This window comes from Pleurodeles waltl, chromosome 10, assembly GCF_031143425.1.
Source record: "Pleurodeles waltl isolate 20211129_DDA chromosome 10, aPleWal1.hap1.20221129, whole genome shotgun sequence".
NCBI lineage: Eukaryota > Metazoa > Chordata > Amphibia > Caudata > Salamandridae > Pleurodeles > Pleurodeles waltl.
Genome location: NC_090449.1, coordinates 756,436,130 through 756,580,308, shown reverse-complemented (window position 1 = coordinate 756,580,308; position 144,179 = coordinate 756,436,130).

Genomic DNA, 144,179 nt, shown 5'->3' with positions numbered 1-144,179 from the left:
AATTTTATGTGACTTTGATGATAACATTTTATTTTACACAATCATCCAGAACGTAGATCTGAGCTACACAACCAAAATCCTTACAGAGCTTTCCTTTTTCATAAAAATGTGACCCAACATGCACTTTGCCAGATTATGATATGTGCTCAAGGGGTCTATAAAATATCATCAAATGTATACTGTTTTAATCATTATTCCCACCTTAATAATGTAATAAAGAATCAATCACAGTAATGATAAGCAACAGACAGAAGAGTACTTGAATATTTTTCCGGTGTAGAAACATCTCAAGTACAGATTCACCTGTAATGGCATAAATCTCTCTATGTGAAGTAACATACATTATACTCTATTAAAAGTGATTTAAACTATATATGCATACCATATTCAGTTTTATTGATTCCTCAAAAGGCTTGTTAGACGGAGAAGAGGAATCTCCTTTTGCAACTTCTTCAGCACTCAATGCTGGGTTGCATTCATCTAGGAGTGCCTGAAGGATATGAAGACATAAAGGTTATTAAATGGACACTTATTGGAGTTTATTTTTAATAGTCCTGCAATGTTATCATTATCATCAATTAACATTTAAACAGAACCAAAACAAGATTTATGAGGGTGTGTGAAAATGTGGATCTTATCTATGCAACCATAATCCTTACACCGCTTCCCATCTCTATAGTAGCGGGAGCCAACACACACTTTGCGAGGTTATGATAGACGAACTTGGTGGGGGCACGTTATATCATGATTTCTATACTGTTTATTCAGTAGTGATGTAATTAAGAATGTGTCTCTGTAATAATAAACAAGATCCATATGAGGACTTGAATATTATGCCCTCTTAGAAAACTCTCAAGTTGAGATTCCCACTAATTAGATAAACCACTCTATGTGAAGAAACATACACTATAATATCTAGTAATATTCATTCAAAATATCAGAATAGAATGAAATGTGTATACCATATTCTGTTTTACTGAGTCCTCAGTATTTTCGCTAGTGAGAGAAGAGGAATCTTCTTTTGAATTTTCTTCAGCCCTGGGACCAGCAGAGCATTCTTCCAAGAGTGTCTGAAGTATAGGAAAACATAAAGGTTATTAAATGCACACATGTTGGAGTTTATTTTTAATACTCTTGATATAGTATTGTTATCATAATTAATTTTAAACGGAATCAAATCCAAATGTAAGAGGGAGCTTAAAAATTCATAGATGGCATTGTGTGGATTCAATACATGGAATAAAGTGCCCATTCTATATATTCTGAGTCACCAAGGAGTTCCAGAATCGACAGAAGAACAAGTCCGAAGGCTAAGATCATTTACAAAGTCATGAACTCTGAGGTGACTTGCAACTTCCTAGTAACACAGGAAAGAGGATATTTTATTCTTCATAATACATGTTCTTCCATATTTGAGTCTTGTTCCTTTATATGGAAGTGTGGTTACAGACACGAAATATAAAAGTGGAATCTGCATTTTGAAATTCAATAAAAAGTAGTTAGTAAGTGTTCGCAAAAACATATGCAAACTAGTTTTATGTAGGGGGGAGCAGCTCCTTGGGCAGGGGGTTCCACTAGGTGGCTAGGTTTAAAAAATGTGCAGGTTGGCTAGGTTTCCCAATGGGTCAGTTGAACTAGGGTTCAATATCAAGATCTATGCACGTCAGAAAAAGGTCAGTTTTCATTGGAAAACTGTGCTGCATCCATGTTGCATTTTGGGCCACTTCCGGTCACTGGCACAAGGTCTACCCACACAAGTGGGGTACCATTTTTATTGAGAGACTTGGGGGAATGCCAGGTGAAAGGAAGTTAGTGGCTCCCACAATTTCCAGCTCTTTCCATCACGGTAATTGTGTTTTTTTAGTCAAAGATTGAGGTTTGCATGGAATTCTGGGTAAAAGGATGTGGTGAGAGCCACGTAAGTCAGCCCACGCTGGATACCCCTAGGTGCATAGTTTAAAAAAATGTACAGGTTGGCTCAGTTTCCCTAGGAGCCAACTGAGCTAGGGTCCAAAGCCTAGAGTTACCCACATCAGAAAAAGAGGGCCAATGTTTGTTGGAAAAATGTGCTGCATCCATGTTGTGTTTTCAGCCATTTCCTGTCACAGCACTAGGTTTACCCACACAAGTGAGGTACCATTTTTATCAAGAGACATGGGGGAATGCCAGGTTGGAGGACGTCTGTAGTTCCCTTCAGATTCCAGAAATTTCCATAACAGAAATGTGAAGAAAATCTGTTTTTTAGTCAAAGTTTGAGGTTTGTAAGGGAATCTTGGTAAATAAAATGAGGTGAGAGCCACGCAAGTCAGCCCACCTTGGATAATCCCATGTGTCTAGGTTTCAGAAATGTGCAGGTTGGCTAGGTTTCCCTAGGTGCCTGCTGAGCTACGGTCCAACATCTAGAGCTATCCACATCGGAAAAAGGAGGTCAGATTTCATTGGAAAAATGTGCTGCATCCATGTTGCAGCATTTTGAGCTGTATCCTTTTGTGAGCACTAGTCCTACCCACACAAGTGAGGTACCATTTTTGTTGAACATAGAATAGTAGAACATTTGTTACCGTTATTACCAATTGGATTTCACTGATTTGTGCCTTTCAAATGTAAGCCAGTCTATAAGAAAGATGATATTTTGAATAATACCCTCCAAATTATACACTAGTATGGGTACCTACAAATTCAGATAAGTAGAAATAACCACTGCTCTCAAGCTCTAGATTTTGTGCTAATTTTAGAAATACATGTTTCCTTGATACCCATGTTTTACTCTGCCCATTTTGCTATAAGAATTGGTCTGTACTTAGTTCTCAATGAAAATCATTTGTGTGCTAAGTTGTTGGCACTGGGTAGCTTGGGTTCTTTTGTCAATCGGCCACTGTACAGATTCACCTGTAATTGCATAAAGGTCTCTATGTGAAGTAACATACACTATACTCTATTAAAAGTGATTTAAACTATCAGAAAAATATATATATGCATACCATATTCAGTTTTACTGATTCCTCAAAAGGTTTGTTAGTCGGAGAAGAGGAATCTCCTTTTGCAACTTCTTCAGCACTCAATGCTGGGTTGCATTCTTCCAGGAGTGCCTGAAGCATATGAAGACATAAAGGTTATTAAATGGACACTTATTGGAGTTTATGTTTAATAGTCCTGTAATGTTATCATTATCATAAATTAACATTTAAACAGAACATAAACAAGATATATGAGGGTGTGTGAAAATTAATCCTTACACCACTTCCCATCTCTATATTAGTGTGAGCCAACACACGCTTTGCGAAGTTATGATAGACGAACTGGGTGGGGGCACGTTATATCATGATTTCTATACTGTTTATTCAGTAGTGATGTAATTAAGAATGTGTCACTGTAATAATAAACAAGATACATATGAGGACTTGAATATTATGCCCTTGTAGAAAACTCTCAAGTTGAGGTTCCCACTAATTAGATAAACCACTCTATGTGAAGAAACATACACTATAATATCTAGTAATATTTATTCAAAATATCAGAATAGAATGAAATGTGTATACCATATTCTGTTTTACTGATTCCTTAGTATTTTCGCTAGTGAGAGAAGAGGAATCTTCTTTTGAATTTTCTTCAGCCCTGGGACCAACAGAGCAATCTTCCAAGAGTGTCTGAGGTATAGGAAAACATAAAGGTTATTAAATGCACACATGTTGGAGTTTATTTTGAATACTCTTGATATAGTATTGTTATCATAATTAATTTTAAACGGAATCAAATCCACGTGTAAGAGGGAGCTCGAAAATTCATAGATGGCATTATATGGATTCAATACATGGAATAAAGTGCCCATTCTATATATTCTAAGTCACCAAGGAGTTGCAGAATCGATAGAAGAACAAGTCCGAAGGCTAAGATCATTTACAAAGTCATGAACTCTGAGGTGACTTGCAACTTCCTAGTAACACAGGAAAGAGGATATTTTATTCTTTATAATACATGTTCTTCCATGTTGGAGTCGTGTTCCTTTATATGAAAGTGTGGTTATAGACACGCAATATAAAAGTGGAATCTGCATTTTGAAATTCAATAAAAAGTAGTTGGTAAGTGTTCGCAAAAACATATGCAAACTAGTTTTATGTAGGGGGGAGCAGCTCCTTGGGCAGGGGGTTCCACTAGGTGGCTAGATTTAAAAAATGGACAGGTTGGCTAGGTTTCCCAAGGTGTCAGCTGAACTAGGGTTCAATAGCAAGATCTATGCACGTCGGAAAAAGGTCAGTTTTCATTGGAAAACTGTGCTGCATCCATGTTGCATTTTGGGCCACTTCCTGTCACGGGCACAAGGTCTACCCACACAAGTGGGGTACCATTTTTATTGAGAGACTTAAGGGAATGCCAGGTAAAAGGAAGTTAGTGGCTCCCACAATTTCCAGCTCTTTCCATCATGGTAATTGTGTTTTTTTAGTCAAAGATTGAGGTTTGCATGGAATTCTGGGTAAAAAGATGTGGTGAGAGCCAGGTAAGTTAGCCCACCCTGGATACCCCTAGGTGTATAGTTTAAAAAATTTTACAGGTTGGTTCAGTTTCCCTAGGAGCCAATTGAGCTAGGGTCCAAAGCCTAGAGTTACCCACATCGGAAAAAGAGGGCCAATGTTTGTTGGAAAAATGTGCCGTGGCCATGTTGTGTTTTCAGCTGTTTCCTGTCACGGCACTAGGTCTACCCACACAAGTGAGGTACCATTTTTATCAAGAGACATGGGGGAATGCCAGGTTGGAGGACGTCTGTGGTTCCCTTCAGATTCCAGAAATTTCCATAACAGAAATGTCAGGAAAATATGTTTTTTAGTCAAAGTTTGAGGTTTGTAAGGGAATCTTGGTAAATAAAATGAGGTGAGAGCCACGCAAGTCAGCCCAGCTTTGATACTCCCATGTGTTTAGTTTTCAGAAATGTGCAGGTTGGCTAGGTTTCCCTAGGTGCCTGCTGAGCTAGGGTCCAAAATCTAGCGCTATCCACATCGGAAAAAGGAGGTCAGATTTCATTGGAAAAATGTGCTGCATCCATGTTGCAGCATTTTGAGCTGTATCCTTTCGTGAGCACTAGTCCTACCCACACAAGTGAGTTACCATTTTTGTTGAACATAGAATAGTAGAACATTTGTTACCATTATTACCAATTGGATTTCACTGATTTCTGCCTTTCAAATGTAAGCCAGTCTATAAGAAAGATGATATTTTGAAAAATACCCTTCAAATTATACACTAGTACGGGTACCTACAAAATCAGTTAAGTAGAAATAACCACTTCTCTCAAGCTCTAGATTTTGTGCTAATTTCAGAAATACATGTTTCCTTGATACCCATGTTTTACTCTGCCCATTTTGCTATAAGAATTGGTCTGTACTTAGTTCTCAATGAAAATCATTTGTGTGCTAAGTTGTTGGCACTGGGTAGCTCGGGTTCTTTTGTCAATCGGCCACTGTACAGATTCACCTGTAATTCCATAAAGGTCTCTATGTGAAGTAACATACACTATACTCTATAAAAAGTGATTTAAACTATCAGAAAAATATATATATGCATACCATATTCAGTTTTACTGATTCCTCAAAAGGTTTGTTAGTCGGAGAAGAGGAATCTCCTTTTGCAACTTCTTCAGCACTCAATGCTCGGTTGCATTCTTCCAGGAGTGCCTGAAGCATATGAAGACATAAAGGTTATTAAATGGACACTTATTGGAGTTTATGTTTAATAGTCCTGTAATGTTATCATTATCATAAATTAACATTTAAACAGAACATAAACAAGATATATGAGGGTGTGTGAAAATTAATCCTTACACCACTTCCCATCTCTATATTAGTGTGAGCCAACACACGCTTTGCGAGGTTATGATAGACGAACTGGGTGGGGGCACGTTATATCATGATTTCTATACTGTTTATTCAGTAGTGATGTAATTAAGAATGTGTCACTGTAATAATAAACAAGATACATATGAGGACTTGAATATTATGCCCTTGTAGAAAACTCTCAAGTTGAGGTTCCCACTAATTAGATAAACCACTCTATGTGAAGAAACATACACTATAATATCTAGTAATATTTATTCAAAATATCAGAATAGAATGAAATGTGTATACCATATTCTGTTTTACTGATTCCTTAGTATTTTCGCTAGTGAGAGAAGAGGAATCTTCTTTTGAATTTTCTTCAGCCCTGGGACCAGCAGAGCATTCTTCCAAGAGTGTCTGAAGTATAGGAAAACATAAAGGTTATTAAATGCACACATGTTGGAGTTTATTTTTAATACTCTTGATATAGTATTGTTATCATAATTAATTTTAAACGGAATCAAATCCACGTGTAAGAGGGAGCTTGAAAATTCATAGATGGCATTATGTGGATTCAATACATGGAATAAAGTGCCCATTCTATATATTCTAAGTCACCAAGGAGTTGCAGAATCGATAGAAGAACAAGTCCGAAGGCTAAGATCATTTACAAAGTCATGAACTCTGAGGTGACTTGCAACTTCCTAGTAACACAGGAAAGAGGATATTTTATTCTTTATAATACATGTTCTTCCATGTTGGAGTCTTGTTCCTTTATATGAAAGTGTGGTTATAGACACGCAATATAAAAGTGGAATCTGCATTTTGAGATTCAATAAAAAGTAGTCAGTAAGTGTTCGCAAAAACATATGCCAACTAGTTTTATGTAGGGGGGAGCAGCTTCTTGGGCAGGGGGTTCCACTAGGTCGCTAGGTTTAAAAAATGGACAGGTTGGCTAGATTTCCCAAGGTGTCAGCTGAACTAGGGTTCAATATCAAGATCTATGCACGTCGGAAAAAGGTCAGTTTTCATTGGAAAACTGTGCTGCATCCATGTTGCATTTTGGGCCACTTCCTGTCACGGGCACAAGGTCTACCCACACAAGTGGGGTACCATTTTTATTGAGAGACTTAAGGGAATGCCAGGTAAAAGGAAGTTAGTGGCTCCCACAATTTCCAGCTCTTTCCATCATGGTAATTGTGTTTTTTTAGTCAAAGATTGAGGTTTGCATGGAATTCTGGGTAAAAAGATGTGGTGAGAGCCAGGTAAGTTAGCCCACCCTGGATACCCCTAGGTGTATAGTTTAAAAAAATTTACAGGTTGGTTCAGTTTCCCTAGGAGCCAATTGAGCTAGGGTCCAAAGCCTAGAGTTACCCACATCGGAAAAAGAGGGCCAATGTTTGTTGGAAAAATGTGCCGTGTCCATGTTGTGTTTTCAGCCGTTTCCTGTCACGGCACTAGGTCTACCCACACAAGTGAGGTACCATTTTTATCAAGAGACATGGGGGAATGCCAGGTTGGAGGACGTCTGTGGTTCCCTTCAGATTCCAGAAATTTCCATAACAGAAATGTCAGGAAAATATGTTTTTTAGTCAAAGTTTGAGGTTTTTAAGGGAATCTTGGTAAATAAAATGAGGTGAGAGCCACGCAAGTCAGCCCAGCTTTGATACTCCCATGTGTTTAGTTTTCAGAAATGTGCAGGTTGGCTAGGTTTCCCTAGGTGCCTGCTGAGCTAGGGTCCAAAATCTAGCGCTATCCACATCGGAAAAAGGAGGTCAGATTTCATTGGAAAAATGTGCTGCATCCATGTTGCAGCATTTTGAGCTGTATCCTTTCGTGAGCACTAGTCCTACCCACACAAGTGAGTTACCATTTTTGTTGAACATAGAATAGTAGAACATTTGTTACCATTATTACCAATTGGATTTCACTGATTTCTGCCTTTCAAATGTAAGCCAGTCTATAAGAAAGATGATATTTTGAAAAATACCCTTCAAATTATACACTAGTACGGGTACCTACAAAATCAGTTAAGTAGAAATAACCACTTCTCTCAAGCTCTAGATTTTGTGCTAATTTCAGAAATACATGTTTCCTTGATACCCATGTTTTACTCTGCCCATTTTGCTATAAGAATTGGTCTGTACTTAGTTCTCAATGAAAATCATTTGTGTGCTAAGTTGTTGGCACTGGGTAGCTCGGGTTCTTTTGTCAATCGGCCACTGTACAGATTCACCTGTAATTCCATAAAGGTCTCTATGTGAAGTAACATACACTATACTCTATAAAAAGTGATTTAAACTATCAGAAAAATATATATATGCATACCATATTCAGTTTTACTGATTCCTCAAAAGGTTTGTTAGTCGGAGAAGAGGAATCTCCTTTTGCAACTTCTTCAGCACTCAATGCTGGGTTGCATTCTTCCAGGAGTGCCTGAAGCATATGAAGACATAAAGGTTATTAAATGGACACTTATTGGAGTTTATGTTTAATAGTCCTGTAATGTTATCATTATCATAAATTAACATTTAAACAGAACATAAACAAGATATATGAGGGTGTGTGAAAATTAATCCTTACACCACTTCCCATCTCTATATTAGTGTGAGCCAACACACGCTTTGCGAGGTTATGATAGACGAACTGGGTGGGGGCACGTTATATCATGATTTCTATACTGTTTATTCAGTAGTGATGTAATTAAGAATGTGTCACTGTAATATGAAACAAGATACATATGAGGACTTGAATATTATGCCCTTGTAGAAAACTCTCAAGTTGAGGTTCCCACTAATTAGATAAACCACTCTATGTGAAGAAACATACACTATAATATCTAGTAATATGTATTCAAAATATCAGAATAGAATGAAATGTGTATACCATATTCTGTTTTACTGAGTCCTCAGTATTTTCGCTAATGAGAGAAGAGGAATCTTCTTTTGAATTTTCTTCAGCCCTGGGACCAGCAGAGCATTCTTCCAAGAGTGTCTGAAGTATAGGAAACATAAAGGTTATTAAATGCACACATGTTGGAGTTTATTTTTAATACTCTTGATATAGTATTGTTATCATAATTAATTTTAAACGGAATCAAATCCACACGTAAGAGGGAGCTTGAAAATTTATAGATGGCATTATGTGGATTCAATACATGGAATAAAGTGCCCATTCTATATATTCTAAGTCACCAAGGAGTTGCAGAATCGATAGAAGAACAAGTCCGAAGGCTAAGATCATTTACAAAGTCATGAACTCTGAGGTGACTTGCAACTTCCTAGTAACACAGGAAAGAGGATATTTTATTCTTTATAATACATGTTCTTCCATGTTGGAGTCTTGTTCCTTTATATGAAAGTGTGGTTATAGACACGCAATATAAAAGTGGAATCTGCATTTTGAAATTCAATAAAAAGTAGTCAGTAAGTGTTGGCAAAAACATATGCAAACTAGTTTTATGTAGGGGGGAGCAGCTCCTTGGGCAGGGGGTTCCACTAGGTGTCTAGGTTTAAAAAATGGACAGGTTGGCTAGGTTTCCCAAGGTGTCAGCTGAACTAGGGTTCAATATCAAGATCTATGCACGTCGGAAAAAGGTCAGTTTTCATTGGAAAACTGTGCTGCATCCATGTTGCATTTTGGGCCACTTCCTGTCACGGGCACAAGGTCTACCCACACAAGTAGGGTACCAATTTTTTTTTAGAGACTTAGGGGAATGCCAGGTAAAAGGAAGTTAGTGGCTCCCACAATTTCCAGCTCTTTCAATCATGGTAATTGTGTTTTTTTAGTCAAAGATTGAGGTTTGCATGGAATTCTGGGTAAAAAGATGTGGTGAGAGCCAGGTAAGTTAGCCCACCCTGGATACCCCTAGGTGTATAGTTTAAAATTTTTTACAGGTTGGATCAGTTTCCCTAGGAGCCAATTGAGCTAGGGTCCAAAGCCTAGAGTTAACCACATCGGAAAAGAAGGGCCAATGTTTGTTGGAAAAAGTGCTGCGTCCATGTTGTGTTTTCAGCCGTTTCCTGTCACGGCACTAGGTCTACCCACACAAGTGAGGTGCCATTTTTATCAAGAGACATGGGGGAATGCCAGGTTGGAGGACGTCTGTGGTTCCCTTCAGATTCCAGAAATTTCCATAACAGAAATGTCAGGAAAATGTGTTTTTTAGTCAAAGTTTGAGGTTTGTTAGGGAATCTTGGTAAATAAAATGAGGTGAGAGCCACGCAAGTCAGCCCAGCTTTGATACTCCCATGTGTTTAGTTTTCAGAAATGTGCAGGTTGGCTAGGTTTCCCTAGGTGCCTGCTGCGCTAGGGTCCAAAATCTAGCGCTATCCACATCGGAAAAAGGAGGTCAGATTTCATTGGAAAAATGTGCTGCATCCATGTTGCAGCATTTTGAGCTGTATCCTTTCGTGAGCACTAGTCCTACCCACACAAGTGAGGTACCATTTTTGTTGAACATAGAATAGTAGAACATTTGTTACCATTATTACCAATTGGATTTCACTGATTTGTGCCTTTCAAATGTAAGCCAGTCTATAAGAAAGATGATATTTTGAAAACTACCCTCCAAATTATACACTACTACGGGTACCTACAAATTCAGATAAGTAGAAATAACCACTGCTCTCAAGCTCTAGATTTTGTGCTAATTTCAGAAATACATGTTTCTTTGATACCCATGTTTTACTCTGCCCATTTTGCTATTAGAATTGGTCTGTACTTAGTTCTCAATGAAAATCATTTGTGTGCTAAGTTGTTGGCACTGGGTAGCTTGGGTTCTTTTGTCAATCGAACCTGTAATTGCATAAAGGTCTGTATGTGAAGTAACATACACTATACTCTATTAAAAGTGATTTAAACTATCAGAAAAATATATATATGCATACCATATTCAGTTTTACTGATTCCTCAAAAGGTTTGTTAGTCGGAGAAGAGGAATCTCCTTTTGCAACTTCTTCAGCACTCAATGCTGGGTTGCATTCTTCCAGGAGTGCCTGAAGCATATGAAGACATAAAGGTTATTAAATGGACACTTATTGGAGTTTATGTTTAATAGTCCTGTAATGTTATCATTATCATAAATTAACATTTAAACAGAACATAAACAAGATATATGAGGGTGTGTGAAAATTAATCCTTACACCACTTCCCATCTCTATATTAGTGTGAGCCAACACACGCTTTGCGAGGTTATGATAGACGAACTGGGTGGGGGCACGTTATATCATGATTTCTATACTGTTTATTCAGTAGTGATGTAATTAAGAATGTGTCACTGTAATAATAAACAAGATACATATGAGGACTTGAATATTATGCCCTTGTAGAAAACTCTCAAGTTGAGGTTCCCACTAATTAGATAAACCACTCTATGTGAAGAAACAAACACTATAATATCTAGTAATATTTATTCAAAATATCAGAATAGAATGAAATGTGTATACCATATTCTGTTTTACTGATTCCTTAGTATTTTCGCTAGTGAGAGAAGAGGAATCTTCTTTTGAATTTTCTTCAGCCCTGGGACCAGCAGAGCATTCTTCCAAGAGTGTCTGAAGTATAGGAAAACATAAAGGTTATTAAATGCACACATGTTGGAGTTTTTTTTTAATACTCTTGATATAGTATTGTTATCATAATTAATTTTAAACGGAATCAAATCCACGTGTAAGAGGGAGCTTGAAAATTCATAGATGGCATTATGTGGATTCAATACATGGAATAAAGTGCCCATTCTATATATTCTAAGTCACCAAGGAGTTGCAGAATCGATAGAAGAACAAGTCCGAAGGCTAAGATCATTTACAAAGTCATGAACTCTGAGGTGACTTGCAACTTCCTAATAACACAGGAAAGAGGATATTTTATTCTTTATAATACATGTTCTTCCATGTTGGAGTCTTGTTCCTTTATATGAAAGTGTGGTTATAGACACGCAATATAAAAGTGGAATCTGCATTTTGAGATTCAATAAAAAGTAGTCAGTAAGTGTTCGCAAAAACATATGCCAACTAGTTTTATGTAGGGGGGAGCAGCTCCTTGGGCAGGGGGTTCCACTAGGTGGCTAGGTTTAAAAAATGGACTGGTTGGCTAGATTTCCCAAGGTGTCAGCTGAACTAGGGTTCAATATCAAGATCTATGCACGTCGGAAAAAGGTCAGTTTTCATTGGAAAACTGTGCTGCATCCATGTTGCATTTTGGGCCACTTCCTGTCACGGGCACAAGGTCTACCCACACAAGTGGGGTACCATTTTTTTTTAGAGACTTAGGGCAATGCCAGGTAAAAGGAAGTTAGTGGCTCCCACAATTTCCAGCTCTTTCCATCATGGTAATTGTGTTTTTTTAGTCAAAGATTGAGGTTTGCATGGAATTCTGGGTAAAAAGATGTGGTGAGAGCCAGGTAAGTTAGCTCACCCTAGATACCCCTAGGTGTATAGCTTAAAAAAATTTACAGGTTGGCTCAGTTTCCCTATGAGCCAATTGAGCTTGGGTCCAAAGCCTAGAGTTACCCACATCGGAAAAAGAGGGCCAATGTTTGTTGGAAAAATGTGCTGCGTCCATGTTCTGTTTTCAGCCGTTTCCTGTCACGGCACTAGGTCTACCCACACAAGTGAGGTACCATTTTTATCAAGAGACATGGGGGAATGTCAGGTTGGAGGACGTCTGTGGTTCCCTTCAGATTCCAGAAATTTCCATAACAGAAATGTCAGGAAAATTTGTTTTTTAGTCAAAGTTTGAGGTTTGTTAGGGAATCTTGGTAAATAAAATGAGGTGAGAGCCACGCAAGTCAGCCCAGCTTTGATACTCCCATGTGTTTAGTTTTCAGAAATGTGCAGGTTGGCTAGGTTTCCCTAGGTGCCTGCTGAGCTAGGGTCCAAAATCTAGCGCTATCCACATCGGAAAAAGGAGGTCAGATTTCATTGGAAAAATGTGCTGCATCCATGTTGCAGCATTTTGAGCTGTATCCTTTCGTGAGCACTAGTCCTACCCACACAAGTGAGGTACCATTTTTGTTGAACATAGAATAGTAGAACATTTGTTACCGTTATTACCTATTGGATTTCACTGATTTGTGCCTTTCAAATGTAAACCAGTCTATAAGAAAGATGATATTTTGAAAACTACCCTCCAAATTATACACTAGTACGGGTACCTACAAATTCAGATAAGTAGAAATAACCATTGCTCTCAAGCTCTAGATTTTGTGCTAATTTCAGAAATACATGTTTCCTTGATACCCATGTTTTACTCTGCCCATTTTGCTATAAGAGTTTGTCTGTACTTAGTTCTCAATTAAAATCATTTGTGTGCTAAGTTGTTGGCACTGGGTAGCTTGGGTTCTTTTGTCAATCGGCCACTCTACAGATTCACCTGTAATTGCATAAAGGTCTCTATGTGAAGTAACATACACTATACTCTATTAAAAGTGATTTAAACTATCAGAAAAAAAAAATATATGCATACCATATTCAGTTTTACTGATTCCTCAAAAGGTTTGTTAGTCGGAGAAGAGGAATCTCCTTTTGCAACTTCTTCAGCACTCAATGCTGGGTTGCATTCTTCCAGGAGTGCCTGAAGCATATGAAGACATAAAGGTTATTAAATGGACACTTATTGGAGTTTATGTTTAATAGTCCTGTAATGTTATCATTATCATAAATTAATATTTAAACAGAACATAAACAAGATATATGAGGGTGTGTGAAAATTAATCCTTACACCACTTCCCATCTCTATATTAGTGTGAGCCAACACACGCTTTGCGAGGTTATGATAGACGAACTGGGTGGGGGCACGTTATATCATGATTTCTATACTGTTTATTCAGTAGTGATGTAATTAAGAATGTGTCACTGTAATAATAAACAAGATACATATGAGGACTTGAATATTATGCCCTTGTAGAAAACTCTCAAGTTGAGGTTCCCACTAATTAGATAAACCACTCTATGTGAAGAAACATACACTATAATATCTAGTAATATTTATTCAAAATATCAGAATAGAATGAAATGTGTATACCATATTCTGTTTTACTGATTCCTTAGTATTTTCGCTAGTGAGAGAAGAGGAATCTTCTTTTGAATTTTCTTCAGCCCTGGGACCAGCAGAGCATTCTTCCAAGAGTGTCTGAAGTATAGGAAAACATAAAGGTTATTAAATGCACACATGTTGGAGTTTATTTTTAATACTCTTGATATAGTATTGTTATCATAATTAATTTTAAACGGAATCAAATCCACGTGTAAGAGGGAGCTTGAAAATTCATAGATGGCATTATGTGGATTCAATACATGGAATAAAGTGCCCATTCTATATATTCTAAGTCACCAAGGAGTTGCAGAATCGATAGAAGAACAAGTCCGAAGGCTAAGATCATTTACAAAGTCATGAACTCTGAGGTGACTTTCAACTTCCTAGTAACACAGGAAAGAGGATATTTTATTCTTTATAATACATGTTCTTCCATGTTGGAGTCTTGTTCCTTTATATGAAAGTGTGGTTATAGACACGCAATATAAAAGTGGAATCTGCATTTTGAGATTCAATAAAAAGTAGTCAGTAAGTGTTCGCAAAAACATATGCCAACTAGTTTTATGTAGGGGGGAGCAGCTCCTTGGGCAGGGGGTTCCACTAGGTGGCTAGGTTTAAAAAATGGACAGGTTGGCTAGATTTCCCAAGGTGTCAGCTGAACTAGGGTTCAATATCAAGATCTATGCACGTCGGAAAAAGGTCAGTTTTCATTGGAAAACTGTGCTGCATCCATGTTGCATTTTGGGCCACTTCCTGTCACGGGCACAAGGTCTACCCACACAAGTGGGGTACCATTTTTTTTTAGAGACTTAGGGGAATGCCAGGTAAAAGGAAGTTAGTGGCTCCCACAATTTCCAGCTCTTTCCATCATGGTAATTGTGTTTTTTTAGTCAAAGATTGAGGTTTGCATGGAATTCTGGGTAAAAAGATGTGGTGAGAGCCAGGTAAGTTAGCCCACCCTGGATACCCCTAGGTGTATAGCTTAAAAATTTTTACAGGTTGGCTCAGTTTCCCTAGGAGCCAATTGAGCTTGGGTCCAAAGCCTAGAGTTACCCACATCGGAAAAAGGGCCAATGTTTGTTGGAAAAATGTGCTGCGTCCATGTTCTGTTTTCAGCCGTTTCCTGTCACGGCACTAGGTCTACCCACACAAGTGAGGTACCATTTTTATCAAGAGACATGGGGGAATGTCAGGTTGGAGGACGTCTGTGGTTCCCTTCAGATTCCAGAAATTTCCATAACAGAAATGTCAGGAAAATTTGTTTTTTAGTCAAAGTTTGAGGTTTGTTAGGGAATCTTGGTAAATAAAATGAGGTGAGAGCCACGCAAGTCAGCCCAGCTTTGATACTCCCATGTGTTTAGTTTTCAGAAATGTGCAGGTTGGCTAGGTTTCCCTAGGTGCCTGCTGAGCTAGGGTCCAAAATCTAGCGCTATCCACATCGGAAAAAGGAGGTCAGATTTCATTGGAAAAATGTGCTGCATCCATGTTGCAGCATTTTGAGCTGTATCCTTTCGTGAGCACTAGTCCTACCCACACAAGTGAGGTACCATTTTTGTTGAACATAGAATAGTAGAACATTTGTTACCGTTATTACCAATTGGATTTCACTGATTTGTGCCTTTCAAATGTAAACCAGTCTATAAGAAAGATGATATTTTGAAAACTACCCTCCAAATTATACACTAGTACGGGTACCTACAAATTCAGATAAGTAGAAATAACCACTGCTCTCAAGCTCTAGATTTTGTGCTAATTTCAGAAATACATGTTTCCTTGATACCCATGTTTTACTCTGCCCATTTTGCTATAAGACTTTGTCTGTACTTAGTTCTCAATTAAAATCATTTGTGTGCTAAGTTGTTTGCACTGGGTAGCTTGGGTTCTTTTGTCAATCGGCCACTGTACAGATTCACCTGTAATTGCATAAAGGTCTCTATGTGAAGTAACATACACTATACTCTATTAAAAGTGATTTAAACTATCAGAAAAAAAAAATATATGCATACCATATTCAGTTTTACTGATTCCTCAAAAGGTTTGTTAGTCGGAGAAGAGGAATCTCCTTTTGCAACTTCTTCAGCACTCAATGCTGGGTTGCATTCTTCCAGGAGTGCCTGAAGCATATGAAGACATAAAGGTTATTAAATGGACACTTATTGGAGTTTATGTTTAATAGTCCTGTAATGTTATCATTATCATAAATTAACATTTAAACAGAACATAAACAAGATATATGAGGGTGTGTGAAAACTAATCCTTACACCACTTCCCATCTCTATATTAGTGTGAGCCAACACACGCTTTGCGAGGTTATGATAGACGAACTGGGTGGGGGCACGTTATATCATGATTTCTATACTGTTTATTCAGTAGTGATGTAATTAAGAATGTGTCACTGTAATAATAAACAAGATACATATGAGGACTTGAATATTATGCCCTTGTAGAAAACTCTCAAGTTGAGGTTCCCACTAATTAGATAAACCACTCTATGTGAAGAAACATACACTATAATATCTAGTAATATTTATTCAAAATATCAGAATAGAATGAAATGTGTATACCATATTCTGTTTTACTGAGTCCTCAGTATTTTCGCTAATGAGAGAAGAGGAATCTTCTTTTGAATTTTCTTCAGCCCTGGGACCAGCAGAGCATTCTTCCAAGAGTGTCTGAAGTATAGGAAAACATAAAGGTTATTAAATGCACACATGTTGGAGTTTATTTTTAATACTCTTGATATAGTATTGTTATCATAATTAATTTTAAACGGAATCAAATCCACATGTAAGAGGGAGCTTGAAAATTCATAGATGGCATTATGTGGATTCAATACATGGAATAAAGTACCCATTCTATATATTCTAAGTCACCAAGGAGTTGCAGAATCGATAGAAGAACAAGTCCGAAGGCTAAGATCATTTACAAAGTCATGAACTCTGAGGTGACTTGCAACTTCCTAGTAACACAGGAAAGAAGATATTTTATTCTTTATAATACATGTTCTTCCATGTTGGAGTCTTGTTCCTTTATATGAAAGTGTGGTTATAGACACGCAATATAAAAGTGGAATCTGCATTTTGAAATTCAATAAAAAGTAGTTAGTAAGTGTTCGCAAAAACATATGCAAACTTGTTTATGTAGGGGGGAGCAGCTCCTTGGGCAGGGGGTTCCACTAGGTGGCTAGGTTTAAAAAATGGACAGGTTGGCTAGGTTTCCCAAGGTGTCAGCTGAACTAGGGTTCAATATCAAGATCTATGCACGTCGGAAAAAGGTCAGTTTTCATTGGAAAACTGTGCTGTATCCATGTTGCATTTTGGGCCACTTCCTGTCACGGGCACAAGGTCTACCCACACAAGTGGGGTACCATTTTTTTTTAGAGACTTAGGGGAATGCCAGGTAAAAGGATGTTAGTGGCTCCCACAATTTCCAGCTCTTTCCATCATGGTAATTGTGTTTTTTTAGTCAAAGATTGAGGTTTGCATGGAATTCTGGGTAAAAAGATGTGATGAGAGCCAGGTAAGTTAGCCCACCCTGGATACCCCAAGGTGTATAGTTTAAAAAAATGTACAGGTTGGCTCAGTTTCCCTAGGAGCCAATTGAGCTAGGGTCCAAAGCCTAGAGTTACCCACATCGGAAAAAGAGGGCCAATGTTTGTTGGAAAAATGTGCTGCGTCCATGTTCTGTTTTCAGCCGTTTCCTGTCACGGCACTAGGTCTACCCACACAAGTGAGGTACCATTTTTATCAAGAGACATCGGGGAATGCCAGGTTGGAGGACATCTGTGGTTCCCTTCAGATTCCAGAAATTTCCATAACAGAAATGTCAGGAAAATGTGTTTTTTAGTCAAAGTTTGAGGTTTGTAAGGGAATCTTGGTAAATAAAATGAGGTGAGAGCCACGCAAGCCAGCCCAGCTTTGATACTCCCATGTGTTTAGTTTTCAGAAATGTGCAGGTTGGCTAGGTTTCCCTAGGTGCCTGCTGAGCTAGGGTCCAAAATCTAGCGCTATCCACATCGGAAAAAGGGGGTCAGGTTTCATTGGAAAAATTGGCTGCATCCATGTTGCAGCATTTTGAGCTGTATCCTTTCATGAGCACTAGGCCTACCCACACAAGTGAGGTACCATTTTTGTTGAACATAAAATAGTAGAGCATTTGTTACCGTTATTACCAATTGGATTTCACTGATTTGTGCCTTTCAAATGTAAGCCAGTCTATAAGAAAGATGATATTTTGAAAAATACCCTCCAAATCATACACCAGTACGGGTACCTACAAATTCAGATAAGTAGAAATAACCACTGCTCCCAAGCTCTAGAACTTGTACCAGTTTCAGAAATACATGTTTCCTTGATACCCATTTTTTACTCTGCTCATTTTGCTTTAAGAGTTGGTCTGTACTTAGTTCTCAATGAAAATCATTTGTGTGCTAAGTTGTTGGCACTGGGTAGCTTGTGTTCTCTTGTCAAACGGCCACTGTGACAAAAATGTACAGATGAAAATGTTGTCAAAAAAGCCTGTTTTTTCCTACTCATTTTCAATATTTCTGTATTTTCATTGTTATTTTCCTTGAAAAAACCTTGAAGGTTCTACATGTATGACCCCTTGATGAATTTGGAATTTTGTCTCCTTTTGGGAAATCTATAGCTTTTCCAGATCACCCAGGGGTTTTACACTGGTTTCTACCACAAGCTGGAAGTAGGTTGAAAGCAGAAAAATAAAGAAAATAGGCCACCTCTTGGAACAATGTCAAAACTGTGGTGCAATGTTAGGTTTTCTGATTCAGTTTTGCATGTTTGTCTGGAGCACTTTTTCCCTATTTATTTTCTGTTTTTTAACTTTCAAACACTTGGCCTATTTCCATTGACCCTCCAAGGAAATTCACAGACCCTTGGCATCTTTAGAATAACCACTATGTTTGGAAAAAAGGACGTAAGTTTGCCCTGGATAGCTTATGTGGACAAAAAGCTATGGAGCCCTAAGTGCAAACTACTCCAAATAGCTCAAAAAGGGCTCAGCACTTAGGCCTAGCAGCTAAAGGGTTAAACAAACAAACACACTACGATCCCCAAGGGAGAAAATGATATCAGTTGTCCTATGTGCAGGAAATGAAACCTTTATTGTATTGAAGGGCACAGCCAAAAAACAGAACATACGAGGTGGGTATGTTGCCTGTGGTAACTGATAAACATGGAAAAGATCTTAATGACACTGAATCAGAGTGATGGTTACTCTGAGATAGTTGTGTCCCATGTAAACATTTTCTAGGAAAGTCATTTTCCAGGAAAATCCTGCCCCAAGCCTCTAAGAGTCCTACCAAAATGGATTGCGAGTCACATTAGAACCAAGTCACCAAAGTTAGAGTCATGTGAAACGTTTTCAGAAAAGTTATTTGTTAGAGATCTCTCCTGCATCAAGCATCTAAGAGTCCTACCAAAATGGATTGTGAGGCACTTTAGAACCAAGACATCAGAGTCAGATTTTGACCCTAATGAGGTGGGAAAACTGCTGCCAGAGCAGAGACAATGGCTAAGGGCTCATGACTGATGAACTGGTGATAGGGAGTGATTTACACCAGCCCAAGAAGACCAGCTGGAGAAATTCCAAGAACTTTATTAAATGGAAAGGGGCAGAGGTGAAGCCTCCCCATTCATAGGTTAGTGTAATCAGAGGCCTTGGGAAGGAATAGCCTTTTTTCTTTCCAACTCTTTATTTTACTCCAAGGTACGCAGTTGGGAGCCAGCCCAGTGAAAGGGGAGCTGGTGCCAGATTCTATTAGGTACTGCTTAGGAGGATGGGATTTTCATTTTCTTAAACCCACCCGTTGAATGATACACAATCTCCCCCCAAGGGCAGAAGGCCTGTTCCATCTTCATTCCCCTTAAAGTAGTGCACTCTGGGATAGATAGCAGTAATGCAAACAGGATGAGTTGAAAAAATGATTAGATTGGTCCTTGGGAACATTTTCCACATTGGTTAAGAACTGTTCAGCAGTAGCTGGTAAAGATACAAAGCTGTCTAATAAGTCATAGATCATAGGAAAATTTTCTTGGTCTGTGGAAAAAGAAGACAGACTGCATGTGCTGTTTAGGAGCTGCAACAAGACCCGACAGACTGGACCGGTTCCTACTTGTTCCAAGGGCAAAGAAGTGGGCTCAAAGGCTCAGATGGCTGCCCTGCCTTTGTAGCTACACAGACACAAGAAGCTGCAAGAAGCCTTTTTCCTGGAGTGGCCAGTTACAACAAGAAAGGGACTGGGCCCAACTGGTGTCCTCTACTAGAGTAAGTTTGGACCCTATGTGCTGTACTGGAGGTACAGTTTTTCACAGTAAATGGCGGCCATTTCTAACTTTCTAACAGCCAGCTATCTGCTTTGGTGCATTTCTGTACTTTTCTTCCAACTGGAGAATCCACTTTTGCACCTTCTTCCAGGTTGGCAGGGGCTCCTGTTCTTCCTGGACTCTTCTTTGACTTCTGGACTTGGTCACTTCTCTCCACAGGGCTTCAGGAATCCATTGGTTGTTGCGTGCAGTCCTGTGGGAAAGTACCATCTTTCTTGGCATGTTACCCCCAGTTTTACATGTATGTCAGTATGTTTTTGCCTGTCTCACTGGGATCCTGCTAGCCAGGACCCCAGTGCTCATAGTTTGTGGCCTAAATGCGTATGCCTGTGTAGTGCCTAACTGTGTCACTGAGGCTCTACTAATCAGAACCTCAGTGCTCAGGGTTACTAAAAATAAAGGTACTTTCTTTTAGTGACAATGTGCCAAAAATATCTCAGAGGATATACTCCCTTAAGAGGTAAGTAAAATACACAAAATATACACACAAACCAAAATCAGGTAAGTAAACAGTTAGAAAAGTAGTGTAAACACTGTAGAATACAATAGGATGCAATAGGAAACAATAGGCCTGTGGCAACACAAACCATATACTCCAAAAGTGGAATGCGAACCACGAATGGACCCAAGGCCTAGTGTAGTGTATAGAGGGTCGCTGGGAGTGTAAGAAAACACTAAGGGTGTCCAAGATACCGTAACCAAAGACCCTGATAAGTAGGAATAAAGTTACCCTACTACCTCAGAAAGACAGTAAAGACGAGATAGGGGATTCTGCAAAGGCAACAACTGACTGCAAAGCACTGAAGACGGATTCCTGGACCTAGGGACCTGCAAAGGAAGGTGACCAAGTCCAAGAGTCAACCAAGTGTCCGGGGGGGCAGGACCCCACTACACCCCGGATGAAGGTGCAAAATGGCTGCCCCCAGGTGGAAGAAGCTGAAGATTCTGTAACAATGGAAGAAGCCAGGAACTTCTCCTTTGCACAGAAGATGTCCCACGGCGTGATGGAGGACGTAGAGTTTCCACGCAGAAAGACAGCAAACAAGCCTTGCTAACTGCAAAGGTCACAGTTGAAGAAAATGGGTGCTGCCCGGGCCCAGGAAGGACCAGGTGGTCGGCTCTTGGAGGAGGAGACAGAGTGGGTGCTCAGCAGCACATAGAGCACCACAGAAGCAGGTAGCACCCCCAGAGGGACTTGAACAGGTGCTCAAGAAATCTGAGCACGGCGGTCATCTCAACACAACAAAAGAGGGTCACACGAAGTCGGTGGTCAACTCAGCGAGTTGAGCAATGCAGGACGGGGTGCTCGGGACCTGGGCCATGCTGTGCATGAATGATTCATTGCAAAAGTGCACAGAAGTCCTAGCAGGTGCAGATCACGCAGTACACAGGATTATTGTCTGGTGTGGGGAGGCAAAGACTTACCTCCACCAAATTTGGACAGAAGGACCACTGGGCTGTCAGGGTCACTTGGATCCAGCTCCTGTGTTCCAGGGACCACGCTCGTCAAGATGAGAGGGGACCCAGAGGACCGGTGATGCAAAAGTTTGGTGCCTGCGTTAGCAGGAGGAAGATTCCTTCGACCCACAGGAGATTTCTTCTTGGCTTCCAGTGCAGGGTGAAGGCAGACAGCCCTCAGATTATGCACCACCAGGAAACAGTCGAGAAAGCCAGCAGGATTAGGCGCCACAATGTTGCTGGTAGTCTTCTTGCTACTTTGTTGCAGTTTTGCAGGAGTCCTGGAGCAGTCAGCGGCCGAGCCTTGGCAGAAGTTGAAGACAGAGATGCAGAGGAACTCTGGTGAGCTCTTGCATTCATTATCTGATGAGAAACCCACAGGAGAGACCCTAAATAGCCCTCAGAGGAGGATTGGCCACCTAACCAGGTAAGCACGTATCAGGAGGGGTCTCTGACGTCACCTGCTAGTGCTGGCCACTCAGAGGCTTCCACTGTGCCCTCACACCTCTGCATTCAAGATGGCAGAGGTCTGGGACACACTGGAGGAGCTCCTGGTACCACCCCTGGGGTGGTGATGGACAGGGGAGTGGTCACTCCCATTTCCTTTGTCCAGTTTCGCACCAGAGCAGGGGCTGGGGTATCCCTGAACCGGTGTAGACTGGCTTATGAAAGGAGGGTACCATCTGTGCCCTTCAACGCATTTCCAGAGGCTTGGGGGAGGCTACTCCTCCCAAGCCCTTAACACCTATTTCCAAAGGGAGAGGGTGTAACACCCCCTCTCAGAGGAAATCCTTCATTCTGCCTTCCTGGGACTGGGCTGTCCAGACCCCAGGAGGGCAGAAACCTGTCTGAGGGTTGGCAGCAGCCGTTGCTGCAGAGAAAACCCTAGAGAGCTAGTTTGGTAGTACCCGGGGTCCATGCTGGAGCCCCGGGGATGCATTTGATTGGTACCCCAATATCAGATTTGGCATGGGGGGACAATTCCATGATCTTAGACATGTTGCGTGGCCATATTCGGAGTTAACATTGTGAAGCTACATATAGGTATTGACCTATATGTATTTAACACGTGTAATGGTGTCCCCGCACTCACAAAGTCCAGGGAAATTGCCCTGAACAAAGTGGGTGCACCTTGGCTAGTGACAGGGTGCCCTCACATTTAGTAACTTTGCACCTAACCTTCACTGGGTGAGGGTGAGATATATAGGTGACTTATAAGTTACTTAGGTGCAGTGTGAAATGGCTGTGAAATAACGTGGATGTTATTTCACTCAGGCTGCAGTGGCAGTCCTGTGTAAGAATTGTCTGAGCCCCCTATGGGTAGCAAAAGAAATGCTGCAGCCCATAGGTGTAGGAAAGTAGCCTCTTTCTAGCCTTGTTACCCCCACATTTGGCCTGTTTGTGAGTATATGTCAGGGTGTTTTCACTGTCTCACTGGGATCCTGCTAGCCAGGGCCCAGTGCTCATAGTGAAAACCCTATGTTGTCAGTGTGGTTGTTATGTGTCACTGGGATCCTGCTAGCCAGGACCCCAGCTCTCACATGTTTGTGGCCTATATGTGTTCCCTGTGTGGTGCCTAACTGTGTCACTGAGGCTCTGCTAACCAGATCCTCAGTGTTTATGCTCTCTCTGCTTTTACAATTGTCACTGCAGGCTAGTGACCATTTTCACCAATTCTGATCGGCACACTGGAACACCCTTATAATTCCCTATTATACGGTACCTAGGTACCCAGGGTATTGGGGCTCCAGGAAATTCCTATTTGTAGGAGGTTGGCCTGGCTTGTAGTGGGTACCAGAGGTATTTACACCTTGTGCCAGGTCCAGTTCTCCCTTATTAATGTAGAACAGGTGTTTCGAGCAGCTTAGGCTGATAGAAGGTAGCTATGGCAAAGCAGCTTAGGCTGAACTAGGAGACATGTAAAGGTCCTACTATACCACTGATGTCAAATGCGCAATATCATAAGAAAACACAATACACAGAGTTACTAAACATAAAGGTACTTTATTTTTATGACAACATGCCAAAGGTATCTCAGTGAGTATCCTCTGTGTGAGGATAAGTTATATATACAATATATATGTACACCAACCAAAACTAGGTAAGTAATAGTAAGAAAAGTAATGTAAACAGTGTCGAATTACAATAGATTGCAGTAGGAGCACATACGTATAGGGGCAACATAAATCATATACTCCAAAAGTGGAATGCGAACCACGAATGGACCCCAAACCTATGTGAGCTTGTAGAGAGTCGCTGAGACTGTAAGAAAACAGTGAGGGTTAGAAAAATAGCCCATCCCAAGACCCTGAAAGGTAGGTGTAAAGTGCACCTACTACCCCCAGAGAGCACAGAAGTAGTGATAGGGGGATTCTGCCGGAAGAACAAACACCAGCAATGCAACAACAGTGGATTTCCAGACCTGAGTAGCTGTAAGACAAGAGGACCAAGTCCACTGGTCGCGACAGTGTCGAGAGTGGGCAGGAGCCCAGGAAATGCCAGCTGAGGGTGCAGGGAAGCTGCCACTGGTTGGAAGAAGCTTGGAGTTCTGCAAGAAAGAAGAGGACTAGGAACTTCTCCTTTGGAGGATGGATGTCCCACGTCGTGAAGAAGCTTGCAGAGGTGTTCCCACGCAGAAAGACCACAAACATGTCTTCCTAGCTGCAAGGGTCGCTGTAGAGGTTTTTGGGTGCCGCTGTGGCCCAGGAGGGACCAGGATGTCACCACTTAGAGGAGGAGACAGAGGGGGCGCCCAGCAAATAAGGGAGCCCTCACAGAAGCAGGCAGCACCCGCAGAAGTACCTGAACAGGCACTTGGAAGGAAAGTGAACCAGAGTCCACGCGAAGTCACAAAAGAGAGTCCCACGACGCCGGAGGACAACTCAGAAGGTTGTGCACTGCAGGAAAGAGTGCCGGGTGCCCAGGCTTGGCTGTGCATGAAGGAAATCCTGGAAGAGTGCACAGGAGCCGGAGCAGCTGCAAATCACGCGGTACCCAGCAATGCAGTCTAGCGTGGGGAGGCAAGGACTTACCTCCACCAAACTTGGACTGAAGAGTCACTGGACTGTGGGAGTCACTTGGACAGAGTTGCTGAGTTCCAGGGACCACGCTCGTTAGGATGAGAGGGGACCCAGAGGACCAGTGATGCAGTCTCTGGTTTGACAGTACCAGGGGTCCATAGTGGAGTCCCGGGGATGCATGGGATTGGGACCCCAATACAAGATTTGGCATTGGGGGACAATTCCATGATCCTGACATGTTACATGGCCATATTCAGAGTTACCATTGTGAAGCTAGATATAGGTATTGACCTATATGTAGTGCACATGTGTAATGTTGTCCCCGGACTCACAAAGTCTGGGGAAGATGCCCTGAACAATGTGGGGGCACCTTGGCTAGTGCCAGGGTGCCCTCACACTTAGTAACTTTGCTCCTAACCTTCACCAAGTGAGGGTTAGGCATATAGGTGACGCATAAGTTACTTAAATGCAGTGTGAAATGGCTGTGAAATAACGTGTGCATTATTTCACTCAGGCTGCAGTGGAACTCTTGTGTAAGAATTGTCTGAGCTCCCTATGGGTGGCAAAAGACATGCTGCAGCCCAAAAGGATCTCCTGGAACCCCAATACCCTGGGTACCTAGGTACCATATACTAGGGAATTATAAGGTTGTTCCAGTGTGCCAATTAGAATTGGTAAAAATGGTCACTAGCCTTTAGGTACAATTTTAAAGGCAGGGAGAGCATAAGCACTGAGGTCCTGCTTAGCAGAGCCTCATTGATACAGTTAGGCACCACACAGGGAGCACATATAGGCCACAAACTATGAGCACTGGGGTCCTGGCCAGCAGGAACCCAGTGACACAGTCTAAAACAAATTGACACACAAGTAAAAATGGGGGTAACATGCCAGGCAAGATGGTACTTTCCTACATCCTCCTTCCTGCTTCCCCATCTGCTGAGGGGAGATCTCCTCCCTCAGGCACATCTCTTTGTGTGGAGCTAGGCCACTTCATACCTCATCAAGGCAGCCTGGCCAGGCTGGCAGAGGCTGGCCAATCAGAGCAAAGCAGCAAAAACACGCAGGGCTGAAGTTGGCAACTTTTCAGGTAAGGTTTAAAACTCTTTACAGGAATTAATTTTATACCACACTTCTGGTATCTGTAACTTAAGGGGATTTTTAAAATTAAAATAAAGGGGGTCATTCCGACCCTGGCGGTCCATGACTGCCAGGGTGGAGGGCAGCGGAAGCACCGCCAACAGGCTGGCGGTGCTTCCTGGGCGATTCTGACAGCGGCGGTAAAGCCACGGTCAGAAAAGGGGAGCCGGCGGTTTCCCGCCGGTTTCCCGCTGGCCCAGGGAATCCCCCATGGCGGCGCTGCTTGCAGCACCGCCATGGGGATTCCGACCCCCTTCCCGCCAGCCTGTTTCTGGCGGTGTCCACCGCCAGAACCAGGATGGCGGGAACGGGTGGCGTGGGGACCCTGGGGGCCCCTGCACTGCCCATGCCACTGGCATGGGCACTGCAGGGGCCCCCTAACAGGGCCCCACAAAGATTTTCACTGTCTGCTTTGCAGACAGTGAAAATCCGACGGGTGCCACTGCACCCGTCGCACCCCTGCAACTCCGCCGGCTCCATTCGGAGCCGGCTTCCTCGTTGCAGGGGCTTTCCCGCTGGGCCGGCCGGCGGTCTTCTGGCGGTCGTCCGCCGGCCCAGCGGGAAAGCCGGAATGGCCGCCGCGGTCTTTCGGCAGGAACCGCTTGGAGGGCGGCAACCGCCGACCGCCGCGGTCAGAATGACCGCCAAAGTCTCCCCATTCTAGCTTATGAGGGGCATTCACTACTGCTGCTGCTGCCACCATGGGGAACTAACCCCAACCCCTGTCTTTCCCTTTCCACAGCTAGGGATTCCCTATCTAAGGCCAACTGTTGCTGCTGTAGCCTCAGTCGGGCCTCCTCCAACCTCAGCTTTCTGAGTTCCCAGTCTTGGGACTGGTCCTCAGGGTTGGATGTTTGGGACAATTCTGACACAGAAGTGACATGGTAATGAGCAGAGGTTGACCTTTCCCTAACATGTGTTACTCTAGTGACGTGGCCTGTAGGTGTGAAGGGTGCCCTACCTGTGTGTGACCCCTTCCCACTACCAGCAACACTAAGAGGTTTGTTAAGGGAAAGATCTGGACCCTCTCCTGGATCTTTAGGACCCTCTCCTGAATCTACCTGGGTAAAATCTCCCTCTACCTCCCCTTCTGGTTGTACCTGACCGTTAGGATGCTCCTGGTCATCCTGTACGAGGAGATTCAAAAGGAAATCCTTGTTGGGGTTCTTCCCAATCCCTAAGCTTCTTTCTAAACAGAGACCCCTCAGACTTTTAAAATTAAGATTTTCAGAAGTGGTCTTGACAACCCTGAAGGTAGCCTCTACAAAAGACATAGGCCCTCATTACAACATTGGCGGTAAATCCCGCTTACCACCGTGCAGAAGACCGCCAACACACCGCCGCGGAATTCCGCCACAGCTATTATGACCCACAGCACGGAATCTGCCAAAATCTAGACACCCACACAAGTCCGCCACATCAAAGGTCAGTGATAAACTGGCGAAAACAAAACCTCCACCGTCACGCCAACAGAAATATGCCCACACTATCACGACCCACAAATCCACGTGGCGGTCTTTCAACTGCAGTATTCCATTAGCTGTACACACCGCCACGCTCCAAACACACACACACATACAAAACACTATCACATTGGACAATTCCAAATACACACACCTGATACACATACACACACCACTCCCACACACCCAATAGAATATAAAACACACACCCACATCACCCACAAAATCTTACGACAACAATTCACGAACGAAAGCCAGAGAGAGACAGCACCAGTAAGAACACTAGCATCCACAGGCACACAACACCATCACCCACATAACTTCCACGCACCTCACGCAACACCCCACTACATATCAGCACACTTATCACCCCACACACCACCCCACACATCACCTACACCACCCCATGGCACGGCAAAGACACCCCAGGTTCTCGGAGGAGGAGCACAGGGTCATGGTGGAGGAAATCATCTGGGTAGAGCCACAGCTATTCGGATCACAGGTGCAGCACACCTCAATTGCAAGGAAGATGGAGCTATGGCGAAGAATAGTGGACAGGGTCAACTCAGTGGGACAACACCCAAGAAATCGGGAGGACATCAGGAAGAGGTGGAACGACCTACAGGGGAAGGTGCGTTCCGTGGTCTCAAGACACCACCTGGCGGTTCAGCGGACTGGCGGCGGACCCCACCTCCTCCCCCACAACTAACACCATGGGAGGAGCAGGTCTTGGCGATTCTGCATCCTGACGGCCTCGCAGGAGTAGGTGGAGGAATGGACTCTGGTAAGTCAAATCTTAACTATTGCATCCCCCACCCTACCTGCATGCCAGCACATACCCCCACCCTCACCCTCACCCCCAGCACTCCAACTCCTCACAAATGTCCCAACATCACAAACCACCCATCCCAACACCAAGCCCTGCATGCAACACTATAGCATGTACACCCATCACCAATGCATGGCCACTGCACATACCCATACACCCCCCTAAACCATCATCACACAAGGTCCCACACAGGAATGCAAGCACTGGGGTACAATGTCACCCACCCATTGCACACCATGACACACACAGATGTAATATCCATCATTTTATACCCCTGCAGGACCCCTACCCAGCGTCACCGGACAGGAGGGTCCACACATGTCCACACCACCAACAGAAGAGGCCCACAGTGATGACAGCACCTCTGTCCAACTGGATCTAGATGACCAGCCCGGCCCATTTGGGACCTTTGGACAGTCGGTTCCCCTCACACAGTCACAGGCCACTACAGAGCTTCCCCCCTCTGAAAACACCAGCACAGCACCCACCCAGCGGGCCCATACCTCCGTCCCCAGGACACGTCAATCAGCTGTGTGTCCACCACTACAGGGAACCCAGGCTAACCTACCACCCCAACAACAACAGGGACCTGGGGGCAGTGGTAGTGGGCACACGGTCAAGGGGACGGAGGCCCAGGAACACAGGGGAACTGGGAGGGCTGCTGTGCGAAAGGGGGCAGACAGGCCAAGGGAACCCACTCTCCACGAGGCCCTCTCCTCCATCATGGGAGCCTACCACCAATCCCAGGAGACGATGGCAATGGTACTGGCCAACTTTCAGGAGACCCAGCGTCTGCAGGAGGAACAGTATATGGGCTTCAGGGAGGAACTCAGAACCACCAACTCCACCATGGGCACCATCGTAGGGGTGCTGAAGGAACTTGTGAACACCAGGAGGGACACTGTGGCACTACAAGGGGCCCCTGACACTAACCTGGACGATGAACTGCCCACCACCTCCCTAGTGGACAGGACGCCCCCCCACAGGACCACCACACCAGCACCCCACCCCCTGCAGAGGGAGAACCACCTCGCAAACGGTCCCTGAGATCCAGGAACAAGACAGAGAACGATGCCAAGAACCCCGCCAAAAAATGAGACCACCCTGATTGTCATCCTACTGTCCCACTTTGTCACCGTGTCCATCCTTAACCTGCCCCAGCTCCACTTCCTATGCCCATATGGGCAATGCACCTGTGAGACTAATAGACTGGACTCTGCCATAGACATTCCTCCACCATCACCCCTCACCATTTTACTACCCCCTCCAATACTGATCACTTAAATAAACACCCTTAAAGCACAAAACAATCTGGAGTATGTCTGTGATTTTGGAATACTGTATTAGCAATAACTGTGTCAAAAAGTTTTTTCATTGGTAATGTCAACATATCTATGTCACACAGCTCTAGTCCATGAGGAATCAAAGCAGATGTCACACAGTGGGACCCACATCTATGAAATCGTAAGGGAAAGTGACAACTCAGTGACCATACACTGGGTGAAAACGACAGACAGCAGAGAGGCAGTAGTGTTTAAGTACATGTAGTAGGCAGGTCTGTACTCTTGAAACAAAAAAGAGGGACTGGGAGAGTTCTGGTCCAGTGTACGGTCTCCCAAGACCTAAACGTATAGAAAAAGAAGTACACTGTTCCAATATATATATATATAGAGAGAAATATATATATATAAAAATATATGTGCAGGGTGGATAGAGTCAGTAATTTCAGGAGAGCCCTCAACCATCCATTAGGATGCCAAGTTTCATCACTGGGCAATCTCCTCGTCAGACCGGTGCTACAATGTCTGGCGGGCCAACCCGAAATCGGTGGTGGTGCTCAACCGAAATTTTGTGTTGCAAAGTGGGGTCTGAAATGGATACTGACTGTGAAAAAACAAAAGGAGAGAAAAGTGGGTTAAAATTGGCTTTGAACCTCAAGCATCATAATTTTAATAGATCAGGAAAAAGGTTCAAGTCAAGATAAAAAAATAGAGGGAGTGAGATACGGGGGATAACTTAAGGTCTACTTAAGACTAATAATTGTCAGTTTCTCCCTCTAGTGTGACCATGGATAATTTCCAAGGTCTCAGCTACGACGATGAGATTGTTTCGGTCATATTACAGGCCCCCTCTATTCTCGCAAATGATGGCTCTGATCCCACGGGAAGCCTCAAGGAGGATTGGGACAAAATATCCTCTTTGAAGCGTGAGTTGATTAAGACCATAATGCATGGGACGATCATGACGGAATACCTCAGAGCCAACATTGCCCCAAACGGTCTACTTGTTTCCAATATGCCCAGGATTTTTCCACAGGACTTGGCCTTTAGAAAAGACTGGGCTCAGATTGCGTGGAAGTGCACCAGGGATTGGCTGGTTTTGTTCATCAACACTTCTAAACGTTTAGCAGAGTCCATTACTGTACAAATCAATTGGGTAGAGAGCACGATTAAGACTACGGTCACTCTGGCGGCATTCAAAAATCGCCTACTTGAGATTAATTCAGAACTCAACGACACCAAAGAGTTCTTGACCCAACAAAAAATATCCAAACTACAAAAGGATATCAAAAAGTTCGAACGAGAGAAGGTCTATCCCTATATCAGGGAGTACTTTGAGGCAGATTCACAATCTCGCTCATCAGATGAGTCCATAGTATCCAACAATAAAACTCGGAACTACAGCAGTAGCTCCTCATCTGACGGATGGAGCACTGAGAGAGTATGCCACAACCTTTTTTTAACCACCCCCAATACCCTACCAACCAGCCTTTCTTCTGGCAACCTCCATATCCATTTTTTCAACCTCGCCCCATGTTACCTTATGGGCCTTTTTTAGGCCGCGGCCAGGGCAGAGGAAGAGGCAGAAGGAGAGGAAGAGGCAGGAGAGTACACTGGGGCAGAGAGGAACCACAAATGGTGACCCGGAGCCAGGCCAAGATTCCCCCACCAAGGACTTAGTAGTCAACCTATCAACCAGACAACTTTCGGTACACAAATCAAAAGCCCTCAACAGGGGTTTAGGTTTTGTACCAACACCATCTGAGGATTTCTTTTGCTTGCATTGTGAACTCTCCCAATTTTTTAGAAAGATCCGCCTACATTTCTTTTTCAAGGATCAAACAAAACCTCCCACAGTTGAGGATACAGGTTTAAGAAAGCCTTCCTCTTTTGTGCCACCATCAAATTCTCTCCCATATGAGGTTCTGGCTTTTGAAAAAGCCGTCCTATTAGACCTTGGAACATCCATCCCAAACAACCATTTGTCAACTTACCCCCTCTTGAAAGGGAGGCTCTTAGAACGCTGTCTACCGATCAATCTATAGTGATAAAACCAGCGGATAAGGGAGGGGCTATAGTCATCATGGATACTTCTGATTACAGGCATGAATGTCTCCGCCTTCTAAGTGATACAACATATTATGCACCATTAACTCATGATCCAACTAATGAGTTACAGACCCAGATTAGAAGTATGATTGAAGAGGCCCGTAACAATTCTTGGATTTCCCCCAAAGAAGCGGAATTCCTTGATACTGCGTATCCTCGTACCCCATACTTCTATTATTTACCTAAGATTCACAAGGGTATCTCACCTCCACCAGGCCGCCCTGATGTATCGGGCATTGGCTTGGTTTTAGAACCCTTGTCCACCTTTTGTGATTTCTTTCTCCAACCTTTGGTGAGAAATTCTAGTACTTACCTCAAAGATACCAAGGATGTCCTTAATCTGATTGAGACTGTCAACTCCACTTTGCACGTCCAGGCCTTAATCACCTTGGATGTAGAGGCCCTCTATACTAATATCCCCCAGGAGGCCACTCTACAAGTTGTGGAGACTGCCCTACTCCAGAGTTCCTGGTCTTCACTCACTCCAGTTCAATTTGTGATGCAATGTGCTGAATTAGCCATGACAAAGAATTTCTTTCAGTATGAGGAATCACTCTTTCACCAGATTCGATGTACTTCCATGGGCAGTACATTCGCGCCTAGCCTGGCCTGCCTTTACATGTATCATTTTGAGAAATTGTTCATCTTGCCCACATCTAACCCATTCTTTGATAACATCAAGTTGTGGCGGAGGTACATAGATGATATCCTTATTATTTGGCAAGGCCCGCTTCAGGACGTTGAACTATTCACAAATTGGGTCAATACCTTGGACCCCTTTTTGAGATTCACGGCTCACACTTCAGGCACGCAAGTCTCTTTTTTAGACTTGTTAATCAGGATTGTTAATGGTAAACTTGTAACCGACACATATCACAAGAGCACCGACTGTAATAGTTTGTTATTATACGACAGCCATCATCCGAAGGCCCTACGTGACAATCTTCCTGTAGGCCAATTTCTGAGGCTACGTCGTAATTGTAGCACGGTCGAATTATTTGACATCCAGGCTCTCGATTTGAAACGTAAATGCGCAATCATCACTATCCTCAGAATATCATTAACCCGGCCTATAAGAGAGCTCGGAACAACCACAGGGAGGCACTAATGGCACCTATGGTGAAGGAAACAGAGGCTTGTATGACTTGTGTATCTACATACACCCCTCTGTCCAACTTAGTGAAGAAACTTATTAACAAACGTTGGAACATCTTACAGAGTGGGGGAACCCTTATTCCCCGGCCCCTGTTTGCCTTCAAACAGTCCCCCAACATTAAAGATCTGGTCGTCCATACACGGCCCCGCCAACAAGCGGATGTGCCAAAACAGACCACCATGGAATCTGCCTCCTGTTACCGGGCATTTTCCTTGTGGTTCCTGTAATGTCTGCCCTTTGACCAAACGGGTTGACCATTTGGACTTAAAACATGTTGGTACTTGGCATCTCAATAAACACACTAGTTGCAATACACAACAGTGTATCTACATGATCACTTGTCTTTGCGAGTTACAGTATATTGGGATGACCACCAGACCCGTGAAGCAGAGAATTAATGAACATCGGAGTAACATTAGGTGCTCTCGGATTACTACAAAATTGAGCTTGCATTTCTTCGAAGCCAATCATGGTCCCAATAATCTGTGGTGGGTCGTTTGACAGGTCCCCAGATCTAATAACAGCGACCCTCAGTATTTGTTTAAGACAGAACATCGTTGGGTCTTTCGACTTAAGACATCCAGCAAGGGGTTAAATTATGATATCCTGTGGTGCACCCTGTCCTCTTAATTGAGTTATGACATATAACCCCTCTACATTATCCATTTCAGTTAAAGTAGTAACATGGTTTTTACTTAATATCTGTTCCCTTAAATTACTCTGGGGACTTAAATTTGACTTAAATTTGACATATGAGGACAGATTGTGTTTCTCTTCTGTTTCTCTATATTGACCAAAATTATTGTGTAGGGGTTTCTTTTAGTTTCGGACTTCTATTATGATGTTCTACATTCTGCTTTATGAGGATGTACCTTCCAGTGTCCCTACTACTAACATGGCTGCTGTATTTCCCTGTAGACACTTTTTCAATGGTCGGGAATACTAGCAAGATGGCCGCTGCTATTTTGGACTTTTGTCCATCTTCTATCTTTATGATCCAGGACCGGGCAGCTTCCAGCACGGGGTGTTTCCGGCTCAAGCGCGTCTTTCCGCGCCTTGAGCATCAACTATTTCTAGCCTGAAGACATGAATTGTGGCGTCTTTCAGGCGTGCACCTCAGGGCAGGTTTACACGAAGGACCAGCAGGAGACTAAAGTAAGTCTGTGTGAGATTCCCGGTCCCCATTAAATGTTTTATTTTCCCTCGGGACACCAATGTTGTATAATCACCTCCTTTGAGGTGCCAGCATTCTTTTATCTCGCGATGTACATTACGATTAATTAGTTGGTGTACATGTTAGTCTCAATGAGACCAACTCATTTTGGATTGTTCACTTTGTTTGCTCTCTACGTGCAGTAGTATTACTCTGTGTTTAAAACAACTGCCACTTTTATAAATATGAGTGTGTACAGGCTACGACCACCAGACATACTGGGCTACAACTGGCACACACTGTCCTTTTGACTGCAAACTCACCTATTTGTGTATATTTAATCTATGCATTGCATCTTAATTTTTTCATACCTAGTAATTCTTCTCTGGTTTGAGGCTTGCGCGTTCCTATGATGTCTATCCTTCACTATAGGATGGTAAGCCTTTTTGTGTATTATGTCCGTCTGTACCACACTTTTGGACCGGGGTTTTAATGAATATACCACCGTTTGCACTACTCAAACTTTGATGTTTTGTCTATGTTTTCGTTTTCAGGCAGGGTGACTGATTGACCAAATCGACGTAGACGAATAGTCCTCATGCAGTAAGTGACCTCCCAGCACTTATACATACACAATTAAATAGGAGAAGTAGTTTTAGGGTCCTGATGAAGCGTCATAGGATCATCCTTAAGACCGTGAAGACGCGAAACATGTTGACCAGAATACGTTAGGACTAGGTATACTACCTTTTTCCTTTGTACGGAGTGTAGTGGGACATTATCCCCCGTATCTCACTCCCTCTATATTTTAATCTTGACTTGAACCTTTTTCCTGATCTATTAAAATTATGATGCTTGAGGTTCAAAGCCAATTTTAACCCACTTTTCTCTCCTTTTGTTTTTTCACAGTCAGTATCCATTTCAGACCCCACTTTGCAACACAAAATTTCGGTTGAGCACCACCACCAATTTCGGGGTGGCCCGCCAGACATTGCAGCACCGGTCTGACGAGGAGATTGCCCAGTGATGAAACTTGGCATCCTAATAGATGGTTGAGGGCTCTCCTGAAATTACTGACTCTATCCACCCTGCACATATATTTATATATATATATATATATATATACATATATATATATATATATATATATATATATTTCTCTCTATATATATATATTGGAACAGTGTACTCCTTTTTCTATACGTTTAGGTCTGTACTCTTACCTGTGTCTCACTGGAAATATTGCTGGATCACTGAGTCCCTGTTGTTCATGTCTTCTTCCTCTGCTTCCTCGTCTTCACTGTCCACAGGCTCCACAGCTGCCACAACACCTCCATCTGGACCATCCTCCTGCAGAAAATGCACCTGTCGTCGCAAAGCCAAGTTGTGACGCATACAGCAGGCCACGATGATCTGGCACACCTTCTTTGGTGAGTAGAATAGGGATCCACCGGTCATATAGAGGCACCGGAACCTGGCCTTCAGGAGGACGAAGGTCCACTCGATCACCCTCTTAGTTCGCCCATGGACCTCATTGTAGGGTTCCTCTGCCCTTGTCCTGGGATTCCTCACTTGGGTCAGTAGCCATGACAGGTTGGGGTAACCAGAGTCACCTGCAAATGGCGAGGGACAACTGTTAGACACACACTAACCTGTAGGGATATCCCCAGACCCAGACAACCATTCCCACTGACTAGTTTCCAGGTGCTCACCTAATAGCCACACACGGTGCCTCTGGAGTTGACCCATCACATAAGGGATGCTGCTATTCCGCAGGATGTAGGCGTCATGCACTGAGCCAGGGAACATGGCATTACATGGGAGATGTACTGGTCTGCCAAACATACCATCTGTACATTCATTGAATGATAACTCTTCCGGTTTCTGTATACCTGTTCACTCCTGTGGGGGGGGGGGGGACCAAAGCCACATGTGTCCCATCAATGGCACCTATGATGTTGGGGATATGGCCCAGGGCATAGAAATCACCTTTCATTGTAGGAAAATCCTCTACCTGAGGGAAAGCGATGTAGCTTCGCATGTGTTTCAGCAGGGCAGACAACACTCTGGACAACACGTTGGGAAACATAGGCTGGGACATCCCTGATGCTATGGCCACTGTTGTTTGAAATGACCCACTTGCAAGGAAATGGAACACTGACAGCACCTGCACTTGAGGGGGGATTCCTGTGGGATGGCGGATAGCTGACATCAGGTCTGGCTCCAACTGGGTACACAGTTCCTGGATTGCGGCACAGTCAAGCCTGTATGTGATTATCACATGTCTTTCCTCCATTGCCGACAGGTCCACCAACGGTCAGTACACCGGAGGATGCCGCCATCTCCTCACATGTCCCAGCGGACGGTGCCTATGAAGGACAACAGCGAGCACAGAGTCAAACAACTCAGAGGTACGACCCACAGCTTACACAGAACACCATTCATACTCAAAAAGTGGCCTGTATGTGTGTTGAGTCTAGGCCTAGATATGTGTGATGCAGTTGAAAATGAAGCCATGTGGGCCCCTGAAATGGCGGCTGCCTGACCTCTAAAGTGGGACAATGGGATGTGAGGTAACTGCGCTGGCGTTGTACACAGTCGTGGTAGGCGGTCGAAGACCGCGGAGCAATGCTGCATTGGTTAACATTTGACCCTATGGGTCCCAGGAGCCAATGACGATGTACGCCGGCGGTGACGGTATGTACCGCCGCGGACGTGACCGCCATTTTCTATATGTTCAATCACTCAATACCTGTTCTTCGACTGGAGAGGACCTACACTGCAAGTGCTGCTGTGACCTCGGTCTGGAAGAGACAATTGCTCGAGTGTCTGGGGAAAGGGCCCCTGCATTCACATCGGAGGAGTTTGAGAAACTCGTGGACAGAGTTCTCCCCCAGTACACGCTACTCTACGGTCCTCCAGGCAAACAGGTAAGTACACAGGGAGCATGATGTATGGGCTATGTCTGTGTGGAGAGGGCTGGATGTAAGAAGGAAGGGGGGAGAGTGCGGCGTGCATGAAACAACGGTGAATGCATGTGCCACATGGCAAGGGTAGGGATGGGGGCCAATCACTTTGACGGTGCAGTTGGTAATAACTTTCTCTTCCCCCTGTACAATTCATGTAGCTCAGCGCCCACCAGAAAAAACATATTTGGCGTGCCATTGTCAAGGACGTCCAGACCCTGGGGGTCTACCACAGACGGATCCCCCACTGCCGGAAAAGATGGGAGGACATTTGCCGCTGGAGCAAGAAGATGGCGGAGGCTCAGCTGGGGATGGCCTCCCAATGTGGGAGGGGTGCCCGTCGCACCATGACCCCCCTGATGTTCAGGATCCTGGCGGTGGCGTAACCGGAGTTGGATGGGCGCTTGAGGGCATCACAGCAGACACAAGGGGGTGAGTACACTCGCATTCTGCTGACTTTGTGTGCAGTGGAGGGGCCTGGGTGGGGGAGGTGGGCTGTGGGTTTCCCTAGGACAGGGCGAGTTCCGTAGGCAAGGTCCCTCCGTAAGGCAGGCCATGTGGCAACCCACCCCACCTCTGTAGAGTGCCAAGTACACCTAGTCATGCCCCTGTGTCATCTATGTGTGCAGATGTCGTCCATAGCCTTGTAGGCCATTTCCCAGGAATTGAACAGTGGAGCCCAAGAGCGCAGCGTAGTGCAGGGGGCTTCTGTGTCTGTTGTGTCCGCCAACGGTAGTGGTAATGCATGCACTCAACATGTCTTTCTTCTGTCATCCCCCACCTTTTTGTGGTCTCCCTGTTCTTGTGTGCATTAGCATAATCAGGCGGAGGAGCAGTGGCACCGGAGCACGAGGGGGCTGCATCCCACATGGCCATGGAAGGCCACACTACGGACTCGGAGTTCACCAGTGGGACAGAGGGCGAGGGGAGCTCCACGGCAGGGACAGGAGCTGAGACCAGTGACACGGACTCGTCCTCTGATGGGAGCTCCCTTGTGGTGGCGGCAACATCTGTGCCACCCCCATCTACATGTACAGCCGCCACCCCCCCTTCCAGCACCGCCCTCCCAGCAGCCCCTCAGCCTTCGCCCCGTGCCCGGTCACCCGGGAGGGTGGGCATCACCTTCGCCCTAGGCACCTCAGGCCCTGCCCCAGTCACCCCTGCTGCCCTCAGTGAGGAGGCCATTGACCTCCTCAGGTCCCTCACTGTTGGGCAGTCTACCATTTTGAATGCCATCCAGGGTGTAGAAAGGCAGTTGCAACAAACCAATGCATTCCTGGAGGGCTTTCATTCTGGTCAGGCGGCCCTTCAGCGAGCTTTTCAGACTCTGGCCTCAGCACTGATGGCAGCCATTGTCCCTTTGTCTAGCCTCCCCACTCCAACTTCCTCCACCCAGACCCAATCCCCTCTACCTCAGCCTATCCCAAGCACACCTACAGACCAGCATGCACACACGTCAACACACAAGGGAAGCTCAGGAAACATAAGCACCACACATCCAACAGGCACTCACGCAAGCATCACACACATGCAGACATACCAACATCCACTGCCTCCACTGTGTCCCCCTCCTCCTTGTCTCCCTCCTCTCTCCCTGTCTCGTCTATACTCACACCTGCATGCACGACCTCTACAGCCACTACGTCCCTCTCCAGCACACCCACCACCACACCCCGCTCACGTGCAGTCACCACCCCCATTACCATTCACACGTCCCCTGTGTCCTCTCCCAGTGTGTCTGTGACGCCCCCTCCCAAGATACACAAATGCAGGCGCACACCCACCCAACAGCCATCCACCTCATGACAGCCTTCAGGGCATGCACCTTCACCCAAAGTCAGCAAACGAACACCTCCTACAACCACCACCTCTTCCTTCACTCCTAAACCCCCTCCAGTTACCCGTCCCAGTGTCTCCCAAAAACTTTTCCAGTCCCACCTTGACCTCTTTCCCACACCTCACCCACCCCGTCCGTCTCCTAGGTCCCAAACTAGTACCTCAGCCACAACATATCCAGGACCAGTGGTGCCTGTAGTCACCGGAATCTGTAGTGCACCGGCCACCAGGGCAGCCAGTGTGGCACGGAGCCACAGCACAGCCAGTCCACCACCTGTCAAGCATCAGAAGTTGGCCAGTGCCCGGTGGGAGAGGGGGAAGACTCCAGCCACCAAAGCCTCTCCCAGGGGTCCCCGTGGGAGTGTGGAGTGAGCTGTGACACCTTCCAAGGTGGGGAAGGGCCACAAGAAACCCGGCAAGTCTGGGAAGAGCAGCACAGTGGAGAAGACTGCCATCATCCCACAAGCTCAGCTGCCCAGGAGGCCACCGCCAGCACAAGCCCAGCTGCCCAGGAGGCCACCGCCAGCACAAGCCCAGATGCCCAAGGAGGCCACCGCCAGCAAAAGCCCAGCTGGGCCATGAAGGACCGCCAGAAAAAGGCCCGCTGGGCCATGAAGGACCGCCAGCAAAAGCCCCGCTGGGCCACGAAGGACCGCCAGCAAAAACCCCGCTGGGCGATGAAGGCCCGCCAGCAAATGCCCCGCTGGGCCATGAAGGACTGCCAGCAAAAGCCCCGCTGGGCCATGAAGGACTGCCAGCAAAAGCCCCGCTGGGCCATGAAGGACTGCCAGCAGCTGAGTCCCTGCAATGGAGACCGCCTCTTTAAGCACCGCTGAACAGGGCACCTCCGTCTCATGCACCGCTGAACAGTGCACGCGTGTAATGGTGTCCCCGCACTCACAAAGTCCGGGGAATTTGCCCTGAACGATGTGGGTGCACCTTGGCTAGTGCCAGGGTGCCCACACAGTAAGTAACTTGGCACCCAACCTTCACTAGGTGAAGGTTAGACATATAGGTGACTTATAAGTTACTTATGTGCAGTGGTAAATGTCTGTGAAATAACGTGGACGTTATTTCACTCAGGCTGCAGTGGCAGGCCTGTGTAAGAATTGTCTGAGCTCCCTATGGGTGGCAAAAGAAATGCTGCAGCCCATAGGGATCTCCTGGAACCCCAATACCCTGGGTACCTCAGTACCATATATTGTACAAGGGAATTATATGGGTGTACCAGTATGCCAATGTAAATTGGTACATGTAGTCACTAGCCTGTAGTGACACATTTGGAAAGCAGAGAGAGCATAACCACTGAGGTTCTGGTTAACAGAGCCTCACTGAGACAGTTAGGCATCACACAGGGAACACATACAGGGCACATACTTATGTGCACTGGGTCCCAGTGACACATAGACTAAAACAACATATATACAGTGAAATATGGTGGTAACATGCCAGGCAAGATGGTACTTTCCTACACCCCCCCCAAACGAAGAACAATATGACTAGCCATGACCTGATGAGTCTTCATTGTCTAAGTGGAAATATCTGGAGAGTCCATCTGCTTTGGTCCATTCCCTGTAGAGATATGGACCACCTCAACAATTTAGGGTTTTCACCTTTCATTTGTTTTAGCCAAAGTAGAGGTTTGTGGTCTGTCTGAACAATAAAGTGAGTGCCAAACAGGTATGGCCTCAACCTTCTCAGTGCCCAGACCACAGCAAAGGCCTCCCTCTCTATGGCAGACCAACACTTTTCTCTGGGGGTCAACCTTCTGCTGATAAAAGCAACAGGTTGATCCTGGCCCTCAGAATTCAGTTTTGATAAGACTGCCCCTAACCCTAATTCAGATGCATCAGTTTGAACAATGAATTTCTTTGAGTAACATGGACTTTTTAGGACAGGTGCAGAGCACATGGCCTGTTTGAGCTCCTCAAAAGCTTTCTGACAGCTAGCTGTCCATAACACCTTCTTAGGCATTTTCTTACTTGTGAGATCATTAAGAGGGGCTGCTATGGAGCCATAATTTTAAATGAATCTCCTGTAATACCCTGTGAGGCCTAAAAAGGCTGTCACCTGGGTCTGAGTTGTAGGGGGAGCCCAATCCATGATTGTTTGGATTTTCCCCTGTAGTGGTGCAATCTGTTCTCCACCTACCAGGTGGCCTAGATAAACCACTTTCTCGCACTTTGAGGCCTTGATAGTGAGGCCTGCCTTTTGCAGGGCCTCTAAAACTTTCCAAAGTTGGACCAGGTGCTCATCCCAGGTTGAGCTAAAGACAGCAATATCATCAAGAGATGCTGCAATGAAAGCCTCCAACCCTTGCAGGACTGTGATCACCAACCTCTGAAAAGTGGCAGGTGCATTTTTCAAACCAAATGACATTACTGTGAATTGCTAGTGCCCTCCTGTAGTAGTAAATGCAGTCTTTGGTTTAGCATCGTCTGCCAACTTGATCTGCCAATACCCTGCAGTCACATTAAAAGTGCTAAGATACTTGGCAGATGCCAGTGTATCAATGAGCTCATCTGCCCTGGGTATAGGGTGAGCATCAGTTTTTTTTTTAGCTGATTGAGACCTCTGTAGTCTACTCAAAACCTCATCTCCCTTTTTCCATCTTTTGTGTGAGGCTTTGGTACAAGCACCACTGGGCTAGCCCATTGGCTTTCAGAAGGCTCAGTCACTCCCAGATCCAACATTTTCTGCACCTCTTGTTTAATGCAGTCTCTGACATGGTCAGGCTGCCTATAAATTTTACTTTTGAATGGCAGGCTGTCTCCAGTATCAATTGCGTGTTCACTCCAGGATGTTGTACCTGGTACAATTGAAAAGAGGTCAGAAAATTGTCCCATGAGATTGATGCAGTTGTCTTTCTGTTCTGCAGTCAGACAATCTGCCAAAACTACTCCCTCCACTAAGGCATCTGCTTCAGTGGTGGAAAAGAGATCAGGGACAGGGTCAGTCTCTTCTTCCTGTCCTTCATCTGTTGCCATGAGCAGGGTGAGATCAGCCCTGTCATAGTAGGGTTTCAGGCGGTTGACATGAATCACCCTAAGGGGACTCCTGGCAGTGCACAGGTCTACCAAATAGGTAATTTCACCCTTCTTCTCAACAATTTGATGGAGTTCACTCCATTTGTCTTGGAGTGCTCTTGGGGCCACAGGCTCCAATACCCACACTTTCTGTCCTGGTTGGTACTGGATCAGAACAGCCTTCTGGTCATGCCATTGCTTTTGCAGCCCCTGGCTGGCCTGAAGGTTTTTGCTGGCCTTTTTCATGTGCTCAGCCATTCTGGATCTTAGGCCAAGTACATAGTCCACTATGTCCTGTTTAGGAGCTTTTAAAGGTTGTTCCCAACCCTCCTTCACAAGAGTGAGTGGACCTCTTACAGGGTGCCCAAAGAGGAGTTCAAAGGGGCTAAAGTCCACTCCTTTCTGGGATACCTCCCTGTAAGCAAAAAGGAGGCAAGGTAACAGGACATCCCATCTCCTCCTGAGTTTTTCAGGGAGTCCCATTATCATACCTTTGAGAGTTGTATAAACCTCTCTACCAGTCCATTGGTATGTGGATGGTAAGGAGGGGTGAACTTGTAGGTAACACCACACTCCTTCCACATTGCTTTCAGGTATGCAGACATGAAGTTGCTATCTCTGTCTGATACTACCTCTTTAGGGAAACCCACCCTGGAAAAGATTCACAGGAGATCATTTACCACTGCAGGGGCTGTAGTGGTCCTCAGAGGAATTGCTTCAGGATATCTTGTGGCATGGTCCACAACCACCAAGATAAACCTATTGCCTGAAGCAGTAGGAGGGTCAATGGGGCCAACTATGTCGACCCCTACCCTTTCAAAGGGTACCCCAACCACTGGAAGTGGAATTAGGGGGGCCTCTGGAGTGCCACTAGTCTTGCCACTGTCTTGACAGGTCACACAAGACTTGCAAAAATCTTTAGTGTCCTCTGACATCCTAGGCCAGTGAAACAAGGGGACAAGTCTTTCCCATGTGTTGATCTGGCCCAAATGCCCAGCCAAAGGAATGTCATGTGCAAGAGTTAGTAGAAACTCTCTGTACTGCAGGGGAATGACCAATCTCCTGGCTGCTCTAGGTTTTGGGTCCCTTGCCTCTGTGTACAAGAGGTTATCCTCCCAGTAAACTCTATCACTGTCACTGACATCCCCATTTTGCTGTTTGACAGTTTGCTGTCTGAGACCCTCTAATGTGGGACAGGTTTGCTGTGCCACACTCAGCTCTTCCCTGGCAGGCCCCCCTCAACCCAAAAGCTCAGCAGTGTCTGCTGCCAGCTCATCTGGTGAAGGTTCTGCACAGGGAGGAAATTCCTCTTCCTCAGAAGGGGAATCATCTGTACAGGGAGGGGTAGTGGGTAGGGATTTACCCTTGCTACCCCTAGCTTTAGGGAGCACTTGGTCCATTGTTCTAGGATCCATGTTACCCTGTCCTTTTTGCTTTTTGGCCTGAGCCTTGGTTAAAGCAAAGATATTCCCAGGAATGCCCAGCATTGCTGCATGAGCCTCCAACTCCACTACTGCCCAAGCTGATGTCTCTAAATCATTACCTAGTAGACAGTCTACAGGTATATCTGAGGCAACCACAACTTTCTTTGGACCAGTAACCGCCCCCCCCCAGTTGAGATTCACAACAGCCATGGGGTGGCTAAGAGTGTTGTTATGAGCGTCTGTCACTTGGTACTGCTGACCAAGTAGATGTTGTTCAGGGTGGACCAGTTTCTCTATCACCATAGTTACACTGGCTCCTGTGTCTCTGTAGGCCTGAACCTTAACCCCAGTTATTAGAGGACGTTGCTTGTGCTTATCCATATTAAGGGGACAAGCAACCAAGGTGGCCAAATCAATGGCACCTTCAGAGACTAAAACAGCCTCTGTGGTCTCCCTAACAAGACCAACCCCAACTACATTGCCAATAGAGAGCCCAGCTACACCCTTAGATTGGCGATTAGTAGGTTTCCCACCACCACTGCTATTACTAGGGGCACTAGAATTTGCAGCAGGGGTTGTGGTGGTGGGAGGTTTGGTGTTTTTCTTTGGACAACTGGAATCAGTTGCCCAATGACCTTTGACTTTACACAAATAACACCAAGGTTTTTTAGGTTGATTATTGGAAGAGGATTTGGACCCACCACCCCCAGAGGATTTTTGTGGGCCTGATGAAGACTCAGTATGTTTACTTTTGTCCCCACCCTTGTCAGAAGACTTACTATCCTTCTTCTTGCCATCCTTGTTACACCCTGTATGAACTTTACTGTTCACCCTTGTTCTGACCCACTTGTCTGCCTTCTTTCCCAATTCTTGGGGAGAGGTCAGATCCGAGTCCACTAGGTATTGGAGCAACAAGTCAGACACACAGGTGTTCAGAGTATGCTATCTCAGAATAAGATTATACAGGCTTTCATAGTCAGATACCTTACTGCCATGTAACCACCCTTCCAAGGCCTTCACTGAACAGTCCACAAAATCTGTCCAGTCTTGAGAGGACTCTCTTCTGGTGTCTCAGAACTTAATCCTGTATTGTTCAGTGGTTAAGCCAAATCCATCCAAGAGTGCATCCTTCAATACTGTGTAATTGTTAGCTTCACTTTCTCTAACAGTAATGAGCATATCCCTACACTTTCCAGTGACAGCTAGCCTCAAAATAGCAGCCCACTGCCTTTGAGGGACCCACTGTACCATACAGGCCCTCTCAAGTGCAGCAAACCACTTGTTGATGTCATCCCCCTCCTTGTAAGGGAGGGGGACTATCTTGTGCAGATTTCTGGAATCATGCTCTCTAACAGGATTACTATCAGGAATACTGCTGCTGCCACCATGGGGTCCTAACCCAATCCTCTGTCTTTCCTTCTCAATGTCTAGGGATTCCCTATCTAAGGCCAGGTGTTGCTGTTTAAGCTTCAGTCTGGTTTCTTCAACTCTCAACTTTTTGAGTTCCCTTTCTAACAAGTTATCCTCAGGGTGGGTGGGTTGCTAATGCTTTGACACAGATGACAAATTGGAAACTTCAGAGGGGGACCTGCCCCTAACTGTCTGGACCCTGGTAACCTGGCCTCTAGGAATAAAGGATGCCCTACTGTGATGGGAACCTTCATTACTACCAGCATTACTAGGAGCCCTGCTGGGGGGCAGACCCTTGTCACAACCCTCCCAGCTTCCTCAGGGGGTTCCTCTGAATCAGACTGGGAAGCTTATACTAACCTCTCATTGGATGGGCCAGACTGGTTCTGGTCATCCACCATAAGCATGTTAAACAGAAACTCTTTTGTAGGGTTCTTTCCTACAACTAAACCTCTATCTAGGCAGAGACTCCTTTAGCTCTTGTAATTCAAAATGTCATAAGTACCAATGACAGTTTTGAGAGTGGAATCTACCACAGACATGATAACAAAAGGTTTAGAGATAGGGAGAAGAGAGAAAAAGTTTTAGAACTTCAGAAAACATTTAGAAAACGTTTAGAAGTTTTAAGAAACTTTTCAGATCTTTGTAAAAAGTTTTAGACTAGAAAAGCAAACTTTTTGGTTTAAGTGTACATACACTGAACTGTTTGGTATATGATTCTATTATGAAAAGTATAAAACGACAACGTGGTACAGCAATTACAAGTACTTATCCCACCGCTGCACCACCAATGTAGGAGGCTGGCCTGGCTTATAGTGGGTACCCACCTTGGTCCAGTTATCCCTTATTAGTAGAATAGAGGTGTTTCTAGCAGCTTAGACTGATAGAAGGTAGCTATGGCAAAGCAGCTTAGGCTGAACTAGGAGACATGCAAAGCTCCTACTATACCACTGGTGTCATATGCACAATATCATAAGAAAACACAATACACAGAGGGGGTCATTCTGACCCTGGCGGTAAAAACCGCCAGGGCCGACGACCGCGGGAGCACCGTCAACAGGCTGGCGGTGCTCCCATGGGCATTCTGACCGCAGCGGTACAGCCGCGGTCAGAAACGGAAAACCGGCGGTGCACAGCCGGTTTCCCGCTGCCCTGGGGAATCCTCCATGGCGGCACAGCTTGCTGCGCCGCCATGGGGATTCCGAGCCCCATACCGCCATCCTGTTCCCGGCGGTTTTGGCCGCCAGGAAGAGAATGGCGGTATGGGGTGTCGTGGGGCCCCTGGGGGCCCCTGCAGTTCCCATGCCAATGGCATGGGCACTGCAGGGGCCCCCGTAACAGGGCCCCACAAAGTTTTTCAGTGTCTGCCATGCAGACACTGAAAATCGCGACGGGTGCAACTGCACCCGTCGCACCCCTTCCACTCCGCCGTCTCCATTCGGAGCCGGCATCCTCATAGAAGGGTGTTTCCCGCTGGGCTGCCGGGCGGCCTTCTGGCGGTCGCCCGCCAGCCCAGCGGGAAACCCAGAATAACCGCGGCGGTCTTTTGACCGCGCAGCGGTATTCTGCCGGCGGGACTTTGGCGGGCGGCCTCCGCCGCCCGCCAAGGTCAGAATGAGGGCCAGAGTTACTAAAAATAAAGGTACTTTATTTATATGACAATATGCCACAAGTATCTCAGTGATCACCCTCAGTAAGAAGGTAAGTAATATACACAAGTTATATGTACACAAACCAAAATCAGGTAAGTAAGAGAAAGAAAAATAACGCAAACAGTGTAGAATTACAATAGGTTGTAATAGGAGAAAATAGGTCCAGGGGCAACACAAACCATATACTCCAAAAGTGGAATGTGAATCACGAATGGACCCCAGACCTATGGTAGCTTGTAGAGGGTCGCTGGGACTATAAGAAAACAGTCAGGGTGTCCAAGACACCCCAACCCAAGACCCTGAAAAGTAGGAGTAAAGTACACCTACTACCCCAAAAGAGCACAATAGTCGTGATAGGGGGGATTCTGCAAGAACAGCAAACACCAGCAGTGCACTGACAATGGATTTCCGGACCTGAGGACCTGCAAGGCAAGGCGACCAAGTCCAATAGTCGCGACAGTGTCCAGGGGGGGCAGGAGCCCAGGAAACCGAGGACTAGGAAATTCTCCTTTGGAAGACAGATGTTCCACGTCGCGATGAAGCTTGCAGATGTGTTCCCACGCAGAAATACAGCAAACAGGCCATGCTAGCTGCAAGGGTCGGGGTAGAGTTGTTTGGGTGCTGCTGAGGACCAGGAAGGACCAGGATGTTGCCTTTTGGAGGAGGAGGCAGAGGGGGCGCTCAGCAACTCAGAGAGCCCTCACAGAAGCAGGCAGCACCCGCAGAAGTACCCCAACAGGCACTTAGAAGAAGAGTGAACCGGAGTCCATGCGAAGTTCCAAAAGAGGGTCCCACGATGTCGGAGGCCAACTCAGAGGGTTGTGCACTGCAGGACGGAGTGCTGGGGACCGAGGCTAGGCTGTGCAAGAAGGAAATCCTAGAAGAGTGCACAGGAGCCGGAGCAGCTGCAAAGCACGCAGTACACAGCTTTGCAGTCTAGAGTGGGGAGGCAAGGACTTACCTCCACCAAACTTGGACTGTGGGAGTCACTTGGACAGAGTTGCTGTGCTCCAGGGACCACGCCCGTCAGGATGAGAGGGGACCCAGAGGACCGGTTATGCAGTCTTTTGGTGCCTGCGTTAGCAGGGGGAAGATTCCGTTGACCCACAGGAGATTTCTTCAGAGCTTCTGGTGCAGGGTGAAGGCAGGCTAACCCCAGAGCATGCACCACCTGGAAACAGTCGAGAAAGCCAGCAGGATTAGGCGCTACAATGTTGCTGGTAGTCGTCTTGCTACTTTGTTGCGGTTTTGCAGGTGTCCTGGAGCAGTCAGCGATCGATCCTTGGTAGAAGGTGAAGAGGGAGATGCAGAGGAACTCTGGTGAGCTCTTGCATTCGTTATCTGAAGAATTCCCCAAAGCAGAGACTCTAAATAGCCAGAAAAGGAGGTTTGGCTACCAAGATAGGAGGATTGGCTACCAAGAGAGGTAAGAGCCTATCATAAGGAGCATCTGACGTCACCTGCTGGCACTGGCCACTCAGAGCAGTCCAGTGTGTCCCCAACACCTCTGTTTTCAAGATGGCAGAGGTCTGGGACACACTGGAGGAGCTCTGGGCACCTCCCCTGGGAGGTACTGGTCAGGGGAGTGGTCACTCCCCTTTCCTTTGTCCAATTTTGCGCCAGAGCAGGGCTGGGGGATCCCTGAACCGGTGTAGACTGGCTTATGCAGAGATGGGCACCATCTGTGCCCATCAAAGCATTTCCAGAGGCTGGGGGAGGCTACTGCTCCCCAGCCCTTCATACCTATTTCCAAAGGGACCCCAGGATGGCAGAAACCTGTCTGAGGGGTAGGCAGCAGCAGCAGCTGCAGTGGAGACCCCAGAAAGGCAGTTTGGCAGTACCCGGGTTCTGTGCTAGAGACCCAGGGGATTATGGAATTGTCCCCCCCCAACTTCAGAATGGTATTGAGGTGACAATTCCATGATCTTAGACATGTTACATGGCCATGCTCGGAGTTACCATTGTGACGCCATACATAGGTAGTGACCTATGTATGGTGCACGCGTGTAATGGTGTCCCCGCACTCACAAGGTCCGGGGAATTTGCCCTGAACGATGTGGGGGCACCTTGGCTAGTGCCAGGGTGCCCACACACTAAGGGCCAGATGTAGCAAAAGAAAATTTAGCGAGTTGCAAATTGCGAATAATACCGACTCGCAATTTGCAACTCGCAAAATTGTATGCAGAAAGGTGTCTCAGACACCTTCTGCGACTCGCTATGGGGTCACAAAGACCCACCTCATGAATATTAATGGGGTGGGTCGCAAATTGCGACCCCATAGCGAGTCTCTGCACTCACAAAGATGGTGGCCTGCTGGAGACAGCATACCTCCATGTCTGTGACTGCTTTTTTTAATAAAGCAGTTTTTTTTTTTTTTATTGCAGCCCGTTTTCCTTAAAGGAAAACGAGTTGCAATTAAAAAAAATAATGAAACCATTTGGTTTCATTTTTTCAGAGTAGGCAGTGGTCCATTAGACCACTGCCTGCTCTGAAAAAATATTTTCAGCGACATTCACAAAGGGGAAGGGGTCCCATAGGGACCCCTTCCCGTTTGCAAATGAGTTACCACCCACTTCAAGTGGGTGTTAACTACGAATTGCTTTGCGACCGCTTTCGCGGTCACAAAGCAATTCTGCATTGCGGTGTGAGTCACAAATAGGAAGGGAACACCCCTTCCCATTTGCGAGTTGGATTCACATTTTGCAGACTCCCAAAATGTGAATCAGCATCGCGATGGCCGTTTTGCATGTCGCAAACTGCGTTTTTTGCAGTTTGCGACATGCAAACCGGTTCCTACATCTGGCCCTAAGTAACTTGCTACCCAACCTTCACTAAGTGAAAGTTAGACATATAGGTGACTTATAAGTTACTTATGTGCAGTGGTAAATGGCTGTGACATAACGTGGATGTTATTTCACGCAGGCTGCAGTGGCAGGCCTGTGTAAGAATTGTCAGAGATCCCTATGGGTGGCAAAAGAAATGCTGCAGCCCATAGGGATCTCCTGGAACCCCAATACCGTGGGTACCTCAGTACCATATACAAGGGAATTATATGGGTGTACCAGTATGCCAATGTGAATTGGTAAATTTAGTCACTAGCCTGTAGTGACAAATTGGAAAGCAGAGAGAGCATAACCACTGAGGTTCTGGAGACAGTTAGGCACCACACAGGGAACACATACAGGACACATACTATGAGCACTGGGGCTCTGGCTGGCAGGGTCCCAGTGACACAAGGACTAAAACAACATATATACAGTGAAATATGTGGGTAACATGCCAGGCAAGATGGTACTTTCTACAGTATGCGAACCACGAATCCACCCATAGTCAAGTGTAGTGTGTAGAGGGTCGCTTGGAGTGTGAGAAAACACTAAGGGTGTAAAGGAGACCCCAACCCAGGACCCAGGATAGCAGGAGTAAAATACTACTATTTCCACCAAAACACACTAAAGTCATGATGAAGGATTTTTCAAGGACCACAACAGACTGCAAAGCACTGAAGACAGATTCCTGGACCTGAAGACCTGTAAAGGATTGGGAACAAGTCCAAGAGTCACTAAAGTTTCCAGGGGGGCAGGAGCCCACTAAACCTCAGATGAAGGTGCAAAATGACTGCCTCCGGTTGGAATAAGATGCTGCTTTTGCACCAACGCAATGAGGTAGGAGGTTCTGCTTTGTGCAGAAGGTGGCCCACGGTGTGCTGGTGGACGCAGAGTTGTTTCCTCTGCAAAATACTGCAAACAAGCCTTGCTACCTGCAAGAGTCACAGTTGAAGAAAAAGGGTGCTGCCCAGGCCCTGGAAGGACCAGGATGTCACCCCTCAGGAGGGGAGACAGAGGGAGCCCTCAGCAACGTAGAGAGTCCACTGGATGGAGGGAAGCACCCATAGGAGTCCTTGAGCACGGGTTCAAGAAGACTGAAAACGGCGGTCATCTCAACACTGCAAAGAGAGGTCCCACGACACCGGAGGTCAACTCAGGGAGCTGAGCATCACAGAACGGAGTGGTGGGGACCTAGGCTCAGCTGTGCAGGCAGGATTTCTTGGAAATGTGCACAGAAGCCCTTGTAGCTGCAGATCACACAGTGCACAGGATTACTGTCTGGGGAGGGGAGGCAAAGACTTATCTCCTCCAAATTGGGACAGTTGGACCGCTGGACAGTCTGAGTCACTTTGGTCTACCACCTGTGTTCCAGGTGCCACGCTCGTCAGGATGACAGGGGACCCTGAGTAGCGGTGAAGCTGTCATTTGGTGCCTGCTGAAGCAGGGGGAAGACTCCATCAACCCAATGGGAGACTTCTTCATAGCTTCCTGTACAGGGTGAAGGCAGGCAGCCGGATCTGGCGTGAAACTGGACAAAGGAAAGGGGAGTGACCACTCCCCTGTCCATCAACACCCCAGGGGTGGTGCCCAGAGCTCCTCCAGTGTGTTCCAGACCTCTACCATCTTGAATGCAGAGGTGTGAGGGCACAATGGAGAACTCTAAGTGGCCAGGGCCAGCAGGTGATGTCAGAGTCCCCTCCTGATAGGCTCTTACCTGGTTAGGTAGCCAATCCTCCTCTAAGGGCTATATAGGGTCTCTCCTGTGGGTTTCTCTTCAGATAACGAATGCAAGAGCTCACCAGAGTTCTTCTGCATCTCTCTCTTCAACTTCTGCCAAGGATCGACCGCTGACTGCTCCCGGACGCCTGAAAAACCGCAACAAAGTAGCAAGACGACTACCAGCAACATTGTAGCGCCTAAACCTGCCAGCTTTCTCGACTGTTTCCTGGTGGTGCATGCTCTGAGGGCTGTCTGCCTTCAGCCTCCACTGGAAGCCAAGAAGAGATCTCCTGTGGGTCAATGGAATCTTCCCCTGCTACTGCAGGCACCAAACTTCTGCATCACCGGTCCTCTGGGTCACCTCTCATCTTGAGGAGTGTGGTCCCTGGAACACAGGAGCTGAATCCAAGTGACCCCGACAGTCCAGTGGTCCTTCTGTCCAAATTTGGTGGAGGTAAGTCCTTGCCCCCCCACGCCAGACAGTAATCCTGTGACTGCGAGATCTGCAGCTGCTAGGGCTTCTGTGCACTTTTGCTAGGATTCCTTCATGCACAGCAGAGCCCAGGTCCTCAGCACTTTGTCCTACATTGCTCAACTCGCTGAGTTGACCACCAGCTTTGTGGGACCCTCTTTTGTTGTGTTGAGATGACCGCCATGCTCAGATTTCTTGAATGCCTGTTCAAGTGCTTCTGCAGGTGCTGTCTACTTCTGTGGGGGCTCCCTCTGTTGCTGAGCACGCCCTCTATATCCTCCTCCAAGGGGCGACCTCCTGGTCCTTTCTGAGCCCGGACAGCACCCTATATCTTCAAATGCAACTCTTGCAGCTAGCAAGGCTTTTTTGTGGTCTTTCTGCGTAGAAACAACTCTGCACCCTCCAGCACACCGTAGGACATCTTCTGACCAAAGGAGAAGTTCGTGGCACCTTCCGTTGTTGCAGAATCTTTGGCTTCTTCCACCCAGAGGCAGCCCTTTTGCACCTTCACCCGGGGTTTAGTGGGCTCCTGCCCCCCCCTGGACACTTGCGTGACTCTTGGACTTGGTCTCCTTCCTTTGCAGGTCCTCAGGTCCAGGAATCCATCTTCAGAGCTTTGCAGTCAGTTGTTGCCTTTGCAGTATCCCCTATCTCAACATTACTGTCTTTCTGAGGTAGTAGGGTAACTTTACTCCTACTTTTCAGTGTCTTGGGGTGGGGTATCTTGGACACCCTTAGTGTTTTCTTACACTCCCAGTGACCCTCTACACACTACACTAGGCCTGCTGTCCATTTGTGGTTCTCATTCCACTTTTGGAATACATGGTTTGTGTTGCCACTAGGCCTATTCTGTCCGACAGTGTTTGCCCTACTTTTCTAACTGTTTACTTACCTGATTTTGGTTTGTGTGTATATTTTGTGTTTATTACTTACCTCCTAAGGGAGTATATCCTCTGAGATACCTTTAGCATATTGTCACAAAAATAAAATAGCTTTATTTTTAGTAACTGTGTATTGTGTTTTCTTATGATATAGTTCTAAGTGATATAAGAGGTATAGTAGGAGCTTTGCATGTCTACTAGTTCATCCTAAGCTGCTCTGCTATAGCTACCTCTATCAGCCTAAGCTGCTAGAACACCTCTAATCTACTAATAAGGGATAACTGGACCTGGCACAAGGTGTAAGTACCACAGGGTACCCACTATTAGCCTGGCCAGCCTCCTACAGTGTCAGTGTGTTTTTACTTTCTCAATGAGATCCTGCTAGCCAGGACCCCAGTGCTCATAGTGAAAACCGTATATGTCAGTGTGTTTTGCCTGTCTCACTGGGATCCTGCTAGCCAGGACCCCAGTGCTCATAGTTTGTGGCCTAATGTGTGTGTTATCAGTAGTGCCTAACTGTGTCACTGAGGCTCTGCTAACCAGAGTCCCCTGCACCAACTCCTGAAGAAACCAACCAGCTGACCACTGTCCAGTGGCCAAAAAGGAGTTTGCACCAGGTGCATTCTGGGAGTTGAACTCCGCACCCTCAAGGAGCATCTCAGAGTTTGTCCCGGTCGAAGGATTTTCACCTCGAAAAAACGTCTAAAGGTAAAAATCTCCACCGAGGGCTCCCGCGACGCGTATGCGAGGAAGAGTTCCAGGAGGTCAGATTGTACTGGCAGGTTCGTCCCGCTGAAGAAAATCTTTAGAAAAATGACTAAGGCCCTCATTACAGAGGACGCCCGCCAATGTTGGACCACTGAGCGGCCGCCTATGCAGCCGCAAACCCGCTGGCCGCATTACAGCATCCCCGCTGGGCCGGCGGGCAGAACAGCGGGGATGTCGACCGTAACATTGCAGCCGGCGGTGTTGCGGCCGTATGACGGGTGAAGCTGCACCCGTCGCGATTTTCACTGTCTGCGAAAAGCAGGGTGGGACTGTGCCTGGGGACCCCTGCACTGCCCATGCCAAGTGCATGGGCATTGCAGGGGCCCCCAATGGCCCCTGCAAATCCTCTTCCTGCCAGCCTTTCCATGGCGGTCTCTACCGCCATGGACAGGCTGGCGGGAAGGGGAGTCATAATCCCCAGGGCAGCGCTGCCCTGGCGGATTATAACCACCGGGACAACGATGGCGGGAAAACGCCGGTCCCAGCGGTGCGACCGTGGCGCTACCACCACGGTCATAATATGGCGTTTGTACCACCAGCCTGTTGGCCGTACAATCGCCAAAACAACCCTGGCAGTGTTTGACTGCCAGGGTTGTAATGAGGGCCTAAGGTAAACTTTTGACCAAGGCCTCCCGCGGGCTGTAGTCGAGCCGGGCTCCATCACGGTCGGCTTTAAACTTTTACTTTGCCCCAGTCGAGGTGCGACCAGATGACCAGATTGGCGATTTTGTTTCTATGCGCTAGAAAGCAATACTTCTTTAAAAATTCATATCTCCGGTTCCCCTTCTCTGATTTTATTCGTTTTGGTGTCATTTTAAACCTAAAAAATATTTCCTATTTTTATAAATTGATTTTGGATTTTTAAACTGTTTCCTATGTTTTATTTAATTACTGTTTTGTGATATTTGAATGCTTTACGCTTTGGTGGTCATTACAACATTGGCGGTAAAAGCCGCTTACCGCCGCGCAGAAGACCGCCGATACACCGCCGCGGAATTCCGCCACAGCTATTATGACCCACATCTCGGAATCCGCCGAAATTCAGACACCCACACAAGTCCGCCACACCAAAGGTCAGTGATAAACTGGCAAAAACAAATCCTCCACCGTCACGCCAACAGAAACACGCCCATGCTATCACGACCCACGAATCCACGTGGCGGTCTTTCAACCGCTGTATTCCATTGGCGGTACACACCGCCGCGCTCAAAATACACACACATCTCCAAAACACCGCCACATTGGACAATTCGAAATACACACACCTGACACACATACAAACACCACTCCCACACAATCAATACAATATAAAACACACACCCACATCACCCACAAAATCTTATAATATTGTGCATATTACACCAGTGGTATAGTAGGAGCTTTGCATGTCTCCTAGTTCAGCCTAAGCTGCTCTGCTATAGCTACCTTCTATCAGCCACTGCAGCCTGAGTGAACACACTATTTCACAATAATTGTCCACTGCACAAGGTAACTTATAAGTCACTTATATGTCTAACCTTAATTTACTGAAGACTAGGTGCAAAGTTACTGTGTGTGATGGCACCCTTGCACTAGCAAAAGTGCCCCCACGTTGTCCAGGGCCAATTCCCCGAACTTTGTGAGGGCGGGGACACCATTATAAGCATGCACTACAAATGTCAACACATATATGTAGCTTTACAATGGTAACTCTGAATATGGCCATGTGAGGTGTCTAAGATCATGGAATTGACCCCTAAATCCAAATCTGGTATTGGGGGCCAATCCCATGCACCCTGTGGGATCAACCATGGACCCCCAGTACTGCCAAACCTGCTCTCTGAGTTTTCCACTGCAGCCACAGCTGCTGCCACCTCACAGGCAGGTTTCTGCCCTCCTGGGGATTAAGCAGCTCAATCCCAGGAAGGCGGAACAATGCATTTCATTTGGGACAGGGGTGTTACACCCTCTCCCTTGGGAAATAGGTGTTACAAGCAAGGGAGGGGTATCCTCCCAGAGCCTCTAAAAGTGCTTTGAAGGGCACAAACGGTGCCCTCCTTGCATAATCCAGTCTACACCGGTTCAAGGACCCCCAGTCCCTCCTATGGCACGAAACTGGACAAAGGAAAGGGGAGTGACCACTCCCCTGTCCATCACCACCACAGGGGTGGTGCCCAGAGCTCCTCCAGAGTGTCCCTGGGTTCTGCCATCTTGTTTTCAGGATGGTCAGGGAACTCTGGGAGCATCTGAGTGGCCAGTGCCAGCAGGTGTCGTCAGAGACCCCTCCTGATAGGTCCATGCCTGGTTAGGTGACCAATCCCCCTCTGAGGGCTAATTAGGGTCTCTCCTGTGGGTGTTTCCCCAGATTTGATTTTGCAAGACTCCAGCAGGACTCCTCTTCAACCTCTGCTTCACCTTCTACCATCGGATCAACCGCAGAACTGCTCCAGGAACATCATTTCAGAGAACACACTGCATGGTAAAGTGGTGAGTTATAGTTAACGCAGTGCGGCAAGTTCTGTGGGAAGACTGTGTACAGAGGTGTGTGACTTGTAGTAAATGGAAGGTGGTTTGTTAACCAGAAACTGAAGTTATAACTAATATTTAAGAATTTAGAATGCTTGTATAGTTAGGTTGAGTTTGGAAAGAAAGAATATATTGTTTTCCTTACTATTATTTACTTAACCTTTGTTTACCTTGCTGAATATCTATCTATCTATCTCTCTATCTATCTAGCTATGTGAATATATATATATATATTTGTGTGGGTTTGTATGGGAAAATGTCAACCTAACTAAAACATTCTTGTACCCTTTCTTTTTATTCAGTGAATTTCTGTGTTTTTTGCCATGCACATGTTACATAATAATATTTCTATGAGGTTGCAGCTTGGCAATCAGGGCCTTACTTTTCCCCTGGATTCGAGGAGGACTTGAGGATCCACAGACCACCTAAAGAAAGGGCAATTTTTGCCCATTAGGAGTCCCTAAGGGCCCCACCATCTGTCCTATGGGGTCAGGATACCTGTACTCTGAACCCTTATGTGTTTTTACACATTTGTTTCTCCCACCACCCCCAGGCAATGCGAGAATTAAAATGGCTGCCACAATGTTTCTATCAGGTTGTGGCTAGCCAATAGGGCCTTGCTTTTCCTCCAAATCCACAGAGGATGCAAGGAGGCTTTGCGTACCTCTATATACAAATTTGATTTTCACTTAATAATAATAATAACTAGAAAACTACTGAACGGATTTACACCAAATCACAAAAGGGGTGTTTTCTGGACCAAGAGCTGCTTTCTGTCTGTAGGAGGCTGGCCTGGTTTGTAGTGGGTACCAAAGGTACTTACACCTTGTACCAGGTCCATTTATCCCTTCTTAGTGAAATGTAGTCAGGCTGTCTAGAGGTAGCTGCAGGCAGAGCAGCCAAGGCTGAACTAGGAGACTTGTAAAGCTCTTGCAATACCACTGTAGTCACACAGTACTCACACACATGAAAGACAATACTCAGTGTTACCATAAATAAAGGTACTTTATTTCAGTGACACAATGCCAAATATATCTTAGAGACTATACTCCCTTAGGAGATAAGTTTTATACACAATATATACACTAGTAACCAAAATCAGGTAAGTAATTAGTCAGAAAACAGTGCAAACAGTGAAAATCACTATAGGTTGCAATTGGCCTAGGGGGAACACAAACCATATACTAAAGTAGTGGAAGGCGAAAGTCACTTTCCCACCTAGGCAAGTTTCGTGTGTAGAGGGGCACTGGGAGTGTGAGAAAACACCAAAGATAAGTAAAATAAACCACCACAGAGCCCAGGAAAGCAGGAGTAAAGTACAGCAAGTTTCTTAAAGCACACTAGAAGTCCTGATAGAAGCTTATGCAAAAACCAGAAGAGGCTGCAAGACACCAACAATGGATTCCTGGACCTGAAGATCTATGGAAGAAGGGGAGCAAGTCCAAGAACCGGTGAAGAGTCAAGAGAGAACAGGAGCCCCTGCTAACCGGGATGAAGGGACAAAAGTGGAACCTCCAGTTAGAAGATAAAGGGGGTCATTCTGACCCTGGCGGCCGGTGACCGCCAGGGTCACCGACCACGGGAGCACCGCCAACAGGCTGGCGGTGCTCCCAAGGGCATTCTGACCGCGGCGGTTCAGCCGCGGCCAGAAAGGGTAAACCGGCGGTCTCCCGCCGGTTTACCACTGCCCTACAGAATCCTCCTTGGCGGCGGAGCGCGCTCCGCCGCCATGGGGATTCTGACACCCCCTACCGCCATCCTGTTCCTGGCGGGTCTCCCGCCAGGAACAGGATGGCGGTAGGGGATGCTGCGGGGCACTGCAGGGGCCCCCGTAAGAGGGCCCCACAAAGTATTTCAGTGTCTGCAATGCAGACACTGAAATACGCGACGGGTGCAAACTGCACCCGTCGCACATACCCACTCCGCCGGCTCCATTCGGAGCCGGCTTCCTCGTGGGGAGGGGTTTCCCGCTGGGCTGGCGGGCGGCCTCCTGGCGGTCGCCCGCCAGCCCAGCGGGAAAGCCTGAATGGCCTCGGAGCCGCCATATGGCGGTTCCCGCCAGGCGGGCGGCGACCACCGCCCGCCGGCCTCGGAATCAGGCCCAAAGTCAGTAATGCACCAAAGAAGACAGCTGCGGGGTCCTGGTTGGCGCAGGAGATGTCCCACGTTGAATGGATGAATGCAGACTGTTTTGTGTCAATGGATTCCACCAACAAGCCTTGGCTCACGCAAAACACACGATTGGCAGAAAATGGCTCTGTCTGAGCCCAGGAGGGACCTGGTGGTCTCAACTCAGGAGGAGGAGAGGGGGCTCTCAGCAACTGAGAGAGCTCACAGAAGACCAGGCAGCACACACAGGAGTCCCACAGCATGGGGCAAAGGAGGTGCAAATGAAGGTCCATGCAGCAGTACACAAAGGATGTCCACACCACCAGAGAACCACTCAGGGAGCTGTGTATCGTAGGATAGAGTGCTAGGGACCTGGGCTGTGCTGGGCACAAAGAAATTCTTGGAAAGTCACACACAAGCCGTAGCAGCTGCAAAACATGTGGTGCATGGGGCTACAGTCTTGCGTGGGAAGGCAAGCTCTTACCTCCACCAAATTTGAGCAACTGGACCTTTGGACAGTCAGGGTTGCTTTAGTCTACCACCGGTATTCCAGGATCCACGCTCATCGTCAGGACAGGGGACCCACAGCACCCGTTGTCGCTGCAGAGAGGTGCCTGCTGAAACAGGGAAGTGACTCTGTCACTCCACAGGAGATTCCTTCAGTTTGTCTGGTGCAGGCTGAAGACAGGCAGTCCTCTGTGGATTCACGACCTGGAAATGGTGGAAGTTGCTAGGAGGAGCTGGAGTTACAGTGTTGCAAGTCGTCTCTGTTTCTTTGTTACAAGTTGTAGAGTTCCTGGAGCAGTTCTGTGGTTGATCGGTCGGTAGAAGGTGAAGTAAAGGATGCAGGCCAGTCCTGATAGAGTCTTGCAATCCGAATCTGACGAAACACCCACAGGAGAGGCCCCATATTGTGATTGGTCCCCTAACCAGGTAAGGACCTATCAAGAGGGGTCTTTGACATCACCTGCTGGCCACTCAGATGCTACAAGAGTGGCCCACCACCTTGGAATCCAAGAGGGCAAAACCCAGGGACACTCTGGGGGAGCTCTGGGCACCACCCCTAGGGTGGTGATGGACAGGGGAGTGGTCACTCCCCTTTCCTTTGTCCAGGTTCATGCCAGAGCAGGGACTGGGGGTCCCTGAAACAATGCACACTGGATTATGCATGGAAGGCACCATCTGTGCCCTTCAAAGTACTTCCAGAGGCTCTGGGAGGATACCCCTCCCCTGCCTGTAACACCTATTTTCAAAGGGAGAGGGTGTAACACCTCTCTCCTAAAGGAAATGCATTGTTATGCTTTCCTTGGATTGAGCTGCTCAAGTCCCAGGAGGGCAGACTCCTGTCTGTGAGGTGGCAGCAGCTGGGGCTGCAGTGAAAACCTCAGAATGCTGGTATGGCAGTACTGGTGGTCCACTGTGGAGCCCCAAGAGTGCATGGGAATGTGCAAGCAATAGTGGAATCAGTATTGGGTACAATGATACAATTCCCAGTTGTTAGACACCTTACATGGCCATATTCGGGGTTACCATTGTGATGCTGGACATAGGTGCTGACCTATGTAAAGTGCACACTCATAATGGCGTCCCCGCACTCACAAGGTCTTGGAAAATGGGCCTTGACGACGTGGTGGCATCTCTGCTAATGCAGGGGTGCCCTCACACACAGTTACTTTGCACCCAACCTTCAGGGTCTGAAGGCCTGACATATAGGTGACTTATTGTAAGGTCTTAAAGGCATAGGTTCAATACCCAAACGGAATCACCGGAAAGAAGGTACGTTTATTTATTAAAATAATGCCCCAGCCATCGATTCCACTTCACCGTCCGTCAATCCTCCAACCGTCCTCTCCCCATCGCGAGCTGCGCACTCCCTCAGAGACTGCACGAGGATTCTCCCTCGGCATCTCCGTGGAGACCTCCGCGCGGCGCGGCTCATCGCGCGCGGCGCGGCTCGGCTCCAATACATCACACATCTCCCCCACTTATAATGAACAAATATTTAAACAAAGAAACATATCTTAACTACATATACATCATGAACATTGACCAAACACAACCGTATGTAATTTAAAAAACAAATAAAATAACTGCATTCCAAACGGATACACCAAAACCCTTTGGATAAATAACATTCGATTTAGACCAAAGTCATTCAGCTGTTCAGGATAAAACATAGGGCCTCATTCTGACCCTGGCGGACGGCGGAGGCCGTCCGCCAGGGTACCGCCGCTAATTGACCGCACCGCGGTCAAAAGACCGCGGCGGCCATTCAGACATTTCCTCTGGCCCGGCGGGCGCTCTCCAAAAGAGCGCCCGCCGGCCCAGAGGAAATGCCCCTGCAACGAGGACGCCGGCTCAAAATTGAGCCGGCGTAGTTGCAGGGGTGCGACGGGTGCAGTTGCACCCGTCGCGTATTTCAGTGTCTGCTTAGCAGAAACTGAAATACTTTTCGGGGCGCTCTTACGGGGGCCCCGCGGCACCCCCTACCGCCATCCTGTTCCTGGCGGGCGAACCGCCAGGAACAGGATGGCGGTAGGGGGTGTCAGAATCCCCCATGGCGGCGCAGCAAGCTGCGCCGCCATGGGGGATTCTAAGGGCAGCGGTAAACCGGCGGGAGACCGCCGGTTTGCCTCTTCTGACCGCGGCCGAACCGCCGCAGTCAGAATGCCCTGCGGGGCACCGCCGGCCTGTCGGCGGTGCTCCCGCCGACCCTGGCCCCGGCGGTCTTAGACCGCCGGGGTCAGAATGACCCCCATAGTCTTTCAGGTGTTCAGGAGAATTCTTCCTCCGACAGCTTCTCCTTATCCCTTCACCCCTAGTACCACCACCATAAGATCTATCACTTTGTGTTCTTGACTCATGACCATTACTACTGTAATTTCTATTATATAAATCTGGTTGTACAAGCTCATTAATCCTAACAACGCGGTTCATGTTCCAAATTCTGCCATCAGAAGTTTTTATAGCGTTTTTAAATAACTTGATCACCACCAAGGGTCTTGTGAAACTTGAATCTTTTACACACCCAGTAGGTGCCTTAATCTTCACCACATCACCTACAACAAGCTTCATTTCCGAAACTTTCTTTCTTGCATCAAATTCTTGCTTCCTCCTTTCTATAAGTCTTAATTCTCGGTCCCGCCAATCAGAATTGTCTAAATTAAAACAATTTTTCCTCCACTCCATCCATCCAGGACAGACCTTGGTGTTAGGTAACCTCTTCTTGAACAAAACAAAAGGAGATTTTCCAGAGGTAGCATGCGGTGAAAATCGATAATTTGTGATCCTCTTCAACAGCTCCGTCTTCCAATTTAAAGTGTTCACCTTTGCCAACTGAATACTTTCCTTAATAAATTTATTAAATCTCTCTACTGCACCATTAGTCTCAGGATGATATATCGCTGATCTTTTGTGTTTGATCCCACATTCACTCATATATTTCTCAAAATTTGAGGAACAAAATTGCGGACCATTGTCAGATAACACTGATTTAGGAAAACCTTCTTTCCTAAAAATGTCCTCCAAAAAACATATAACACTGGAAGAGGAAACATCACATACACTTTTGACCTCCACCCATCTGGAAAACAGATCAATCAGCACGATCAGATATGGGGTGGAATGTTCTCCCGCTAATGGACCAACAATGTCTATTGCAATTTCATCCCAGGGTTTACATGGCAATTGCCTACAAATCATTGGTACGTTTCGAGTCCTCAAAATGTTATCACTATGTGAACATTGTATACAGTTTCTGACCACACGTTCCACCTCCGAATCCATCCCTGGCCACCAAAAACCTTCTCTCAAATTCCCTTTTGTCTTCACAATTCCCAGATGGCCTTCATGAGCTTGGTTTATTATTTTAGCCCTTAATACCCCAGGTGGAATCAATCTTGTGCCTCTCAGCAACATACCATCATCCACAGCTAACTCATTCTTTACCAAAAACCACACCTTGTTTAGTGATCCAAAACTCCCACTCTCCAATGCTTCGCACACTTGTCGCAGTTCTACATCCTCCTTCACCGCATCTTTCCACTCATGCTCAGATATCGCTCCACATGTAATTTCACAAACATCATAGAATAATTCACAATCATTATCTCCCTGTCCATGGAATTCTAACTCCTTCTCCTTGACATCCTCTGCAACCAATCTGGATAGACAATCTGCGCTAAAATTTAACGCTCCCGGCAGATATTCTACTTTAAATCTGAACTCTTGCAAAGAAACTATCCACCTCCTAATTCTTGCAGAAATAGAATTCAAACCTTTGCTGCGAAATATCTCAACTAAAGGTTTATGATCGGACAGTACAACAAACTCTGTACCGCAGACAAAATGCTTGAATTTTCTCAGTGCCCAGTGAATGGCCAAGGACTCTTTTTCAATTACCGAGTAATTTTCCTCAGCTCCACTCAAAGCTTTAGATGCACAAGCAATTAAACATTTCTTCCCATTGTCATCTTGCATCAAAATTGCACCCAAACCCTTCGCACTGGCATCAGTGACAATAAAGGTAGGCTTGTTTGGTTTAAAAGCCTGAAGACACGGAGCATTCTCCAGTTCCTCCTTAACTTTAATAAATTCTTTATCACAATTAGTGTCCCAAATAAACTCCTTCCCTTTCTTTAAAAGAAGTCTCATGTTCACTGTCTTCTCAGACAAATTCTTAATGTACCTACCATAGTACTCTACCATCCCCAAAAATGAACTCACTTCTTCCTTGGTTTTGGGTGCTACTAAATTTCTTATAGTTGAGACTAACTCAGGTTTGGGTTTAACCCCTTCCCCTGTGATTAAATGTCCAAGGTACTCGACTTCCGTTAAGCCAAACCGACATTTTTTCCTTTTAAGAGTAAACCCTGCTTGACTTAATCTCCTCAGAACAAATCTCAGACGCTCCCAATGTTCACTTACCGTGTCTGCAAAAATTAAGACATCATCCTGATAACATTTCACACCCTTTACATTCCCCAAAACCTTGTGCATGATACGTTGGAATACAGAGGCTGCCGATACCAATCCAAAAGGCATCCTCTTAAATTTAAAGGCACCAAAAGGAGTGATGAATGCTGTCAATTCCTGAGAAATCTCCTCCAGTTCTACTTGATGGTATGTCGACATTAAATCTAATGTGGAGAAAATTTTCGCTCCTCCAATTGTGGACACAATTTCTTCAATATTTGGAAGAGGAAATTTGTCAACTACAACTTCTCTGTTTAGGGCCCTAAGATCTACACATAATCTGATGTCACCATCTCCCTTCCTTGCTACGACTATGGGTGCCAACCATTCCGTTGCTTCCACTTCTTCTATTATATCCAAATCCTGCAATCTCTTTAGTTCTAACTTCACCGACTCTTGTAGTGCCAACGGTATTTTCCTCACTTTGGCTACTACCGGAGTGGCACCCTTTTTCAGTCTAATTCTATGTCTGTATCCTTTTAAACAACCTAATTTCTCCACAAACACTTCAGGAAATTCAGAGATTACTTCACCTTCCACACCCTTAACAAACTGTATTTGCACTTGTGGCTGTGCATTGGGATTCAATACTACCCCCAACAATCTTTGATGTGCCCAACTTAAAAGATTGTCCCCCTTATTGGACACATAAACTTTACCAACTAAATGTCTCCCTTTCAATTCAAGATGACCTTCAAAGAACCCTAACATTTTTAAAGGTTGACCACCATAACCACCCGGGCGTACGTCCATTTTATTTAAAACCTTAACTTTCTTTGCTAATAAGTCGAAGTTTTTCTTGGAAATTATTGTTAATTGCGAACATGAATCAAACCTCATCAACAAATCAACTCCCTCTACTTTCATCACTTCGCTTGGATGTTCTTCATTTTTTCTCCATGTTTCAACTTGGAAAACCACTTCTTGAGACACTTCTTTAATCTCCTTCATAGTGTTGCCACTACCATACCTCTTCTTCTTGTTACGACAACATCTATAGTAATGACCTTTTCTACCACAGCCATTGCACACTACATTTAAGGCAGGGCACATACTAGCATTAGCCTTGTGGCCAATTTTCCCACATCGAAAACATTCACCTTTAAACTTAGTCTCCTCACAGTATTAAGTTCTTTGCTTTTTACTTCACATATCACCTCATCCACCTTTGAAGATTCATAAGTCATAACCTTGTTACAGCCTAGCTCTTTAACACATTTAAGCATATGTTCAACTCCTTTTGCTACCAAAATCAATTCTTCTAAAGGTGGTTCATCCTTTAACCACAATTCTTCCCTAATCTTGTCACTACTACACCTCAGTACAAATTGATCCCTGATTCTTTCATCTACTGAAGATCCAAATTTACAAGAGGCTGCCAGTTTTCGCAAACTAGTAATGTATTCTTCCACTGATTCATCTTTCCCTTGTTCTCTTCTACCAAAATAATACCTCTCCATTATCGTACTGACTCTTGGTATATAATGTTTGTCAAATTTTTTAATGCACAACTCATATTCATTCAAATTTCTAGATTCGTCAAGACTTAACTCTGGTAGATTTTCAAGTACCACTTGACCTTCACCTCCTAAACAGTGCATCAAAAGTGCATGTTTTCTCTCTGCGCTGAGTGATGGCCCACACACTCTAGCATAATGAACAAACATTTTCTTCCATTTAGCCCAAGAATAAGTAGGATCACCCGGACTGCTTAAGAAAAAAGGAGGGGGTGTAACGTTCTGCATTGTTAAATATCAGATAATTTAAACAACTAACACAAATACATAAACTACGTTAGTGTAAGCTGAAAACAGAATCCTAACTTCTCCAACTTCCTATATAATATTCATCACACACATTTTACATTTTCTGTATACTTAAATTAATACCAAAACCCTTCCCACAAAGGTGTGCCTATCACCGTGCAATGTTTGTGACAGGCAAATTCCCTTTCAAGTCAAAGGTGTGCCTATCACCGCATACAGATGCTACAGATCATTTCACAAAATTGGATCCATCATTGAAAAATGCTGTTGAACAAAAGAGCAACACATCCCCTTTAACGGTGATTCACGACTATCCCTTTAGGAGGAAACCACACCTTCTGTAAGTCTTGAAAGCATTTCCAACACTGCTGAAAAGAGACACTTCCCCTTTAACACTGTTCTCCAAAAGTGCCTTTAAGTGGAAACCACACCTCCGTGAACTCATGAAATCCGGCTGATTTCACTTCCTTGCTTCAATTTCAAATGCACTTCCTTCGTCTGCCTCCAAGAAAATGGAACTTCGGTTACCCAAAATACGTTCTTCCTCGATGTTGGGGCAAAATGTAATCCACCTCGTCGCCAGTGTAAGGTCTTAAAGGCATAGGTTCAATACCTAAACGGAATCACCGGAAAGAAGGTACGTTTATTTATTAAAATAATGCCCCAGCCATCGATTCCACTTCACCGTCCGTCAATCCTCCAACCGTCCTCTTCCCGTCGCGAGCTGCGCACTCCCTCAGAGACCGCACGAGGATTCTCCCTCGGCATCTCCGTGGAGACCTCCGCGCGGCGCGGCTCATCGCGCGCGGCGCGGCTCGGCTCCAATACATCACACTGATAATTGACCTGGTGCAGTGAAAATGGCTCTGAACTAGTGCTTGCACTATTTCACACAGGCTGCAATGGCAGTCCTGAAGAAGTCTTTGTATGGGCTCTCTATTGGTGGCAAAAGAAATGCTTCAGCCCAAATGTATCCCCTTGAACCCCAATGCCCTGGTTACCTAGGTACCATATACTAGGGACTTATAAAGGGGGTCCAGTATGCCAATTTGTTTTAAACATTCCCTCCCCATTCCTGATTGTGAAAGTTTGGCCTTCTAATTGGCAATAGATGCCACTTTCACCCTCTCTGGGATTTTAATATACCGACCTCCTGGTCCCTATGGGAGATTCCTTCAGGCTCTACCAGAGAGTGTAGCAATCTTCGCCTGCAAACACTCCAACTGTACTATCTTGGAGGACTTTAACATACATGCCGAGGATCTTCACAATAACTCTGTTAGAGCGCTACTTGGGGATCTAGCAGCTTTGGACCTCCCACAATTTGTATCTGGCCCCACACATCCTAGAGGACATACACTTGATTTAGTCTTCAGCAACCTTTCCAATATAGTGGCTGAGGCCCCCCTTCCCCTGACTTGGACCGACCACGTTTTAATCACACTAATTTTCGGACTAATTTTCCCTCAGCTCTTCAGCCCCATGGCCACCTAACTATTCATCAGTGGTCAACGCGGAACAAAAAAGATTGGATAGATATTCTCACGCACCTGCAGGCTATATCATTCCCTGGTCTATCCTACACCGTGGATTCCTTTGATAAATGGATTTCCCATTCCTTAGTTATTGTACTACCTACTAAGATCATTTCTAACACTAAGCACCAAAAGAAATCTCCCTGGTTTTCCCTTCATCTGTTGCTTTTAAAAAAAGAATGCAAGCAGATGAAGAGGAAATGGAGGAAATCATACGACCCTGGCCTAAAAAAAGTTTATAGAGACCTGACTCGTTCTTTCCATTCAGAAATCAAAGCGGCGCAGGCATCCTACTATACCGTTAGGATTGAATAGTCCTCCCATTCCCCCAAAGAGATCTTTTCAATTGTCAAGGAAATGACTCAGCTTCCTTCTGCCAAAAATGTGACAGAAGGCTCCAGGGAACATAGTAATGACCTAGCCTGCTTCTTTCAAAAGAAAATATCTGACATTCTGGAAACTCTTCCTAATAATTTTATCAATGTGGATAAAGTGGTCTCGTCCACTGATGATCAAGGTTCTTGAGTCCTACTTTCAACTTTCCAGCCGATTAATGAAGAGGTTGTGGATAAGCATCTCCGCTCTATAAAATCTGGGTCCCCTTTGGACCCATCCTCTCCTTCTACCCTAGCCTTAGGATCAGAAGTCGTAACGCCGGTCCTAACTAAGATTCTTAATGACTCTGTCCTTAGGGCACATTCCCCATCACTGAAAACATGCTGTGGTCAAGCCTCTGCTAAAAAAAACTAATCTTGACACAACCACGCCCGGCAATTATAGACCAATTGCTCTTCTCCCAATTGCATCTAAAATTATGGAGAAACACGTCAACTCCCAGGTGTCAGGTTTTCTTGAGAAACACAATCTTCTTCACAACACCCAAATGGGTTTTAGACCACTCCACAGCACTGAATCTGCCCTTTTGGCTGTAACCGAAGACACTAGACTCCACTTAGATGCTGGTGGACATGCAGCCATCATTCTTCTTGATTTGAGTGCTGCGTTTGATACTGTGGACCATAAGACCCCTTTACGCAGAATCACTCAAATGTGAATTGAAGGCATTTGCCTTAAATGGCTTTCGTAATTTCTTGATCAGAGGACATTTCAAGTCCTGGATCAGACATACTACTCAGACATTTTCTCCCTGACATGCGGTGTTCCACAGGACTCGTCCCTGAGTCCCACACTTTTTAACATTTATATGGCCTCGTTGGCAAAGACCGTGGAACACTACGGGTTATCACTTAGCTCCTATGCTGATCATACTCAATTGGTCTTTCCTGTTTTTTACCGACAGTAACTCAGAATCTGCTGTCCTTTCGTCATGCCTGGCGACATTGCTGATTGGATGGCTGATAGCAAATTAAAATTAAATGATGAAAAATCAGAGGTTATGCGTGCCTTCAGTCCCCTATGTTAGCCCTAGCAGGACTAAACAACCTCCCCTCGCCTAAACACACTATTAAAAGCTGGGCTTTTGGTTGGACACACAATTTACAATGGAATGCCATGCAAAGAAACTAGCCGCCTCTTGTTTTTATGTCTTGAGGACCTGTAGGAAAATGTTCACATTTCTCCCTTTTTTAGCCAAACGGCTCATTGCTCAGGCCCTAATTTTAGCTCGTCTGGACTATGGGAATATTTTATTTATGAGTTCTCCTAAGTATGTTGTGAAGAGGCTGCAGGTGGTAAGGAATGCCGCTGCCCGTCTTTTGATGGGCACTCCTAAACATCTTTCAGCAAAATCCACCCTAGCCTCCCTTCATTGGCTACCCATTGAACAGCACATTAACTTTAAAGCTGCCTGCTTTGTTTACCGAGCTCTTCATACCAGAGATCGGGCCTTTCTTAGACAGACTATAACCCCATATATTCCCTAACGTTTACTCAGATCCTCTTCTGCATCCCTGATTAACATACCTCGGGTTAAGAAAGGGAGATGGGGAGGCAGATCTTTCGCCTTTAGGGCAGCCGAACTATGGAATTCTTTTCCAGCTGAGCTTCGCTTAGAAGACTCTGAATGCTCTTTTCGAAAACTGCTGCAGACTTTACTCTTTCCTATATAGTGTGCCAGATTTGTTTGTTTAATCTGGTCCTGCACTAGTGCTGGGAAGCCTTCGGGTAGCCATGCGCTCTATAAATTACTAAATTGAAATAAATAGAAAATAGAATACTGGGATACCAGTATGTAAGTACACATTTGGAACCAGAGAGAGCATAAGCACTGGAGTTCTGATTAGCAGGACTCCAGTGACACAGTCAAGGATACTGACAAAAACAGTGAAACATACTAACTAATAGGGCACAAACCATAAGCACTGGGGTTCTGATTAGCAGGATCCCAGAGTCACAGTCAAAACACACTGACAAACAGGCCACAAATAGGGGTAACTATGCTAGAAAGAGGCTACTTTTTCAAATCATCCAGCAGTTCGGGCTGTAAAATGTGTTTTGGGACCCCACTTTTTCTCCGCCCCGCTTGACAGATCACCCCAAAACATTCCAGACAGCAGCTGACGTAAGCATCAAAGTTTTTTGGTAACATTTTGTGAAGATTCACCAACCAACGCTAAAGGTATAGGCAAGTCAAAAACGCTTTTCCAATGGAAACTAGGTCCTAACTATAACTACCTACTGGTGACTACCAGTAGATAATATATACATATATATATAAATATATATATATACATATGTATATATTTAAAAAGACATTATAGTCAGGTTCCGAATTTATTCACACAAAACCAGAGAAATTCAGCAGTTTATTTAGAGTACTTTCAAGTAACTATAACATTTGATCTATGTTAACTATAACTCTCTTCCCTGATATGCATAGTTTTTTCATCCATAATTTGACAGCTAATGTTTCATTGATTTTTTTATTGACGTTATAAAGGTTTACATGAGTGCTGTAATATCTGGGAAAATTAGCAGTGCAAAGCGAAGGTTCAAATTATAGTTACCTTAGGCCGTGAGTAATAGTTACTTGGAGTAACTCAAACTATAATTGCTGAATTTCTCTGGTTTTATGTGAGCAAATTCAGAGCCTAACTATAATGTCCCTGTACCCCTTCTTTCTAGCAAGGTTAGCATGGTTAACCCCACTTTTGGCCTGTTTGCGAGTGTGTGTCAGTGTGTTTTTACTGTGTCACTGGGATCCTGCTAGCCAGGACCCCAGTGCTCATAGTGAAAACCCTATATGTCAGTGTGTTTTGCCTGTCTCATCCTGCTAGCCAGGACCCCAGTGCTTATAGTTTGTGGCCTCATATGTGTGTTGTCAGTAGTGCTAACTGTGTCACTGAGTCTCTGCTAATCAGAACCTCAGTACTTATGCTCTCTCTGCTTTTAAATTTGTCACTATAGTCTAGTGCCTTTATTTACAAATTTCAATTGGCACACTGGACCCCCCTTAGCATTTCTTTTGCCACCCATAGGGAGCTCAGACAAACCCTTGCACAGGCCTGCCATTACAGCCTGCGTGAAATAACACACACGTTATTTCACAGCCATTTCCACTGCACTTAAGTAACTTATAAGTCACCTATATGTCTAATCTTCATTTACTGAAGGTTAGGCGCAAAGTTACTAAGTGTGAGGGCACCCTTGCACTAGCAAAGGTGCCCCCACATAGTTCAGGGCAAATTCCCGGGACTTTTTGAGTGCGGGGACGCCATTACACAGGTGCACTATATATAGGTCAATACCTATATGTAGCTTCACAATGCTAACTCCGAACACGGTCATGTAAGGTGTCTAAGATCATGGAATTGTCCCCCCATTCCAAATCTGGCATTGGGGAGCCAATTCCAGGCACCCGGGGGGCTCTACCATGGACCCCCAGGACTGCCAAACCAGCTCTCTAAGGTTTGCAATGCAGCTACAGCTGCTGCCACCTCACAGACAGGGTTCTGCCCTCCTTGGGTGTGAGCAGCTCAGCCCCAGGAAGGCAGAACAAAGCATTTCCTTTGGGAGGAGGGTGTTACACGCTGGGGAGGGGTAGCCTCCCCCAGACTCTGGAAATGCTTTGAAGAACATGGATGGTGCCTTCCTTGCATAAACCAGTTCTCAAGGTTCAGGGACCCTCAGCCCCTGCTATGGCACGAAACTGGACAAAGGAAAGAAGAGTGACCAGTCCTCTGTCCATCACCACCCCAGGGGTGGTGCCAGAGCTCCTCCAGTGTGTCCCAGACTTCAGCCATCTTGTTTTCCAAGGTGTGGGGACACTCTGGAGGCCTCTGAGTGGCCAGTGCCAGCAGGTGACATCAGAGACCCCTCCTGATGGGTCCATACCTGATAAGGTAGCCAATCCCCCTCTCAGGGCTATGTAGGGTCTCTCCTGTCGGTTTCTCTTCAAATTCTACTTGCAAGTTTCAAGCAGAAATCCTCTGCAACTACTACTTCATCCTCTGACCTCGGATCGACTGCAGACTTCTCCAGGAAACCCTGTAACAGCTACAAAATATCCAGAAGGGCTACTTTTTCGCAGCAACTTCAGCTTCAGCCAGCAACTGCAAAAGTTTCCACGGCGTGCATGCTCTGGGGACTCCCTATCTTCACCCTGCACCAGAAGGACCAAAGAAATCTCCTGTGGAGTGACGGAGTCACTTCCCTGCTCATGTAGGCACCTTCTAAGTCCACAACCAGTTCTCTTGGACTCCTCTTATCACGACGAGCGTGCTCCTTGGAACACAGGTGGTGGACACCTTCGAAATAGACTGTCCTGAGGTCCTGCTGTCCCAATTTGGGGGAGGTAAGAACTTGCCTTCCCCAAGTACGACAGCACCCCTGTGCACCACGTCTTCTTCACCTCCTGAGGCCTCTGTGCACTATTTACTAAATTTCTTTGTGCACAGCCTGGCCCACGTCACCAGCACTCTATCCTGCGAGGCTCAACTGGCTGAGTTGTCCTCTGGCGGCTTGGGACCTTCCTTTCTAGTGCTGCACCAACCACATTTTGCACTTCCTTTGTCCCTGTGTCCTGGGACTCCCGTGGGCATTGTCTGGTCAACTGAGGGCTCTCTGAGAAGCTGAGAGCCTGCCTCTTTCTCCTCATGCAGAGTTGAGGCCCCCAGGTCCCTCCTGGGTCCAGACAGCACCACTTTGATGCGAAATGTGACTTTGCCGGAACCAAGGCTTGTTGGACGAATCCAGCACCAAAACTCATCTGCATCCAAAATCTCTTCATGGACATCCATTGCATCATGCAGGAACCCGCTGACATCTTCCTTGGGTGCATTTCTGTAGTCTTTGTCCAACCGGGGACTCTTCTTTTTCACCATCTTCTGGGATGGCATGAGCTCCTGTCCTTCCTGGAACTTCCGACTTCTGGACTTGGTCTCCTTCCTTTGCAGGTCTTCAGGTGCAGGAATCCACCATTTGTTGTTTGCAGTCTTGCTTGGTTCTCGCAATAACTCTAATCACGACTTGTAGTGTGTCCTAAGGAAACTTGCAGTACTTTACACCTACTTTCCTGGGCTCTGGGATGGGGTAATTTACTTACCTTTGCTGTATTCTTACTCTCCCAGTGATTCTCTACACACTACACTTGTCTAGGGGGAATTTGTGATTCGCATTTCACTTTCTTAGTATATGGTTTGTGTTGCCCCTAGACCTATTTTCTCCCATTGCATTCTATAGCATTTCCTATTGGTTGCACTATCCTATGTTTAATTTCTCACCTTATTTTGGTGTCTAGTGTATATATTGTGTATAATACTTACCTCCAGAAGGAGTATTGCCTCTAAGATATTTTTGGCCTTGTGTCACCCAAATAAACTACCTTTACTTTAGGTAACACTGAGTATTGTCTTTATTTGTGTATAAGTATGGTGTAACTATAAGTGGTATTACAAGAGGTTTGAATGTCTCCTAGTTCAGCCTAAGCTGCTAGAACACTACTACTGTTCACTACTAAGGGATAACTGGACCTGGTGTAAGGTGTAAGTACCCAAGGTACCTACTACAAACCAGGCCAGCCTCCTACAATGTAAAGTAATTTTCATTACTATACATCAATCCAGCAATTGTCTGCAGCAATTCCCCCTAACCACCAAATCCCAAAATGCAGCCTTTGGCAATGCATGGTGGAGTTGGGGGAGTGCCTGTCTCTGCGTATGAGAATGCATGGCTGTGAGAGTGTGTGTCTGGGTGTGAGAGGGTCTATGTGGGTGTGAGAGTGGATGTGAGAATGTTTGATTGCACTCCAATTAATGAAAGATGGATTTCAGAAATTTTTTCAATATGGAATCATGAAGTAAACACACCTCAATTGCCTTCGCAAAGCCCAGGAGTTAGGATTATTTGTCCTTTCCAGAAGTGGAGCTTCAACTGGGGCACGTGCTACATTTATATTTGTAAGTGCTTCCTGTTGAGGTATAATTTCTGTGAAATGAGCATCATGGCCAGAATGGAAGCTCACCTGCTTGTTTATCCACAAGAATCCACATTTCTGCACAAAATGTCTATCCAACTGGAGTACTTTCTACTGGTTAGTTAGTAAGTGCTACCTCATTGTGAGTGCTACATTGTTGGGTGCAGGAGGCGGGGTCGCTTGGCCCAGCCATCTGTCCTAGGTGCCCTCAAGGGCACCAAGTGTGCAATGGGACCGGTGGGAACCTGAAAGCCCTTGAGGTCCCAGCCGGTTTGCCACCTCCTGCGGGACCTGTCATTGCTGTCACAGACAGGGAGCAATCCTTTCCTCTGTTTTCCTGCCTGCATGTTTGCGGGCAGGGAAGAAGAGGAAACCTCTGCTCCCAGCAAGCAAGAGCTCTAGGAGCAGAGTTGCTGCAAAGCTCCTGTCAAGTCAGAGCAAACAGCTATGTCCGAGGGTGCATACCCCGGAACATAGCAGGAGCCGGCCCTGATGGGTGATGGTCCCCAAGGCCATTATTGGCTCCTTGAGAGGGGCAATCGGCCCCCCCTCCAACCTTTAACTTTGCCCTGGGAAGGTGGTGGTTCCCAGGGCCAGGCATCTGCAACTGACCCCCTTTATTATCTTATTTACACCTCAGGGAGGTGGCAGTCCCTGAAGCTGGGTGAGGGCCACTCGCCCCTCCTTATTTGCAACAACTTGCCCTGGGGAGCTGGTGGTCCCCAGGCCTGGGGGTCTGCATCAAACCTCCTACATCATTTTCATTCAGGCCCAGGAGGTAGCAGACCTTTAGCTTTTCAGTGATTTCCTATAAGTAATTTTAATGACTAATCATTAATGCAACCACCAGGCCCTGCAGCCAACCCCGTTTAACAACCCAACCCTGCACCACTCACTGCAGCCACCCAACCCCACAATGCACAATCTTCATCTGTGCATGCTGCGGGGTTGGCCTCAGGGCCTGGCCTGCGGCCATCCCCCTATAAACACCCAGCCCAGCACCACACACGACAAACACCCAACACATCGCTATACATGACCTTTGGCCATGTATGGTGGTGGATGGCTGCAGGACTACACCCAACCCCCTTATAGGCACTCAGCCCTGCACTACACACAGCTACTGCCCAACCCACGGGCCACATACATCCTTTGGCCAGGCCCTGTGGCCAACCCACTTATTACTACATAACTAAACATAAATTACACTTTCCTCTGAAACTGGCTCAACATTTCCAGACACTCTTTTCCAGATTCAATGAGCTCCTTTATGCGATCTAAATCGGAGACTTTCAAACTTTATTGGACATGTTTGGCTCTTGATGATAAATCATCCATTTCCTCTCCCTTTCCATACAGAATTTCATTAACTTTAATTTGTGAATAAACTTGAAAATGTCAGTCCGTGTCTGACTATAATTTAATGTACTCTCCGGACAAAGGATGAACAAGCCAAAAGTCATCTGATGTCTTGTTTACTGTGAGTAAACAAATGCCTTACACTTCTCCAAGATTGGCCTAACAGCTCGACTAAGCTACCATGAAAGCTAGAGCATTAGGTGGTCTAGCATTTACCACTGCAAACCCACATGTGGTTGCCTGGACCTTCCGCACGGTGTGCCTAGGTTTCCACACTACATAGAGGGCCAGCCTCCTACACTGGGGAGGTGGCGGTCCCTGGGGTTGTGGGGGGCAGGCGCCCCCTGCATTTAATTTAATTACAGTTACATGGAGGTGGCGGCCCCTGGAGCTGCAGTTGGGGGGCCTCCCAGCCCCCCCATTACATACAATGGGAGCCCCGAGGAGGTGGCCCTGAGCATTGCCAGCCACTCCTGCAAGATCTTGAAACCCTGCCATGCTTAGGTAGAACTTACCTTGGGAGTCCAGTTACTCAGGAAATCTCTTAGAATAGAACTCAGCATAATCACTCCTCGCGTATTTTTTGAGTGGAAAGCTATGATAGCAGCCTATGGCGAAAGTGAGCAGAACCTCACCAATTCTACCCCGGGCTCACTCAAGTTAGCCTTTGGGGACTCTAAGGAGGGGGCCAGTGGGCATTCTGATGTTCCTATAGAGACAATTTTAGCTGAGATTTTGCGAGCTGTACAAAACACCCTCCAGTTGACTGTTGAAGCCATTAACTATCAGTCTGCAAGGATGAACACTCAAATTAAGCTGCTGAGTACGCTGGCAATTTTCACATCAGGGATTGACACGAAAATCACAAACCTTAACAGATTAATTACCAAAGCACAAAAGACAGTTGAGGCTTGGACACCTGCAGGCCCTTGTGTCTGTTCACAAATTTTGCACAAGTTAGTGACTCTTCCAGGAATATTAAGCAATCTCATTGATGATCTGAGATGCACCCTGATGCAGTATGTCTCAGCAAGCACTAAGGCTACTGAAGCTGCCAGTAACACGTACATCCCGACATCTCAAGTCGAGCCCTTTCATATCCTCTCAAGGAGTATGCCAGGTGCTCTGCAAGCAGGTAATTCCAGTAGCATAGTGGCCAGGGACCAGATTGCAGTTGGCAGAACTCGTTGAAGTATTGCTGCAACTAAATTGCCATCAGGACAGCAAGCACTCACACCTAGATGTCGACTCCAATAGCAATTCTCCGGGCGCAGAAAATGTCCCAACCGTAGCCCAACCACCGGCACAGCCATGAAAGAAAAACCAGTGCAATGGGCGAAAACACAGAGTGAAGGCCACAGGGAGGAAAACCATGTACTCCTTCTATAGCAGCCAAAAAGAACGACCCAAATCATTGTCCAGATTCAATGCAGGAGAGCAAGAGGGAGGTCCAGAGGTGCAGAGCAACATCTCCCTGAGTTCTTCCCGGCTACACTCAAGCAGCCGCCCCAGGATGCTACTCTAGCATGCCTGACAAAACAGGCATCATCGGCCCTCCAAGGGGCGGTCATCAGGCTCCGCAAAATCAACCATCCACCTAAGCACAGGCCCTCCAAAAAAAAAAAACTTCTTGATAACAGGGAGAACTCCTTGTTAGCTTTCCCATTGCCAGTGAGGGCACACCGCTTATTGTGTCCATTGACTATGCAACACACACACGCTCAAGGTGGCCCAGTATTCACTACCCCCCCAAACTGTCAACTTGAAGACTCAGGCCTCCAGCAGCTACTCACAGCCCATATTAGTTACTCAAGCATCCACTCGCCCTCAACTAGCTACGGGCGATGCGAAGTTCAAAGCTCTGGAAGCTCCTCCATTACAACTGCCAGCACTTCCCTATGGTTGCGCTAGTACAAGCACAATGCTAATGTACCCTGAATACCAGTCAAGGGGAGTATTTGATCTGTTTAACCGGGGCAACATCCTTCAACTTTTCAGCCAAATACCTGCCACCATGAACTTAACTCCTGCCGACATAGTGTTGGTGGAATTTTTACCATCTTGCTGAACTCACAGAATCGAAATCACCAAGGTGACAGGATCCTCCAGCGAAGCTGCTAACTTGGTTTTGGGGGCAGCAGGACACTTTAGAAACTAGGGCATTCAGGTTACTCCTGCTGCCGAACCGCATATCCACACCTTATACTCGTGAGAAGAGATAACTTGGGCTTCATAACATCAAAAAAAGACCCGGGTGGAATCCTAAGGAGCATACAAAGTAAGTCATCGTCGTTTCCGGCTCCACAAGGTGCTTCTAGAACACCGCAACATCTTAAAGTACACACTGATTGTCAAAATTAGAGCTGGCTCCCAGCGCCCCTGACTTCAACAGCAAAGCAATTATCAATAAGCAGACCAATTACTAGAGCCGTAGAGTCAAAAGAAGCACTCAATTTATGCTCATGGAACATCAACAGTCTACTTGACAAGCTGGGTGACAAACAGACATTGAAGTATCTATCCTTCTTTGAAATAATCATGCGCAAGAGACTTGGGCCGAAATCACTCCAGCAATCCCAGGATATGTGGATTATTACATTCCAGCTACAAAAAGTGACTGTTATGGTCGTCCAAGCAGAGGTTTTGCTATTTACATCCACCCTGACATACAAGGAAGCCACCTTATTCACTCAAGTAACTGCAAAAATGTACAAACTGCCCTGCTTTCTCTGAACCAAGGCTGCCTAAACCTCAGCTTAGCTCTTATCATTATCTGCATCCTTCCAAAAAAAGGACTACAAATTGGCAATTAAAACACATCTTGTCAAGGAAATAGTGGAGCTGCAGGACAGCCCCTCCCACTTTGAGTTAATCATCTAATTAGATTTTAATATGATCCTTCTGGGTATGGAATGCTCTGACAAAGTAATCGTGACTCAGAATATTTTATGGCAGGGTCAGGATCAAATTTCAAGTGGAGTCTTTAAGACTGACAGATTCTGGAGGTTGTTTATAAACAACCTGGAATTCATGAACTTACAAGTTGTCAATGGTCGCTTCAACAGAGATCAGCCTCCCTCCTTTACTTTTCACACTCTGAAGGCGCACACATTAATCGACTTCACGATTCTTTCATCTTATTTGTTCCATCAAGTTTCAAAGTTCCAGATCGCAGTGAGAAATGAAAGAAATCACCCACCACAAGAACTGTTTCTAACCACAGCCATAGACCACCATGATCCAACAGTCTCATCGCAGCGCATGACATATACAAATAACAGCTTAAGTAGTAATTGTAGGAAAGTACCATCTTGCCTGGCATGTTACCCCCATTTTTACTTGTCTGTCTGTTTGTTTTTGCCTGTGTCACTGGGATCCTGCTAGGCAGGACCCCAGTGCTCATAGTTTGTGGCCTATATGTGTTCCCTGTATGGTGCCTAACTGTATCACTGAGACTCTGCTAACCAGAACCTCAGTGTTCATGCTCTCTCTGCTTTTACAATTGTCACTGCAGGCTAGTGACCATTTTCACCAATTCTGATTGGCACACTGGAACACCCTTATAATTCCCTAGTATATGGTACCTAGGAACCCAGGGTATTGGGGTTCCAGGAGATCCCTATGGTCTGAAGCATTTCTTTTGCCACCCATAGGGAGCTCAGACAATTCTTACACAGGACTGACACTACAGCCTGAGTGAAATAACGTCCACGTTATTTCACAGCCATTTTACACTACACTTAAGTAACTTATAAGTCACCTATTTGTCTAACCCTCACCTAGTGAAGGTTAGGTGCAAAGTTACTAAGTGTGAGGGCACCCTGGCACTAGCCAAGGTGCCCCCACATTGTTCAGGGCAATTTCCTTGGACTTTGTGATTGCGGGAACACCATTACATGCGTGCACTACATATAGGTCAATACCTATATGTAGCTTCACAATGGTAACTCCAAATATGGGCTTGTAACATGGAATTGTCCCCCCATACCAAATGTGGTATTGGGGTGCCAATCCCATGCATCCCCGGGGCTCCAGAATGGACCCCGGGTACTGCCAAACTATCTCTCTGGGGTTTTCTCTGCAGCTACCGCTGCTGCCAACCCTCAGACAGCTTTCTGCCCTCCTGGGTTCTGGGCAGCCCAGTCCGAGAAAGGCAGAACAAAGGATTTCCTCTGAGAGAGGGTGTTACACCCTCTCACTTTGGAAAAAGGTGTTAAGGGCTGGGGAGGAGTAGCCTCCCCCAGCCTCTGAAAATGCCTTTAAGGGCACAGATGGTGCCCTCCTTGCAGAAGCCAATCTACACCATTTCAGGGATCACCCAGCCCCTTCTCTGGCGCGAAACTGGACAAAGGAAAGGGGAGTGACCACTCCCCTGTCCATCACCACCCCAGGGGTGGTGCCCAGAGCTCCTCCAGTGTGTCCCAGACCTCTGCCATCTTGAATGCAGAGGTGTAAGGGCACAATGGAGGCCTCTGAGTGGCCAGTGCCAGCAGGTGATGTCAGAGACCCCTCCTGATAGGTGCTTACCTGGTTAGGTGGCCAATCCTCCTCTGAGGGCTATTTAGGGTTTCTCCTGCAGGATTCTCTTAAGATAACGAATGCAAGACCTCACCAGAGTTCCTCTGCATCTCCCTCTTCGACTTTTGCCAAGTATCGACCGCTGACTGCTGTAGGACGCCTGTAAAACCGCAACAAAGTAGCAAGACGACTACCAGCAATATTGTACCACCTAATCCTGTCAGCTTTCTCGACTGTTTCCTGGTGGTGCATGCTCCGAGGGCTGTCTGCCTTCCTGCACTGGAAGCCAAGAGGAAATCTCCCATGGGACGACGGAATCTTCCCCCTGCTAACGCAGACACCAAAAGACTGCATCACCGGTCCTCTGGGTCCCCTCTCATCCTGATGAGCGTGGTCCCTGGAACACAGGAGCTGGGTCCAAGTGTCTCCCACAGTCCAATGGTGTAGGAGGCTGGCCTGGCTTGTAGTGGGTACCAGAGGTACTTACACCTTGTGCCAGGTCCAGTTATCCCTTATTAGTGTAGAAGAGGTGTTTCTAGCAGCTTAGGCTGATAGAAGGTAGCTATGGCAAAGCAGCTTAGGCTGAACTAGGAGACATGTAAAGCTCCTACTATACCACTTATATCATATGCACAATATCATAAGAAAACACAATACACAGAGTTACTAAAAATAAAGGTACTTTATTTTTATGACAATATGCCAAAAGTATCTCATTGAGTACCCTCAGTAAGAGGATAAGATATATACACAAGATATATGTACACAAACCAAAAGTAATGCAAACAGTGTAGAATTACAATAGATTGCAATAGGAGCACATAGGTATAGGGGTAACACAAACCATATACTCCAAAAGTGGAATGTGAACCACAAATGGACCCCAAACCTATGTGAGCTTGTAGAGGGTCGCTGGGACTGTAAGAAAACAGTGAGGGTTAGAAAAACACCCCACCCCAAGACCCTGAAAGGTAGGTGTGAAGTGCACCTACTACCCCCAGAGAGAACAGAAGTCGTGATAGGGGGATTCTGCAGGAAGAACAAACACCAGCAATGCAACAACAGTGGATTTCCAGACCTGAGTACCTGTAAGACAAGAGGACCAAGTCCAATAGTCGCGACAGTGTCGAGAGTGGGCAGGAGCCCAGGAAATGCCAGCTGAGGGTGCAAGGAAGCTGCCACCTGTTGGAAGAAGCTTGGAGTTCTGCAAGAAAGAAGAGGACTAGAAACTTCCCCTTTGGAGGATAGATGTCCCACGTCGCGATGAGGCTGGCAGAGGTGTTCCCACGCAGAAAGACCGCAAACAAGCCTTGCTAGCTGCAAAGGTCGTTGTTAGGGTTTTTGGGTGCTGCTGTGGCCCAGGAGGGACCAGGATGTCGCCACTTGGAAGAGGAGACAGGGGGGTGCCCAGCAACGTAGGGATCCCTCACAGAAGCAGGCAGCACCCGCAGAAGTACCTGAACAGGCACTTAGAAGAAAAGTGAACCGGAGTCCACCCGAAGTCACAAAAGGGAGTCCCACGACGCCGGAGGACAACTCAGAAGGTTGTGCACTGCAGGAAGGAGTGTCGGGGACCCAGGCTTGGCTGTGCACAAAGGAAATCCTGGAAGAGTGCACAGGAGCCGGAGCAGCTGCAAATCACACAGTACCCAGCTGTAGAAGGCTGGCCTGGCTTGTAGTGGGTACCAAGGGGTACTTACACTCTGTACCAGGTCCAGTTAACCCTTATTAGTGTAGAAGAGGGATTTCTAGCAGCTTAGGCTGATACAAGGTAGCTATAGCAGAGCAGCTTAGGCTGAACTAGGAGACATGCAAAGCTCCTACTATACCACTGGTGTCATATGCACAATATCATAGGAAAACACAATACACAGATAAACTAAAAATAAAGGTACTTTATTTTTATGACAATATGCCAAAATTATCTCAGTGAGTACCCTCAGTATGAGGATGCCAAATATACACAAGATATATGTACAGAACACCAAAAATATGCAGTAATAGCAAAAGGAAGTAATGCAAGCAGTGTAAAGTTACGTTAGATTGCAATAGGAGAACATAGGTATAGGGGCAACGCAAACCATATATTCCAAAACTGGAATGCGAACCACGAATGGACCCCAAACATATGTGAGCTTGTAGAGGGTCGCTGGGACTGTAAGAAAACAGTGAGGGTTAGAAAAATAGCCCACCCCAAGACCCTGTAAGGTAGGTGTAAAGTGCACCTACAACCCCCAGAGAGCACAGAAGTCATGATAGGGGGATTCTGCAAGGAAAACCAACACCAGCAAAGCAACAACAGTGGATTTCCGGTTCTGAGTACCTGTAAGAGAAGGGGACCAAGTCCAAGAGTCGCGACAGTGTCGAGAGTGGGCAGATGCCCAGGAAATGCCAGCTGAGTGGGCAAGGAAGCTGCCACCGGATGGGAGAAGCTTGGTGTTTTGCAAGAATGAAGAGGACTAGGAACATCCCCTTTGGAGGATGGATGTCCCACGTCGTGAAGAAGCTTGCAGAGGTGTTCCCATGCAGAAAGACCGCAAACAAGCCTTGCTAGCTGCAAGGGTCGCGGTTAGGGTTTTTGGATGCTGCTGTGGCCCAGGAGGGACCAGGATGTCTCCACTTGGATGAGGAGACAGAGGGGGCACCCAACAAGTGAGGGAGCCCTCACAGAAGCAGGCAGTACCAGCAGAAGTACCGGATCAGGCACTTAGAAGAGGAGTGAACCGGAGTCCACCTGAAGTCACAAAAGGGAGTCCTACGACGCCGGAGGACAACTCAGAAGGTTGGCAACTGCAGGTTAGAGTGTCGGGGACCCAGGCTTGGCTGTGCACGAAGGAGATCCTCGAAGAGTGCACAGGAGCCGGAGCAGTTGCAAATCACGCGGTACCCAGCAATGCAGTCTAGCGAAGGGAGGCAAGGACTTACCTCCACCAAACTTGGACTGGGAGTCACTTGGACAGAGTTGCTGAGTTCCAGGGACCACGCTCGTTGTGCTGAGAGGGGACCCAGAGGACTGGTGATGCAGTCTTTTGTTGCCTGCGGTTACAGGGGGAAGATTCCATCGACCCACAGGAGATTTCTTCAGAGCTCCTGGTGCAAGAAGGAGGCAGGCTACCCCCAGGGCATGCACCACCAGGAAACAGGCAAGAAAGCCAGCAGGATGAAGCGATACAAGGTTGCAGTAGTCGTCTTTGCTACTTTGTTGCGGATTTGCAGGCGTCCTGAGCAGTCAGCGGTCGATCCTTTGCGAGAAAGTGAAGAGGGAGATGCAGAGGAACTCTGGTGAGCTCTTGCATTCAGTATCTGAAGAATTCCCCAAAGCAGAGAACCTAAATAGCCAGTAAAGGAGGTTTGGCTACCTAGGAAGGAGAATAGGCTAGTAAGAAAGGTAAGAGCCTATCAGAAGGAGTCTCTGACGTCACCTGATAGCACTGGCCACTCAGAACAGTCCAGTGTGCCAGCAACACCTCTGTTTCCAAGATGGCAGAGGTCTGGGGCACACTGGAGGAGCTCTGGGCATGTCCTCTGGGAGGTGCAGGTCAGGGGAGTGGTCACTCCCCTTTCCTTTGTCCAGTTTCACGCCTGAGCAGGGCTGGGGGATCCCTAAACCGGTGTACTCTGGCTTATGCAGAGATGCGCAGCATCTGTGCCAATCAAAGCACTTCCAGAGGCTGGGGAAGGCTACTCCTCCCCAGCCTTCACACCTATTTCCAAAGAGAGAGGGTGTTACACCCTCTCTCAGAGGAAATCCTTTGTTCTGCCTTCCTGGGCCAGGGCTGCCTGGGTCCCCAGGGGGGCAGAAACCTGTCTGAGGGGTTGGCAGCAGCTGCAGTGGAGACCCCGGAAAGGCAGTTTGGCAGTACCCGGGTTCTGTGCTAGAGACCCGGGGGATCATGGAATTGTCCTCCCAATGCCAAAATGGCATTGGGGAGACAATTCCATGATCTTAGACATGTTACATGGCCATGTTCGGAGTTACCATTGTGACGCTATACATAGGTAGTGACCTATTTATAGTGCACACGTGAAATGGTGTCCCTGCACTCACAAAGTCCGGGGAATTTGCCCTGAACAATGTGGGGGCACCTTGGCTAGTGCCAGGGTGCCCACACACTAAGTAACTTAGCACCCAACCTTCACCAGGTGAAGTTTAGACATATAGGTGACTTATAAGTTACTTAAGTGCAGAGGTAAATGGCTGCGAAATAATGTGCCCGTTATTTCACTCAGGCTGCACTGGCAGGCCTGTGTAAGAATTGTCAGATCTCCCTATGGGTTCCAAAAGAAAGGTTGCAGCCTATAGGGATCTCCTGGAACCCAAATACCCTGGGTATCTCAGTACCATACACTAGGGAATTATAAGGGTGTTCCAGTATGCCAATGTGAATTGGTGAAATTGGTCACTAGCCTGTTAGTGACAATTTGGAAAGCAGAGAGAGCATAACCACTGAGGTTCTGGTTAGCAGAGCCTCAGTGAGACAGTTGGTCATCATGCAGGGAACACATACAGGGCACACTTATGAGCACTGGGGCCCTGGCTGTCTGGGTCCCAGTGACACATACACTAAAACAACATATATACAGTGAAATATGGGGGTAACATGCCAGGCAAGATGGTACTTTCCTACACCAGCAATGCAGTCTAGCATGGGGAGGCAAGGACTTACCTCCACCAAACTTGGACTGAAGAGTCACTGGACTGTGGGAGTCACTTGGACAGAGTTGCTGAGTTCCAGGGACCACGCCCGTCGTGCTGAGAGGGGACCCAGAGGACCAGTGATGCAGTCTTTTAGTGCCTGCGGTTGCAGGGGGAAGATTCCGTCGACCCACTGGAGATTTCTTCAGAGCTCCTGGTGCAGAGAGGAGGCAGGCTACCCCCAGAGGATGCACCACCTCGAAACAGTCGAGAAAGCCGGCAGGATGAAGCGATACAAGGTTGCTAGTAGTCGTCTTGCCACTTTGTTGCGGTTTTGCAGGCGTCCTGAGCAGTCAGCAGTCGATCCTTTGGCAGAAGGTGAAGAGGGAGATGCAGAGGAACCCTCATGAGCTCTTGCATTCGTTATCTGAAGAATTCCCCAAAGCAGAGACCCTAAATAGCCCGAAAAGTAGGTTTGGCTACCTAGGAAGGAGGATTGGCTACCAAGAGAGGTAAGAGCCTATCAGAAGGAGCCTCTGACGTCACCTGCTGGCACTGGCCACTCAGAGCAGTCCAGTGTGCCACAGACACCTCTGTTTCCAAGTTGGCAGAGGTCTGGGACACATAGGAGGAGCTCTTGTCACCTCCCCTGGGAGGTGCAGGTCAGGGGAGTGGTCACTCCCCTTTCCTTTGTCCAGTTTCGCGCCAGAGCAGGGCTGGGGGATCCCTAAACCGGTGTAGACTGGCTTATGCAGAGATGGGCACCATCTGTGCCCATCAAAGCATTTCCAGAGGCTGGGGGAGGCTACACCTCCCCAGCCTTCACACCTGTTTCCAAAGGGAGAGGGTGTTACACCCTCACTCAGAGGAAATCATTTGTTCTGCCTTCCTGGGCCAGGGCTGCCTAGACCCCAGGAGGGCAGAAACCTGTCGGAGGGGTTGGCAGCAGCAGCAGCTGCAGTGGAGACCCTGGAAAGGCAGTTTGGCAGTACCCGGGTTCTGTTCTAGAGACACGGGGGATCATGGAATTGTCCCCCCAATGCCAGAATGGCATTGGGCTGACAATTCCTTGATCTTAGACATGTTACATGGCCATGTTCGGAGTTACCATTGTGACGCTGTACATAGGTAGTGACCTATGTACAGTGCACGTGTGTAATAGTGTCCCCGCACTCACAAAGTCCGGGGAATTTGCCCTGAACGAAGTGGGGGCACCTTGGCTAGTGCCAGAGTGCCACCACACACTAAGTAACTTTGCACCCAACCTTCACCAGGTGAAGGTTAGACATATAGGTGACTTATAAGTTACTTAAGTGCAGTGTTAAATGGCTGTGAAATAACGTGGACGTTATTTCACTCAGGCTGCACCGGCAGGCCTGTGTAAGAATTGTCAGAGCTCCCTATGGGTGGCAAAAGAAATGCTGCAGCCCATAGGGATCTCCTGGAACCCCAATACCCTGGGTACCTCAGTACCATATACTAGGGAATTATATGGGTGTACCAGTATGCCAATGTGAATTGGTGAATTTAGTCACTAGCCTGTTAGTGACAAATTTGGAAAGCAGAGAGAGCATAACCACTGAGGTTCTGGTTAGCAGAGCCTCACTGAGACAGGCATCACACAGGGAACACATACAGGGCACATACTTATGAGCACTGGGGCGCTGCCTGGCAGGGTCCCAGTGACACATAGACTAAAACAACATATATACAGTGAAATATGGGGGTAACATGCCAGGCAAGATGGTACTTTCCTACACCCCCCCAAAACGAAGAACAATAAGACTAGCCATGACCTGATGAGTCTTCATTGTCTAAGTGGAAATATCTGGAGAGTCCATCTGCATTGGAGTGGGTACTCCCAGGTCTATGTTCCACTGTATAGTCCATTCCCTGGAGAGATATGGCCCACCTCAACAATTTAGGATTTTCATCTTTCATTTGTTTTAGCCAAAGTAGAGGTTTGTGGTCTGTCTGAACAATAAAGTGAGTGCCAAACAGGTATGTGTAGGAGGCTGGCCTGGCTTGTAGTGGGTACCAAGGGGTACTTACACTCTGTACCAGGTCCAGTTATCCCTTATTAGTGTAGAAGAGGTGTTTCTAGCAGCTTAGGCTGATAGAAGGTAGCTATAGCAGAGCAGCTTAGGCTGAACTAGGAGACATGCAAAGCTCCTACTATACCACTGGTGTCATATGCACAATATCATAAGAAAACACAATACAGAGATATACTAAAAATAAAGGTACTTTAGTTTTATGACAATATGCCAAAAGTATCTCAGTGAGTACCCTCAGTATGAGGATGCCAAATATACACAAGATATATGTACATAATAGCAAAAATATGCAGTAATAGCAAAAGGAAGTAATGTAAAGTTAGAGTAGATTGCAATAGGAACACATAGGAATAGGGGCAACACAAACCATATACTCCAAAAGTGAAATGTGAACCACGAATGGACCCCAAACCTATGTGAGCTTGTAGAGGGTTGCTGGGACTGTAAGAAAACAGTGAGGGTTAGAAAAATAGCCCACCCCAAGACCCTGAAAAGTAGGTGTAAAGTGCACCTATAACCCCCAGAGAGCACAGAAGTCGTGATAGGGGGTTTCTGCAAGGAAGACCAACACCAGCAAAGCAACAACAGTGGATTTCTGGACCTGAGTACCTGCGAAACAAGGGGACCAAGTCCAAGAGTCGCGACAATGTCGAGAGTGGGCAGATGCCCAGGAAAGGCCAGCTGAGGGTGCAAAGAAGCTGCCACCGGATGGTAGAAGCTGTGGATTCTGCAAGAACGAAGAGGGCTAGAAACTTCCCCTTTGGAGGATGGATGTCCCACGTCGTGAAGAAGCTTGCAGAGGTGTGCCCATGCAGACAGACCGCAAACAAGCCTTGCTAGCTGCAAGGGTCGCGGTTAGGGTTTTTGGATGCTGCTGTGGCCCAGGAGGGACCAGGATGTCGCCACTTGGATGAGGAGACAGAGGGGGCACCCAGCAAGTCAGGGAGCCCTCACAGAAGCAGGCAGCAGCCGCAGAAGTACCTGAACAGGCACTTGGAAGAGGAGTGAACCAGAGTCCACCCGAAGACCTAAAAGGGAGTCCCACGACGCCGAAGGACAACTCAGAAGGTTGTGCACTGCAGGTTAGAGTGTCAGGGACCCAGGCTTGGCTGTGCTCAAAGGAAATCCTGGAAGAGTGCACAGGAGCCGGAGCAGCTGCAAATCATGCGGTACCCAGCAATGCAGTCTATCGTGGGGAGGTAAGGACTTACCTTCACCAAACTTGGACTGAAGAGTCACTGGACTGTGGGAGTCATTTGGACAGAGTTGCTGAGTTCCAGGGACAACGCTCGTCGTGCTGAGAGGGGACCCAGAGGACCAGTGATGCAGTCTTTTGGTGCCTGCGGTTGCAAGGGGAAGATTCCATCGACGCACGGGAGATTTCTTCAGAGCTCCTGGTGCAAGAAGGAGGCAGGCTACCCCCAGAGCATGCACCACCTGGAAACAGTTGAGAAAGCCAGCAGGATGAAGCGATACAAGGTTGCAGTAGTCGTCTTTGCTACTTTGTTGCGGTTTTGCAGGCGTCCTGAGCAGTCAGCGGTCGATCCTTTGGCAGAAGATGAAGAGAGAGATGCAGAGGAACTCTGGTGAGCTCTTGCATTCGGTATCTGAAGAATTCCCCAAAGCAGAGACCCTAAATAGCCAGAAAAGGAGGTTTGGCTACCTAGGAAGGAGGATAGGCTAGTAAGAAAGGTAAGAGCCTATCAGAAGGAGTCTCTGACGTCACCTGATGGCACTGGCCACTCAGAGCAGTCCAGTGTGCCAACAACACCTCTGTTTCCAAGATGGTAGACGTCTGGAGCACACTGGAGGAGCTCTGGGCACCTCCCCTGGGTGGTGCAGGTCAGGGGAGTGGTCACTCCCCTTTCCTTTGTCCAGTTTCGCACCAGAGCAGGGCTGGGGGATCCCTACACCGGTGTAGGCTGGCTTATGCAGATATGGGCACCATCTGTGCCCATCAAAGCATTTCCAGAGGCTGGGGGAGGCTACTCCTCCCCAGCCTTCACACCTATTTCCAAAGGGAGAGGGTGTTACACCCTCTCTCAGAGGAAATCCTTTGTTCTGCCTTCCTGGGCCAGGGCTGCCTGGGTCCCCAGGGGGGCAGAAACCTGTCTGAGGGGTTGGCAGCAGCAGCAGCTGCAGTGGAGACCCCGGAAAGGCAGTTTGGCAGTACCCGGGTTCTGTGCTAGAGAACCAGGGGATCATGGAATTGTCCCCCCAATGCCAGAATGGCATTGGGGGGACAATTCCATGATCTTAGACATGTTACATGGCCATGTGCGGAGTTACCGGTGTGACGCTGTACATAGGTAGTGACCTATGTACAGTGCACGTGTGTAATGGTGTCCCTGCACTCACAAATTCCGGAGAATTTGCCCTGAACGATGTGGGGGCACCTTGGCTAGTGCCAGGGTGCCCACACACTAAGTAACAGTGCACCCAACCTTCGCCAGGTGAAGGTTAGGCATATAGGTGACTTATAAGTTACTTAAGTGCAGTGGTAAATGGCTGTGAAATAACGTGGACGTTACTTCACTCAGGCTGCACTGGCAGGCCTGTGTATGAATTGTCAGAGCTCCCTATGGGTGGCAAAAGAAATGCTGCAGCCCATAGGGATCTCCTGGAACACCAATACCCTGGGTACCTCAGTACCATATACTAGGGAATTATATGGGTGTACCAGTATGCCAATGTGAATTGGTGAATTTAGTCACTAGCCTGTTAGTGACAAATTTGGAAAGCAGCAAGAGCATAACCACTGAGGTTCTGGTTAGCAGAGCCTCAGTGAGACAGTTAGGCATCACACAGGGAACACAAACAGGGCACATACTTATGAGCACTGGGGCCCTAACTGGCAGGGTCCCAGTGACACATAGACTAAAACAACATATATACAGTGAAATATGGGGGTAACATGCCAGGCAAGATGGTACTTTCCTATACCCACCCCCCAGTTGAGATTCACAAGAGCCACGGGGTGGCTAAGAGTGTTGTTATGAGCATCAGTCACTTCATACTGCTGACCAAGTAGGTGTTGATCAGGGTGGACCAGTTTTTCTATCACCGTAGTTACACTGGCTCCTGTGTCCCTGTAGGCCTCAACCTCAACACCATTGATTAGGGGCAGTTGCTTGTACTTACTCATATTAAGGGGACAAGCAACCAAGGTGGCAAAGTCAATGCCACCATCAGATATTAAAACAGTCTCTGTGGTCTCCCTAACAAGACCAAACCCCAACTACATTGCCAATAATGAGCCCAGCTACACCCTTGGATTGGCTATTTGTAGTTGATTTCCCACCACCACTGCTATTACTAGGGGCACTAGAGGTTACAACAGGGGTTGTGGTGGTGGGAGGTTTGGTGTTTTTCTTTGGACAAGTGGAATCACTTGCCCAATGGCCTTTGACTTTACACAAATAACACCAAGGCTTTTTCTGATTGTTTGAATAGGATTTGGACCCACCACCCCCAGAGGATTTTTGTCGGCCTGATGAAGACTCAGAGGGCCTGATTACAACTTTGGAGGACGGTGTTAATCCGTCCCAAATGTGACGGATATACCACCTACCATATTACAAGTCCATTATATCCTATGGAACTCGTCATACGGTAGGTGGTATATCCGTCACATTTGGGAGAGATTAACACATTCCTCCAAAGTTGTAATCAGGCCCAGAATGTTTACTTTTGTCCCCACCCTTCTCAGAAGACTTACCATCCTTCTTCTTGCCATCCTTGTCACCCATTGTATGAACTTTTCTGTTCACCCTTGTTCTGACCCATTTGTCTGCCTTCTTTCCCATTTCTTGGGGAGAGGTCAGATCAGAGTCCACTAGGTATTGGTGCAACAAGTCAGACACACAATTGTTGAGAATATGCTCTCTCAGAATTAGATTATGCTGGCTTTCATAGTCAGAAACTTTACTGCCATGCAACCAACCTTCCAAGGCCTTCACTGAACAGTCCACAAAATCTGTCCAGTCTTGAGAGGACTCTTTTCTGGTGTCTCTGAACTTAATCCTGTATTGTTCAGTGGTTAAGCCAAGTCCATACAAGCGTGCATCCTTCAAAACTTTGTAGTTATTGGCATCACTTTCTCTGACAGTAAGGAGCCTATCCCTACCCTTTCCAGTGAAAGATAGTCACAAGACAGCAGCCCATTGCCTTTGAGGGACCAACTGTACCATACAGGCCCTCTCAAGTGCAGCAAACTACTTAATAATGTCATGCCCCTCCTTGTAAGAGGGACTGTCTTATGCAGGTTTCTGGAATCTTGCTCTCCAACAGGATTACTATCTGAAACACTGCTGCTGCCACCATGGGGAACTAACCCCAATCTCTGTCTTTCCCTCTCTATGTCTAGGGATTCCCTGTCTAAGGCCAGCTGCTGTTGTTTAAGCTTCAGTCTGGTCTCTTCCATCCTCAGCTTTCTGAGTTCCCTTTCCATTAAGTTATCCTTAGGGTGGGAGTCTTGGGAATGTTTGGACACAGAGGAAATGTGGGAACTTTCAAAGAGAGACCTGTCCCTAACTGGCTGGACCCTAGTAACCTGGCCTCTAGGAGTGAAAGATGCCCTACTGATGTGGGACCCTCTAACACTACCAGTGTCACTAGGTGGCCTGCTAGGGGGCAGGACTTTGTAAGAACCCTCCCCAGCATCCTCAGGGAACTCCTCTGAGTCTGACTGAGAAGCCTCCCCTTTTTCTACCCTTTCTTGAGATAGGCCAGACTGGTTCTGGTAATCCTGTAAGAGCAGGCTAAAGAGAAACTCTTTTGTTGGATTCTTACCTATGCTGAAACCTCTATCCAGGCAGAGACCCCTCAAACGCTTGTAGTTTAAACTTTCATAAGTTGCCTGAACAACCTTGGAAGTAGCCTCTACTGTAGACATGATAGAAAATGATTAAGGATAGTGAGAGAAAAAGTTTTAGAACTTTAGAAAGCACAGAGAAAAAACTTTTTAAACCTTTACAAAACTTTTAGAAGTTTTCAAAAGTTTTCAGAAACTTTGTTAAACATTTTAGAGTAGAAAAGTAAACTGTTTTGGTTAAGTGTACATATACTGAACTATTTGGTATAAGATTTTCTTATGAAAAGCACCAAATGACAAAGTGGTAAAGCAGTTACAAGTACTTATCCCACCGCTGCCACCAATGTAGGAGGCTGGCCTGGCTTATAGTGGGTACCTTGTGGTACTTACACCCTGTGCCAGGTCTAGTCATCCCTTATTAGTAGAATAGTTGTGTTTCTAGCAGCTTAGGCTGATAGAAGGTAGCTATGGCAAAGCAGCTTAGGCTGAACTAGGAGACATACAAAGCTCCTACTATACCACTTATATCAATAGCACAATATCCTAAGAAAACACAATACTCAGAGTTACTAAAAATAAAGGTACTTTATTTTAGTGACAATGGGGGTCATTACAACATTGGCGGTAAATGCCGCTTACCGCCGTGCAGAAGACCGCCAACACACCGCTGCTGCCGCGGAATTCCGCCACAGCTATTACGACCCACAGCTCGGAATCTGCCAAAATCTAGACACCCACACAAGTCCGCCACACCAAAGGTCACTGATAAACTGGCAAGAACAAAACCTCCACCGTCACGTCAACAGGAATACGCCCACGCTATCACGACCCACGAATCCACACGGTGGTCTTTCAACTGCGGTATTCCATTGGCGGTACACACCGCCGTGCTCAAAATGCACACACATTTCCAAAACACAACCACATTGGACAAATCGAAATACACACACCTGATACACATACACACACCACTTCCACACACCCAATACAATATAAAACACCCGCCCACATCACCCACAAACCCTTACGACCAAAAATTTAGACAAAAGCCAAAGAGACAGCACAGCAAAGACAACACCAGAATACAGAGGCACACAACACCATCACACATACACATCCACGCACAAAACACCACACACCCCTAAACATCACCCCACACATCACAACACACACCACCTCACACATCACCTCACCACCCCATGGCACCGCAAAGACACCCCAGGTTTTCAGAGGAGGAGCTCAGGGTCATGGTGGAGGAAATCATCCGGGTAGAGCCACAGCTATTCGGATCACAGGTGCAGCACACCACCATAGCTAGGAAGATGGAGATATGGCGCAGAATCGTGGTCACAACTAACAACATGGGAGGAGCAGTTCTTGGCTATACTGCATCCTGAGGGCCTCGCAGGAGTAGCTGGAGGAATGGACTCTGGTAAGTCAACTCTTAACTATTACATCCCCCACCCTACCTGCATGCTATCACATACCCCCACCCTCGCCCTCACCCCCGTCACTCCAACTCCTCACATTTGTCCCACTATCACAAACCATACATCCCCACACCAAGCCCTGCATACAACAACAAAGCATGGACACCCATCACCAATGCATGGCCACTACACATACCCACACAGACCCCTAAACAATTATCACACAAGGTCCTACACAGGGATGCAAGCACTTGGGTACAGGGTCACCCACCCATTGCACACCGTGGCACACACAGATGCAATAATCATGCCTTTACACCCCTGCAGGACCCCTACCCAACTTCACCGGACAAGAGGTTCCAGACATGTCCACCCCCGTGAGAAAGTAGCCTCTTTCTAGCCTTGTTACCCCCACTTTTGGCCTGTTTGTGAGTATATGTGAGGGTGTTTTCACTGTCCCACTGGGTTCCTGCTAGCCAGGGCCCAGCGCTCATAGTGAAAACCCTACGTTGTCAGTATGTTTCTTATGTGTCACTGGGACCCTGCTAGCCAGGACCCAGTGCTCATAAGTTTGTGGCCTATATGTGTTCCCTGTGTGATGCCTAACTGTCTCACTGAGGCTCTGCTAACCAGAACCTCAGTGCTTATGCTCTCTCTTTACTTTAAAATTTGTCACTAACAGGCTAGTGACTAAATTTACCAATTCACATTGGCATACTGGTACACCCATATAATTCCCTAGTATATGGTACTGAGGTACCCAGGGTATTGGGGTTCCAGGAGATCCCTATGGGCTGCAGCATTTCTTTTGCCACCCATAGGGAGCTCTGACAATTCTTACACAGGCCTGCCAGTGCAGCCTGAGTGAAATAACATCCACGTTATTTCACAGCCATTTACCACAGCACTTAAGTAACTTATAAGCCACCTATATGTCTAACCTTCACTTGGTGAAGGTTGGGTGCAAAGTTACTTAGTGTGTGGGCACCCTGGCACTAGCCAAGGTGCCCCCACATTGTTCAGGGCAAATTCCCCGGACTTTGTGAGTGCGGGGACACCATTACAGGCGTGCACTGTACATAGGTCACTTCCTATGTACAGCGTCACAACGGTAACTCCGAACATGGTCATGTAACATGTCTAAGATCATGGAATTGTCACTCCAATGCCATTCTGGCATTGGGGGGACAATTCCATGATCCCCCGGGTCTCTAGCACAGAACCCGGGTACTGCCAAACTGCCTTTCCAGGGTTTGCACTGCAGCTGCTGCCAACCCCTCAGACAGGTTTCTGCCCCCGTGGGGTCCAGGCAGCCCTGGCCCAGGAAGGTAGAACAAGGAATTTCCTCTGAGAGAGGGTGTTACACCCTCTCCCTTTGGAAATAGGTGTGAAGGCTGGGGAGGAGTAGCCTACCCCAGCCTCTGGAAATGCTTTGATGGGCACAGATGGTGCCCACCTCTGCATAAGCCAGTCTACACCGGTTCAGGGATCCCCCAGCCCTGCTCTGGTGCGAAACTGGACAAAGGAAAGGGGAGTGACCACTCCCCTGACCTGCACCTCCCAGGGGAGGTGCCCAGAGCTCCTCCAGTGTGTCCCAGACCTCTGCCATCTTGAAAACAGAGGTGTTTTTGGCACACTGGACTGCTCTGATTGGCCAGTGCCAGCAGGTGACGTCAGAGGCTCCTTCTGATAGGCTCTTACCTCTCTTGGTAGCCAATCCTCCTTCCTAGGTAGCCAAACCTCCTTTTCTGGCTATTTATGGTCTCTGCTTTAGGGATCTCACCAGATAACGAATGCAAGAGCTCACCAGAGTTCCTCTGCATCTCTCTCTTCACCCTCTGCCAAAGGATCGACCCCTGACTGCTCAGGATGCCTGCAAAACCGCAACAAAGTAGCAAGGCGACTACTAGCAACCTTGTATCGCTTCATCCTGCGGCTTTCTCGACTGTTTCCAGGTGGTGCATGCTCTGGGGGTAGCCTGCCTCCTCTCTGCACCAGGAGCTCTGAAGAAATCTCCTGTGGGTTGACGGAATCTTCCCCCTGCAACCGTAGGCACCAAAAGACTGGATCACTGGTCCTCTGGGTCCCCTTTCAGCATGATGAGCGTGGTCCCTGGAACTCAGCAACTCTGTCCAAGGGACTCCTACAGTCCAGTGACTCTTCAGTCCAAATTTGGTGGAGGTAAGTCCTTGCCTCCCCACGCTGGACTGCAATGCTGGGTACCATGTGATTTGCAGCTGCTCCGGCTCCTGTGCACTCTTCCAGGATTTCCTTCATGCACAGCCAAGCCTGGGTCCCTGACACTCCTTCCTGCAGTGCACAACCTTCTGAGTTGTCCTCCGGCGTCGTGGGACTCCCTTTCGTGACTTCGGGTGGACCTCGGTTCACTTTTCTTCTAAGTGCCTGTTCAGGTACTTCTGTGGGTGCTGCCTGTTTCTGTGAGGGCTCCCTACGTTGCTGGGTGCCCCCTCTGTCTCCTCCTCCTAGTGGCGACATCCTGGTCCCTCCTGGGCCAAAGCAGCACCCAAAAACCCTAACTGCAACCCTTGCAGCTAGCAAGGCTTGTTTGCTGTCTTTCAGTGTGGGAATACCTCTGCAAGCTTCATCGCAAAGTAGGACATCCATCCTCCAAAGGGGAAGTTCCAAGTCCTTTTCTTTCTTGCAGAACTCTAAGCTTCTTCCAACAGGTGGCAGCTTCCTTGCACCCTCGGCTGGCATTTCCTGGGCTCCTGCCCACTCTCGACACTGTCACGACTATTGGACTTGGTCCCCTTGTCTTACAGGTATTCAGGTCCGGAAATCCACTGTTGTTGCATTGCTGGTGTTTGTTCTTCCTGCAGAATCCCCCTATCACGACTTCTGTGCTCTCTGGGGGTAGTAGGTGCACTTTATACCTACCTTTCAGGGTCTTGGGGTGGGCTATTTTTCTAACCCTCACTGTTTTCTTACAGTCCCAGCGACCCTCTACAAGCTCACATAGGTTTGGGGTCCATTCGTGGTTCGCATTCCACTTTTGGAGTATATGATTTGTGTTGCCCCTATACCTATGTGCTCCTACTCCAATCTATTGGAATTCTACACTGTTTGCATTACTTTTCTTGCTAGTACCTACTAATTTTGGTTTGTGTACATATATATTGTGTATATTACTTACCTCCTAAGTGAGGGTATTCTCTGAGATACTCTTGGCATATAGGGCCTCATTCTGAGGCCGGCGGGCGGCAGTCGCCGCCCGCCTGGCGGGAACCGCCATATGGACGCTCCGCGGTCGAGAGACCGCGGAGGCCATTCTGGCTTTCCTGCTGGGCTGGCGGGCGACCCCCAGAAGGCCGCCCGCCAGCCCAGCGGGAAACCCCTTCCCACGAGGAAGCTGGCTCCGAATGGAGCCGGCGGAGTGGGAAGGGTGCGACGGGTGCAGTAGCACCCGTCGCGAATTTCAGTGTCTGCTAAGCAGACACTGAAATTCAAAGTGGGGCCCTCTTACGGGGGCCCCTGCAGTGCCCATGCCATTGGCATGGGCACTGCAGGGGCCCCCAGGGGCCCCACGACACCCCTCACCACCATCCTGTTCCTGGCGGTCGGAACCGCCAGGAACAGGATGGCGGTGAGGGGGTCGGAATCCCCCATGGCGGCGCAGCAAGCTGCGCCACCATGGGGGATTCCTCAGGGCAGCGGAAAACCGGCGGGACACCGCCGGTTTTCCTGTTCTGACCGCGGCCATACCGCCGCGGTCAGAATGCCCTGCGGAGCACCGCCAGCCTGTTGGCGGTGCTCCCGCCGGCCCCGGCGGTCCTTGACCGCCGGGGTCGGAATGACCCCCATAGTCATAAAAATAAAGTACCTTTATTTTTAGCAACTCTGAGTATTGTGTTTTCTTATGATATTGTGCTATATGATATAAGTGGTATAGTAGGAGCTGTGCATGTCTCCTAGTTCAGCCTAAGCTGCTTTGCCATAGCTACCTTCTATCAGCCTAAGCTGCTAGAAACACCTCTACTTCTACTAATAAGGGATAACTGGACCTGGCACAGGGTGTAAGTACCACAAGGTACCCACTATAAGCCAGGCCAGCCTCCTACATTGGTGACTGCGGTGGAATAAGTACTTGCAACTGCTTTACCACTTTGTCATTTGGTGCTTTTCATAAGAAAATCATGTACCAAATAGTTCAGTATATGTACACTTAACCAAAACTGCTTACTTTTCTACTCTAAAACGTTTAACAAAGTTTCTGAAAACTTTTGAAAACTTCTAAAAGTTTTCCCAAAGTTTGAAAAAGTTTTTTCTCTGTGCTTTCTAAAGTTCTAAAACTTTTTCTCTCACTATCCTTAAACCTATTCTATCATGTCTGTGGTAGAGCCCACTCCCAAAACTGTTAGCGCAACTTATGAGAGTTTGAACTATAAAAGTTTGAGGGGTCTCTGCCTGGATAGAGGTTAGAGTATAGGTAGGAATCCTACAAAAGAGTTTCTCTTTAACATGCTCATTGTAGATGACCAGAACTAGTCTGGCCCATCTCAGGAGAGGTTAGAAAATGGGGAAGCTTCCCAGTCAGACTCAGAGGAGTTCCCTGAAGAAGCTGGGGACGGTTCTTACAAGGTCCTGCCCCCTAGCAGGGCACCTAGTGACACTGGGGTGGTCATTACAACATTGGCGGTAAAAGCCGCTTACCGCCGTGCAGAAGACCGCCAACATACCGCCGCGGCTGCGGAATTCCGCCACAGCTATTATGACCCACATCTCGAAATCCTACAAAATTCAGACACCCACACAAGTCCGCCACACCAAAGGTCAGTGATAAACTGGCGAAAATAAAACCTCCACCGTCACGCCAACAGAAATACGCCCACACTATCACGACCCACTAATCCACGCAATGGTCTTTCAACCGCGGTATTCCATTGGCGGTACACACCGCCGCGCTCAAAATACACACACACATACAAAACACCGCCACATTGGACAATTCCAAATACACACACCTGAGACACATACACACACCACTCCCACACACCCATTACAATATAAAACACACCCACATCACCCACAAACCCCTACGACCACTATTACAGAGAGAAGGCCAGAGAGAAACACCACCATCCACAAACTAGCAGCCACAGGCACTCAACTTCATCACCCACACAACTTCCACGCACAAAACACCACACACCACTACATATCACCACAACTATCACCATACACACCACCCCACACATCACCTACACCACCCCATGGCACGGCAAAGACACCACAGGTTCTCGGAGGAGGAGCTCAGGGTCATGCTGGATGAAATCATCCGGGTAGAGCCACAGCTATTTGGAGCACAGGTGCAGCACACCTCAATTGCAAGGAAGATGGAGCTATGGAGAAGAATAGTCGACAGGGTCAATGCAGTGGGACAACACCCAAGAAATCGGGACGACATCAGGAAGAGGTGGAACGACCTACGGGGGAAGGTGCGTTCCATGGTCTCAAGACACCACTTGACGGTTCAGCGGACTGGCGGCGGACCCCCACCTCCTACCCCACAACTAACAACATGGGAGGAGCAGGTCTTGGTGATTCTGCATCCTGAGGGCCTCGCAGGAGTCAGTGGAGGAATGGACTCTGGTAAGTCAAACCTTTACTAATATATCCCCCACCCTTCCTGCATGCAATCACACACTCCTACCCGTACCCTCACCCTCAGCACTCCACCAACTCACATATACCCCACTATCACAAACCACCCATCCCAACACCAAGCCCTGCATGCAACCCCAACGCATGGACACCCATCACTAAAGCATGCCCACTGCACATACCAATACAACCCCCAACCCATCATCACACAAGTCTCCACATAGGAATGCAAGCACTGGGGTACACTGGTCACCCACCCATTGCCCACCATAACATACACAGATGCAATAATTAAGCTTTTACACCCCTGCAGGACCACTTCCCAACGTCACCAGACAGGAGGGTCCAGACATCTCCACCCCACCCACAGAAGAGGCCCACAGTGATGACAGCAGCTCTGTCCAACTGGATCCAGATGACCAGCCCGGACCATCGTGGGATTCGGGACAGTCGGTTCCCCTCGCATAGGCACAGGCCACCAAAGACCTTCCACCCTCTGGTAACACCAGCACAGCACCCACCCAGCTGGCCCATACCTCCGTACCCAGGACACGTCAATCAGCTGTGTATCCACCACTACAGGGAACCCAGGATAACCCACCACCCCAACAACAACAGGGACCTGGGGGCAGTGGCAGTGGGCACACGGTCCAGGGGACGGAGGCCCAGGAACACAGGGGAACTGGGAGGGCTGCTGTGCGACAGGGGGCGGACAGGCCAAGGGAACCCACTCTCCACGAGGCCCTCTCCTCCATCATGGGAGCATACCACCACTCCCAGGAAACGATGGCAACAGTCCTGGACAAGTTTCAGGAGACCCAGCGCATGCAGGAGGAACAGTATCTGGGCTTCAGGGAGGAACTCAGAACCATCAGCGCCGCACTGGGCACCATCGTAGGGGTGCTGAAGGAAATACTAAACACCAGGAGGGAAACTGTGGCACTCCAAGGGGCCCCTGACACTAGCATGGACGACGAACTGCCCACCACCTCCGCCGGCGCTAGTGGACAGGAGGCACCGCCACAGGACCACCACACCAGCACCCCACCCCATGCAGATGGAGAACCACCCCCAAGGGGTCCCTGAGATCCAGGAACAAGACAGAACACGATGCCAAGACCCCGCCAGGAAATGAGACCACCCTGATTGTCAACCCATTGTCCCACTTTGTCACCCTGTCCATATTGGAACTGCCCCAGCTCCACTTCCTATGCCCATATGGGCAATGCACCTATGAGACAAATAGACTGGACTCTGCCATGGACACTCCTCCGCCATCACCCCTCACCATTTAACTTCCCCCTCCAATATTTTGCATTTAAATAAACACACCTAAAGCACCAAGATCTGGAGTCTGTCTGTGATTTTGAAATAGTGTATTTGCAATTACATTGACAAAATTTCCAGGAATTAGTAATGTCAACATATATATGTCACACAGCTCTAGTCCATGAGGAATCTAAGCAGATGACACACGTTGGGACCCACACCTGTGAAACCGTAAGGGAAAGTGACAACTCAGTGACCATACACTGGGTGAAATCGACAGACAGGATAGAGGTAGAAGTGTAAAAGTACTTGTAGTAGGCATGAATGTATTCTCACCTGTGTTTCACTGGAAATATTGCTGGATGACTGAGTCCCTGTTGTCAATGTCTTCTTCCTCTGCTTCCTCCTCATCACTGTCCACAGGCTCCACAGCTGCCACAACACCGCCATCTGGACCATCCTCCTGCAGAAAAGGCACCTGTTGTCGCAAAGCCAAATTATGAAGCATACAGCAGGCCACGATGATCTGACACACGTTTTTGGTGAGTAGAATAGGGATCCACCTGTCATATGGAGGCACCAGAACCTGGCCTTCAGGAGGCCAAAGGTGAATTTGATCACCCTCCTAGTCCGTCCATGGGCCTCATTGTAGCGTTCCTCTGCCCTTGTCCTGGGATTCCTCACTGGGGTCAGTAGCCATGACAGGTTGGGGTAACCAGAGTCCCCTAATAGCCACACCCGGTGTCTCTGTAGCAGACCCATCACATAAGGGATGCTACTATTCCGCAGGATGTAGGCGTCATGCATTGAGCCAGGGAACATGGCATTCACATGTGAGATGTACTGGTCTGCCAAACATACCATCTGTACATTCATGGAATGATAACTATTCCGGTTTCTGTACACCTGTTCACTCCTGTGGGGGGGGACCAAAGCCACATGAGTCCCATCAATGGCACCTATGATGGTTGGGATATGTCCAAGGGCATAAAAGTCACCTTTCACTGTAGGCAAATCCTCCACCTGAGGGAAAACGATGTAGCTCTGCATGTTTTTCAGAAGGGCAGACAACACTCTGGACAACACGTTGGAAAACATCGGCTGGGACATCACTGATGCTATGGCCACTGTTGTTTGAAAAGACCCACTTGCAAGGAAATGGAGCACTGATAGCACCTGCACTTGAGGGGGGATTCCTGTGGGATGGCGGGTTGCTGACATCAGGTCTGCCTCCAACTGGCTACACAGTTCCTGGATTGTGGCACGGTCAAACCTGTAGGTGATGATCAAATGTCTTTCCTCCATTGTCGACAGGTCCACCAGCGGTCGGTACACCGGAGGATTCCGCCATCTCCTCACATGTCCCAGCGGACGGTGCCTATGAAGGACAACAGCGAGCACAAAGTCAAACAACTCAGAGGTATGTACCCACAGTATGCACAGAACACCAATCATACACAAAATGTGGCCTGTATGTGTGTTGAGACTAGGCCTAGGTATGTGTGACGCAGTTGGTAATTAAGCCATGTGGGCCCCTGAAATGGCGGCTGCCTGACCTATAAAGCGGGACAATGGGATGTGAGATAACAGCACTGGCGTTGTACACCGTCGCAGTAGGCGGGCGAAGACCGCGGCGCAATGCTGCATTGGTTAACATTGGACCCTATGGGTCCCAGTAGCCAATGACGATGTACGCTGGCGGTGATGGTACACACCGCCGCGGACGTGACCGCCATTTTCTAACTGTTTAATCACTCGATACCTGATCTTCGACAGGAGAGGACCTACACTGCAAGTGCTGCTGTGACCTCGGTCTGGAAGAGACAATGGCTCGTGCATCTGGGGAAAGGGCCCCTGCCTTCACTGCACAGGAGTTGGAGACGCTCATCGACGGGGTCCTCCCCCAGTACACGCTACTCTACGGTCCTCCAGACCAACAGGTAAGTACACAGGGAGCATGTTGTATGGGCTATGCCTGTGTGGAGAGGGCTGGTTGTAAGAAGGAAGGGGGCAGAGTTCTGAGTGCATGAAAGACGGTGAATGCATATGCCACATGGCAAGGGTAGGGATGGGGGCCACTCACTTTGACGGTGCAGTTGTTAATGACTTCTCTTCTTCCCCTGTACATTTCATGTAGGTCAGCACCCACCAGAAGAAGGATATTTGGCGTGCCATCGCCAAGGACGTCCGGACCCTGGGGGTCCACCACAGACAGAGCACCACTGATGGAAGAGATGGGAGGACATTCGCCGCTGGAGCAAGAAGACGACGGAGGCTCAGCTGGGGATGGCCTCCCAACGTGGGAGGGGTGCCCGTCGAACCATGACCCCCCTGATGTTCCGGATCCTGGCGGTGGCCTACCCTGAGTTGGATGGGCGCTTGAGGGCAACACAGCAGACACAAGGGTGTGAGTACACTATCATTCAGCTGACTTTGCGCACAGTGAAGGTGTCTGGGTGGGGGAGGAGGGCTGTGGGTTCCCATAGGCCAGGACGAGTTCCGTAGGCTAGGCCCATTCATAAGGCATGGCCCTGTGTCCCCCCACCCCACCTCTGTAGGGTGCCAAGTACAGCTATTCATGTCCCAGGGTCATCTATGTGTTGAAGATGTCGTCCATAGCCTTGTAGGCCATTTCCCAGGAATTGCACTGTTGAGCCCAACAGCGCGACGTAGTGCAGGGGCAGCTGTGTCTGTATTGTCCGCCAACGGTAGCGGTAATCCATGCACTCAACCTGTCTTTCTACTGTTCCCCCCCCCTTTTTTTGCGGACTCCCTGTTCTTGTGTGTATTAGCATCATCAGGCGGAGGTACAATGACACTTGAGCACGAGGGACACCACACAAGGGAAGCTCAGGCAAGCATAAGCACCACACATCCCACAGGCACTCACGCAAGTATCACACACATACAGACACACCAACATCCACTACATCCACTGTGTCCCCCTCCTCCTCGTCTCCCTCCTCCCTCCCAGTCTCGTCTACACATACACCTGCATGCACTACCACTACAGCCACTACGTCCCGCACCAGCACACCCACCACCACACCCCGCTCACATGCACTCACCACCCCCACTACCATTTACACGTCCCCTGTGTCCTCTCCCAGTGTGTCTGTGAGGCCCCCTCCGAAGATACACAAACGCAGGCACACACCCACCCAACAACCATCCACCTCACGAGAGCCTCCAGCGCATGCACCTGCACCCAAATCCACAAAATTTACACCTCCTACAACCACAACCTCTTCCTCCACTCCCAAACCCCCTCCAGCTACCCGTCCCAGTGTGTCCAAAAAACCTTTCCTGTCCCCCCTTAACCTATTTCCCACCACCCCCCCTCCAACTCATAGGTCCCGTACTAGCACCTTAGCCAAAAAATCTCCGGGACCAGTGGTGCCTGTTGTTACAGGTATGTGGAGTGCACCAGCCACCAGGGCAGCCAGTGTGGCACGGAGCCACAGCACAGCCAGTCCACCCCCGTGAAGCACCAGAAGTTGGACAGTACCCAGCGGGAGAGGGGGAAGACTCCAGCCAGCCAAGCCGCTCACAGGGGTCCCGGGGGGAGTGTGGACTTAGCTGTGACTCCTCCCAAGGAGAGGAAGGGGCAGAAGAAACCTGCAAAGTCTGGGAGGAGCAGCACGGCGGAGAAGACCGCCATCATCCCCACTGGCCAGAAGGCCACCGCCAGCCCCCTCGTCACTGCCCAGGAAGAGGCCACGCCAGCCCCATCGTCACTGCCCTGGAGGCCACCGCCAGCCCCATCGTCACTGCCCAGGAAGAGGCCACCGCCAGCCCCATTCACTGCCCAGGAAGAGGCCACCGCCAGCCCCATCGTCACTGCCCAGGAAGAGGCCACCGCCAGCCCCATCGTCACTGCCCTGGAGGCCACCGCCAGCCCCATCGTCACTGCCCAGGAAGAGGCCACCGCCAGCCCCATTCACTGCCCAGGAAGAGGCCACCGCCAGCCCCATCGTCACTGCCCAGGAAGAGGCCACCGCCAGCCCCATAGTCACTGCCCAGGAAGAGGCCAGCACCATCATCACTGCCCAGGAAGAGGCCACCACCAGCCCCATCATCACTGCCCAGGAGGGCCCCGCAAGCCACAGCCCAGCTGACCCATGAAGGACCGCCAGCCACAGCCCAGCTGGGCAAGGACGGACCGCCATTGCAAGCACCGCTGAACAGGGCAAGCACCGCTGAACAGGTCAGAAACTGCTAACTCAAGCACCGCTGAACAGGGCAAAGACCGCCATGGCAAGCACCGCTGAACAGGGCAAGCACCGCTGAACAGGTCAGAAACTGCCAACTCAAGCACCGCTGAACAGGGCAAAGACCGCTGAACAGGGCAAAGACCGCCATGGCAAGCACCGCTGAACAGGGCAAGCACCGCTGAACAGGGCTGAACAGGCCAAGGACCGCTGAACAGGGCAAAGACTGCCATGGCCAGCACCGCTGAACAGGGCAAGCACCGCCCGACAGGTCAGAAACTGCCAACTCAAGCACCACTGAACAGGGCAAGCACCGCTGAACAGGTCTGAAACTCCCAACTCAAGCACTGCTGAACAGGGCAAGCACCGCTGAACTGGTCTGAAACTGCCAACTCAAGCACCGATGAACAGGTCAGAAACTGCCAACTCAAGCACCGCTGAACAGGCCAAGGACCGCTGAACAGGGCAAGCACCGCTGAACAGGGCAAAGACCGCCATGGAAAACACAGCTAGCCCATTTGCGGCAGGGGCAGTGACGCAACTCGGACCGTCACGGGGTGAGTGCTGCACTCTGGGTACCAGTCCCCCTCCAGAACCAGTGGAGACATGCATCGACTTGAGAGACTGTGGATTTGCACTCCCCAGGATGGTACAGTGGGCAAACCAACCACTGTAGAGACTTGAGAGACTGTGGCTTTGCACTCCCCAGGATGGTACAGTGGGCAAACCAACCACTGTAGAGACTTGAGAGACTGTGGCTTTGCACTCCCCAGGATGGTAGAGTGGGCAAACCAACCACTGTAGAGACTTGAGAGACTGTGGCTTTGCACTCCCCAGGATGGTAGAGTGGGCAAACCAACCACTGTATAGACTTGAAAGACTGTGGATTTGCACTCCCCAGGATGGTACAGTGGGCAAACCAACCACTGTAGAGACTTGAGAGACTGTGGCTTTGCACTTCCCAGGATGGTACAGTGGGCAAACCAACCACTGTAGAGACTTGAGAGACTGTGGCTTTGCACTCCCCAGGATACATCAATGGGCATGGAGACCCCTCGTGGATCTGGTGTTGTGCACTCATCTGGCTGAGGTGCCCCCCCTCCCCTTGAGGTGCCTGTTGTATTTCTATCTGATGCCCCAGCAGTGTTCTCTCATCATGTTCGGGTATCTTGTGTGGGCCTCGCCCATGCATTTTGGGCCCAGTGGTCCACGGACTATGAATGATGCAAAACCTGCACTAATAATCGTGGTGTATGTTTTGTTTATAGTGTATATATATGTATATTTTTGCTTACTGTTTTTTTATATATTACAATAGTTACACTAATTTCCTTTTGTCTTTGTATTCTTCCGGGGGGGGGGGGGGGGGGTTGGGTGGTGTTACTGTAATGTATAGATAAGCATTGGTGTGTATGTTGTAGTGGGTGAGGGTCGGGTGGGGGCTGGGGTGTTGAGTGTGTGTGTCCCTGTTTTTTGCCTCCCCCTCCCCTATGTCATAGGTGCAGTACTCACCGTGCTCTTCGCCGCCGGCGTTTGTGATCCCCGTAGAAGGGCAGGAAGACTAGCGCTGGAAGACTATGAAGTTCCAGCTCCATGCTGTCCTCCTTCCTCGTGGAGTGTGTAGAGGTGAGCATTTTTCATTCGAAATGCCTGTTTCCGCCGTGTTTTTATCCACGTTGTATCCGCCCGTGGCGGATTGGCCTGTCACAATAGTGTGGGCGGTACATTGTCTCTCGCCTGTCTGTTGGCGGTGAGCGCCAAGCTGTTGGCCTCTACCGCCGTGGCGGTCTGACTGTTAAAGTGGCTGTCTTTGTTGGCGGTTTCCGCCACGGTCGTAATTGCAAATGTTTTACCGCCGGCCTGTTGGCGGTCTTACCGCCACTTTAACACCATCCACCACGGTTGTAATGACCCCCTGGTAGTGTTAGAGGGTCCCACACCAGTAGGGCATCTTTCATCCCTAGAGGCCAGGTTACTAGGGTCCAGCCAGTTAGGGACAGGTCTCTCTCTGCAAATTCCCATATTTCCTCTGTGTCAAAACATTCCCAAGCCTCCCATCCTGAGGATAACATTATGGAAAGGGAGCTCAGAAAGCTGAGGTTGGAAGAGACCAGACTGAAGCTTAAACAGCAGCAGCTGGCCTTAGACAGGGAATCCCTGGATATAGAGAGGGAAAGACAGAGATTGGGGTTAGTTCCCCATGGTGGCAGCAGCAGTGTTACAGGTAGTAATCCTGTTAGACAGCAAGATTCCAGAAACCTGCATAAGATAATCCCCTCTTACAAGGAGGGGGATGACATTAGTAAGTGGTTGGCTGCATTTGAGAGGTCCTGTATGGTACAGTTGGTCCCTCAAAGGCAGTGGGCTGCTATCTTGTGGCTATCTTTCACTGGAAAGGGTAGGGATAGGCTCCTTACTGTTAGAGAAAGTGATGCCAATAACTACAAAGTTTTGAAGGATGCACTCTTGGATGGATTTGGCTTAACCTCTGAACAATACAGGATTAAGTTCAGAGACACCAGAAAAGAGTCCTCTCAAGACTGGACAGATTTTGTTGACTGTTCAGTGAAGGCCTTGGAGGGTTGGTTACATGGCAGTAAAGTATCTGACTATGAAAGCCGGTATAATCTGATCCTGAGAGAGCATATTCTTAACAATTGTGTGTCTGATTTGTTACACCAGTAATTGGTAGACTCAGATCTGTCCTCTCCCCAAGAATTGGGAAAGAAGGCAGACAGATTGGGTCAGAACAAGAGTGAACAGAAAAGTTCATACAGGGGGTGACAAGGATGGCAAGAAGGAAGATAGTGAGAAATCTCATGACAAGCATGGGGACAAAGGTAAAACTAAAGATCCTTCTTCAAATCCTAAACACTCTTCAGGGGGTGGGGATAAATCATCTTCTTTCTCTTCTTCACAACTCACACACATTAAAAAGCCTTGGTGCTATGTGTGTACAAATAAAGGCCATAGGCCAGGGGATAAGTCCTGTCCAGGTAAACCCCCTGAGCCTAACACCACTAATACATCAAACTTTAGTGCCCCTAGCAGTAGTGGTAATAGTGGTGGGACTGCTGGCAACAGTCAAACTAAGGGTGTAGTTGGGTTCACTTATCGGTCCATCATAGAAACTGGGGTAGTCAGTCCCAAGACAGTTTCTGTCACACCTGGTGGCATTGACCTTGCCACACTGGCTGTTTGTCCCCTTACAATGGATTAGTACAGGCAGACAGTTTCAATAAATGGTGTTGAGGCTCAGGCCTACAGTGACACAGGTGCCAGTATCACTCTGGTGACTAAAAACCTTGTGTCTCCTGAACAACACATCATTGGACAACAGTACAAGATTATTGATGTCCATAACTCCACCACGTTTCTTCCCTTAGCTATAATTCAGTTTAGTTGGGGTGGAGTTGCTGGCCCTAAGCAGGTGGTAGTATCACCTAGATTACCTGTAGACTGTCTCTTAGGTAATGACCTAGAGGCCTCAGGTTGGGCTGAGGTAGAGTTTAATACCCATGCAGCCATGCTGGGTATCCCTGAGGAATTGCTTCCTCTCATTTCAGCTGAAATGGAAAAGCAAAGGAGAGAAAAAGTCCTGAAAACTCAGGATCCTTCTCCAACAACAGGTAAAAAGGCCATCAAACTATTCCCTACCCACCCTGCCATTCAGGATACCATTCCTGTGGTGGAAGAAAGCTGTCCTGGGGTGGCACCTGTACCAAGGGAACCATCAGCTAGCACAGCTGAACTTCCTGAGGTAGAAGTACCTCTCTGGGGGATAACTAATATTGGTGAGAAAAAGTGCACCATTTTAGTTAACATGGAGCACCCCTCCAACCCTCCCAGAGAAACTTTAATGCAGCAATCCTGCACTGCCTCACAACACTTAGGACAGCAGCCCTGCCCTAGTGTGGAGCTCATAGGACAGCATCCCTGCCCTGCTACAACTCAAGAGAAACAGAAACTCTGTTCTCTCTTACAGCCATATGGACAAAGTTTTTGCCCAAGTATGACTTTACTGAGACAACATTCCTGTCTGGCATTCTCATCATTTGATACAGGTCCAGTGGACATACTAATAGGAACTCTGAGAATATAACTTCACATTGTTGGTTAGCTAAAAAACTTCAAATAGGGTGTTTTACATCCCCACAGGGAAGTAACCATATAGTGGATCATAAAGGGAGTAAGCCATCTATTGCAGAGCTACTCTCCACTTATCACCACTTAGACAATAAATACTCAACTGGCCAAGGTTAGCCTTATTGTCCTTCGTTTGGGGGGGTGATTGTGTTGGAAGGTAGCCTCTTTCTAGCCATGTTACCCCCATTATTGGCCTGTTTGTGAGTATATGTCAGGGTGTTTTTACTTTCTCACTGGGATCCTGCTAGCCAGGGCCCAGTGCTCATAGTGAAAACCCTATGTTGTCATTGTATTTGCTATGTGTCACTGGGATCCTGCTAGCCAGGACCCCAGTGCTCATACATTTGTGTTCCCTGTGTGGTGCCTAACTGTATCACTGAGGCTCTGCTAACCAGAACCTCAGTGTTTATGCTCTCTCTGCTTTTACAATTGTCACTTCAGGCTAGTGACTATCTTTACAAATTTTTATTGGCACACTGGAACACCCTTATAATTCCCTTGTATATGGTACCTCGGTACCCAGGGTATTGGGGTTCCAGGAGATCCCTATGGGCTGCAGCATTTCTTTTGCCACTCATAGAGAGCTCAGACAATTCTTAAACAGGACTGCCACTGCAGCCTGAGTGAAATAACGTCCACGTTATTTCACAGCCGTTTTTCACTGCACATAAGTACCTTATAAGTCACCTATATGTCTAACCCTCACTTGGTGAAGGTTAGGTGCCAAGTTACTTAGTATATGGGCACCCTGGCACTAGCCAAGGTGCCCCCACATTATTCAGGGCAAGTTCCCCAGACTTTGTGAGTGCGGGGACCCCATCACACGCGTGCACTACACATAGGTCACTACCTATGTGTAGCGTCACAATGGTAACTCCGAACATGGCCATGTAACATGTCGAAGATCATGGAATTGTCACAATTCCATGATCCCCCGGGTCTCTAGCACAGAACCCGGGTACTGCTAAACTGCCTTTCCGGGGTTTCCATTGCAGCTGCTACTGCTGCCAACCCCTCAGACAGGTTTCTGCCCCCCTGGGTTCTGGGCAGCCCAGTCCCAGGAAGGCAGAACAAAGGATTTCCTCTGAGAGAGGGTGTTACACCCTCTCCCTTTGGAAATACGTGTGAAGGGCTGGGGAGGAGTAGCCTCCCCCAGCCTCTGGTAATGCTTTGATGGGCACAGATGGTGCCCATCTCTGCATAAGCCAGTCTACACCGGTTCAGGGATCCCCCATAGCCCTCCTCTGGCGCAAAACTGGACAAAGGAAAGGGGAGTGACCACTCACCTGACCTGCACTTCCCAGGGGAGGTGCCCAGAGCTCCTCCAGTGTGTCCCAGACCTCTGCCATCTTGGATTCAGAGGTGTTGGGGCACAATGGACTGCTCTGAGTGGCCAGTGCCAGCAGGTGACGTCAAAGACACCTCCTGATAGGTGCTTACCTCTTTCAGTAGCCAAGCCTCCTTTCTCAGTAGCCAAACCTCCTTTTCTGGCTATTTAGGGTCTCTCCTGTGGGCTATTCCTCAGATAACGAATGCAAGAGCTCACCAGAGTTCCTCTGCACTTCCCTCTTCAACTTCTGCCAAGGATCGACCGCTGACTGCTCCAGGATGCCTGCAAAACCACAGCAAAGTAGCAAGGTGACTACGAGCAACATTGTAGCGCCTCATCCTGCCGGGTTTCTCGACTGTTTCCTGGTGGTGCATGCTCTGAGGGCTGTCTGCCTTCACCCTGCACTGTAAGCCAAGAAGAAATCTCCCGTGGGTCGACGGAATCTTCCCCATGATAACGCAGGCACCAAAAGACTGCATCACCAGTCCTCTGGGTCCTCTCTCATCCTGATGAGCGTATTACCTGGAACACAGGAGCTGGGTCCAAGTGAACCCCACAGTCCAGTGGTCTTTCAGTCCCTGTTTGGTGGAGGTAAGTCCTTGCCTCCCCACACCAGACAGCAGGCAGGAGGCAGGGTCCCAGTGACACATAGACTAAAACAACATATATACAGTGAAATATGGGGGTAACATGCCAGGCAAGATGGTACTTTCCTACACAACCCCCCCCCCAAACGAAGGGCAATAAGACTAGCCATGACCTGATGAGTCTTCATTGTCTAAGTGGAAATAACTGGAGAATCCATCAGCATTGGAGTGGGTACTCCCAGGTCTATGTTCCACTGTATAGTAGAGATATGGACCACCTCAACAATTTAGGATTTTCACCTTTCATTTGTTTTAGCCAAAGTAGAGGTTTGTGGTCTGTCTGAACAATAAAGTGAGTGCCAAACAGGTATGGCCTCAACATTTTCAGTGCCCAGACCACAGCAAAGGCCTCCCTCTCTATGGCAGACCAACGCTTTTCTCTGGGGGTCAGCCTTCTGCTGATAAAAGCAACTGGTTTATCCTGGCCCTCAGAATTCAGTTGTGATAAGACTGTCCCTACCCCTAATTCAGATGCATCAGTTTGAACAATGAATTTCTTGGAGTGACATGGGCTTTTTAGGACAGGTGCAGAGCACATGCCCTGTTTGAGCTCCTCAAAAGCTTTCTGAAAGCTAGCTGTCCATAATACATTTTTAGGCATTTTCTTACTAGTGAGATCATTAAGAGGGGCTGCTATGGAGCCATAGTTTTTAATGAATCTCCTGTAATACTCTGTGAGGCCTAGGAAGGCTCTCACCTGGGTCTGAGTTGTAGGGGGAACCCAATCCATGATTGTCTGGATTTTCCCCTGAAGTGGTGCAATCTGTTCTCCACCTACCAGGTGTCCCAGATAAACCACCTTTCCCTGCCCTATCTGGCACTTTGAGGCCTTGATAGTGAGGCCTGCCTTTTGCAGGGCCTCCAAAACTTTCCAAAGGTGGACCAGGTGCTCATCCCAGGTGGAGCTAAAGACAGCAGTATCATCTAGATATGTTGCACTAAAATCCTCCAAACCTTGCAGGACTGTGTTCACCAACCTCTGAAAAGTAACAGGTGCATTTTCAAACCAAAGGGCATCACTGTAAATTGGTAGTGCCCTCCTAAAGTTGAAAATGCAGTCTTTGGTTTAGCATCCTCAGCCAATTTGATCTGCCAAAACCCTTCAGTCAAATCGAAGGTGCAAAGATACTTGGCAGATGCCAGTGTATCAATGAGCTAATCTGCCCTGGGTATAGGGTAAGCATCAGTTTTTGTTACCTGATTGAGACCTCTGTAGTGTACATAAAACCTCATCTCCCTTTTTCCATCTTTTGAGTGAGGCTTTGGTACAAGCACCACAGGACTCGCCCATGGGCTTTCAGAAGGTTCAATTACTTGCAGATCAAGCATTATCTGTACCTCTTGTTTTCTGCAGTCCCTGACATGGTCAGGCGGCCTATAAATTTTACTCTTGAAAGGCAAGCTGTCACCAGTATCAATTGTGTGTTCACACCAGGAAGTTGTACCTGGCACAATTGAAAAGAGGCCAGAAAATTGTCAAAGGAGATGTATGCAGTTGTCTTTCTCTTCTGCAGTCAGACAATCTGCCAAAACTACTCCCTCCACTAAAGCATCAGTTTCAGTGGTGGAAAAGAGATCAGGGAGAGGGTCACTCTCTTCTTCCTGTCCCTCATCTGTTGCCATGAGCAGGGTGAGATCAGCCCTGTCATAGTAGGGTTTCAGGCAGTTGACATGAATCACCCTAAGGGGACTCCTGGCAGTCGCCAGGTCTACCAGATAGGTAACCTCACCCTTTTTCTCAACAATCTGATGGGGTCCACTCCGTTTTTCCTGGAGTGCTCTTGGGGCCACAGGCTCCAATACCCACACCTTCTGTCCTGGTGGTTCCTGGATCAGAACAGCCTTCTGGTCATGCCATTGCTTTTGCAGCTCCTTTTTCATGTACTCAGCCATTCTGGATCTTAGGCCAAGTAGATAGTCCACTATAGCCTGTTTGGGAGCTTTTAAAGGTTGTTCCCAACCCTCCTTCACAAGAGTTAGTGGACCTCTTACAGGGTGTCCAAAGAGGCGTTCAAAGGGACTGAAGCCCACTCCTTTCTGGGGTACCTCCCTGTAAGCAAAAAGGAGGCAAGGAAACAGGACATCCCATCTCCTCCTGAGCTTTTCAGGGAGTCCCATTATCATACCTTTGAGAGTTTTATTAAACCTCTCTACCAGTCCATTAGTCTGTGGATGATAAGGAGTGGTGAACTTGTAGGTAACACCACACTCCTTCCACATTGCTTTCAAGTATGCAGACACGAAGTTGCTACCCCTGTCTCCTAAAAACTCTTTAGGGAAACCCACCCTGGAAAAGTTTCCCAGGAGGGCCTTTGCCACTGCAGGGGCTGTAGTGGTCCTTAGAGGAATTGCTTCAGGATATCATGTGGCATGGTCCACAACTACCAAGATAAACCTATTGTTTGAAGCAGTAGGAGGGTCAACTATGTTGACCCCTACCCTTTCAAAGGGCACCCCAACCACAGGTAGTGGAATAAGGGGAGCCTTTGGAGTACCACCAGTCTTGCCACTGGCTTGGCAGGTCACACAAGACTTGCAAAAATCTTTAGTGTGCTATGACATCCTAGGCCAGTGAAACAGGGGGACAAGCCTTTCCCATGTTATGATCTGGCCCAAATGCCCAGCCAAAGAAATGTCAGGTGCAAGAGTTAGGAGGAACTCTCTGTACTGCAGGGGAATGACGAATCTCCTGGCTGCTACAGGTTTTGGGTCCCTTGCCTCTGTGTACAAGAGGTTGTCCTCCCAGTAAACTCTATGTGAGTCACTGACATCCCCATTTAGCTGCTTGACAGCTTGCTGTCTGAGACCCTCTAATGTGGGACAGGTTTGCTGTGCCACACTCAGCTCTTCCTTGGCAGGCACCCCTCCACCCAAAAACTCAGGAGTGTCTGCTGCCAGCTCATCTGGTGAAGGTTCTGCACAGGGGGGAAATTCTTCTTCCTCAGAAGGGGAATCATCTGTAGAGGGAGGGATAGTGGGTAGGGATTTACCCTTGCTACCCCTAGCTTTAGAAAGCACTTGGTCCATTGTTCCAGGATCCAAGTTACCCTTTCCTTTTTGCTTTTTTGGCCTGAGCACTTGTCAAAGCAAAAATATGCCCAGGAATGCCCAGCATTGTAGCATGAGCCTCCAACTCCACTTCTGCTCAAGCTGATGTCTCTAAATCGTCACCTAGTACACAGTCTGCAGGTAAATCTGAGGCAACCACAACTTTCGTTGGACCAGTAACCCCCCCAGTTGAGATTCACAACAGCCATGGGGTGGCTAAGAGTGTTGTTATGAGCATCTGTCACTTGGTACTGCTGACCAAGTAGGTGTTGTTCAGGGTGGACCAGTTTCTCTATGACCATAGTAACACTGGCACCTGTGTCCCTGTAGGCCTGAACCTCAGCACCATTTATTAGGGGAAGTTGCTTGTACTTATCCATATTAAGGGGACAAGCAACCAAGGTGGCCAAATCAATGGTACCTTCAGAGACTAACACAGCATCTGTGGTCTCCCTAACAAGACCAACCCCAACTACATTGCCAATAGTGAGCCCAGCTACACCCTTGGATTGGCTATTTGTAGGTTTGCTCCCACCACCACTGCTATTACTAGGGGCACTAGAATTTACAGCAGGGGTTGTGGTAGTGGGAGGTTTGGTGTTTTTCTTAGGACAACTGGAATCAATTGCCCAATGGCCTTTGACTTTACACAAATAACACCAAGGCTTTTCAGGTTGATTATTGGAAGAGGAGTGGAACCCACCACCCCCACCAGAGGACTTTTGCGGGCCTGATAAAGACTCAGTTTTACTTTTGTCCCCACCGTTGTCAGAAGACTTACCATCCTTCTTCTTGCCATCCTTGTCACCCCCTGTATGAACTTTTCTGTTCACTCTTGTTCTGACCCACTTGTCTGCCTTCTTTCCCAATTCTTGGGGAGAGGTCAGATCCGAGTCCACTAGATATTGGTGAAACAAGTCAGACACACAGTTATTCAGAATATGCTCTCTCAGAATAAGATTATATAGGCTTTCATAGTCAGATACTTTACTACCTTGTAACTACCCCTCCAAGGCCTTCACTGAACAGTCCACAAAGTCTTTCCAGTCTTGAGAGGACTCTTTTCTGGTGTCCCTGAACTTAATCCGGTATTTTCAGTAGTTAAGTCAAATCCATCCAAGAGTGCATCCTTCAAAACTGTAAAATTGTTAGTTTCACTTTCTCTAACAGTAAGGAGCCTATCCCTACCCTTTCCAGTGAAAGATAGCCACAATATAGCGGCCCACTGCCTTTGAGGGACCCCCTGTACCATACAGGCCCTCTCAAGTGCAGCAAACCACTTGTTGATGTCATCCTCCTCCTTGTAAGGGGGACTATCTTGTGCAGATTCCTGGAATCATGCTCTCCAACAGGATTACTATCAGGAATACTGCTGCTGCCACCATGGGGTCCAAACCCCAACCTCTGTCTTTCCTTCTCAAGGTCTAGGGATTCCATATCTAAGGCCAGCTGTTGCTGTTTAAGCTTCAGTCTGGTCTCTTCAACACTCAACTTTTTGAGTTCCCTTTCTAACAAGTTATCCTCAGAGTGGGTGGATTGGGAATGCTTTGACACAGAAGACAAGTTGGAAACTACAGAGGGGGGTCTGTCCCTAACTGACTGAACCCTAGAAATTTGGCCTCTAGGAATAAAGGCTTCCCTACTGTGATGGGAACCTCTATACAGGCTTTCATAGTCAGATACTTTACTGCCTTGTAACCACCCCTCCAAGGCCTTCACTTAACAGTCCACAAAGTCTGTCCAGTCTTGAGAGGACTCTTTTCTGTTGTCTCTGAACTTAATCCTGTATTGTTCTGTGGTTAAGACAAATCCATCCAAGAGTGCATCCTTCAAAACTGTTAAATTGTTAGCTTCACTTTCTCTAACAGTAAGGAGCCTATCCCTACCTTTTCCAGTGAAAGATAGCCACAATATAGCAGCCCACTGCCTTTGAGGGACCCCCTGCACCATACAGGCCCTCTCAAGTGCAGCAAACCACTTGTTGGTGTCATCCCCCTCCTTGTAAGGGGGGACTATCTTGTGCAGATTCCTGGAATCATGCTCTCTAAAAGGATTACTATCAGGAATACTGCTGCTGCCACCATGGGGTCCAAACACCAACCTCTGTCTTTCCTTCTTAAGGTCTAGGGATCCCATATCTAAGGCCAGCTGTTGCTGTTTAAGCTTCAGTCTGGTCTCTTCAACCCTCAACTTTTTGAGTTCCCTTTCTAACAAGTTATCCTCAGGGTGGGTGGGTTGGGAATGCTTTGACACAGAAAACAAGTTGGAAACTACAGAGGGGGATCTGTCCCTAACTGACTGAACCCTAGAAACTTGGCCTCTAGGAATAAAGGCTTCCCTACGGTGATGGGAACCTCCATTACTACCAACATTACTGGGTGTCCTGCAAGGGAGCAGATCCTGTTCAGAACCCTCCCCACCCTCCTCAAGGTGCTCCCCTGAGTCAGAATGGGAACCTTCTATTAACCTCTCATCTGATGGGCCTGCTTGGGACTCATCATTTACAATAAGCATGTTAAACAGAAACTCTTTTGTAGGGTTCTTTCCTATCCCTAAACCTCTAACTAAGCAGAGACTCCTTAGGCTCTTGTAATTCAAATTGTCATAAGTAGTATTGACCATTTAAAGAGCAGACTCTACATCAGACATGATAGACGAAGGTTTAGAGACAGTGAGAAGAAAGAAAAAGTTTCAGAACTTTTTAAAGAACAGAGAAAAAAACTTTTTCTAACTATTGGAAACTTTTAGAAGTTTTAGAGTACTTTTCAGCACTTAGTAGAAAGTGTAAGAGGAGAAAAGCAAAACTTTTTGGTTAGGTGTACATACACTGAACTTGTTTTGTATATTATTCTCTTATGCAAAGTACACAATGACAAAGTGGTAAGTAGTTACAAGTACTTATCCCACTGCTGCACAACCAATATAGGAGTCTGGCCTGGCTTGTAGTGGGTACCAAAGGTACTTACACCTTGTGCCAGGTCCAGTCATCCCTTATTAGTGTAGAAGAGGTGTTTCTAGCAGCTTAGGCTGATAGAAGGCAAAGCAGCTTAGGCTGAACTAGGAGACATGTAAAGCTCCTACTATACCACTTGTATCATATGCACAATATCATAAGAAAACACAATACACAGAGTTACTAAAAATAAAGGCCAAAAGAATCTCAGTGAGTACCCTCAGTAAGATGATAAGTTATATACACAAGATGTATGTACACAAAATATATGTACACAAACCAAAATTAGGTAAGTAAGAGCAAGAAAAGTAATGCAAACAGTGTAGAATTACAATAGGTTGCAATAGGAGCACATAGGGATAGGGGCAACACAAACCATATACTCCAAAAGTGGAATGCGAACCACGAATGGACCCCAGACCTATGTTAGCTTGTAGAGGGTCGCTGGGACTGTAAGAAAACAGTGAGGGTTAGAAAAATGCCCCACCCCAAGACCCTGAAAACTAGGAGTAAAGTACACCTACTACCCCCAGAGAGCACAGAAATCGTGATGGGGGATTCTGCAGAAATAACAAACACCAGCAGAGCACTGACAACAGATTTCCGGACCTGAGTGCCTGTAAGACAAGTGGACCATGTCCAATAGTCGTGACAGTGTCCGGGGGGGCAGGAGCCCAGGAAACCCCAGCTGAAGGTGCAAGGAAGCTGCCACCGGTTGGAAGAAGCTTGGAGTTCTGCAAGAAAGAAGAGGACTATGAACTTCTCCTTTGGAAGACAGATGTCCCACGTCGCGATGAAGCTTGCAGATGTGTTCCCACGCATTAAGACCGCAAACAAGCCTTGCTAGCTGCAAGGGTCGCGGTAAAATTTTTTGGGTGCTGCTGAGGACCAGGAAGGACCAGGATGTTGCCTTTCGCAGGAGGAGACAGAGGTGGCGCTCGGCAACTCAGAGAGCCCTCGCAGAAGTAGGCAACACCCACAGAAGTACCCCAACAAGCACTTAGAAGAAAAGTGAACCGGAGTCCACGCAGAGTCACAAAAGGGAGTCCCACGACGTCGGAGGACAACTCAGAAGGTTGTGCACTGCAGGACAGAGTGCTGGGGACCCAGGCTAGGCTGTGCATGAAGGAAATCCTGAAAGAGTGCACAGGAGCCAGAGCAGCTGCAAATCACGCAGTACACAGCTTTGCAGTCTAGCGTGGGGAGGCAAGGACTTACCGCCAACAAATTTGGACTGAAGAGTCACTGGACTTTGGGAGTCTCTTGGACAGAGTTGCTGTGTAACAGGGACCACACTCATCAGGATGAGAGGGGACCCAGAGGACCAGTGTTGCAGTCTTTTGGAGCCTTCCTTAGCAGGGGGAAGATTCTGTCGACCCACGGGAGATTTCTTCAGGGCTTCTGGTGCAGGGTGAAGGCAGGCTACCCCCAGAGCATGCACCACCTGGAAACAGTCGAGAAAGCCGGCGGGATTAGGTGCTACAATGTTGCTAGTAGTCGTTGTGCTACTTTGTTGCAGTTTTGCAGGCGTCCTGGAGCAGTCAGCGGTCGATCCTTTGGTAGAAGGTGAAGAGGGAAATGCAGAGGAACTCTGGTGAGCTCTTGCATTCGTTATCCGAAGAATTCCCCAAAGCAGAGACCCTAAATAGCCAGAAAAGGAGGTTTGGCTACCAGGTTAGGAGGATTGGCTACCAAGAGAGGTAAGAGCCTAACAGAAGGAGCCTCTGATGTCACTCCCCTTTCCTTTGTCCAGTTTCGCGCCAGAGCAGGGCTGGGGGATCCCTGAACCGGTGTAGACTGGCTTATGCATCTGTGCCCATCAAAGCATTTCCAGAGGCTGGGGGAGGCTACTCCTCCCCAGCCCTTCACACCTATTTCCAAAGGGAGAGGGTGTAACACCCTCTCTCAGAGGAAATCCTTTGTTCTGCCTTCCTGGGCCAGGGCTGCCTGGACCCCATGAGCGCAGAAACCTGTCTGAGGGGTTGACAGCAGCAGCAGCTGCAGTGGAGACCCCGGAAAGGCAGTTTAGCAGTACCCGGGTACTGTGCTAGAGACCTGGGGATCATGGAATTGTCCCCCCATACCAGAATGGTATGGGGGTGACAATTCCATGATTTTAGACATGTTACATGGCCATGTTCGGAGTTACCATTGTGACGCTATACATAGGTAGTGACCTATGTATAGTGCACACTTGTAATGGTGTCCCCGCACTCACAAAGTCCAGGGAATATGCCCTGAACGATGTGGGGGCATCTTGGCTAGTGCCAGGGTGCCCACACAGTAAGTAACTTTGCACCCAACCTTCACCAGGTGAAGATTAGACATATAGGTGACTTATATGTTACTGAATTGCAGTGGTAAATGGCTGTGAAATAACGTGGATGTTATTTCACCCAGGCTGCACTGGCAGGCCTGTGTAAGAATTGTCAGAGCTCCCCATGGGTGGCAAAAGAAATGCTGCAGCACATAGGGATCTCCAGGAACCCAATACCCTGGGTACCTCAGTACCATATACTAGGGAATTATATGGGTGTACCAGTATGCCAATGTGAATTGGTAAATTTAGTCACTAGCCTGTTAGTAAAAAATTTGGAAAGCAGAGAGAGCATAACCACTGAGGTTCTGGCTAGCAGAGCCTCAGTGAGACAGTTAGGCATCACACAGGGAACACATACAGGGCACATACTTGTGAGCACTGGGGCCCTGCCTGGCAGGGCCCCAGTGACACATAGACTAAAACAATATATATACAGTGAAATATGGGGGTAACATGCCAGGCAAGATGGTACTTTCCCACAATTCCTCACTGGGGTCAGTAGCCATGACAAGTTGGGATAGCCAGAGTCACCTGCAAATGTCGAGGGACAACTGTTAGACACACACTAACCCTTAGGGACAACCCCAGACCCAGACAACTATTCACACGGTATAGGGTCCATGTCCTCACCTAATAGCCACACACGGTGCCTCTGGAGTTGTCCCATCACATAAGGGATGCTGCTATTACTCGGAATGTAAGTGTCATGCACTGAGCCAGGAAACTTGGCACTCACATGGGAGATGCACTGGTCGGCCAAACACACCATCTGCACATTCATCGAATGGTAACTCTTCCTGTTTCTGTACACCTGTTCACTCCTGGGGGGGGGACCAAGGCCACATGTGTCCCATCAATGGCACCTATGATGTTGGGGATATGTCCCAAAGCATAGAAGTCACCTTTCACTGTAGGCAAATCCTCCACCTGATGGAAAACGATGTAGCTGTGCATGTGTTTCAGCAGGGCAGACAACACTCTGGACAACACTTTGGAGAACATAGGCTGGGACATCCCTGATGCTATGGCCACTGTCGTTTGAAAAGACCCACTTGCTAGGAAATGGAGTACTGACAGGACCTGCACTAGAGGGGGGATACCTGTGGGATGGCGGATAGCTAACATCAGGTCTGGCTCCAACTGGGCACATAGTTCATGGATTGTGGCACAGTCAAGTCTGTAGGTTACAATTACATGTCGCTCTTCCATTGTCGACAGGTTCACCAGCAGTCTGTACACAGAGGATGCCGCCATCTCCTCACCTGCCCCAGCGGACGTGCTCTATGGATGAGAACAGCGAGCAGAGGGTGAGCCAACACTGAGGTACGAAAACACAACTTTATTCCACACATTTGTCAATCCGCTATGTGCCTGTCTTAGTGTGTATGCAAGGCCTTCATATGAGTGACACATTTACAATTAATGCCGTGTGGCCCCCTGAAATGGCGGCTGCCTGACCTGTAAGGTGGGACAAGGGGATATGAGGTAACAGCGCTGGCCTTGTACACCGTCGCGGTAGGCAATCGAAGACCACGGCGCAATCCTGCATTGGTTAACATTGGACCCTATGGGTCCCAGGAGCCAATGACGATGTACGCCGGTGGTGACGGTACACACCGCCGCGGACGTGACCGCCGTTTTCTCTCTGTTCACTCACTTGATACCTGATCTTCGACAGGAGAGGACCTACACTGCAAGTGCTGCTGTGACCTCAGTCTGGAAGCGACGATGGCTCAAGTGTCTGGGGAAAGGGCCCCTGCCTTCACATCGGAGGAGTTAGAGAAACTAGTGGATGGGGTCCTCCCCCAGTACACGCTACTCTACGGTCCTCCAGACAAACAAGTGAGTACACTGTGAGCATGCTGTATGGGCAATGCCTGTTTGGAGTGATGTGGATGGGAGATGGGGGGGGGGAATGAGGCGTGCATGAAACAAGTTGGATGGGCGCTTGATGGCATCACAGCAGCCACAAGGGGGTGAGTAAAGTCACAGTCATCTGATTCAGCGAGCATGGGAGGTGTCTGGGTGGGGGAAGTGGGCTCTGGGTACCCCTAGGCCAGGGCGAGTTTTGTAGGCAAGGTCCCTCTGTAAGGCAGGCCATGTGGCACCCCACCAGTGTTAAGAGCCATCTACCCCTAGTCAGGCTCCTGTGACATCCATGTGTGCAGCAATCGGGCATAGGAATTGTACCCCATGTACCTGTGATTAATTAGGGAACTCTAAGTGCATGACGTAGTGCAGAGGGTTGCTGTGTCTGTAGTGTCCGCCAACGGTAGCGGTATTGCATGCACTGAACATGTCTTTCTACCTTCTTTCCCGCCCTTTTTGTGGTCTCCCTGTTCTTGTGTGCATTAGCACCATCACGCGGAGGAGCAGTGCCACTGGAGCAGGAGGGAGCGGCATCCCACATGGCCCTGGAGGGCAACATTACGGACTCCGAATTCACCAGTGGGACGGAGAGCGAGGGGAGCTCCACGGCGGGGACAGTAGCTGAGACCAGCGACACCGACTCATCCACTGATGGGAGCTCCCTTGGGGTGGCGGGCCCCTCTGTGCCCACCACCACATCTACAGGTACAGCCCACCACATCTACAGGTACAGCCACCACCCCCTACCAGCATCGCCCTCCCAGCAGCCCCTCAGCGTGTGCCCCGTGGCTGCTCACCCAGGAGGGTGGGCATCTGCTTCACCCCAGGCACCTCAGCCCTTGCCCCTGTCAGCCCTGCCACCCTCAGTGAGGAGGCCATTGACCTCCTCAGATCCCTCACTGTTGGGCAGTCTACCATTCTGAATGCCATCCAGGGTGTAGAGTGACAGTTGCAACAGACCAATGCATACCTGGAGGGCATTAATTCTGGACAGGCAGCCCAACAGCAAGCTTTTCAGACTCTGGCCTCAACACTGATGACAGCCATTGTCTCTGTGTCCAGTCTCCCCACTCCAACTTCCTCCACCCAGCCCCAATCCCCAGTACCTCCGCCTATCCCAAGCATACCATCAGACCAGCATGCACACACCTCAACGCACAAGGGTAGCACTGGCAAACATAAGCACCACACATCTCACAGGCACTCACACAAGCATCATACCCATGCACACATACCAACATCCACTGCTTCCACTGTTTCCCTCTCCTCCTCGTCTCCCTCCTCCCTCCCTGTCATGTCTCCACTCACACCTGCATGCACTACATCTTCAGCCACTACGTCCATCACCAGCACGCCCATCACACACACCGCTTAAGTGCACTCACCACCCCCTCTACCATTCACACATCCCCTGTGTCCTCTACCAGTGTGTCTGTGAGCCCACCTCCCAAACTAAACAAACGCAGTCATACACCCACCCAACAACCATCCACCTCACGACAGCCTACAGCCCATGCACCTTCACCCAAAGTCAGCAAACAAACACCTCCTACAACTACTACCTCTTCCTCCACTCCCAAACCCCCTCCATCTACCCATACCAGTGTGTCTAAAAAACTTTTCCTGTCAAACCTTGACCTCTTCCCTTCACCTCCCCCACCCCTTCCGTCCCCTAGGGCACGCCTTTTCAGGTCCCAACCCAGCACTTCAGCCACCACATCAGCGTCAACAGTGGTGCCAGCAGTAACCGGCTTCTGGAGTGCGCCAAGCAGCAGGGCAGCCAGTGTGCCAAGGAGCCAGGCCAAGGACAGTCCCCCACCTCAGAAACATAAAAAGTTGGCCACAGACTGGAGGGAGAAGGGCAAAACACCTGCCACCAAGGGCTCTCCCAGGACTACAGTTGGGAGTGGCAAGACAGCTGCGCCACCATCCAAAGTGGGGAAGGGGCAGAGAAAGAAAGGGAAGTCATCGCCATCCTGCACGGCGGACAAGACCGCCACCGGCACCGCCACATGCACCGCCACATGCACCGCCACATGCACCGCCGCCACCAGCACTGCTTCCCAGGAATCCACCAGCACCGCTTCCCAGGACACCGCCGCCACGGCACCGCTGCCCAGGACACCGCCGCCACTGGCACTGCTGCCCAGAACACCGCCGCCACCAGCACCGCTGCCCAGGATACTGCTGCCTCCAGCATCGCTGCCCAGGACACCGCCGCTAGCAGCATGCTCACTGAGCCACCCACCAGCACCGCTGCCCAGGACACCGCCGCCAGCAGCACGCTCACTGAGCCACCCACCAGCACCGCTGGCCGATGAGCACCGCAAGCACCGCCGCTACTGAGGCCGCTGCAAGCACCGCCAGTGGCCACTCCACATCATGTGCCAGTGGCACCACCGCAGACATGGCTGTCATCCCCAGTGGTCAGTCGTACGAAGCTGGTGGTCAGTTCCAGGGGCATGGACAGCTTCTGTGTAGGCCCACCGTCAGTGGCGTGGATTGGGCACAAAGCCCCCTCCAGAACCAGTGGAGAAAGGCATCCACTACCTCAGTCCTTGGCAGGATGAAGCACTATGGGCACAAAGCCTCCTCCAGAACCAGTAGAGAAAGGCATCCACTACCTCAGTCCTTGGCAGGATGAAGCACTCTGGGCACAAAGCCTCCTCCAGAACCAGTGGAGAAAGGCATCCACTACCTCAGTCCTTGGCAGGATGAAGCACCCTGGGCACAAAGCCCCCTCCAGAACCAGTGGAGACTGTTATCCACTTAAGAGACTGTGGCTTTGCACTCCCCAGGATAAAGCAGTGGGCAAGCCACCCACTGGAGAGACTTGTGAGACTGTGGCTTTGCACTCCCCAGGATAAAGCAGTGGTCAAACCACCCACCGGAGAGACTTGTGAGACTGTGGCTTTGCACTCCCAAGGATACATCAATGGGCATGGTGCCCCCTCATGGAGCTGGCGTCGTGCACTCATCCGGCTGAGGTGCCCCCCCTTCCGTTCCCCCTGAGGTGCCTGTTTTATTTCGATCTGATGCCCCTGCAGTGTTCTGTCCATTTTGATTGGGTATCTTGTGTCGGCCTCGCCCATGCATTTTGGGCCCAGTGGTCCACGGACTATGTAGGTGCAGTACATGGACTTGAAATCTTGGTGTATATATTTGTTAATAGTGTATATATATTTGTGAGTAATGGATTTTTATTGATTACAATCGTTCAACTCATTCCCTTTTGTCCTTGCGTTCTTCCAGTGGGGTTTGGGGGGTTTACATGTAATGCATCAACATGTATTTGTGTGTAGTGGGTGAGGGTGGGGGTGGGCGTTTTGTGTGTTGCGTGTGTGTGTGTCACTTTCTTTTCCCTCCCCCCTCCCCTGTGTCGTAGGTGCAGTACTCCCTGTGGTCGTCGCCGCCGGCGTTTGTGCCCCTGGTAGAGGAGCAGGAAGAGAATGGCAGGTAGAATTTGGAGTTCTGGCTCCATGGCGTCCTGGTTCCTCGTGGGGTGTGTAGAGGTGAGCGTTTTCCCTTCCAAGTCCTGTTTCCGCCGTGTTTTTGTTCGCGGTGAATCCGCCCCGGAAAAGATGACAGATTGGCCTCTCATGATACTGTGAGCGGTACATTTTCTTCTGCCTGTCTGTTGGAAGTGACCGCCACGCTGTTTGTTTGTACCGCCGTGGCGGTCGGAGTGTTAAAGTGGCTGTCTATGTTGGCGGTTTCTGCCACGGTCGTGATTCAATTTTTTTTGCCTCCGGCCTGTTGGCGGTTTTACCGCCGCTTTAACACCGACCGCCAGGGTTGTAATGAGGAACAATATACCAAAAGTATCTCAGAGAATACCCTCACTTAAGAGGTAAGTAATATACATAAGTTATATGTACACAAACCCAAAACAGGTAAGTAACAGTAAGAAAAGTAGTGCAAACAATGTAGAACACAAGAAGATGCAATAGGTAGACATAGGTCTAGGGGCAACACAAACCATATACTCCAAAAGTGGAATGTGAATCACGAATGGACCCCAGAACTATGGGAGATTGTAGATGGTCGCTGGGACTGTGAGAAAACAGTAAGGGTGTCCAAAATACCCCACCCCAAGACCCTGGAAAGTAGGAGTAAAGTTACCCTACCACCCCAGAACGACACAATAGTCGTGATAGGGGATTCTGCAAGAACCACAAGCACCAGCAAAACACTGAAGACGGATTCCTGGACCTGAGGACCTGAAAAGGAAGGGGACCAAGTCCAAGAGTCGTGATAGTGTCCAGGAGGGGGCAGGAGCCCAGGAAACCCCGGATGAAGGTGCAAAAGGGCTGCCTCCAGGTGGAAGAAGCCAAAGATTCTGCAACAACGAAAATGACTAGGAACTTCAGATGGAAGATGTCCCACGGCGTGCTGGATGTTGCAGAAGTGTTTCCAGGCAGAAATACTGAAAACAAGCCTTGCTAGCTGCAAGAGTCACAGTGGAGGTTTTTGGATGCTGCTGGGGACCAGGAAGGACCAGGATGTCGCCCCTTGGAGGAGGAGACTGGGGGGGGGGGGGCGCTCAGCAACTCAGAGAGCCCCCGCAGAAGCAGGCAGCACCCGCAGGAGTACCGGAGCAGTCACTTAGAAGATCTGTGAACTCAGAGTTACAAAAGGAGGGTCCCATGACGCCGGAGTGCAACTCAGCGGGTTGAGCACTGCAGGACGGAGTGCTGGGGACCCAGGCTAGACTGTGCACAAAGGAATCCTTGGAGAAGTGCACAGAAGCCGGAGCAACTGCAAATCACGCAGTACACAGGTTTGCTGTCTGGCGTGGGGAGGCAAGGACTTACCTCCACCAAATTTGGACAGAAGGGCCACTGGACTGTGGGAGACACTTGGACCCAGCTCTTTGTGTTCCAGGGACCACGCTCGTCAGGATGAGAGGGGACTCAGAGGACCGGCGATGCAGTCTTTTGGTGCCTGCGTTAGCAGGGGGAAGATTCCGTCGACCCATGGGAGATTTCTTCTTGGCTTCCAGTGCAGGGTGAAGGCAGACAGCCCTCAGAGCATGCACCACCAGGAAACAGGCGAGAAAGCCGGCAGGATGAGGCGCTACAATGTTGCTGGTAGTCTTCTTGCTACTTTGTTGCAGTTTTGCAGGCGTCCTGCAGCAGTCAGCGGTCGATCCATGGCAGAAGTTGAAGAGGGAAGTGCAGAGGAACTCTGGTGATCTCTTGCATTCGTTATCTGAGGAATAGCCCAGAGGAGAGACCCTAAATAGCCAGAAAAGGATGTTTGGCTACCAAGAAAGGAAGTTTGGCTACCAAAAGAGGTAAGCACCTATCAGGAGGGGTCTCTGACGTCACCTGCTGGCACTGGCCACACAGGGTAGTCCATTGTGCCCCAGCACCTCTGAATCCAAGATGGCAGAGGTCTGGGACACACTGGAGGAGCTCTGGGCACCTCCCCTGGGAGGTGTAGGTCAGGGGAGTGGTCACTCCCCTTTCCTTTGTCCAAATTCGCACCAGAGCAGGGCTGGGGAATCCCTGAACCAGTGTAGACTGGCTTATGCAGAGATGGGCACCATCTGTGCCCATCAAAGCATTTCCAGAGGATGGGGAGGCTACTCCTCCCCAGCCCTTCACACCTATTTCTAAAGGGAGAAGGTGTAACAACCTCTCTCAGAGGAAATCCTTTGTTCTGCCTTCCTGAGACTGGGCTGCCCAGACCCCAGGAGGGCACAATCCTGTCTGAGGGGTGGCAGCAGCTGCAGTGGAAACCCCGAAAAGGCAGTTTGGCAGTAACCGGGTTCTCTGCTAGAGACCCGGGGGATCATGGAATCGTCCCCCAATACCAGAATGGTATTGGGGTGACAATTCCATGATCTTAGACATGTTACATGGCCATGTTCGGAGTTACCATTGTGATGCTACACATAGGTAGTGACCTATGTGCAGTGCACATGTGTAATGGTGTCCCCGCACTCACGAAGTTCGGGAAATTTGCCCTGAACAATGTGGGAGCACCTTGGCTCCTGCCAGGGTGCCCACACACTAAGTAACTTGGCACCTAACCTTCACCAGGTGAGGGATAGACATATAGGTGACTTATAAGTTACTTATGTGCAGTGAAAATGGCTGTGAAATAACGTGGACGGTATTTCACTCAGGCTGCAGTGGCAGTCCTGTGTAAGAATTGTCTGAGCTCCCTATGGGTAACAAAAGAATTGCTGCAGCCCATAGGGATCTCCCGGAGCCCCAATACCCTGGGTACCTAAGTACCGTATACAAGGGAATTATATGGGTATACCAGTGTGCCAATGAGAATTGGTAAAATTAGTCACTAGCCTGCAGTGAACATTTTAGAAAGCAGAGAGAGCATAAACACTGAGGTTCTGGTTAGCAGAGCCTCAGTGATACAGTTAGGCACCACACAGGGAACACATACAGGGCATACACTATGAGCACTGGTGACCTGCCTAGCAGGATCCCAGTGACACAAGGGCAAAAACAAACATACATACAGTGAAAATGGGGGTAACATGCTAGGCAAGATGGTAAATTCCTACAGCCTCTTTCTAGCATTGTTACCCCCCACTTTTGGCCTGTTTGTGAGTACGTCAGTGTGTTTTTACTGTCTCACTGGGATCCTGTGAGCCAGGACCCCAGTGCTCATAGTGAAAACCCTATTTCTCAGTGTGTTTTATCTGTCTTACTCCAGTGCTCATAGTTTGTGGCCTGAATGTGTATACCTATGTAGTGACTAACTGTGTCACTGAGGCTCTACTAATCAGAACCTCAGTGCTTATGTACTCCCTGCCTTTAAATTTGTCACTATAGGCTAGTGACCACTGTTACCAATTTCAATTGGCATACTGGAAAACCCTTATGATTCCCTAGTATATGGTACCTAGGTACCCATGGCATTGAGGTTCCAGGAGATCCCTATGGGCTGCAGCATTTCTTTTGCCACCCATAAGGAGTTCAGATAAACCTTTACACAGGACTGCCATTGCAGCCTGAGTGAAATAACGCACACGTTATTTCACAGCCATTTTCACTGCACTTAAGTAACATCTAAGTCACCTATATGTCTAACCTTCACTTGCTGAAGGTTAGGTGCAAAGTTACTCAGTGTGAGGGCACCCTTGCATTAGCAAAGGTGCCCCCCACATAGTTCAGGGCCGGTTTCCTGGAATTTGTGAGTACAGGGACACCATTACAAGCGTGCACTACATATAGGTCAATACCTATATGTAGCTTCACAAAGGTAACTCTGAATATGGCCAAGTAACATGTCTAAGATGAAGGAATTGTCCCCCCATTCCGAATCTGATATTGGGGAGCCAATTCCATGCATCCTGGGGGCTCAACCATGGGCCCCCCAGTACTGCCCAACAAGCTCTCTGAGGCTTGCACTGCAGCTACAGCAGCTGCCACCTCACAGACAGGGTTCTGCCCTCCTGGGCTCTGAGCAGCCCAATCCCAGAAAAGCAGAACAAAGCATTTCCTCTGAGAGCAGGGTGTTACACCCTCTCCCTTTGGAAATAGGTGTTACATGCCTGGTTTGTAGTGGGTACCTTGGGTACTCACCCCTTATACCAGGTCCAGTTATCTCTTATTAGTGAAATGTAGTAGTGTTCTAGCAGCTTAGGCTGATAGAGGTAGCTATTGCAGAGCAGCTTAGGCTGAACTAGGAGTCATGCAAAGCTCCTGCAATATCACTTATAGTGGCACAGTACTTATACACAAGTAAAGACAATACTCTGTGTTACCAAAAATAAAGGTAGTTTATTTGGGTGACACAAGGCAAAAAATATCTTAGAGGCAATACTCCTTCTGGAGGTAAGTATTATACACAATATATACACTAGACACCAAAAAATAAGATAAGTAATTAGACATAGGATAGTGCAAACAATAGGAAATGCTATAGCATGCAATGCGAGAAAATAGGTCTAGGGGCAACACAAACCATATACTAAGAAAGGGGAATGTGAATCACAAATCCCCCCTAGACAAGTGTAATGTGTGGACAATCTCTAGGAGAGTTTGAATACAGTAAAGGTTAGTAAATTACCTCAACCCAAAGCCCAGAAAAGCAATACTAAAGTACTACAAGTTTCCTTAGGGCACACTACAAGTCGTGATTAGAGTTATTGCAAGAACCAAGCAAGACTGCAAACAGCAAATGATGGATTCCTGGACCTGAGGACCTGCAAAGGAAGGAGACCAAGTCCAGGAGTTGGAAGAACTTCCAGGAAGGACATGAGCCCCTGCCACCCCAGAAGAGGTTGCAAAAGAAGAGTCCCCGGTTGGACGAAGATTGCAGAAATGCACCCAAGGAAGATGTCAGCGGGTTCCTGCATGATGCACTGGATGTCCCATGGAGAGAAGTTGGATGCAGGTGAGTTTTGGTGCTGGATTCCTCCCACATGCCTTACTTCAGGCAAAGTCGCATTTTGCGTTAAAGTGGTGCTATCTGCTCCTCCCAACAGAAATGCTTTGTTCTGCCTTCCTGGGACTGAGCTGCTCAGACCCCAGGAGGGCAGAACCCTGTCTGTTAGGTGGCAGCAGCTGTAACTGCATTGCAAGCCTCAGAGAGCTGGTTTTTCAGTACTGGAGGTCCATAGTGGAGCCCCGTGGATGCATTGAATTGGCTCCCCAATACCAGATTTGGAATTTTAGGGGACAATTCCATGATCTCAGACACCTTACATGGCCATATTCGGAGTAACCATTGTGAAGCTACATATAGGTATTGACCTATATGTAGTGCAAGCGTGTAATGGCATCATCGCACTCACAAAGTCCCGGGAAATGGCCCGAAACTATGTGGGGGCACCTTTGCTAGTGCAAGGGTGCCCTCACACTTAGTAACTTTGCACCCACCCTTCAGTAAATGAAGGTTAGACATATAGGTGAATTATAATTTACTTTAGTGCAGTGAAAATGGCTGTGAAATAGTGTGTGCACTATTTCACGCAGGCTGCAATGACAGGCCTGTGGAAGGGTTTGTCTGAGCTCCTTATGGGTGGCAAAAGAAATGCTCCAGCCCATAAGGATCTCCTAGAACCCCAATGCCCTGGGTACCTAGGTACCACATTCTAGGGACTTATAAGGGGGGCCCAGTGTGCCAATTGGAATTGGAACATGAAGTCAGTAAACTATAGTGACTAATTTGGAAGTAAAGAGAGCATAATCACTGGAGTTCTGGTTAGCAGAACTTCAGTGACACAGTTAAGCACTCCTGACAACACACACATTAGGCCACAAGCTATGAGCACTGGGGTCCTGGCTTACAGGATCCCAGTGAGACAGGCAAAACATACTGACAAACAGGCAGAAATTGGGGGTAACACGCCAGGAAAGATGGTACTTTCCTACACACACCATATAAATTTCCACAAGGAGAGGAAAAACAAGGCTATATATTCTCCTGAATATGCAGCCTAAACGAGGTTCTGGGTTTTTTCGATGCTGATTTGCATCAGTCTATGGGTGGATGCACAGGAAACCAATGCACCACACATAGAAAGCCCCCTTGATGCTCAGTAATGGAAAGTAGCGCTTTGCCCTGCCTTGAGTTACTTTTGCTTACAAACCAATGCACATCACTATATGCGTTGGTTGGTAAATACTAATCTGGATTTGCTCAGGTCTGCGTTATAAAAAGTAATGTAATCTCAATGCAAAATCATTGTAAACCTGAACCTAAACATCTAATCTAGCATTACCAAAATACGTTGTAGATAAAACCTGACCGGGGGATAGATAAACAGATAGCATTTACCACCTGCTCTAAACCTCAGGATTGTGGGTGAATTGAGTGAATTGTTTTCCCTAGAAGTGATTCTGGACCTAGTATCCCAAATTTCCGCATGTGTTTTCCCATTCTGGGGAAACAAATTTTAGTTCCTGTTATCTCACAGGGAGATAATGCCTGAGTTGCAAATTACACCCTAGTACCTCCCCGTGGAGATATGGGGTATCTCGCAATAGGGCCCCAGGTGATGTGATAGACGAATACATTTTGACAGGAAATATTTACTTCAAGTTATTGCTGCTAAAAGGGGTTCCAATATGTTACTGAACTCAAGGTGCACTTTTGTATATAAAGCTTCTGAACATCAGGGGCGGCTCCTCAGCTAAGGTGGAGGATCGCTGCCCCACTGGTTTTTGCAAAAAGGAAAAATAGAATGATAATAAGTACATTACGTTATTGTCATTTTATTTTTCCTTGTAGGATGTGGTCAGGCTAGGCTGGAGGGAGGGGGCCCGAGAAGGGCTATGTGTACAAAAAGTGCACATGTCTATTTGGCCAGTCGTTTTCGGCCGGCTAAAAAGACACGCACACTTTGCATGTTGTCTACCCGGCTTTATTGCACAGCAGAGTGGAGATCATGCACAGGCTCCCACTCCCACTGCTGACAGCAGCATCATAATTGGATGAGAGCCTGTGCAGCCAGGAAAAGGAAAAGGAAGAGGACGGAGGGGAGACAAACATGTCTCCAATCGATGGTAAGTGTTTTTAAAAAATTTTTTTAATGAGTTATATTTTTAAACACCCCACCCCCAACCCTTTGTGCTCTGTCCCACCCTGTGATCCCTGTTCAGTGACAACCGCCACTTTTGAACATCAGCAAATGTTTTTGTTAATGAATATTGGCAAAGTGAACATGATGTTATTTGTCACATAAGGTTTGATTAATTTACTCTTCTACAATCAGGATTAAGGGACTCATTATAAGGCTGGCGGGCTCACTGTCTCCTTGCTAGCCCTGTGTTGAGAATAACTCTGAGGACCCAGAGGTCTTCTCACCGGGCTTATTACAGCTTTCCCATTGGGCTGATCGGCAGGAACCAAGGTTCCCACCAGTCAGCCCAGTGGGAAAGGTACAACATCATTGTTCCCTGCTCATAATTGAGCAAGCGGCAATGTTGCTGCATGCAGTGTGCACCAACACCCTTGAAATGCACACTATCTGCACAGCAGACAGCGCACATTTCAAGGGTGCCTGGCAGGGGGACCCCTGCAATGCCCATGCCCTAGGCATAGACCGCGCAGGGGACCCCTGGCGGCCCCCCGCACTTGTTCTCCACCAGCCTTTTTATGGTGGTGAAACTGTCATGAAAAGGATAGCGCAGAACAAGGTTGTAATCAGCAGGGCGGCGCTGAGTTCAGCGCCAACCTGGCTGACTACAAACAAGACTGCCGTCAGCCTGTCGGGATCTTATATCCTGGCAGAGATGGTGGTCAGTTGGCAGGTCGGCCCTCCAATCTTGCAGTGCTTAATTTGTAAATAAAAACGCATCGGTGCCCAAAGTTCTCCACTGAAACACGCAGGTGTTACATTTAAATGTGCAAGCACAGAATACTGAGGCAGCGTAATCCTAAAGCCACCTCGGGCCTCTTTAATCCATTTACAGCCACTCCCTAACTTTCAGATCAATCTTGGTGCTTTCTGCTATCCCATGCTTTTCCGTCTTTCGCTTCCTCCGTCTTTCCCATATGCTTCCTTTGCTTGCAATAATTGACTGATGCTGTAAAATAAGTGCTAGCCCCCAAAAATAAGTGCAGGTTCCTCCCACCGGCAACCGCTGTCTCAAATTAATCACTGCAACCTCGTACTGTGGAGGTCGGACTACCACAGGTACTGCTATCTGTTCGTCCTCAATTAGGACTAGATGAAGGTCAGATAGACAAAGCCGTAGTATCTTAAGAGAGTACTTTCTTTTTCACATCACATTCGCATATCTCATTGCGTATGTTTATGTACATATACATATATACGTCGCAAGGGAAGTGGAACTGAATGAACTCCACAGTACAATAGCATGTTCCCGATAATCACTAAAGTTTGGCTACCTTTTCTCCATGTGTTACTAGACGATAGAAACTTCTCCAAATAACATTACACTTGATGAAAACCATATTTACTCACGAAAAACTTCAAGACTCAGCCCTTTTACCTCCATGCCAGGGCTGGGCAACCATCTTCATCAATTAGTCAGGACCATTCACTCTCCAGTCTGCATACACCAACCACACCAATATGACCTGACGACAAAGCCTTCCCCCCCAAAAATATATATATTTACGGCCTTTTTACCATGCCTGTAATCCGAAACGTATAGCACTCGATAGCCCTTTCGCAGTTGACAAACTCTCTAATATAAAAAAAAATAGTCATAAAAAGGACAAAAAGAATTATATAAAATGAACAGCGCATAAACTGAATGTCCAGGATCAGTTCATTTGTTTACCAATGCAGTACACACCTAAAGCTCTCAGCACTCTCTTATATTGTTGGAATTTATGGACTACTTTTAGAGAGAAAAGAACAGTTGTCTTTGATGATGATGAGCGATCACTATTTATAAAAAACGAATATCATAATCATCAGGCACATGTATATATCTGCTGTCTGAATTAAAAGTGAGCATCTCCAACCCGAACGTTCACCTTCTGAACATATTCACTTTACCATTTGATTCAAGTTGTAATAGGCCTCAAGAGAAATAAAGAAGGCCCACTCTGGTCAACACATGGCTTAAGAGAGAAATGTGTAGGAGCACACACAGTGCGAGACAAATACAGGCCTAAACCAGGGTACCATGTTAAAATGGAATACAGGGGCAGAAAGGAAAACAAAGGAACAGGCCAGGTGCAGGGCAAAGCAGTTGGAGCCGGTCCTGCATACCCCAGATAATTTAGAAGGCCACAAACACGAGAGCCTGAGCCACTCCCTGATACGAGTGTTAGGAGGAGGGGTCTATCATGGCAGACCTGAAAGGAAGACACAGGATTCTTGTGAGTGTCAAGGTTGGTAGAGGGAGGAGGACAGGCCATAAAACTTCAGAGTATGGGAGCAGTGTTGGAAAGAAACACACATAGAATTCCAAGGGTGAGATAAAAAAAAACAATGCTCGTTAGAGGATGCATAGGTATATTGTATACTCTACAGCTGCATTTTTAGTGACAAGTAGTCAGATGTGTTTTTTGAGAATTATTGCCTGTGCCAAGAATGGAGGTAAATAACATCATATTGAGCTGCTATGTTAATTGGAAATATGATAAGAAAGCATATACAAATTAAGTCTATAAAAGAGCTGTTTGTAAAAGCTGAGTTGAGTGTGGTTTCAGTTGCAGAACTGAGCTGTGCGCCCAGCCATATTATTCTTTGATAAATACTATATTGCTACCAGCGTTGTGTCACTTCTTTATTTCTGAAAACCAGACTACACAGTCACCATGTCAGAAGCTATTGTGCAAAAGAACGTTTTTGAACACATAAGCAGCGAAGAAATATGTTGCTCTGGCGCCAGCGATGTTTTGAGAACCCTCTCTCTTAATGTGTACTTTACTCATATTTTTGGTGGGAATTTTTTAGACCAGTGGTTCCCAACCTTTTTATTTCTGTGGACCCCCACATTAACATTAATGGAACCCAGGGACCCCCACTGAATCATCATGGGAATCTGGGGACCCCCGCCTGGGTCATTACTGAAAGCTGGGGACCTAACTTGCCAAAATGTGTTAATATTTTTTAATTTTCTAGGCTCTCGCGGACCCCCTTGGAAGGCTTCGCGGACCCCCAGGGGACCCAGGACCACAGGTTGGGAACCACTGTTTTAGACGATTTTATGAATGAAGCACCTTTGCTTTGTGCACAAATTATTTTAAAATAAAGGTTGGGCTGTACGCACGGTTCAGTCGTTTGGTACTTCAACGTGCTTTGCACACGATTCAAACTTAAGCTTTCAAGAAAAAAGCTCTTTCACACAAGCATGCAGCGCTTGACCACAGCCAAGTAACTGTTGGTGACGCATTACATGGGTTTTTCAGATGGGTCGCATGTTCCAGTTCAACAACAAAAAGAAAACTCTACAGTGTAGTATAATAGCCAGACATTATTGAATTACCTTAGTTCGGCAAAGCGCTAATAGAATTGGTGTTTCTTTTACCAATAAAAAACGTAACAGTGGAAAGCAAATGTCTCAGCATTATTTCCAGTGAGTTACTTAACTTATCCTAGTTAAACAAAATTAAAACGTTTTAAGGAGAACGTTTTCTAAACTACTATAAATCAGTTGCCAGAATCCATTAATCAGCAGAACTCATTTAAGAACAAATATCCATAAATAATTGGTTATTATAATTAGTACTGGTGAGATCATTATTTCTATTGTTATTTTATAATTAGTAGTACTATTAGAAGAATGACAACAATAACAATAAATGTAATGTCAAAATATCTAAGGAAGTAGTGGCATTTTTATACAGCGGCGCATATAGAATTACCACTACCTCGATGAGCTAAAAAGCAGATAATATTTTTTCCCAACACAACACTGCTAATAATATGCACAAGAAATGTAACTAGCATTGTAAACAAAACGATCTTACCTTGGGCTCCTCCATTTTTTCTAGCCGTGGGTGCTAGATGTGTGGGCAATTCCTTGGCTTCACAATACTATCCGCCCCATTAGGGGGGCGGAGAGGAGCTGATGTTCTGAATGTGGTTTATGATATTAATCTTGCCCGAGCACAATTAAAAATTAAAAGATATACCCAAAATGATACAACAAGGTGACAGAAAGTCTGATGAAATGATCCCCCACGCGTGGAATTAAGGGGAATACTTTCTGTGTTATAAATACGGTACAGAAATGTACCTTTTGTAAACAAAAACTACTGCAAAATCGCTAAACTCCACACCACCTACTCTGCCAACACTACCATCCAGTAAATACATCTGGGGATAATGTTTCCAGAGCTGTTATCTGACATCACTCTGACAATGGCCATCACTGCCTAGCAACCGGTATCACAATAAAGAGGCCAAAAAGTTCATGACCAGGGGCTGCATGGTGTAGTCAGCACCTGAGGATAGAGATAGTGGGATTTAAGCTAATGACCATTTGAATTTTGTGGGTGCTGGGAACCCCGAAATTCAGACTTTTTAAAGCTTACCTCAGTCAGAATGCCCTCAATCCGATGAATCAAGGTGCTAACACCCAATTTCATGTGGCAATGTGGACCCATGCTAAGGTACCTCCTAACACATCAAAGTATTAGAATTATAGTCTGCTAAGTAAAGGGCCCACTCAGTAATGGCCTTCTATATCAGTGGAGTAATTAAAAGTTTTTATTTCAAACATTTGAAAGACAATACAGGGTCAGTGTTATAAAGGCTATCAGTGAATAAGGCAATACAAATAAATGCTAATTCAAAAATTATTCTAAGTCTCATCTGGGCAGCAAAATCAGGAGTAAAATGTACAGCATCCCAGTAGAACAGAAAAGTATACGTCTTTCCCCCAAAATCAAGAGTTTTACATACTATTTTCGAATATGTAATAAGCAGAACTGCAAAATCACTTTGTTGTGAGTAAATGTATTGTTTCATTAGCAAATCAGAGCACAGTTTTAAATAAAAAGTAATAGATTCCCTTAGCACCTACGCACCATCCCACTACATGAATAACTATTCTGCCCCCTTTATGTTAAGGTGCTCCGGAGATGCTAGAACGAACTAGATGCATGATCAGCTGCGTGATATATTATATGAATGTACAGGGCACAATGTTCTGCCGTAAAGACCTTGAAGAAACAGTTGCAGTTTTTGAAAGAGCCAGGGAAACTCAATCAAAAGCGGCGTGACCAATGACAATGGAAATAAATAACATTCTACTTGACTATGTGCTGCAGAACCAACAGTCAGTGTTATATGCAGGGGGAAGACAAGAGAGGCACCATTTTGAACATCATTGTGTCTCAGACTAAATTGAGGCCTAATTCACAGTCGTCAGGAAAACACACTTTTACACATCATAGGAAATTTACTTCAAAACCAACAGTAGTATATCAGTGTGTAATTGTAATTGTTGAAATTTCCATGTAAACCCTTTATAAGATGGTAATTAACATAAAAGTGTCAAAGTGTAAATAATAAACACTGAACTCACAAAACACCTTGTTTCTGAAGGGGACATGATTTGGAGCATTTCCATAAAGGTTGGTGCGTGAATCTGAAGAGTCAAAATGCTTCTATTACCAGGAAGGGTGCGAGTCTCAAAGTACATAGAGATGCTGGGGCACAATGGATCCTTTTAATGGTTGAGGCAGTAAGACACCCACACCTAGTCTTTCTTACCAATCTCCACTTTCATTCAGCATTTCAATCGAAAATCTTCTGAGCAACTCCAATGGAGTAAATCCCTGTAAACGGAATGAGTATGAATTTGTGCCTTGGTGCTATAAAGTGCTATGATGTTCAGGTCATATAAGATGCATGGCTCCAAAGCATGCTGGAATGATTTCAGGGTGTTGGTGTTTATCTGTGAAAGGAATGGGCATATCTAATCCCCCAGATTAACAGTGCTGATTCCTTGGGAGAGTTGGAAGGTTCCAAGGATCCTACAATGTGAGTGAATAATAAAATATCTGCCTTTGCCATATGCAATGGTTTCTATTTTCCTTTTCTTAGGTGTACCTTCACCGTGACCTTGCAGATCTATCTTTAGGGGTAACGTACTGTGAACCCTTCCAATGTAACTCTTGCAACCCTTTTGACTTGCAAGTGTAAGGACCTGTCCTTCACGAAGTGCAACTTTATGCATACCTTCATCAGATGCTACGAAAATATTCCCATCATACATGTCACTGACACATATTTGCACCTGGGTTAGAATTCTGATTTGAGTGGTATTTACTGCACCCAGTGACTAACAGATCCTGTAATACTTCAGCCTTTGTTACTTTTTGGCATGTCAAGCCTGTACGAATTCAACATGGAAAACTGTACAGTACCTACTTTGAAGGTGTGCTGCTTAACTCATGTTATTCTGTGAAAACGTAGGGGCATAGTTATAGTTTCTTTGTGCTGAATTAGCATCATTTTTTTACGCTAATTTGGTGCAAACTTAACTCCATATTTATATTTTGACGATAGACCCGTCTAGCGTAAAAATATTGGAGTTAAAGTAATTTTTTTGATGTGCACTAAAGTATCTGAACTGTTAAGCATAAGTATAATCTTCTTGTCAGGCTGAACATCGAGAGAGAACAATACTGAAAAGGCTGCTTTACATCATCTAGCATTTTCTTAATTAAAGTCCCAAAAGTTACTAGCTAATCTTCTGATTGGACAAGTGAGATGTGATAGAAATAAACAATGAATTTCAATTCTTCTTTGGACATTGCAACTTTTCTTCACTTTCCATAATGATTGGTTCACGTCTCCTCTCTGGAGAGCGATTTCCGACGAATATTAACACTGTAGAACAACATAAAACAACATTTTATTCACGTAACTTCCTTACTAAACCAAAAACCCATTGTTAAAATGTAGACCATTTATCACAAGGAAGTACAGAATAGACAAGTCAAGGGAAACTGTAGATTTTCACTGCTAGCTTTCAGTGAAGTAAGCACATTAAACTTTGTTTGCAAAACAATATCACTGTCATCAACAAACTACACAACGACATGGAAAACTACTAAGGATTTGAGCTCTCATTTGGACTTGGGCAGTCAATATCACTGACCGCCAAAGGCCAACCCTTCACACGATCGCTAGTGTTGGCGGTCAGTAGACCGCCATATTATGAGTGCTGGCTGCTTTCTACCATTATTGAGGCAGAAAGCAGTCAGTCGGCGTTTTCAGAGGCGGGCCCCTCTCCAGTGCCGCCACAACAGCAGGACTCTGCCCGCAGTATTACAAGCCATAATACGTCTTGGCGGAGTCCTGCTGGCGTGGTGGTGGTGGTGAGGGAAGTCCACCAGGACCCATCCCCTCCCAGACGTCCCCCTCGACTGAGGAGGTAAGTGGGCATCCAATGGAGGGGGGCAGGAGGTCTGTGCGTTTGGATGCATGCGTGCATGTTTGTGAGGAGGGGTGCTGAATGCATGCGTGTATGCAAGTGAATGTGAATGTGTGTGTGCGTGTATGTGCACGTGAATGGGGGTGCCTGTGTTGATGAATGTGAGTGAGTGGGTGTGTCTGAGTACATTCATGTGTATGCTGAATGGGTGTGTATGTGTACGCATGTGTGCGTAAGGGGGTGTGGGGGGTGTGTGTAAGTGTGTTGACAGCTGGGGGGATGTTTGCGGACATGTGTGTATGTGTGTACCGGCGACAGGAATGAAGATTCCTGTTGCCTGGTGCGTGACCGACAGGGTTTTTGTGTCGGGGTGACTGCCACAGAAAGCCTGGCGGTTTGCAGCCTCATATTTCGGACGGCAGGTTGATGCCTGACGCCATGTTGGAGGTGCTCCCCGCCAGCCACGGCGGTGCAACCTCACCGGCGGGCCTGACAGGGTTGTGGAGGCTTAGTGTCTGCCAAGCCTCACAAGTCTTAATGTGGAGGTCCTTACCGCCTGCTCCGCAGTGGTATGACCGCCACGGCGAGGCTGGTGGTCTCATGACCACCAGCCTTGTAATGAGGGCCTAAGCATTTTCGTGGAAAGCTAATACATGATGAAGAATAAACCGTTTTTGTATCTCAAACCACATAAATTCTCATGGTTAGTATTTTCGTAATTCTTGATTAGCATAATAAATTTTCATACACATTTAGTATGTAATTTAATTAATCAATGCATCAACATGTATTTGTGTGTAGTGGGTGAGGGTGGGGGTGGGGGTTTTGCGTGTTGTGTATGTGTGTCACTCTCTTTTCCCTCCCCCTCCCCTGTGTCGTAGGTGCAGTACTCCCTGTGGTCGTCGCCGCTGGCGTTTGTGCCCCTGGTAGAGGAGCAGGAAGAGAATGGCAGGTAGAATTTGGGGTTCTGGCTCCATGGCGTCCTGGTTCCTCGTGGGGTGTGTAGAGGTGAGCGTTTTCCCTTCCAAGTCCTGTTTCCGCCGTGTTTTTGTTCGCAGTGAATCCGCCCCGGAAAAGGTGACGGATTGGCCTCTCATGATACTGTGGGCGGTACATTGTCTTCTGCCTCTCTGTTGGCGGTGACCGCCACGCTGTTTGTTTGTACCGCTGTGGCGGTCGGAGTGTTAAAGTGGCTGTCTATGTTGGCGGTTTCCGCCACGGTCGTGATTCAATTTTTTTTGCCGCCGGCCTGTTGGCGGTTTTACCGCCGCTTTAACACCGACCGCCAGGGTTGTAATGAGGGCCAATATTCCAAAAGTATCTCAGAGAATACCCTCACTTAGGAGGTAAGTAATATACACAAGTTATATGTACACAAACCCAAAACAGGTAAGTAACAGTAAGAAAAGTAGTGCAAACAATGTAGAATCACAATAGGATGCAATAGGTAAACATACGTCTAGGGGCAACACAAACCATATACTCCAAAAGTGGAATGTGAATCACGAATGGACCCCAGAACTATGGGAGATTGTAGATGGTCGCTGGGACTGTGAGAAAACAGTAAGGGTGTCCAAAATACCCCACCCCAAGACCCTGGAAAGTAGGAGTAAAGTTACCCTACCACCCCAGAATGACACAATAGTCGTGATAGGGGATTCTGCAAGAACCACAAGCACCAGCAAAACACTGAAGACGGATTCCTGGACCTGAGGACCTGAAAAGGAAGGGGACCAAGTCCAAAAGTCGTGATAGTGTCCAGGAGGGGGCAGGAGCCCAGGAAACCCCGGATGAAGGTGCAAAAGGGCTGCCTCCAGGTGGAAGAAGCCGAAGATTCTGCAACAACGAAAAGGACTAGGAACTTCAGATGGAAGATGTCCCACGGCGTGATGGATGTTGCAGAAGTGTTTCCAGGCAGAAATACTGAAAACAAGCCTTGCTAGCTGCAAGAGTCACAGTGGAGGTTTTTGGATGCTGCTGGGGACCAGGAAGGACCAGGATGTCGCCCCTTGGAGGAGGAGACTGGGGGTGGGGGGGCTGAGCAACTCAGAGAGCCCCCGCAGAAGCAGGCAGCACCCGCAGAAGTACCGGAGCAGTCACTTAGAAGATCTGTGAACTCAGAGTCACAGAAGGAGGGTCCCATGACGCCGGAGTCCAACTCAGCGGGTTGAGCACTGCAGGACGGAGTGCTGGGGACCCAGGCTAGGCTGTGCACAAAGGAATCCTTGGAGAAGTGCACAGAAGCCGGAGCAGCTGCAAATCACGCAGTACACAGGTTTGCTGTCTGGCGTGGGGAGGCAATGACTTACCTCCACCAAATTTGGACAGAAGGGCCACTGGACTGTGGGGGACACTGGGACCCAGCTCCTGTGTTCCAAGGACCACACTCCTCAGGATGAGAGGGGACCCAGAGGACCGGCGATGCAGTCTTTTGGTGCCTGCGTTAGCAGGGGGAAGATTCCGTCGACCCATGGGAGATTTCTTCTTGGCTTCCAGTGCAGGGTGAAGGCAGACAGCCCTCCGAGCATGCACCACCAGGAAACAGTCGAGAAAGCTGGCAGGATGAGGCGCTACAATGTTGCTGGTAGTCTTCTTGCTACTTTGTTGCGGTTTTGCAGGCGTCCTTTAGCAGTCACCAGTCGATCCATGGCAGAAGTTGAAGAGGGAAGTGCAGAGGAACTCTGGTGATCTCTTGCATTAGTTATCTGAGGAATAGCCCAGAGGAGAGACCCTAAATAGCCAGAAAAGGAGGTTTGGCTACCAAGAAAGGAAGTTTGGCTACCAAAAGAGGTAAGCACCTATCAGGAGGGGTCTCTGACGTCACCTGCTGGCACTGGCCACACAGGGCAGTTCATTGTGCCCCTGCACCTCTGAATCCAAGATGGCAGAGGTCTGGGACACACTGGAGGAGCTCTGGGCACCTCCCCTGGGAGGTACAGGTTAGGGGAGCGGTCACTCCCCTTTCCTTTGTCCAGTTTCGCGCCAGAGCAGGGCTGGGGAGTCCCTGAACCAGTGTAGACTGGCTTATGCAGAGATGGGCACCATCTGTGCCCATCAAAGCATTTCCAGAGGCTGGGGAGGCTACTCCTCCCCAGCCCTTCACACCTATTTCCAAAGGGAGAAGGTGTAACACCCTCTCTCAGAGGAAATCCTTTGTTCTGCCTTCCTGGGACTGGGCTGCCCAGACCCCAGGAGGGCAGAAGCCTGTCTGAGGGGTGGTAGAAGCTGCAGTGGAAACCCTGAAAAGGCAGTTTGGCAGTAACCGGGTTCTCTGCTAGAGACCCGGGGGATCATGGAATCGTCCCCCCAATACCAGAATGGTATTGGAGGGACAATTCCATGATCTTAGACATGTTACATGGCCATTTTCGGAGTTACCATTGTGACGCTACACATAGGTAGTGACCTATGTGCAGTGCACACGTGTAATGGTGTCCCCGCACTCACGAAGTTCGGGCAATTTGCCCTGAACAATGTGGGGGCACCTTGGCTACTGCCAGGGTGCCCACACACTAAGTAACTTGGCACCTAACCTTCACCACGTGAGGGATAGACATATAGGTGACTTATAAGTTACTTATGTGCAGTGAAAATGGCTGTGAAATAACGTGGACGTTATTTCACTCAGGCTGCAGTGGCAGTCCTGTGTAAGAATTGTCTGGGCTCCCTATGGGTGGCAAAAGAAATGCTGCAGCCCATAGGGATCTCCCGGAACCCCAATACCCTGGGTACCTAAGTTCCATATACAAGGGAATTATATGGGTATACCAGTGTGCCAATGAGAATTGGTAAAATTAGTCACTAGCCTGCAGTGAACATTTTAGAAAGCAGAGAGACCATAAACACTGAGGTTCTGGTTAGCAGAGCCTCAGTGATACAGTTAGGCACCACACAGGGAACACATACAGGGCACATGCTTATGAGCACTGGGGCCCTGTCTGGCAGGGTCCCAGTGACACAAGGGCAAAAACAAACATACATACAGTGAAAATGGGGGTAACATGCTAGGCAAGATGGTACTTTCCTACAGCCTCTTTCTAGCATTGTTACCCCCCACTTTTGGCCTGTTTGTGAGTATATGTCAGTGTGTTTTTACTGTCTCACTGGGATCCTGCGAGCCAGGACCCCAGTGCTCATAATGAAAACCCTATTTCTCAGTGTGTTTTATCTGTCTCTCTCCAGTGCTCATAGTTTGTGGCCTGAATGTGTATACCTATGTAGGGACTAACTGTGTCACTGAGGCTCTACTAATCAGAACCTCAGTGCTTATGTCCTCCCTGCCTTTAAATTGGTCACTATAGGCTAGTGACCACTGTTACCAATTTCAATTGGCATACTGGAACACCCTTATGATTCCCTAGTATATGGTACCTAGGTACCCATGGCATTGAGGTTCCAGGAGATCCCTATGGGCTGCAGCATTTCTTTTGCCACCCATAGGGAGTTCAGACAAACCTTTACACAGGACTGCCATTGCAGCCTGAGTGAAATAACGCATGCGTTATTTCACAGCCATTTTCACTGCACTTAAGTAACATCTAAGTCACCTATATGTCTAACCTTCACTTGCTGAAGGTTAGGTGCAAAGTTACTCAGTGTGAGGGCACCCTTGCACTAGCAAAGGTGCCCCCTACATAGTTCAGGGCCGTTTTCCCGGAATTTGTGAGTACAGGGACACCATCACTAGGGTGCACTACATATAGGTCAATACCTATATGTAGCTTCACAATGGTAACTCTGAATATGGCCATGTAACATGTCTAAGATCAAGGAATTGCCCCCCCCATTCCGAATCTGATATTGGGGAGCCAATTCCATGCATCCTGGGGGCTCAACCATGGACCCCCCAGTACTGCCCAACCAGCTCTCTGAGGCATGCACTGCAGCTACAGCTGCTGCCACCTCACAGACAGGGTTCTGCCCTCCTGGGGTCTGAGCAGCCCAGTCCCAGAAAGGCAGAACAAAGCATTTCCTCTGAGAGCAGGGTGTTACACCCTCTCCCTTTGGAAATAGGTGTTACATGCCTGGTTTGTAGTGGGTACCTTGGGTACTTACCCCTTATACCAGGTCCAGTTATCCCTTATTAGTGAAATGTAGTAGTGTTCTAGCAGCTTAGGCTGATAGAGGTAGCTATTGCAGAGCAGCTTAGGCTGAACTAGGAATCATGCAAAGCTCATGCAATATCACTTATAGTGGCACAGTACTTATACACAAGTAAAGACAATACTCTGTGTTCCCAAAAATAAAGGTACTTTATTTGGGTGACACAAGGCCAAAAATATCTTAGAGGCAATACTCCTTCTGGAGGTAAGTATTATACACAATATATACACTAGACACCAAAAAATAAGATAAGTAATTAGACATAGGATAGTGCAAACAATAGGAAATGCTATAGCATGCAATGCGAGAAAATAGGTCTAGGGGCAACACAAACCATATACTAAGAAAGGGGAATGTGAATCAAAAATCCCCTCTAGACAAGTGTATTGTGTAGAGAATCTCTAGGAGAGTTTGAATACAGTAAAGGTTAGTAAATTACCTCAACCCAGAGCCCAGAAAAGCAATAGTAAAGTACTGCAAGTTTCCTTAGGACACACTGTAGGAAAGTACCATCTTGCCTGGCATGTTACCCCCATTTTTCACTGTATATATGTTGTTTTAGTTGTATGTGTCACTGGGACCCTGGTAACCCAGGGCCCCAGTGCTCATAAGTGTGCCTGTATGTGTTACCTGTGTAGTGACTAACTGTCTCACTGAGGCTCTGCTAATCAGAACCTCAGTGGTTATGCTCTCTCATTTCTTTCCAAATTGTCACTGACAGGCTAGTGACCATTTTTACCAATTTACATTGGCTTACTGGAACACCCTTATAATCCCCTAGTATATGGTACTGAGGTACCCAGGGTATTGGGGTTCCAGGAGATCCCTATGGGCTGCAGCATTTCTTTTGCCACCCATAGGGAGCTCTGACAATTCTTACACAGGCCTGCCACTGCAGCCTGAGTGAAATAACGTCCACGTTATTTCACAGCCATTTTACACTGCACTTAAGTAACTTATAAGTCACCTATATGTCTAACCTTTACCTGGTAAAGGTTAGGTGCAAAGTTACTTAGTGTGAGGGCACCCTGGCACTAGCCAAGGTGCCCCCACATTGTTCAGAGCCAATTCACTGAACTTTGTGAGTGCGGGGACACCATTACACGCGTGCACTACATATAGGTCACTACCTATATGTAGCTTCACCATGGTAACTCCGAATATGGCCATGTAACATGTCTATGATCATGGAATTGCCCCCTCTATGCCATCCTGGCATTATTGGTACAATTCCATAATCCCAGTGGTCTGTAGCACAGACCCTGGTACTGCCAGACTGCCCTTCCTGGGGTTTCTCTGCAGCTGCTGCTGCTGCCAACCCCTCAGACAGGCATCTGCCCTCCTGGGGTCCAGCCAGGCCTGGCCCAGGATGGCAGAACAAAGAACTTCCTCTGAGAGAGGGTGTGACACCCTCTCCCTTTGGAAAATGGTGTGAAGGCAGGGGAGGAGTAGCCTCCCCCAGCCTCTGGAAATGCTTTGTTGGGCACAGAGGTGCCCAATTCTGCATAAGCCAGTCTACACCGGTTCAGGGACCCCTTAGCCCCTGCTCTGGCGCGAAACTGGACAAAGGAAAGGGGAGTGACCACTCCCCTCACCTGCACCTCCCCTGGGAGGTGTCCAGAGCTCCTCCAGTGTGCTCCAGACCTCTGCCATCTTGGAAACAGAGGTGCTGCTGGCACACTGGACTGCTCTGAGTGGCCAGTGCCACCAGGTGACGTCAGAGACTCCTTGTGATAGGCTCCTTCAGGTGTTAGTAGCCTTTCCTCTCTCCTAGGTAGCCAAACCCTCTTTTCTGGCTATTTAGGGTCTCTGTCTCTGGGGAAACTTTAGATAACGAATGCATGAGCTCAGCCGAGTTCCTCTGCATCTCCCTCTTCATCTTCTGATAAGGAATCGACCGCTGACCGCGCTGGAAGCCTGCAAACCTGCAACATAGTAGCAAAGACGACTACTGCAACTCTGTAACGCTGATCCTGCCGCCTTCTCGACTGTTTTCCTGCTTGTGCATGCTGTGGGGGTAGTCCGCCTCCTCTCTGCACCAGAAGCTCCGAAGAAATCTCCCGTGGGTCGACGGAATCTTCCCCCTGCAACCGCAGGCACCAAAAAGCTGCATCTCCGGTCCCTTGGGTCTCCTCTCAGCACGACGAGCGAGGTCCCTCGAATCCAGCGACACCGTCCAAGTGACCCCCACAGTCCAGTGACTCTTCAGCCCAAGTTTGGTGGAGGTAAGTCCTTGCCTCACCTCGCTGGGCTGCATTGCTGGGAACCGCGACTTTGCAAGCTTCTCCGGCCCCTGTGCACTTCCGGCGGAAATCCTTCGTGCACTGCCAAGCCTGGGTCCACGGCACTCTAACCTGCATTGCACGACTTTCTAAGTTGGTCTCCGGCGACGTGGGACTCCTTTGTGCAACTTCGGCGAGCACCGTTTCACGCATCCTCGTAGTGCCTGTTTCTGGCACTTCCCCGGGTGCTACCTGCTTCAGTGAGGGCTCTTTGTCTTGCTCGACGTCCCCTCTCTCTGCAGGTCCAATTTGCGACCTCCTGGTCCCTCCTGGGCCCCAGCAGAGTCCAAAAACGCCAAACGCACGATTTGCGTGTAGCAAGGCTTGTTGGCGTCCATCCGGCGGGAAAACACTTCTGCACGACTCTCCAAGGCGTGGGGGATCCATCTTCCAAAGGGGAAGTCTCTAGCCCTTGTCGTTCCTGCAGTATTCACAGTTCTTCAGCCTAGTAAGAGCTTCTTTGCACCAACCGCTGGCATTTCTTGGGCATCTGCCCATCTCCGAGCTGCTTGTGACTTTTGGACTTGGTCCCCTTGTTCCACAGGTACCTTCAGACAGGAATCCATCGTTGTTGCATTGCTGATTTGTGTTTTCCTTGCATTCTCCCTCTAACACGACTATTTTGTCCTTAGGGGAACTTTGGTGCACTTTGCACTCACTTTTCAGGGTCTTGGGGTGGGTTATTTTGCTAACTCTCACTATTTTCTAATAGTCCCAGCGACCCTCTACAAGGTCACATAGGT